Source organism: Ammospiza caudacuta, chromosome 5, assembly GCF_027887145.1.
Source record: "Ammospiza caudacuta isolate bAmmCau1 chromosome 5, bAmmCau1.pri, whole genome shotgun sequence".
Classification (NCBI taxonomy): domain Eukaryota; kingdom Metazoa; phylum Chordata; class Aves; order Passeriformes; family Passerellidae; genus Ammospiza; species Ammospiza caudacuta.
The window spans coordinates 33127759-33251904 of NC_080597.1; the positions used below are offsets into that span (position 1 = coordinate 33127759).

The 124146-nt window shown below is 35.8% G+C and overlaps 1 protein-coding gene across 1 annotated transcript; it reads right to left on the minus strand.

Moving 5' to 3' along the window:
* Positions 1 to 2216: 2216 nt before the first annotated feature.
* CFAP54 (cilia and flagella associated protein 54) lies at positions 2217 to 103406 on the minus strand. Its single transcript, XM_058805938.1, has 69 exons — positions 103231 to 103406; positions 97949 to 98054; positions 94302 to 94448; positions 92221 to 92392; positions 90092 to 90150; positions 88632 to 88775; positions 88104 to 88217; positions 87908 to 88006; positions 87174 to 87372; positions 86413 to 86487; positions 85417 to 85529; positions 85132 to 85303; positions 84407 to 84492; positions 82376 to 82510; positions 81223 to 81370; positions 79491 to 79546; positions 78452 to 78580; positions 76845 to 76992; positions 75974 to 76051; positions 75771 to 75892; positions 72369 to 72542; positions 69979 to 70071; positions 67433 to 67618; positions 66353 to 66495; positions 64174 to 64321; positions 63038 to 63193; positions 61278 to 61400; positions 59138 to 59272; positions 58650 to 58746; positions 55795 to 55884; positions 55037 to 55163; positions 54216 to 54309; positions 53124 to 53263; positions 51348 to 51566; positions 50809 to 50945; positions 48955 to 49100; positions 48044 to 48271; positions 47617 to 47840; positions 47381 to 47516; positions 45662 to 45770; positions 44954 to 45112; positions 44215 to 44412; positions 43340 to 43427; positions 42678 to 42884; positions 41071 to 41137; positions 39061 to 39243; positions 36521 to 36607; positions 35424 to 35546; positions 34506 to 34559; positions 32995 to 33211; positions 32560 to 32654; positions 30855 to 31024; positions 25619 to 25721; positions 24135 to 24273; positions 23060 to 23217; positions 22679 to 22864; positions 21342 to 21468; positions 20886 to 21038; positions 19751 to 19856; positions 17141 to 17246; positions 16315 to 16404; positions 15642 to 15783; positions 13330 to 13527; positions 11873 to 12066; positions 8625 to 8807; positions 7321 to 7418; positions 6342 to 6528; positions 4916 to 4993; positions 2217 to 2365 (listed from the first exon to the last, which is right to left on the minus strand). Exons 1-69 carry the CDS (start codon positions 103404 to 103406, stop codon positions 2246 to 2248), a joined length of 9399 nt encoding a protein of 3132 aa, XP_058661921.1. The 3' UTR covers positions 2217 to 2245.
* Between the last annotated feature and the right edge of the window lie 20740 nt (positions 103407 to 124146).

Below are 124146 nucleotides of genomic sequence, written 5' to 3' on the forward strand. Positions count from 1 at the left end.
ACTTGCTTCGCAATTGCTTTTATACTTTTTTTCTGTGTGATTACTGGAGACATTCAGATATGAACTTCCCTCCATACAAGCAGATTTTAACTAAAGAGTTTAATTGTATGCTAAAAGAAAAAATGTTTTCTCCAATGTTTCCTCTGAAACCTGCATTGAATACTTTATCTTGTATTTATGAGAATAAAATCTGCTGCTGTGGATACAGTGAGGTCAATATTTTAATGTTATTATTTCACTGTGCTGTGTTAAAGGATAATATTTTTCTTTAAAAGAAAAATCTTAGAAAATATGTATTATAGGAAAGTAAGTATAGTAATGTATTTTAAAATGAATAAGTAAAGGCTTTTATTTAATATTTCTGTTTCAAGTACAGGAAATATAACAAGGTCCAGACGGGCAGCACTGAAAAAAACACCTTGTCTGTAATGGAACTTCACTTCCATTTTCACCTGATGCCTATAGCATGTTTTACAAATATTAATTAAGGTGCATAAAAGTCCTACGACAATCCTCAAGGTGACCCCAAACAAAAAAAGATAGGTTTTTAGTTTGTACAAAGCACAACAAAAGACAGAATACCTTGTTTGTTTGTTTTTTTAAAAGCAGCAATTTCCTACTTGTTCCTTGTAAAGGAAAAATGAGTGATGTCAATTTTTATCTTCCTGCTTTTCGAACAACTGCAGAATAATAAATTCTTTTAATGAAAGAATAATGCTAAGGAGTTTCTCCTCCAAACTGGCTGTTAGGCAGTCAAATTAAATAATCATACTAACTCAGTTTTAAAATTGTCTTGCAAAAATAACTGCCCTATCAATTACTTTTTCCCTTCTTTTCATCATTGTATCATTATCCTTCTAATTTTCCTACTACCTACAGCATTCCAGAAAAGTGTACACAAAATAGAAAACAGCACAACTTTTAAACAGCTACACATAACACAAATACATCCAGTCTTCTTTCTTTTATAGGAGCAAAGTGAAATAGGAAAGAACTTTATTCCCTTTCTTCTTGCACTCATCACATTTAGGATACACATTATTCAGAATCTTACCCCTCTCTCCCTCTTCCTCCCTAAAAGAAACTCAACCAGGTAACATTTCTCTGAAAAGCACAAGCCAAGATAAATCTGCAATTTCCAAATAGCTCACAAAAGTTTATTGTTTTATCACTAGGCTACAGTACAGGGAAGTGAGTGAAAGGGACTGGCATTTTTCACAGGAAATGAGCCCAGGAATGGTTACATTAATGCTGAATTTTTCTGGAAATACAAAACCATAACTACTCATAGGACAAGTCTCATAGGATTCCTGCCCAAACGTCCTGGGGTTTTTTGCTGTTTGTTGCAAACAAATCATTCCAAGTAACAAAGGAATGCCTGGCTTTGAGATGTGAGCAAAACCAAAGGGCCATGACCCCTCTCTGGTCTGCTAATTCACTTGTTGGTGTCAAATTCTCCATCCAATCACTGGGGCATTTCAGATGCTCCACCCATTGAGATGGAGAATATGCTTGAGCATATTGCCTCAGGTGGTTGTTGTTAGGACTCATTTGTATTTCTTGAGTACTTTAAAATAATATTTACAGCAAGATTCAGAAAGGTTCCCTTAGCTTTTTAGAATTATTTAAAAAATATTCAATATTGTACCATTTTATTCTTTGTACTGCCTTTTGGCGGGGGGGAGTTGTTTATTTGTTGGGGGGGGTTGTTTGTTTTCTTTAAAAATGCTTTGAAATTATGAAGACATCTGAGTGATCACTTGCACCCTCAACAACCTGAAATACTAGTTTCCAAACAGATGAATAAGAGAACAAACTCATTGATCATTTTAGCCCCTCCAAAAATTCTCAACTTAAGAAATAATACTAACTTTTGATAACTGCAAAAAACAATTTAAAAATTGCTGATAAGAATACAACTTCAAGGGAAAAAGGAATATCTATTATCAGGAACTAGAACACTACAAACCTATTCAGCTTTTCTAAACAATAAGAAATTATTGAATAGCTAGAGAATCCTCTTATAAAGAAACTACTTTAAAAATATTAAATTCCTTAAAAAATATTTTCATGTTAAAAACTACTAATGCCTAAATAATTGGAAATAACCTAAAAGTGAAAATTATAAAACATAATAGGAGCCAAATCCTGGTGTAATTAATGAAGTTTTTATATTAACACTAGAACTCAAGTCTAAGTCTGTAGCATTCAGATAGTAACTGGTGAAGTTATTGCAAAACAGCATTTAGCGAAGCAGAGAAATCATCCAATTGAAAAGACTTCCATCACGTATTATACATCCATTGGCAAGATCAAACATATCTTTCAAACTTGTTATTGATGGCAAAGTAACATCAAATGGGATCTGAAAAAAAAATAAATACTAAATTAATAACTTTATTAAGCTTAGAGGTACCAAGGTACCAAAAAACACATATATACCTACATATATATATATATTTATATATATATATACACACACATGTATATACCAATATACATACACATCTATACCAATAGTTTCATATAAAGTCAGATTTCTGAAATTCAACCAATGAGTAAGTTAGAAATATTTATTGCCTGGGTATAAATTTGTGGTTAATGACATTTCTTGCAGGAAACTAGTAAAACAGGATTCAAGGGAGGAAACTTATGAACAGTCTTGCTCACAAAGTTTATCATGATCATCTGTAGGTAAAATGAAGAGCAGCAAGTATGGTTAGTAATTTGGAAGGCTTTTCCTAAGATGAGAAAATGAAGGAATTGAGCTAACAGTAAAAGGTGAAATAGAGGGCAATCATAAACTGGTTTGAGTGTCCATTGAACACGGAGAACTATTTAACTGATTTAGGTATCAACAAAAAACAATTGAAGACAGAGATGACTGGAATAAGTTACATAGGGAGGTTAATTTTTAATGAAATTATTTTATTTATAAATTTACTTCCAATGTTTAAGACTGGAGCTTCCAAACACTATATCTCGCTCAAGGACATAGCTACTCATTAAACAGCATTAAAAACAAGTAGGCTGGTAATTTTTTATTCTTAAAACATGAAGACTCAAGTCATTTTAAATGAATAATTCAATGAAAACGCACTTGTTCCATTTGTAAATATAATTCAGGGCTGAATCAAAAGCACTGTAAGACACAGAGAGAGAAAAAACAATCAAAGAAGAGAAAGTGGCAACACGGCAGAAGAGTGACAGCTCATACAATGAGAAAACAAAGACTACAAATTAGAACTGACTTTGCCCAATTAATTCACCAGAAGATGAGCAACAGAAAAGTGTTTGGTGGGGGAAAATGGTGAAAAACTACATATAAGAAATGTATCTGCTGCCTTCTCCTCCATTCCAAAACAAAGGGAATGTACTATTCTGTGGTGTACATAGTCCCTCCCAGAGCTTTCTGTCTCTGGGTGAGACAGGGTAATGCACACATACAGCTTATATGAAAGTTTGGAAACGCTACTGTGAAACATGCTATACATTGGGAAGTGCTAAGCACCCTACAAGTTCTGTTGGCTTCAGAGAAGAACAAAGATACTCAGCATCTTGAAGGATTAGGCTTCAGCTGCTCAACCAAAACTACCATATCTCAAAGCATCTTAGTTTGAAGTTTCTATCTGAAACTTCACGATGAAAAGTTCTGTGATGTTCCACCTGGTTGTGGAATTTAGAGAGAATAAAAGCAGTGCAGTAAACATCATCTTTTTAATAGAAGAACACCACTAAATCTGCTCCCTCACTTTCATCGCAGATCCACAAATAGAAGCAGGCAAAGTGAAAGGAATTCACAAGAATTTAAACAGTTCCAGAAATTTTCCATGATTCTGTGGAAGTTTGTCTGTATCTTTCCCTAGGAATCTATCAAATATTGCTACCATGGGAGATACTTCAGTGGAACTCTGAGAAGTACAGCTTTGCAGAAGGGATGTGGGTGTATTCTGATGCATTGATTAAGCCAGATTGTGTGATATGAAGGCCTGGGAGTCATTTGAGAGAGAACTTCAGGATGGATAACGAGGGGTGGCAGGAATGGTGCAATGTGTACCAAAGGGCAATGCGCACTCTCAGGTACTGGGCTGCAGGATGCACAGGACAGATTCTCTCTGCTATAACAGGCACTAGCCCAATGTTCTCAGATAAAAGTCACATTCTCTTCTGGTAGGAAGAGCTCTCTGGAAGGGTACAGTGGATGCCTTTTCCATTATCATTCCATTGTGAACAATTACTGGCAAGATATTTGAGGATCAGTTGAGGGAGTGATAATTGAAGTGAACTCCAGAATCTCCTGTGGAGTCCCTTGAGCCCTGGGAGCTGTGGTCCTTCCCTGATGTCTCCAAGGTGGCTGAGAACACTGAACAGCACTGCTCCCCACCCTGGGCCAGTTCCCACAGTCTCCTCTGGGATACTGACTGCACTGGGCAACAACAGCACGAATAAGATGCTTTGTCCCATCAGCAGGGACAAAAAAATTGCATGCTATCTCTCAAAACATGTCATGGGCAAGACAGAGAAAGCTAAAGAAAATGGAATAATCAAACCTGAATAAGTGCAAAAATGCAAGAATGGAAAGAAATTGCATTTGGTGATTCCATCATGGAAATTCACTGGAGTCTGTGTAAATAACAACCAGAGTGGTGAATAATCTGTTTAACCACTGTGAGCAAAAATCGCCTTTTAATACATTTTTGCGTGTATGAAAAGTTGATTCTAATGAACAGTGAAGATATTCACAGTTTGTAATCATGCACATTTGTATTTTATTTGTAAAGATGATAAAATAAAACCAAAACAAAATAAGGAAAAAAATGGGAAGATGCTTAGTGGTATAATCCTTGTTTCAGTTTAATTGAACAATTGTTTTATTTGAGAACACAGATTTTTACTCTAAATGAGAACAACATACCTCAGTTAATGGAGGGGACAGGGCTGGATCAACAGAAAGCAGTGCTTTGACTTCAGATAAACACCTTTTAGCAATTTCCTAATGGTATAAAACAAGAAGAAATTTGTACTATCTGTGTACTACAAACATATGCTGTACTATCAGTCTTCTCTGATAAGCTAACAGATGGCTCAGCCTTACAAAATTTTTCAGAATATTCAAGTTTTAGGTTATTCTAATTGAATTCACAGCAAAGTAAACCTTAGCTGATGAATATAAATTTTCTGCAACACAAACAGTAGTGTTTCCTGTACAAACACAATGCCCAAATCTTGCCGTTTCTACTGAGGCAAAATTGCTCCTGGTTCAGGTTTTAAATCCAGTGACTGAGCATACTTTTGCTATGTGTTTACTGAAGATATGATAAACAAACACCCTGACAGATGATATTTATACATGTATAATGCATGGCATGTTAATCTTATTAGTATTCTAAACATTTTTTACCAATTACTGACATATATTAATGAAATTTTGAGCAAACACCTTCAGGTAATCAGAAACACCCACTAAAGGACAGCTCTGTCTACCCTCCTGAGCACAGTGATTGGCCAAAATACCATTTTTTCTCCAAGCTGGTCAAAATACAGCCTCGTAATAATGGCACAGTGCACAATTGTCACTGTTTCACAGCATCCATCAGGCAAAATGACAGCCTCTACATCATTAATCATTTCACATAATAGATATAAAGAGAATCCTGTCACATGATAAATGTCTCCCACTTTGAAAATAAACGTCTATTTTGCCTTGGCATTTATCAAGCAGCACTTATGCTGTGGCAACATTCTATTCCAATGACATTATCTCAAACAGAGCACATGGAAAACTTTGAAATTACCTTTTGTGTGTGTGTATGTGGGGAGAGTATTGCTTGTGGACCATATTCAGCCTTGCTAATAAAAAGAAAAGAGGATGGCATAGAGAAAATGAAAATAAACTCCATGCCAATTTTAGTCATCTCTCAATAACATTATTGAAGGTTCTTATTTCAGAAACCACCACTGCCCATTTTACATTGACGATGTGTAACTGATGTTTAAAAAGCACTTTTGGGTTGATCACCATGCTAATTTAGCACATTGCCAAGGATTTTCATATGTAGATTACTATAAATTAAGTATAAGTTTCCAAATCTGTGTACCTGAAGAGGTAGCCTTTATTTTCAAGTAAAAGGTTGAAAATACCTGGGTTTTTTTCTAAAGTGACAAGTAATATATAAGAAAAAGTTAAATATTAAATAAAGAGTGAAAGTAATTCAACTTTTCTTTAAAGAGGCGTGGGAAGCTTAATGCCTGCCTTTATGTCTTCCTTCCAAGTTGCCCATCATTTATTTCCCCAAAACAGGCATCTTAAATCATATAAGAGCCAAGCTGCTCTCACTTACTTCTATTTTACCATCAAGATGCACTTTTGCATCACTTCTCTTGGGTTTAAATGGAGGAATTATTTTCAAAGTTTCATTTTGCTCAGGTAAACTTGTACGTCCTGCAGTTGAAAAGCTCTTAGCAGCTTGCATCGATAATTCAATTTGCTCCTTCAGATCAGACAATTTCTCCCTTAAAGAAATAATTCTAAAAGAAGACAAACTTTTCATTATTACTGCTATAAAACAACAATATTTGTTGTTTCCAGGTTATAATTAGGCTGACGTAGCTTTTATTACATAATGATTAGGTTCTACATTTTCTTTCATTGTAAGACTGATCTCATAATTTTACAAAAATAAGTTTTCCATTTAATGAAGTGGAGATATAGAATGCATTACCTTTTTACATTAAAAACAGAAGTATAATTTTAGGAATGTCTCTGCAAGAAATGGCTTTTTCATCCAACCAGGGTGGCAGAGGCTGCCCATTATTTCTTCCCTTCCACCCACTACGCAGTTCCAAAAATTTTAAGACTAGATGAATGACAAGAAAGAAAGAACGAAAAATGCCATAGGATGTGAAATTAAGGGCAGAGTCCAGTGCTACAACTGAGAAAAATTCTTGTTTCTTAGAGTTGTAATATGGTATGGAGAAAGTAGTTGATTCAATGAGAGAATGGGAATAACTGCTGGGAGTGGTTTTAAGATCTGCTACATTGCTATGCCAGTGTAATATAATTAGCATATGTTACTTGGTTCTTTAAGAATCAAAACTAAAATGCTAATGAATGCATTGAAAAAGCAGCTGTTTGGATGAGTTTAACACATGTATGATATCTTACAGTTTTTACAGTGAAAAATATTTGAAAAGCAAAAATGAATGCTTGTAAAGATTTACAGCTCTTTGATATTTTGTACTTTATTTTCTCTCATCCTAAATGGCTGACTGATCTTTAATACAGCATGAAATAACTGGACAGAGTCAGTGATTATTTACCTAGCCAATGGAATCCAAAAGTGGCCTGAAAACATAGACACTGAACTGATGTCACTAATCCTGATAGGACTTGTATTATAAGCATAAAGCAACAAAACCTGTAAGAGAGAAGGGATTGGTAAACTGTAATGCAAGTAGACCTGAGCTATTTCAGTGATACAAGAGTACAATAAATATCAAATACAGTGTACTGATTAAGCCTTAGATAATTGACCTTCAAAAAAGAGAGGAGTGTGACTTCATATGAATTTGTACTACACTCAGTTTTTATAGGTTTTAGATTAATTTAATTAATTTAATTGGATATTATTACTCTGGGTTTGAAAATTAGGTGTACCACATGATGTCAGTACCAAAATCCAGCATTGTCCTGATCCTGGTCAATCATATGCATGGCTGTCATCATGCTAGGTTTAAATCCATGAAGTGTGCATAACTCACCAATCTAAAAAAGCCATACCATTATAAGAAAATTAAGCAGAATGTTCTCATCTTTCACTGCAAGTATTTACTAGTGTAATTGAAAATATGCTTCCTAATGGTAGCTGAATATTTTGACTATAAGGAAAATGTCAAAAATATGGCATTCATACATTATTTGGTTTTAAGAGTTGTCTCTTGTCTTCTACTGATCTGTATGGTCATGCTAAAGTAATCTGCAAAACCACATTAAAAGGTACGTTATTTACATTAACTCCCGGGGTTTCTATCAGTTTCCTAATAAAGATAAATGGGTCTAATAGAAATTTAGAAACAGATCTGCTATGCCAGAAAGTTTAAGATGATGGATTTTTATTGCTGTAGCAGAAATTTTACCTACATGTTGTTCCCTTCCGTAAAGATAAAACAAGTTCCATGTCATAGTTTCTCACAGTCCTGCAACCCTCTCATCTCTTTCATCTTTAATTTTCAGTCTCATCTTTTAGGAAAATGAGACTTACAAAAACCCATTTTCCTTGTATATGTGGATCTTTGCTTTTCCAAGAGTCTCCCACCAAACTATTATTCAAATGTATCTACCCAAATTTAGAGTGGAGGTCTTAAAGACATCAGGGATTTACAACAGGCATGAATACAGCATAGCCTGGAAGCTCTATATGGGGAAAAAAGGTGGTTTTTTTGCCTGCCAACAAAAAACTGTCAGGGAATTCTGTTTTTTTAAAGAGCAGGTTTGCACCAGAGTAAATAAATTCTTCCTATCACCTATCACCAGTTAAAAAGCTGGAACTCATAACACAAATATTCATTGGAAATTAGACTTAGTTTGCTCCACTACCTAAGGAACTGCTTTGCTCTAGTTATACCTTAGTTTTCATGTCGTTTGATTCCTTTGCCATAGGAGGAATGTACCACTGAATGTTGATTTCCCTATCTGGAGCAACTGTTGCCCTACTCTCTGTCTTCTCATATTCTGGAACGACAGAAACTGTAGAAGCTGGTCTCGCCTGTGAAACTAATGATATAGTTTCAGAAATATCAATAGACATCTGTAAAACAAAATAAATGTTAAGTTTTTTAGTAAATAATAATATTTAATAATATTTAAATTACATCATTTAAATAAATTAAAGTTTAAACTATATTTTCTGTATTTTTCTGAAACAGGAAAAATCTGTTATAATCTAGTGTCTACTGGAATTGGTATGACTTTCATTCCAGCATAAATATATGTTTATTTAGGTAAATAGGTAGTTTTTAAAGGTGTCCTTTTTACTAAGTTAAGACTTTTCAATGCTTATGCAATGACACCTTTCTAAAGCTAATACAAAGGATCTGTGGGCTGACTTAGAGATACCCACGATCACAATGATTGCTGCCTTTGACTTAAAACCATTATGGCATTATGAGTTTGGCTCAAATCTATTCTTTGGCACACTGATAATACAACATTTAGTGATGAAAAAGTAATTTGCCAAGTATAAATATTGATAATTAAAACAGGATTCTCAATGTTAGAATAATGCTTTATTTATGTTTACCTATCTGTTTTCTCAGCTTTGAAACTAACAAAGGGTGACACCTGCTGAAATTTCAACCATTTAATTTGTGAGGATTTGTTGTATTTTATAACATACAGATGGAACATTAGCAGGGCATTCATCAAATAGCTACTGTTGGCTGTCATTCACCAGGGAATTAATGCAGGAACACTGTCAGCCATCATTCATGTATGAATAAAACCTTTTCTTAAAATTGTGAAATATTTGATTTAAAGGCTGAACACACCATCTCTATTTTTTAAAGTATTACACAGATCTGCAAAGAACACTGGCCAAACAGTTGCTTTTTCAGGGAACATGGAGGCTATTTGAAATAGGCCTAATATCTCCATCATTGGTTCCAAAATGTGGACACTGAAAACAGCTTCCTGGGAAGTTAGTTCTTCTCAAATTTCGAATGTTCATTGCTGAAAAAATGGAGAATTTAACTTATTTTCTCTACAAAAAAGTCAGCGTATGACAACTACAGGGCAGTAAATCCAAGTGAGCAAAAGATGGATTTTTTAACAACGATCTGATTTATGCCATTAAGCCAGTTACCATCCCACATGAAGCTTTAGTACAAGTGAAGGTAACAATGAATCCAGGGTTGTGGAAGTCATAAATTTGAGCACATGGATTTGCCTTCAGCAGCCATAACCCATGGTAAGCCGTGAGCTGTGCATGGAGGACCCACTCACTACAGCCCTCTTCTAATTCAGTAATGAATCACTGTCCTGCTAGCATGGACTGTGAAAAAAATTAGGAGAAAACATATATATGGACATGAGAAGAACTTAATTTATTCTGTGCCCCTGAACTCGAGCTCTTAAAATTCCAGTTTATGCTATATATTTCTTTTTAAAATGTTTGTTATGGGTTTGGTTTTTTTCACTGAACTGAATCCTTTGGGTTTCTGTTCATATTGAATATTTTTGAAGAAGAACGTTACAACTGCTGTTGTCAAACTGGTCGGTTGCTGAATAACATATGAAAATATTTGTCTATTCAACTTTCTCAAAAGCCTGAAAACAAACTGTCTTTGTCAAGTATTTCCAGACCTAGTTACTATCATGGAGCAGAACAAAAAAAAAAAAAAAAAAAAAAAGCATGAAAAATGTAACAGGGCCCCAGAATTTCAAATATAGACCTAATGTAATTTGGATTCTTTGGTCAGCAGACCAGAAAAAGCCTTCAAGGGTCAAAAATAGGTTACAGAGGTAGATATAAGTGAAACAACTTCGTACATAAAACTTATTCTTTCAAAAAGTATGTCTATTTCTACTGTTAAAACTCAAAGTAATAAATTACAGTTACATTTTTAAATAACATCTATAACCTTCTGGATAGTTAAAGCTTCTAAAAATGTTGTGATAAAAATCAATGAATCTTAGAATTAAAAAAAGTAAGAGCTTTGTGCTTGTTAGCTGTCTACAACAGTGAAGTTAACACATGATTATGCAGCTTGCACCCGTCATGAACATGACAGTGAGCTCTGAAGCTTATTATTCTAGAATACTGTAATACTAATTATGTCAAAAAAAGAGCAGACAGAGTAAAATAATTTTTGATATATGATGGCTGTTATAAATGTCACATACTGTATATTTACAATTTATTCAGTGGCACAGTCAGGTCTTTGTTGGGAAATGAGTAATGATATGCTGTCCAACTGCAGAAAGTTCACCAACTCTAGACAAGCTACCCTCACAGAAGTATTTTTATTCATTTTCATAACATACCAACTTCTCCATCCTCAAGGCTCCCCTGTCTCCATTTAATACTGAATATAATAACTAAAAAATAAGCCACAAAGACCAATCTTTCATTTTAAATTTTAGTATTAGGATAATTATTAATATAAGACATGTGATTGAGAAACTTTGAAGACAATTATTTTTACAGTGGGTTTTAAAACACAGTTTCATTCAATGTTCAAAACATGTGCCATGGTCAATGTAGAATCCAGAATTCTAATTCAAGATTTATCTGAGTAATGTATTCTGAGCTGCCTACATTTGAAAGCTCAAATAGGCTGCTCACGAGCCAGCAATAAAAAAAGGTTTATTTTCGAGCCAGCTAATAATCAGTGAAAAAATTGGCATACAAGACCTTAAAAAGCTTTTGATAAAATATAATGCACATATTTTTTGAACGTCATGTTTTTATTATAGACTAAATTAACAATATAGAGACTGGTACATACATTTACAAAACTAACATCAAGATATTTTTGGCATGAAAGATGAAGATCTGCAAGATTTAAAATCTCAGCCCTTAGTGCGTAACAGCCAACTTTATTAACTAATAAAAACACCTTTTTAAATATCATTCTGCTTAATCTTCTAGGTTTTAAATACACTGGCTATGGGATGAAGATTATTTTTGCAGAAATGAATAATTATTTTAACTACATAATTCACTGCGTCCACAGGATTTTGGTTTTGTGCTGATCCTGTGCATATAACTTCATTCTTCTGTAGTGCTCCCAGAAAAATTACCATTGGAATTACCAAGAATCTGAATGAAATACCAGTATAATATTTTTGAAACATTAGAAAGAATATAAGTACCTCTGAAGAATCACTTGAATTACTGAGTGGTATTTCTACATCATGTAGTTCTGCTGGAAAATTCTCAGGACAACACACTGAATATTCCAACAAATACTTTTCAAGGAAGGAATGCATTTTTGCTATGCGTAGAACAATTCCTGTGTCAGAAATCAAACCAAGGTGTCCATCTCTTCCAGAAAGTGATCCAGTTCCTGGGTATGAGCAATTTTTAAAAGAGATTTTTAAAATTACATCATTATTTGCCATTAAAATGTCAAGTTGCTACATATACACTATAATCATAAATTTTGGAAGCATCATAAAATACGTAAATAGATTATCATATAAATGCATTTCCAACAATTATACTGATTGCCCTTAAATACTACTAGCTTATGCTATTGGTAATTTTTCACCAGTGATCAGACAGTGAAACAAACTCTCTCCAGACATTATAAAGTAGCATCAAATGGGAGGTATAATTTTGAGGTGTAGGTACCTAAATTCAAAGTGTAAGTGCCAGTATGTTCACTAGATGTCTAAGCACCCCCTAGAATAAACACATATTTATTCAACACAGCCAAAATCAGCTTTGAGAGTTCTTAAGACCCCAGTTTACACAGCTAGGGGCTGATCAGCTGAGTTTCCCCCTAGGCTCCCCAACAACAGGTAACTGTAGGTAACTAGAGCTGAGATTTACATGCACCTTTTGACACTTAATTGTAGATACATTCCTTCCAGTTCAGTGCTGAGCCAGAATACTTTCATTTGATGCTGCAGGTAGAAAACCCAGCCCTCTCTGGAATTGTTATTTTCAGAGTTGCTAGGTTTCTCTCTAAATAACACCTACACATACAATATAGTTTTGTTCTCACCTGTTGGGTCATCAATTGTATATCCATAAGCTGGCCATCACATGTAGAGGCACAGTATTAAGGCCTTGCAATTAATGGATTCTTACTCTATTTGAAAGTTCCTATCCATTACCATGTTCTATTTGCAGTGAAATAACCCAAGCTTGCAAATCACATCTGGGGTTTTAGTCAAAATACACTTAATAGGGCATAGCCTTCCCATTTACCCTACACTCAGGTCTCCAAAACAGAACTTCAAATTGAACCGATTTATTTATTATGTGACTTAAGACTGATTTTTCTAAAACTAAAAATAAACATAGATTATGAATTTTTTAGAAATGCTTCAGATGTAGTAATAACAATTAAGTTTTGAGGGAGGCCTTCCTTGTATTGTGGAGGCTCATGAATAACTATGAAGAAAGGTTGTAATATCTTCACGTGCAGCATGTGTAAACTGACATAAATCTGGATTTCCATGAAGACGTTTTGCATTTGTATAATTTAAAGGAACTAAAAATTAGGCTACTTCAGATTACAGCCTTTAACTCTGACACTGTTTGCCCTCAAGAACAGTCTCTCATCTATAGCGGTTTTCTGGAAGGAAATAAAAATGCCTACCAGATAGGTTTGTGTTATACATTCTCTTCAAATTATTGTGGTAGCGAATCATGAGAACCCATGTTATCGAATCTTTCTTCTGGCTGGCCTTGGTGACAGGACTTTCTGTTCCTTCATTTTCACTCTGATAGTCTTCTGTGATTTCTTTGTTTTCAGCAGAAGATACTTCGGGAGTTTCAGAGACAACATTGTATCCATCTGCAATCCCATAAGAGTTCCAGAACACACATCAAGTGGTTAGAATTCAAAAGCTACTTCTGCATTGTGTTGGAACTAACTAATCTGTAACTAAAAGTATAACTTGTGAAACTGCTTATATTTTTCATACAAGAAAAATTATTTTTACTCTTTTTTAATATGAGCTGAAATAGTAAATAGCCTTAAAATTAGTTGAAAATTGCTTCTCAGATCAAAGGCAGGAACCTTACTAATCCTTGCAAGGAATTCAAAAGGAGTAGAGAGCAAGGTGCATTCTCTCTCTCTGAATTTGAATATGAAACCACTATTCCTACACATTGTTCAATAGAAGATATTTACTAAATGGAAATAACACAAGGAGTCACCAATCATAACTGCAGCACCTGAACTTCCCAGTTTTGTTGACCCTAACCCAGAATAGATAAGCACTCTGAAGTATTCATTGTTAGTTTTAATCCTAAATTCATTTTAGATATTAAGCACATTTTCACTGAAATATACTCTTAACTGTGAAATAAAACAAAAGATAATATTTTCTTTTGCACTGCCTAAAAGTTGTACTTATGCAGAAAGAGGAACAAATTATCAGTACAGATATCACTGCATCACGGTTTACATTCAATACTGGTTTTCACTGTATTAGTACATGGCTCTTTCAAAAGCACAATTCTTGAGCTCTGTTTCTCACTCCAAATCGAGCAAACATTGTTACAGTGATTCCTAACAGTAAACTTTCAGACAATAATCACGAGTGCTCCCACAAAATTTGAATGTCTCCATTATTCCTGACATTTCACTGTCAATGCCAAAATGACCATATTTTCCTATAGATGAAAACTTAAATATGTTTTTACCAAGAGTTTTACAGAAAATATTTAGTGTTCTATGCTGAGAATTTACAATTCAATTTATTTGTTTGTATTTTGGCCTACTATTGCTTTTCTACTTTTTCTATTCTTCTTTGTATTGGCTAGCAGAACTACCAGGAGAAACACATGTTGCATTTGCTAAAAGAAAAAAAATTATCTGTTATTATAAGCAAATGGAGCTAGTACAAAACAATCAGATGGAAAGTCTTAGCATACAACATTTGTTTTCATAAACTAATCAAAACACATATGTTTAAACACTGTACAGTATGCAGACATGGCTCAGCTTTCCAGCACCTATCAAAAAGAGCAATTCAGTCTTTGTCATTCACTTGGCAAAATTGAAATTAAGTCACTGAACCAAAATCACTATCAATGGTTTCCTGTTTAAAAATAAACATGAATAATTTGTCTTAGTGTTTATATAACATCTAGCACTCATTATCTCAGAATTCCTAGTTTCACTGCTGAGGGGTTTTTTTAGATCAAAAACTTCCATTTCATCAGCTCCTTTAGCTGAAAAATAAAAGCAGAATTTAGAAATAAACCAAAGTTCTACCAAGCTATTGGAAGCATATCTAAATAATAATCCATAGGATTGGAAAGACAGTGAAAGTTTTCTACTGACTTTGACTTTTAGAAGACATGGGCAGAAAACTTGCAAGAGTTTGAGTTTGTCAGTTTTGGTGGGTTTTGTTGTTTGTGGTTTTGTTTTTATTTCGTTGGTTGGGTTGAGGTTTTTGGGGAATGACGCAGGGAGAGAAGCTATTCAAGACCAACATCTCCTTGCAAAATCAAGAGTAAAACTGAAACTCTCCAAGGGAATGCTAATATACCTAGAGAGAAACATCAGTTATATGTCAATGTTTGGGAAAAAAAAAAACAAACAGTGATGACTGATAAGAAGGCCAATATCTACTTTATATGTCTAAGGAAGTCCTGTAACAAAGGACCACCCAAAATTATGACAGTATGTGCACTCTGTCTGTCTGAACCACAGTAGGCAAACAATGAATTTTTCCTAAAATATTGAACACATGCACAGGCTGCTATTTAAAGGCTCATGAAGTCTCTACTTAATATTTTGTATTGCTATGCATGATGAGACTTTTGCTTTTACTTTGCAAAGGTGATATATAATTTTTCATAAATTAAAACAAGATATTAAATGTATTACTAGATTACATGGCATATATAGCTTAACATTTATTTAATTTTCTGATATTACAAGGTATAAAGGAATACCAGATAGGAAATCTCTGTAGGAAGAAAAAAGATCCATAGTAGCAAATTCTGGGATTTTTTGTTGTACTTCATCCTTCATGTTCTCGTCTTTAACACTCTTCGTTCCAATTAACAGCTGAGAAGCAAGCATAGCTTCACTGACCTAAAAATAACATTTATTTTATTCAGGACTCATTCACTACAAAATCTATGTAGATTTTAATATCTTAGAGTAGCAAGATGAGGACAAAAATTAATTATTCAACATACTATATTTTTAAAAGTTAAGAAAATATTCTTTCTGACATAAGGTACACATTATATCAAAATTAATCATTACTGCTGAAAGCTTAATTACTACATACTGATTTCAAACCAGATATCCTCATCTGGATGCCATTGGTGTTTGTCCACATGTCAAATACATGTGCACACATATCAAGTCATGTGCCATTTTATTTGCACTGAGTCAAAGTTAAGGTAAGCAGAGTCGTATCTGTCCAAGAGAGATTAAATGCATTATTCAGTGGCCATTTTAATTTTATTAAACAAGACCTATGCCAGAAATTTCAGGAAACCTTAACACTCTTGTTTGCATTGCCTTATTTGCTCATGTAAGTAGAATGAGATGAAATGTAAAAAAAAAAAAAAAAATTGAAAAAAAAAAATCACCTTTTCAGAATACTGCACCAACCTGTGAAGCTGCTCTTATTGCAATCCAGGCTTGTGCTTTGTACGCTTCTGATTTCATAGCGTCCTCAGAACCCCGATCTTCAGAATAGGTCTAAAAATTATATGCCAATTCATAATCAGGATTCTAAATATATTACAGTAAAATATATTCTAAACATAGAAGACAGTCCTCCAACTTATAAAGTAATTGTTTTATTTCCAAGTTGTAAAAATTGGCATTGAATGTAAATCCATGCATTAAATGCTAAAAACAATAGCAAAAAAATCTAGAGCATACTTATTGGTTGCTCCTGGAAAAAGTTTTCTCAGAGCAGCTAATACTATTGTCACTACTGTATACAGTGTTGCTATCATATTCCCCTTTTTTGAATCTTAATTACCTCTTTTCTCTAATGCTACACATTTTGCTTTCCATCTATGGCTCATAGGAACTTTCATGTTATTAAAGACACTTGTATTTCTCATGATGTCATTCATATTTGTATAGAAAAATTGAAATTTTATATAGTTATAGCATAGGTTTGAATGTTAAGTACATTTTCCAAGGTGCAAATTAATTTGTACATAATGGAAAATGAAAACACTGTCGGTTCTGTGTCTTCCTATTTTTCATAGAAAACTATTTTATATATTATTCAACACAATAAATGTAAGAGATAACATCAAACAAGATCAAATTCTATTATATGGTTTCTTTGTGTGATTTTTCTAGGAGGACTTTTAGTTTCAGTATGATATATAAGTCGCTGCGAATAATAATATGGCAAGGTGCACAAAACATATTTCCTGTTTTGAAGAGGCCCCTGCCCAAAAGACAGAAAACATACACTGTATTTGGAAGTCACCGAATTATCTGTGTCTGATTCATCCAAATTAGTTTCAGCAAAACGGAAATAGGATAGTGCTATTTCAAGGTACGACCGTCTTACTAACCTGTAAGAAACAGCACACAGAATAATCAGCTTAACTATCAAAGTAAGCATTACAGTGATAAATCTGTCTCCTGCATAAGACTAGCTGGATACCTCACCAAATAAAGCATTCATCCATCTACTTTAAGTGCAACTTGTTGCAGAAATTTAGGAATTCAGAAGTCCATGGGTTCCTGTTTTAAAGTGAGTCTAAAACATCTCTATGGTGTGCTTAACAAATAACACCTTCATTTAACAGTACATCAAATATAGTTTTTATTATTTGAAACAAATATTCCATAAATAAATTGCAAATGTTTAGTAAGAAAACCCTAATTCTGCAAAGGAAGTGATCTTCCCGTACTGTTTGCTTTCCTTGCTCAAGTTAAGGCATTTATCCATTGCCCTGCTTTCCCTGAAACATAGGTAGCTGAATTTGGATACCAATCAAATTGGGTGCTCAGTCAAACTCTCCAAAGGATCAGCAAAAGGACTCACAGTGACCAAACCAGACTTTTGTTTCCTAACTGAGCTCAGATACTAACCTTCTTAGTTTTGAGTTCTGTACAGGAATGTTTCACATCTTCAGACAGTGCTCAGCTATCCCCACCCTCCTCCTATGTCTCCTTATCTTTTCAGTGATTTTTACAGTAGTATTGTAAACTAAGCAAAAATCATAGATTCATAGAATGGTTTGGGTTGGAAGGGGCCTTTAAAGGTCATCCAGTCCCACTCCCTGCAAGGAGCAGGGACACTTCAACCACCTCAGGTTGCTCAGTGCATCCTTCAACCTTATCTTGAATGCTTTGAGGTACAGGGCATTTATCACCTCTCTGGGCAACCTATTCCAGTAAATCACCATTGTAAAAAATTTCTTCCCAATATCTAGTCTGAATCTACCCTCTTTTAGTTTAAAACCATTACCCGTTGTCCTATCACTACAAGCACTATTAGAGACTTTACCTCCACACTATAAACCCCCTTAAGTACTGAAAGGCTGCCAAAATGTCTCCCTGGAACCCTTTCTTCCTCAGGCTGAAAATTCCAATTCTCTCAGCGTTTTCTCACAGGAGAGGTTTTCCAGCCTCTCATAATTTTTATGCGACTCCACTGGACCCACTCCAACAGGTTCAAGTCTCTCCTGTGCTGAAAACTCCAGAGCTAGGTGCAGTACTCCAGGAGGGATCTCATCATGTCAGAGCAGAGGGGCAGAATTATTCCCTTCAACCTGCTGAAAATCACTATACCTGGAGAATTTCTCCAACATTCCTATTCCCTATAGGTTTATAGTCTTCTTATGCAGATTCCTCCTGGCTCTGCAGATTTATTCAGATCTCACTTATGAATTAACTTCCCCAAGCACAACAACAAACTCCTATTCACATAGCTGCTATTCTGGACAGACACATTGCACAGAGTTGGTTGTTTATATAGTACAATAAATTCCAGCTTTAGTACAATTTGTGTAAAGCAAAATACAAAAGTCAGAGTGCTGCACAGTTAAAGACTGAGCAAACTAGCTGAAAAGATGGCAAATTCTACACTTGGTTGGCAACAATTTAGTCAAATTTCTAGTCTTGCTAACAAAAAAAGGATGTGAGACATCAAGAAACAACTTTAATTAAATAATACCACGGATATCACAGGGCTTGTATAAATGTCAGCAGGATGCTAAGTTCTCTAAAACAAGAAAGCCATGGTCCATTGATGTCACTGTACATTCTTTTAGAAAGATGGTAGCAAATTAAATGAGAGTAGCAAATTAAACTTGCAAAACTTCACCACAGTCTATTTCTGCACCATCTTCCATCATGCTGGCTGCTTGTTGAGGTTTATTACTATGCTACTACTTCTACATTCAGAGTTCTGGTTCATTAACTTAAGTAACAGAATACCCAAACATGCAAGGTAAATTGCTGCCTTTACACTGTCTCTAACTAGATGTGGCACATTATTCATTTAGACTGGTCAAGAAACAAAAAAAAACTAAAGTCCAATGCATCAGAGCTGCTTGACAGAATTTATTGGCTGTCTTGGCTCAGCTCTTCAGGCATCTTCTAGGCTGATAACTAATGCCAAAGTCACTGTCCTGATATCTGTTACAAACACATTTCCTACGCTCCTCCTGCCTCTGCTCTTCTGACTATTTCTGGCTGGTAACCTTTTCAAGCTGGATTTCTGTTATCTGGAAGGGGGCAGACCACAGCTCATCCTCTGAAATATGAATAAACCTCCTGTTTAATTGATAGCTCTGTTCTCAGTGTTGATAGATAGGGCACAAATTTGGAAATAGAACAGAAATCTGTAACTTTTGTGAAGTGTTTAAAAATGCTTTTAAATGTTCTTATCATTTGTTTTAAATAAGAGAATAAATATCCACTAGCTCTTCTCTATTGAAATAAAACTCTCTAAAACATAAAATATACTCCATAATAGAAGTCCCAGAACAAATCTCAAAACAATGTTTTAAAATTATATTCATGTATGATTTAAATTCTTTTCAAAGTTATATAGCTAGATTCTTACTCATATTTTTGATCATGTTGCTGGCTGAGCTTAATAGCTTCAAACAGGGTTTCAACAGCTTGAGTTAACTTGCTGCCTGTTTCTCTTGTTTGGCGTTTTACCTTACCTTAGAAAGAAATACAGAAAGTAGATTTTAATGATGTTAGTAATTTTTCTTCTGTAAGACCCACCCAATCTTTTTTTACCTCCAGAGAAGTTAAACAACACAGTAAATTATCTATTCTCCTTCTGTTAAGCAAGATCTTTTCCAGTATATTTAAAAGGTAATGCACAATGCTTGTATAACAATTCACAGAGTAGCTGAAATAACCAAACTTGGAATCATAATGACCCTGAACATTTCCTGATCCCAACTAGCAGAGCATTGTGTATGAGGAGTTAATGAGCAGGCAGAGGCCTGTTCTGTGCTGTGCTGCACACACGGTGCCCCTCAGGTCCGTGTTGCGCTGGGCACATCCCACAGGATAAACGCAGCCAGCTTGCTGTAACAGAAGAGTCTGTTGGCAACATCTTCTCAGTACCTCTCCGTAAAAGTGAAGCAAGAGGTTCTTACGTGAACATACTCTTTGTTTGACAGTAGAAATAATGAATAGCATTGTTTTCTCTCAAGAACAGCTAAAAGACGAAAATGAGTCAACTTTTTTCACAGACAGGATTCGCATGCTGTGCTACACTCTGATTGGAAGCATGTTCAACACTGCACAACTTGGAATTCTCAGCCTCTGCAGTAATAGGAGATTATTTATTTACACTGTCACATTTTTCTTTTGTTAACTCCCAAAAATGCATTTTAAGAGATACATTACAAAGTCTTCAATGTTTTCTGACTGGGATTCTCACAAACCAGCACATAATGCAAAATATAACGCTCTTAATCTTGCTGGCCACATCCTTGGATGCCTGCTAACATGCAGATGAAAGTAGCTCTAATCCAGTTTTGAAGTTAATTGTAGAATAATGCATCCTGAACTCCTGTGGTGTGGTACTAAACACAATAGAGAGATCTGCATCTAGAGACATTAAGAAATGTCCAAATTTATTCTATTTTTATAGTAAAATGTCTCCATTTTAAGAGACATCATGCATAACACCTCCTAGAATGGCACTTGGGATGTACAAACAGGGGTTTATTTACCCATCTGAAAAAGAAGTTCAACTTCCAAATCTGTTTTTTTTGCTGCAGCTGCTCTGCAAAGATTCAATGCTGATTCTAAATGCCTGAGAGCATGTAGCCATTGCAAGGGAAGTCTTGCAGCTGTGGAAGCTACTTTTTCAGCTAATTTGTATCCTAAAAAAAAAAAAGAAACAGCTCTTTGTAAATTATTTAGTAGACAACCAATTTATGCAAAATTAAGCTAATTCCTGAGAAGAAATGCTGCTACATATTTACTGTTACAATCCAATTCTCAAAAATTCAAGTGATTGATGGATATAAATACAAAGCTATAAAGTGTTTCAGTATTGTATGATGCCACTGAGGTTTACCTAGGCCACTCAAAAGAAGCCCAAGCTACACCAACCAACCCATTCATAAAATATGAGTAAAAATTTACCAAAATTTAAAAATAATAATGAGTTGTGTTTTGCTTACCAATTTTCATTTTGACTAGGGCTAGCAAGTTAATATGTGGCAGGTAGATATTCTTCAAGGGTAGGACCGGGCAAGTCAATGTACTGTCTTCTCCTTGCCGTTCAATGAGTTCACCACAATCAAAAATCTATGAGAAGAGCATGCTCAGTAAAATCAAGTTGCAGACAGCAAATTAAACAGCAGTTTAAGTAAGTCAGGTATTGCAAAACTGAAGTGTCTTGAAAAGAGCACTAGAAAAGGATTCAATATTCCTGAATTCCTTTACTTTAGTGTGTACTTGTCTTGCAGAAGAGTCTTGTGATGCAAGCAAAAAATTTTAATGAACTCTTAATTGAATTTAGTAATTCTAGGCTTTGGTTTTTAAAAGAGAACTCCCTAAAATAATTCTTTTAGAAATAGATCTCACAAGTAACCAAAGCCCTGGAAAGCAACTGTCATTTCTACACAGAAATCTGACATCCAGCAACAGCCGGAAAAGAAAGAGAAATTAGCATGTAGGGAGCCAGTCAAACCTTTCATTCATGGAGATAAGACAATGCGGAGACATTGTAAAGTGTCAAGTCACTTGAAGGTTAGCAAGTCTCACAGTTGGAAGTTTGAGTCTGAAGTGATTCATATGATTCGTTATTACTTGGTTAAATAAATATTTCGGTGGATTCAACTTGCATTTTAGAAAATAGGAGGAAAAAGAGTTTGATCTAAAAACTTTCCTCTATAACCTCTACCAAGTTCAGATAAAAATGCCTATTTTTGGATCCCAAATAGGTAAATGGTTTAGTGCTCTCACAAAGTTCATGTCTTTATTTTTTTAATTACATGTTTAAATTTTTACATGGAAATTATTTCTTCATACCAATTGTAACAATCCGTCGGCCTAAAATATCATGCTACTTTAAATAGATTGTCCTGATTCAAATTATTCTAAGACACAAAGCTAAGTTCTTGGATGCTTAAGACTTAGGAATTTAATGAGATCTACATTCTCCCTGAGGTGTTGAGTATGAACATGTCCTTCATTGCAAATGGGAAAAGTGAGTGTTCTGCATCTCTTTAGAAGTCAAACTACCTATTTATTTTTTCACATTTGGATATGTATTTTGCAACTATTCAATATTTTTAAATTCTGTGAAAACACCAGACTTCACATGTGAACATGCTTGATGAGTATGGATAAAGAATTTGGTAAGATGAACGACTTCTTTACACTATTCTAATGTATTTAAAACTGAAGTGATCAGTTACTAGGAGCAGCCCTTCTTAATAACTGATAAAATAACTTCCAGGATAAATAATTAGAGCTGTTGGAGGGATTTGGAAATGCACCGACATGTACTCACTGCTTTAATGGTAAGTTTATGTGCCAAAACAAGCAAGTTAAATGGTTCCACTGGAGAAGAGCAATGTTCTGAGTCCTCTACTACTTGCAGTGGCAGTATGTCTGCCAGCAGAAGCATGCTTTTCACAAAAGTCAGAGAAGCTGGCAGGGAAATACATGTATCCTCTTGGAGTAAACCGATGATATTCTGTTTGGACACAGACAACATAAATCAGAGCAGTTACTATATTCCTGTCTATTTATGAGGACAAAGCACACAAAGTGAAAAAAAAATCTATTTTAGAGGCGCTATTTCAAACTTATTTAATGCTGCCATCAGCTGTTCTGACTACACAAAAAATTCATCAAAGAAAAGCAAACAGGTTTTCTTTTGTGTTCAAACCTGCAAAAGAAGTTTAATGCCTGCCACAGGACGTTTTTCTTGCAGGTCAAGAATAGCAGCTTGCACCATCAGTTCAGCCTGAGTCTCAATATCACCAAAGGCTTCTGCCTCTAATATTGCTTCTTTTATCACACTTCTGCGCTCAGCCACATCATTTCCTAAAAGAGGAGAACATATGAATAGTAAAAATAAATAGAAAATACTTTATTGTGTGTTCTACCATTCTTAAGTATTTCCACACTAAAAAGATACAGAAAATATGACATTATGAATTCCACATTGCACGTGTACCATTTCATCAATTTTGTGTCAAATTTACTTTAAAAAAAAAGAAAAATCACTTAGTTTCTAAACAGCACTAGAAGTAAGTTCATCCAAATGCATGCTTTTTATGCAAGCCACCAAAATAAATATTAAGGTATTTGAGATTTGTTCTACTTATCCAAAAATCTGATTTTAGTTAAAATTGCAAAATAGTAACAGCCTGCAGAGAAATTATCCAGAACTGATTAAGTAAGAATTTGGCAAGAGACTTAAACTGATTTTGGTACTTAAGTGAGCATCAGAGTTGTTCATAGAACCAAGGAATGAAAAACATTTTCTTCATAACCAAACTTCAAAAAATGTATTTTGCAATATCTCTCTTAAGGCCTTAAAAAATAACTTGGAACATTTTTAGGAGCTATGTAGGGATGTTTCTTGTATTGGAGATATAGAAAGCAAAAAATATTTTGATACTTTTGAAACCAGAAGTACTCAGCAACAGCAATTTTTGAAACAACCAGACTTTCTTAATTACACTAGAACATTTGAAACTTTTAGGTACAGTTATCAAAAGATAGTGACTATTAAATGAAAATTAATATAATACTTTCTGGTTTCATATTTTAGGAGAGAATGTGCTCGTAAGTATATTTTCCTTTTTGGATTGGATGAATTTAACAGAAATAATTGTTCAGTGATAATACAGCCCCAGACTTAACATTAGTATTTTTTAACTATGAATAAGAATTGTGACTGTATAGGCTCATTTGCCCATTATAATCCCAAAATCTAAAGTAAGAAAGCGTAGTACCTTTCTTTTCACCAATACCATGTATCTGTGCCATGAGTGCAGTCACCAACACTGTTCGACACCTCAGCCACAAATGTACATTCACGTGTCCTTGTGCTGTTACACGGGGAGGGAGTGAAACACCTTCTGTGGTGGAGTCCTATTAAGGCCCAAAAGCAAGAAAAATGTTACTTTCTGAGTAACATACTTTACTACAAACAAGGCAACAGGCCTTGTTAAATAATTACAGATATCTTACAAATGATAGCAACATTCTAAACAGAAATTTATTTGAAGGCTCGATACATATTTTTGATAACAGGAGGCCATTTATTATTTAGATTTTAATATATATAAAATAATTTTTAGCACTGAATAGTAAAACACTTTTTATGCGATACTCCATAAATATATCTATATACTATATTTTTTATGAAGAATAATTCTAAGAGTTTGGATTTTTTTCCACTGAAACAGGAACATTACACAAATTTCTGAGGCACATAAAAGTCTAATTTTAGAGGAGGATCAGTATCAGTTTCTGGTATCACAATAATGACTAGAAACACATTTTTGGTTTTTGATTTCTAGTTTTTTGTGTTTCTAGTGTTTAGAAACATTAGTGTAATGTACAAAAATATTAGTGTAATTTAGTACTACAAGTGTTTGTGAGAATACCCAGCTCAACTCCTTGTTCTATCTTCATATATTCTAAAAACTCTTTCTATTGCTAAAATTCTACACTCCATGTTCCACTATTTTTTTTCAGCAAGCAATCACTGGACAATGCATCACCTGCATTTTACTTATACAAAAAATCATCGTGACTGATTTGCATTGATGCGAATGAGGAAAAAAATATCTATAGCTCAGTTACTGGCTACAGGACCATCCCAAAAAAAGAGAGGAGCAAGTGCAGGGAGACAGGAGCCTCTGATATGCAACACAAACAGTGCTGCTTGTCCATGTGAGTCAATTTGACTCACTGTGCACTCAAGAGTGACTGTGTGGTGTGAGACCAACAGGCTTTCCAAAGCAGAGGTCAGAATCCTTGTGTTGGACAACAGAAGTCAGCTGAAATCTTGCTCCATGTCCAAGACTGCTCCACAGCAATGATGTAAAATGGTCCATCAGGCTCTTTCCAAGAGAATTCAGTTTCCAATCAGAAAATCTAAAGTACCTATACTGAATAATACAAGATTTTCAACTGATAGCTGGTTTTTTCACTTCCTTTTTGGTTGAGGGGTTTTAAACTAAAGATTTTCAGCGCTGCCATTTGAGAGTAATAGAAATAAAAACTGTAATTCCTAACCTCATATAAATTATAATGATGAGTACAGACATTGAGCACACCTTAAGCGAGCAGGTATCCAAAGCATGTCAAAGATAATTTTTTCTCCAGGTGACTGCTATGTTCTAACACTTTGAAAATCGCTCAACACTTAATACAAAAAAAAGATTAATATACAAAGAAAGCTAAGTTTAAAACAAATATCCACACATACCAAATGCTCCCTTTCATCCTTTTCCTCTTGAAAATGTGCCACATCCATGCAAAAAACTTTGGCATCTTGGAGAAGTCGAATTGCACAAAAAGCCAAAGCAACACTGTGGTGTAGAGCAATATTATTTAAAAACACTAATTATATTTGCCACTTTATGATTTTATTAAAATAGATACTTCATATTTTACTATGCCAGAGCTGTAAATGACCTGCTACCAATTTTTGCTTCAGTAAAACACGATTACATTCAGACTATTTTCTGAATTTGAAGGCACTGCATTATGAAAGTGACAAAAGAGCAGTAAGAGAGCAAGTCTCGCCAATAGTAGACATAACCTGAAAATATTTCACTGTTAGGGTGGTCAGCATTGGAATAGGTTGCCCAGGTACATGGTGGAGTCACCATGCCTGGAGGAGTTTAAGAGACTTCTGGATCTGAGTGATACACAATTTAGTGTTTTAGGGGTCACAATGGTGATGCTGGGTTGATGGCTGGACTTGATGAGCTCAATGATTCCATTATTTTTTCAATAGCACATAAGCTCAAATATATCATATTCTGTTGGAGTAATCAAAACAGAACTCCATTATAATTTCCAGTTACACACAGAATCATTAAATCATTTTGTCTGGCAAACCTCTAAGATTGTCAAGTCCAATTTTTAGATCTAGTCAAATCAGTAGATCAAGACCAACCATGGCATATCTATCTTCAGGAATAAGTTCTTAGAAATTAGAAGATGTAGAAGTACTGAAAATCACAAGACATATTAGGAGAGTTCTATATCATCCACAACCAGGCTTAATACCTTTCTCCTTAAAACTTTTCCTGGCTATGCATTAAGCCTCCTGTTAAATCCACATGGTCAAATACTCACAGGATCTTAGTAAACACCACCAAGGTGATGAGGCAAAACCTCATCAGTAAGAAATCATATGACATTGTATCTACTGTACTCCCTGCCCCATATCCTAAATTCTTTTCTGGAGTTCACTCTGAACAGCACCTTTGGAAGATACAGACACCATTAGGACTGGTGCAGCATTTAACCCTATGTGTCAAAAAATCATGGGATTAGATCACAAAATATTGTAAGGTTTCCTAAAATATGAGCTACTGGTTTTTTTTCTTTTTTTTTGCTGTCTTTATAAGCACTCAGATACTCTCAGATAATGTTCCACTTTCATTACATGTACAAAAATGTTTATCTTCGGCAGCAGACTTTGTGAATACAATTATTTCATGATATGGAGACATCTGCAAAGCCATCATAGACAGAAGACCTTTTTCATACTAGAAATTGTTGTCCAGAGAACACACTACTCAAAATATTCTGAGAATTGCCAAAATCAATGTCTCTTTGTATTGGTTTCTCCCAATTGCACATTTTCCTCTATGTCTGTAAATCTTTACTTTCCTATATCTTCTCTAAAACATTTTTGAGTTTGGTTTTGGGGGTTGTTTGTTTGGAATCTTTTTATAAATCTCCACGTGCTCTGCCCACAGAAACAGTTTTCTAATAATTCTAAGTCACCAGAGAGTCTGCCTAGCTCACTACTTAAAATATTTTTTCAGCAGATTAATTGTTTAAAATGTATAACCAAAGTTCCTATCTATGATAGCTTTTTTTACATAGCCTCTCCTTACATAAAGACTGGCTGTTATGAAGCATATAAAAAATAGAAAAGAATTATTAACACCTTTTTACACTGCCAGAACAATGCAAAGATCTTTTAATGCAAGAGAGATTCAAGGTCTGTGTGAATTTACAGCTTTTGAGATGTTCTAGACTAATGGTTGCAAAGGCAAAGATCTTGCACCAAGAATTCTAAACAAGAGCTATACTTCTAAATTACACACATTAATCTGCCAACATATGTATAACCACAGGATGGATAACCTCCTGTTAAGATAAGAGAGCAGTTAAAGTCTTCCTGTCATTTCTGATTCTGTCCTCCTTGCTGTTTTTGTGATACAGACCTGGATGGATTACACCAATTCAGCACAAATAGACCTCAAAGTAAGAATGAGAACCAAAGCCATTAATATCTTGGTTTTCACATTTCAGAATTCAATCCTCGTGAATCTCCTTCATCATCCCTTTACCTTAGTTTTATTCCACAAAACGAAAACAGAATAAATCAATATTGAATTTGATGATGCGTTTCTCTCTAACAACGGAAAAGGTGAAACAGAATTCGCTTATAAAAGTAAACAGAAAAATGGATAACACAACGATGTACCCCAGTTTCTTTTTTTAAGAGTTCTCCCCTAAAACCAAGGCATCAAAGTTAAAATTACAGTAAGATCTGACTTTTAAGAAAACATTGCTTGAGATGTTATGGTTCACATCTTAAATACCTTGGAGAAGGTACAGCAGCTAGGAGTATATAGGCTATTAACAAATACTAACCTAAATTCCTCAGCACCACTGCCTTAACTGCTCTTGTCAACATTTAGCAATATTGAAAATGAGGCTAGTTTTACCTACATGTTTACACATAAATTTTCTTGGTAAAATATAGACCACAAGCCCAAAGACTGATATATGCCTTAAGTCACAATTAACTCACTTAAGCAGAGAAGTACACATTTGGGTAATTAAAAAGTTCACATTTATAGGACAGACACCATGTAAGTAGTCTCCTTGAGATCAATGGGATTAGTCCTATGCATAAAGTTATTCTGAAGCATACATTTTTTTGCAAGACAGAAGCTTGTAATGCAGAAGCTTCCCTTGATGAAATTTTTGTGACCCTCTTCTGCTGTCAACAAGAGTGATGTATCTATATATTTCCCTTGACAAAATACACATCCTTTTATCAGCTGAATCAGAAAGTGACAAGATGATCAAAATAGGAAAGTACAGCTGACTATAACAATTTCACCACTAGGTTATTTCACCAAAGGAGAAAAAAAAGATGAATTTCTGTAATATCATGCAAAGTTTGATTTCTAGGCTGGCAGGCAGGAAACATTCAGCTGTCTGAAGAAATGTTTCATTTATATCTGAGGCAGACATATCACAGCTTCCATGGCAGTGCAATAAAACTGCAAAATAGGTTAAAAACCACCAAACTGTAACTTTATTTTTTCATGGTTTTTTTTTCCCTGATACTGACCACTATCAATATATAAGACCCACTAAACAAAAACCCATCAAAAATTTGAGAGTCACAAAAAGTGATCTCTACAATGCTAGACATCCATTGAAATCTTTGATAGTCTAAAAAAGTTTCTTCAATCTGAGACAAGTTATAAACCAACACAGAAACGAGTCTCTAGGATAAAAACTGCATGCCAAAATGAAGGGTCCTGCATTGAAATGTCTTGCATATACTGGAACCAGTTCAGCTGGGTGAGAATGTCTGAGAGAGGACTCTACCAATGCAGGTTTTACCAAACCTGGGATCAAGCTAAGATTACACACATGATATTTCAGATGTTCCTTGATTACCAGTATAGAGACTTTATAAAATTCAGGACACTCAAAAGTATGATGAGGTGACTGTCAGCGACTGGTGGATTTCTCCTTGACAATTTATAGTAAATTAATCTCATTCAAAATCCACTGAAATGGATTAATATTTCATGTTGAGAAATGTCCACAAATAACCTACAAGTTCTTCCTTTGCATCTTCCCTAATGACATTATTGCTAAATTATTATAGTCCTAATATCTGAATTTTTGGAAACTGCTTTCTTTCAAAATAACATACACAAAACTCAGGGGAAAGGCCACACTGCAGACTATTACTGTTTTCAGTACAGTAGGCTATACAGCACTGTGAAGCTCCTGTCCTGGTTAATTATTTTTACTGCTGTACCATAACAATGCAAAAGCAATTGTGCTATTTAAAAGGCATTGAATTTGAGAGTGTTCAGCTGAGAGAAGGAAGGTGGCTTGTTTTGTCACAGAATAAACAAATTTTTTTAATTGGGTAAAAAATCCCATTGAGACTGATTTATCTATTGGCCTGATGAGCCACCTACCACTTCACTTCAATCTCCACCACTATTTCAACAGTAAAGAAAGTGTTATGGTTTTTTCTTTTTTTCTTTTTTTTTTATGCTTACTCTGCTATAAGATTTATTGTAGCAATTCTGGTGTTTACTTAGATTAGACCTAACAAATGTTACAAATACTGATTACATTGTACCAAATCTCAATCTAGTCTGGCAGATGCTACACCTGAGTATGCTCCACCTTCAGTTAGCAATTTGTGCACTCAAAGATTTTTCCCTCCAATAAAATATTAGATAAAAAGAACTTCACACTCATTATCATGCATTGTTAAACTGACATCCTTCTTACACAAATGAATGTAAAATTACAGGTATGCTAAACAGACAAATCCTCCTAGGTAAAAGACCAAAACAATGTTTGGAATTTAACATCTACAAAGAGTTAATGTACTTCATACTCTATGTCAAAGAGTTAATGTATTTCATACTGTACATCCAGTATATTCCAAGAACATTAAAGTTGTAACTTCATTAAATTCTCCAAAATTTCAAAATCAGAAAATCAGAATCTCAAAAAACAAAAAATATCACAGAATTTGGGAATTTTAATTTGGAGAAAATACCAAGCAGTCAGGCAGATATATACAGATACATAGAGATAATTCAGCCATGGAGATAATACAACAGTACTTTAGAGACTATGACTAACAACATAATACTGCTGAAATCTACTCTGTTAATGTTTACTTCAATGCTTTTTAATCACTGTAATTTAAAAAATAAAATTTTGATGTTTTAATTTGAAACCAATAAGTACATCAAGAAGAAATTTTCCTTTAGGGCAGAAACATGGTATTCTAGAACAAAGTAGAATTCAGTACTTTAATTAGTGCTCTGTTGTACAATTTAAAATCATAAGAATTCACATGATCTAACACATTCAGACTTTACCCAAAACCATGAAGATTACAACTTTTTCTTTGTTTTTATACAACATTTTATCACACAAGCATCTCACAGAGAAATTGTAACTGATTTCTCTGGGCTGACTGAATTTCTGGCCTCATAACTGATCATCTCTTAAAAAAGAAAATAAATCAGTAATAAAAAAACTAAATGCTAGTGTATCTTACATTTGTAAATATACTAATGGAGTTGTTACAGATGACTACTAAGATTTACAATATTGATGTAGTAACAAAGAAATTATTTTTGTAACCACTGGTGGTGAAGGCTGTGCAAGACAAGGTTGTTCACAGTATTATTTACCTGAGAGGTGCTTGATGCCTTTGATGAGAAATAGAAGCAAGCTCAAGTCTGGCCTCAATTAGAGCCTCTAAATCTTCCACAGAATACCGAGATATGTCCCCATCATATTTTTCCTGTATGTCCTGTACAAGACGGCCTAGAGTTTCTTCAGCTTCTATCAATAAAATCCCCTAGAGAAGAACACAGCATTTTATGATTTCAAAAAGTAAAGAAACTAAAATTTTCTTTAGAAATATCTTTTTCTGTGTACCCTGCTATCCCTGCATCCTGAAATAAATCAACTTAAGAACAATATGCCTTTTCTATAAATGGGGGTGGGGTGGGTAATTCTGCTTTTGTCAGGTTTTCAGAATCACTGTGTTTAAATCAGCAACATCTTAACTGTGCCTGTACTACAGCCATGCATGCTTAACTCCATATTTTAAGGCTTAGCAATGCAATTCACTAATTTCTCATTCTTTATCTAATAGCTATACTTGATGATTTTATACTGTACTTCTCACTATGCTTAGTAATTTAAATAATAAATACAATATTAAAAACATTAAAGATGTCAAAAGAAGTATTACATTCTTTATTAGCTATATTTTGACATTTTTGTGTGCAGTATGTATCCTGAAAGTTCAACTATAATTAACAGTCTTTCTGATCAAAAAATCTGTAGGAAGCTATGAAAAACACACGTAAAAAGAAGTTAATTTTAAATTAAGTCTCAATTGTGAAGCTTTCAGCAGAACTAAAAACTAATTTAAAGGTTTGTATCATCCAATACATTACTTTGATAAAAATTCAGAGCTTGCCTTAAAAAAAAAAATCACAAAAAAAGCAAACCATAAAAACTCCTCCAAAAGAATAGAATAGTTAAAGAAAAAATAAAAGAAATATATTATGCCTCTTAATTGATCATTACTCAATTCCAATGAACATTTCTATTTTAGTTATTTTCGAGTTGTCATTTTCAAATTATAATAAAACCTTTAAGTTTCTAGCGTTTGACCTATACCAACTGCCATACAAAATCATCCTCCCTTCTCCAGACACACTTTTTTTGGTATTTGTTTTTTTGCAAAAAGGGCCAAAAGTGGATACTTCCAAAGTGAAAGGCCCCTCCGAATGAAGAATATGTTAGCCCTTTATTTTGGTCTCCTTGTGATGTGAAACTGGCAAGCATAAAGCTTACAATTAAACAAAACAAAATCCAACTTAAAAAAACCTCTTCAAACAAAAAAGCTAATAAGCTGTGATATGTTTTCTTCAAAATAAAGTACCAGAAAGAGCTACATGAAAAATTTGAAATATTTCACATAAAAGAATGGGAGAGAATGGTTTTTTATTTGTATAGCATATTGCCCCATGAAAGAGTCTCTGATGTTCTACAGATGGAACCCTCTGAAAGGAGATTATTTTACCTTGAAATCCCATTGTCTTTACCCTTTATGCTGAAATAGTCCTACTGAGATCTGATTGTGGAAATATTTCCCATCATTTGAAAAATGATGCACCAAAAATGAAAAATAATTACACCAAATTGTCAACACTTCATGTACAGCTAGTAAGGCTGCAGTCAAATTAGAAACAGAAATTTACAGTCTCCTTTTTTCATACCATTCTCTCATCATAATTTCTGTTACAGTCAAGGCATTAACAAGGCTTTTTGGATCAATCTGCATTTTCTTAATCTTTTTCTCCTAAAAATCAAAATTACCTTCAGCATGGCCATACTTAATTTATCTTTACAGCCAACAAGACGCACCACTCTGTCTCTTTGTTCCTGTTGTCTTGAATCCTGATCAGCATCAACTGCCAAATACATTGCAGATAAAATTTCAGAGTACAAATGCAGAACCAAAGCATTTTCAGTGATTTGAAGAACATAGTACTTTTCTCTCTACTTACAACTGGGATTTTCAACATCAAAATAAGTAATAATGGAAGAAATTAATAATATTAGTAGCAGAAGAATAATAAAACAACCTTAACAAGTCTTACTACTGCTTATTTCAATAATTACTGAATTTTTTCAGCAACATTTAAAATTAATATTGTTCATAATATGACATATTAACTCATATGCAGTTAAAAGTGAAAGAAAGAAGCTTGAAACAATATAAACGAACTTTTCCACCATTCTTATAATTACCTTTTACATTTGATGCTGTAGTTTTGCTTGCCTCTGGCAAGTTGTCGTTGTCAACAAAATATAAATATTTTTCAACTTTTTCAGGTATATTATTTATTGTGGCAGAAAGACAAATGATGAGATGTATTTTGGCTAAGGTTAATTTATTCATCATTTGTGGGTTGCACAGTGGCGCCACTGTTAAAGACAGACTGCAATTAAATGTATCTTCCAGTACCTACAAAAAGGTTAACAACTGGGATTATCTGAAATGGCACATTTTACATTTTTCTTGTTTAAGACATATTCTATTTCTATTAATAATGACACAAATCAACAATTAACATGAATAATATTAGTAATATTCTCATTTATTATGAATGAGTTGAGTTTTTTCCCAAACTTCACCCCTCAGTAGCACTTGCTACAGCCTCAGAGATTGGTTTTACAGCACAAGGTGCATCTATGAAGTTATAGCTATTATTACTGCAAATTCTAGTTTTCTGCATTGTAGGTGAATCTGTAGTTCAAAAATCTCAGCTCAAAGTCTGCTGTTAAAAAAGGAAAAAAATTATTGTATCACATCATTCTAGCATATTTCATAGACTCTTTTTGTTATTCATTTTAGCATTCTTGTTTTATCATGAGTTTAATAGTCTCACTTTAGATTAATAAATGTAGAAGTCGAAAGTCTTCACAGATTTGCAAGATCATGAGTCCAGTAACAGCACCACATATACTGCGAAGTGTTCAAATCAAAAGATAATGCACAACTTCAAAATAAATCAGAAAGTAGTGAGATCAAAAGCTGTCAAGATACACTTCTCATTTCCATTCTGTAATAGCAACTGTTGTAGGAGACACACAAGCTTACTGTAAACAAGAGAGAGAAGTGGAGGGAAAAAGGTAGGGATTGTAATTTACCAATTTGCTTTAATGGTACAACTTTTTCACATTCTGCTAACATTTACCCCTATCAGCTCAATGGATCCATAAGAAGGTTAATAAAAGGAAATTATTAAAACTGAAAAACACAAAAGAAGTTAGTGATAACTCGGTGATTTTAAATAAAATCAGAAAATGACTGTTTAGACACTGGTTTATAAAGTCACCATTTTAAATTTTTTTCCCCTAGAAATGGACTTCAACCCCCATCTGAGTTCAGTCTATGAAGACAACTCTGGTGGAGAGAAATTATAACATTAAAAGCCTGACACTCTCAATGTTTAGCAGGATAAGCACCTGACCATATCGCAACAAAGCCTGAATACTTCCATTATTGTGTTTTGCACAGAAAAGCCACAGATTTGTACACACTAGATCTCCTATCTGAAAAATGGTGAAAATGGTAGCTGCCCTTCCCTTGAGAGGTCAGTCATAAAATTGAAAATTTAGGAAATAGTAATCTATTGAGAAGAATATGTCTTCTATTTAGAGGATTTTTTAATAATAACAAGGATATTTTCTCTTTACACAGAGAAGTAAATATTTTTGTATAGCATAAAATATTTACCTCTTTCAAGTTTTTTTACCTGCAAATTTGTATCAGTCATGAGAGATTTTGAGGTATCAAATTTCTGTGAGGCCTGTAAAATGGAAAAAGCAAAAGTAATGTGCTACAATATGGGTATAAAACCAATGAGTTAATAAAGGTGGGAAGAGGGAAATTTCCCTTCAAATCAGCTCATTAAACTCAATTTGCTCTGCTTCACTGTCTGTAACTCAGGGTAAAGGAAGCAAACATGAAGTTTGTTCAATGCTTGACAACCCTTTTGGTGAAAAAAAAATTTCCTACTGTTCATGCTGAATTTCACCTGGTGGTCTGTCCAGAAGTCTTTTGTCACATCACCTACCCAAAAGCACCACTCAGATAAGGAAGACCTTGATTACATTAATCCAGGATTTAATCATTAGCTTATTTTGGCAAGGAAAGACTGGTTATAGAAGAGCCTTACCCAACAACCTGATCTGCCTGCACAGGTATGCTCACAGCAAGACAAGAGTCCAGGTCAATTGTTAACAGCTTCCAACCCTTGTAGCACATTAGTGACCAGATAAAGGGAAAATCAATTTGAGTGGGGTGAAGTGAATTCAAGGCTCTGTGGGCAGCAATAGCCATTATGGCCCAGCATCTCCTGAGGCTGCCCTCAGCCTCTCCAGGGCACAAGAGCTCAGCTTTATCCACACTTTCCATGCCTGCATATGAAATCACACATTGTTTTTTCTACAGTAATATCTGCAGTACTCAGTGTATAAAACACACATTTCAAAATTGATTTTTGCTCCTGCTGTTTAGTGAGAGATTTTAATGTTATTCAAAGCCTACTATTTGATTCATTTATTGAAAGAAATTTAGGATTTCCTTAGGAACATGCAGATATGGAGTATGTGCAGTTTCATGAAGAAAAATGGATTGTTACAGCTCAATGTCATACTTTTCTGGTGTTTACCTGCACTTGTTCAGTACATCTGTACCCTGCTGGTATTTTCCACGGAATTCTCTCTCCCGAAATAAGCAAAGACAGCTCATGAAAGGCCCCCGTAAAAAATCCTATATCTGTAAGTACTTTAATCTATGAAAAAATGACAAAGCCTCTGATTTGAATGTTATTCATTATTCTTTTTTCTCAAAATAAAATCTGTTTAAAGGTAATGTTCAAATAGATTTGGCTACCAGAATAGTACATTGATGGAGAATGATCTTCAATGGAAAGAAATCTTTTACATATTATAGTGAATAATTTCAAAGATGTGTCTTTCACCTTTAAAAGCAAATTCTTTAAAAACTTCATCTTGAATAAGGGAAAGAACTTGCTTCATCTGGTAAGAGTTTTGACTGCCTGTCCAAGCTCAGCCCCTTAAAAAATCTCTTTCATAGTTTTTACTCATATTAATCTTGTAGTACTCAGATACTCTACCTAGCCCATATCAACATTTCCTGAAAATATCTAAAACCAATATAACTTTGACTCTTAATACTCTTAAAAACTCTTGATAGTTAGATGTTTTAAAAAAAACAAACCCAGAACTCCCAAATTATTTACACAACAACAAAAGGTGAACATTAGTGAAAAGACAAAAATCTGTTCCTAGATTTCATGGAACCTTGTTCTACCATGATAGTAAGAACACATCCAAAAGTGAATATTTGGGGAAAAAACAGTCATTCATGTTTTGCACTTAAGAAAACATTTCAAAGAAAAGTGGAACAAGATAAAAAATAACAAGTGACAAGTGTGGACCAAAGAAAGAAAAGCTCCTCTTCATTAAAAAGACAGTAGAAAGAATTTATGGAAGCACTCAACAGCCTATGCAGGAAATTAACAGTAAAACTTTTTAAATAGCTCTGCATGCTACTAAAATAGAGAATATAAAGAATAATTGCATTTAGACAGTACCCCTACCAACTGCTAAGAAACACTAAGCAACAACTGAACTTTAAAGCATTACTTTTCATAGTAGAAATATATGAATATTAAATTGACTACATTAAACAAATAATTGAAAAGTTTACTTGAAATACAATGTGTTTTGAGAAAGTGATTACCTTGAGGATTCTTCCTTCAATACATTTAGCTGGGTCCTTACAAATCTCAGATACAATATACTGGTATAATGTAAACAAAGGTAAAATCTGTAACAAAATAGTAGATCATGCAGCTATAAACATCATACAGGGTACAACCATGGAAATACACATTGCAATTATATATCAAAAGTATATGGATAATATAAGATTACTGCTTTGACCATTACACACCATCAATACTTCTCTTATGCTTTCTGAAAGATTAACGTGTTAAAAAGTTCTTCAGGTGACTAAAGCTAACCCCTTGTATGTGATTCACAATGTAGGAAGTGAAGTTTGTCCAAATTATTCTCTCTGTTCAAGGTGGGGTATTTCACATCATTACTGAGTAAACCTACCAGAAATAGGTTGATACAAGGGATTTCTAAAACTATCTGCATTTTGATGTCATATTTTTTCAATGCAATTAACAGAAGAATAGAATTCTGTGAGCTTTTTAAAATAAACACAATGAAGTCGTGCAACTAAGTGAAATTATACCAGCTGTAAAATAAAGTGGATGGTGATGAGACTTATTGATAAATTTATTTACATTCATTTTAAATTTAGGGTTTTTTGTAGGGACAACTAACAAAAAACATTTTAAAACTGAGCTCTATTAAAGTATAGAGACACTGTATATCCTTCCAGGATCTGAAGGGGGCCTACAGGGAAGCTGGAGAGGGACTCTTCATCAGGAACTGTAGTAATATGACAAGAAGTAATGGGTACAAAGTGAAAGAAGGGCAACTTAGGTAAGATATTAGGAGGAAGTTCTCTACTGCAAGGGTGGTGAGACACTGGGGCAGGTTACCTGTGAACTTGTGGATGCCCCAACCATGCAAGTGTTCAAGGCCAGGCTGGATGAGGTGTTGAGCAACCTGGTCTAGTGGGAGGCAACCCTGCTCTCAGCATGGGAGGTTGAAACTATATGACCTTTAAATGACCCTTCCAAACCTAAACATTCTATGGTTCTATGATCAATTGGTATAAAATATTTCAAAAAAAGCAGATTCTTTCCTAACAGATGTATGTGTTTATTGAAAATGAAAGAACTTCCAAAATTTAATTACTGTTCAGCTTTTACATTTTTCTTCACTTTAAAATGTCCCCAAGCTTAGCAAATGCTAACAGCATAGTTAGATTTTTGTCAAATTCAGTTAAAGTTTTCATAATGTAGCTTAATACTTCTGAATTTGGATTACAAATGCTTGAGGCAAATGTTTTAATTGTACCCATACAGTTTCCTATTGATAATTGAAGTAGTTCAACAAAATTAGTCTTTGAAGTTTTATTTTTAATAAAACTTGAATCTTGATGTATTTTGATTTAAGTGACAAATCAACTTAGCACCCACCATCCAAAACATTCCCACACAATAAGCATTCAGGGGAAATGAAGCTCTCATTCAGCTAAAACTGCAATTGCTTTGAGCATGATCCATGAACTGGATCTATATTCTGCTGGCAAAAGCGCAGAAAGAATCAAAGATGTGCATGGCCATGTGAAGCAAGTAGTCAAGTTAAGAGCTTCTGTCTCCAGGTAATTGTCTGCTCCTGGATCTCCCACAGCCAGGACAGTTACACAAAGCTAAATAACAAAGTGAACTCCAGTAATGCAGAATGGGAAAAAGCAACAATGGCAGTTAGCCTGAAGTTTCAAAAGAAATCAATCCAAAAATTGACTTGCTGACAAAAAAAGTGTAACACCTTTCTGCCTCCTCCTGTCTAACTCCTCTTCCATCCCTACCTCCTAACCTTTGTTCCTCCTTGCTGCCAGCCCTGCAATCTTTTCGCTTCCTGGCACTGGCTCTGCCACTTGCAGGACCTTGTCATAAGTGGATTCAACTCATCAAAGCTGGAAAAATCTATCTACTTTTTCAGATGGAGAGTTTTCTGTCATGTTTGATCTACAGAGGCATAAAATAATCACCTGACAGGAAATTCTGTTGGTGCATACAGGACCAAATTACAAAAGAGAGAGTATTGCACCTTTTTCAGTAGTAGTAATCAATTCAATCTATTTATTCTAATGTACAGCACTGCATCTTTGAAGGAAGCTGGATTAAAGTGGAAATGGTCAGACATTAAATGGAGGAAATAGGATTATGACCAGCATAAGAGGGAAGTTATGAAAACAATAAAAATACAGAGGAATAAGAGAACATGGAAAGGAGAAACCAAAAGGGACTTTTATCTACTGGAAGTTGAAGTACTGAAAGCATTCTGGACATACTGCATCTAAAGTATTTTTCTGTAGAGTGTATTTTAAGTAGCATACATTAGAAAATTTTCTCTAAAATGCCTAAGCTAAACAAACCATGTGTTGCCATCTTCCAGAATAAAAAATTTTGCTGTGTTTTCTAAAACCTGTATGCAGGAAGCTATACCTTGTTCAAGTGCTACAGAACCTAGCCGTAGGGGTATTTTGCTAATGAGGTTATCTCATAAATACACCCACACAAGAAAGTAAGACTAGGTGTCTTAAAATCATTTCCAGACCATAAAAACAATACTTACTATTAAATTTTGCTTCACAGAATGTAGTTCAAGCATAATGAAATTCAGACTTGCAACTACAGTAGAGATATCAGCTCTGTAGCGATCAGAGAAAAGGTCAATACCAGGAATAAGAATATTTGTTTCATATTGTGCAAAGTCACAGTCAGATGTTGGATGGGGAAGAGAAGCTCTAAACAAGGTCTGAAAGTAATAACAATGAATTAATGAATTATTTGTGAAAAGGTGAGCAGGTATTAGTGAGACACCATAAACTTCAACTCATAAATGACTTCATAAACACAACTCCATCAATGCCTTAATTATTCAGCTGTTTCCAGCCACAATATTGAATACATTCCTAGAGAAAATGTTTTATGTGTGAAGTTGATGGAGAAATAAACTAGCTGGAAATAGTCTAAGGACACTATGCCTCCCATTGTTTATGGGAGAGCTGCTGACTTTAGGGCCAGTTTAAAGCTAGTTCCACCTTTAACTAGGTCAGACAGTGCAGCTTATCAGTTAGTGCAGCTTAAATCATTTAACTTAAAGCTAATATGAAATTTAATAATTTCTGGGAGAGCTGCTCACTATAACAACAGTTCAAAGCTTGTTTCACTCTAGCTCCACCTTTAACTAGGTCAGCTAGCACAGCCTAAATCATATAACTAAAAACTAATATGAAATTCAAGGAAATAATTTAAATGTTCTCTCTTAAAAAGGAAAGAATGCTAACATTGTATCTGATGTTGGATATTCCTTCCCAATTGTGTTTATCTTGGTATAATTAACAATTATATCCTAGAGAAATTTGCATTTACACTCAGATCAGAGATATTAACAAGCCTAAAGCCTACACCAGAGGTGGAATTTAAACAAGGTTATAAAAGCTTTCCAATTCAAGGAACAAATTACGGCTTGAACTTCTTGCAGTGCTGTGACAGTAATTGATTATATTTTTCAAGACAATCACCCTGCAAGCTGCTTCTATCCCAATTAATATCAGACCCACTTCAGTCAAGTCACAATTATTTCTAGTGTTACACAACTGGAACAAATGCTTGCTACCATTTCTGTCGAAAGGAGGAACCACCATTGTTCTGTTTTGTAATTGTTCAGCAATTATAGTGCTAGAAGCAAGTGAAATTCTCCTTTACCTTTGTTTCTTCTACTTGTTCTCTCTTTGGTGAACTTAGTAAGTTTTCCAATGTGGCCTAGGACAGGTCTCACAGTCACAATCATGACACAAGATATCAGACAGTGACATTGCTTGGTTTTGGAAGAAACCAGATAACTCCCTGAAGCTGCACTGGGATGAGTAATCATCAATCCCGGTAGAGTATAACTGGCAGAATACCTGCAGTTGTTTTTCCTGTGCTACTTTTGAAACTGACATCTTAACTTCCATTTAAAAGCAAACTGAAACATTTTTTTTTTTTCTCTGTAGGTCCTTTTTCTGAAAGTCTGCAAACTTAATTTTAATGATCTTATATTATTTGTGAGTGAAACAGGATCATTTTTAATATCCTCTGGTTTATAGAGTTCAGATTTTAATATTACAAACTAATATTTTTCAGTGCTAAAAATATTCAAAAATTGCTTTTTTCTCAAGAGTCTGTGCTCTTGGTTGAAAATTTAAGACAATCTCTGAAGACTCTACAGATATAAAAGACAGCATTCTGCTGTTGTTGATGCCATCCAGCTCTTCCTGAGCAAAATACTTCAAGAGAAGAAAAATATATTTGACTATCAAATGTTTTAGTCATCTTCCCTTTTCAGTATTTTTTCTCTGAGACACTCTAGCCTCCTATTGAAGTGATAATTTTTAGGCTATAATATAGAAATAATGTTAAAAAACAACGAATAAAACCATTGTATGTAATATGCATAAATTGTCAGCTACCTGCGATCTCCATTTTTCCTTTACAACCAAAACAAGAAGAGAATTATTTTAACATAATTAAGTGACAGAGGGTCATTTTAGAAGCAATTTGTTAACTTCATGAATATGAACTGAAATTGCATTCTTACCTTAAAAAGTATTGCAGAAAAATAGCAGTATTTTGTTCTTAATCGTATCTTTGATGTTGTTATATACCTAAAGCACAACAAAAATAATAAGAAATATTAATGTAGCCATCAATATAAATTATTAAAATCCTTGGGTTTTTAGTCTAATGTGATAATAATACTAACACAATTTAGATGTTTTTCCTACTGAAAACAACTGACTGTTTTTAAATAGGTGCTCAGCCACACCATGTAAAGAAGCTTTCAACCAAAGACATACCTAGACAAAGGGAGTTGTCTAGACTATCTTCAAACTTACAGGAGAAACACAGGCAGTCTAAGTGCAAACTCCATCTCATACAAATCTAAAACTATAAAGCAGATTAGGCAACTCACACTTTAAAGTGTATTTCTTTCTAAAAAGGAAGCCTAAGATAACCAACATGTGAAGTTTAACATGGCAGATGTCTAGCTAAATGTAATGATTCCCACACAGTACTTCACCAGAGCCTTAAACCATCCCGGTAGCAGGGTAGTCCTATGATTAACAATCTTAGAAATCTTTACTTCAATATTAGAATCCTTTCGTCTCCATTTTATAGCCTATGATTAAGTTGTTGTAGAAAGAGCAACTCAAGAGAAATGTTTAACAGCCCAAGTCAGGTCTAAACACAAAAGAACCACCTGAGGGAGAAGCCAGGAGGACAGCTCCCTCCAAATCCTGCCAGGATTTGGAATGGACATATTAGCAGCAAAGGGATAGTATCCAGTGCAGCAAAGAGGTGCCACAAACACCTGTAAAGGCAGCTGGGCATTTGGTCTCACCTAAGACTGAACCACAGCTCTGAATTAAGAGAGATGTCCTTTGTAATCAAGTTAAATTCACTCCTTTTCCTTTTGGGTGCTAATTCTAAGCGTGGCAATGCCACTTCATTCTGAAATACCCATGCTACTACTTGCAAAGCTACCTTGGCTTATATGTTACAGTGATATTAATACAACCTGCTGCACAGGTAAGGCAATTTACTCAAAGATGAAACTCTGCCCTTTCATGGTTATAGCATTTCTAAGGTCATTTAATGCTGCCTTGGGTACTTCTAGATTTATATTTTGTACAATACATTAAAGAACAGCTCAGAATTACATTCACAGTGTTTTACCAGCAGTGAAGGAGTACTGGATGGAAATATTTATTGATGGTAGATTTTTATACAATAAATAAAATTTCATTTACTTCTAATTCACCAGAAAACTAGTACTTTAGGCAGTAAATCTGACATTAATATTTAATATGTGCACTAACTTGAAAAATGTGATATTGTGATTGAAAATCAATATGACTGAAAATCCTTGTACTTATGACTATTTGTCATTTTGTTTTCTTTTAATGATCTCTCCATATAACATACAGCTGCATTTATGATCAAAGACAAGCACTCTAGAAAAGGGAAAAAACAATTTTCTCCAAAGAAGCGAATTTCTCCCTGAAAGGAAAAATTACTCTGCTTTTGATGAGTCCTTTTTACAACAACTCATTATTGGTTTTTAATTAATTTCAAGTTGCCTCATCTTGGATGAGCAATTTGTTTAAAATAGGATAGAAATACATATATGGGTATGATACTTACTGAGCTATCTTAGCCACTAGGACTGCTGCATGTAAACATCCCCAAGCTCCAGCCTGAGAAAGAAATTTCTCACTAATATCAGTTGATCTTCCAACTGCAAAGCAGTCTGTAGCATCTTTTGGAAAATATAACTCTTGCCAGGTGTTAAGAGCATCAGCAATGTTGAGTGTTTCATCAAGGGATTGACACCAGTATTTAAAAGCAGCTCTGTAACATCAAAAATACCATCATATTGCTGACATTTTCCCAAGTGGAAGATAAGATCTGCTTCATTTTTTCTTTATTGCCTGAGATTTAACTAATTCTGATTGGGTCAAAAACTGAAACACATTTTCTATAACATTTTCTATAATGATATCTCTATAACACAAAAGAGATATCATTCCTGGTCAAGAGACTTATTTGGACTCAAATTAAATCATCAAGCCATAGACATTACTTCTTTAAAATAAAAAATGTATCATTAATTTGCTCAACAGCAATTAGGTAGCTAAGAAAAAAAAACAATGTATAGGAAAAAGCCCTCTCAAAATACAGCTAATAGTAAGTTAGATGAAAGAACTAATGGACAGCACAAGAACTTATGAGACAGTTGAGAGGTATAGGACTGACAACTAAAAAAAAATGAAACTGTGCTCTTTTTTAATCCAGTAACTATGTACCTTTTATTTCCAGCATAAAAGTGAAGATTCCCAAGTTCATGTAGAGCCTGTACCTTGAGGTCTCTCTGGCTGCTCATTTCAAGGATTCCTGTAATTTATTTTTCATCAATTAAAAATAACAAAACATCATATCATTAAAAAGGTTACAGAACCTTGAACAAATTTGGCATGAGTAGACAAGAATTCACATGTAATTCAATGCATGAATATTGTATGAACCTGTTTACATAGTCTTTTGTATTTTTGTTTTGTCAGGCCTCTCAAATTTCTTCCTGTCCACAAGATAAACTGGAAAGCAGGTCACTGGCCCTGCTAAACAACTCTGCCTGCGTACAGCACAGAAACACACTCACAGACACATTTTTGGAACCTTTGCTGGAAATAAAACCACTTAGAGCTACTACACTTGACCTGTTTAGCCATACAGCAAAATCAGGAGCTGTGACTGTATGAATAAAGCCATACCAGAATGTAAGATGGAAACCAAGTAACTGAGTCACATATCGAAATACACAGAATCTAAAGTCTGTTTGCTAGGAAAAAAAAAAAAAAACTGTCATGGAATTAAAATGAACCTCCTAAACATTATATCAAATTCTGAATTGGGGATTAATCAGCATAACACCACTGAAGTAATGCTTATTCATAAAATGAGATAACCATAACAATTATGAACCAACCAGCGGCTTCTTTAGGATCTAATGCAGATTTCCTCAATTAAGAGGAAGAAGGTTGTACTTTCCTAGAAACCAGCCTTGGGACAGTTACAGCTGTCTGACAGAGGAAAAATACCAATGGAATAAACATACATAAACATAGATAGGCAGAATGTTGTTACTTTTTATCTGCAAGCAGAAATTTATGAAAAAAATTACCTATTGTTTTTTCATAGGAAGATGTAATTACTGAAAGGTGCGACTTTGGTATTGGTCTACCCTCAACCATACTGGAGAAATTATATTTTTCTTGAGAAAGGTCACACGGCGTCGGTAGAAATATCACTTCATCTACCACGCTAAATTTCAGCTTCCTGCTTGAAGAGATATGACTGCTGATTGCTCTTCCAGTATTTTCTAGATAGGAAAAGTGATTTACACGATCAATTTATTTATATGATAATATCAGTTGTTTATATGATCAGTTTGCTGTATTTCTAGCACCCCAAATATTTCCAAAACATGTTAATCAAACTAATATAAAATTTCTGTGTACCCCGTCTCCATTTAGTTTCCTATGCTCTAATTCTGTGTGTCTCCTAATTAAACTTATTGGACAAAATTCATTGGTCAGTGTAACCAAAGGGTATGTGCTCTGTTAATGAAAATAAACTTGGGAAGAGCTACCAGTCAGTCCTCTGACAGAGGTATAGCTGCAGACAGACAGGTGACACAGCTGCATGGAAAAAAAAAGTTTCATTCAACTATTAGACAAATCATAGGAAATAAGGCTTAGAGCTTGTGCTTATAGAACTTCAAATTTAACTTCATATTCTATATTTTTTCTAATTGTCAGTACCTAAAACTTGAATTTAGAAAAATCTGTTCCTTTCAATGTTTGCTATTTTAACTGCATATACACTTTATTAAGGGCAAAACACTTCAATGAAGCACTCACCTTGTGTGTGTGCAAGAAATAATGAAAGTAGTTTCCTGCTGTGTCTCAGTGCTCTGCTTTGATATTTAGATTTTTCTAGAGTTTCTTTAAAACATTTCAGTGTGTCATTCACATCAAGAGGCACAGAAACTAGGGCTTTTGCTTGATTGTGATCTAAAGCTAATTAATAATTACGGAGAAAAAAATTGTAATATGTAAATAAATAATGTTAGTAAATCAGACTGTAAAACATATTTGAACATTTTCATAATGTCAAAACTAAAGTATATTAAAATATTCCCCTTTTTTTCCTGTTGCTTTATGAATTAAAGCAAACTATTAACCACCAGGAACATTTATTCTGTTAATAACAGTGCTATTCACACTAACTTAGGAGTATATTGCTGGATATCCAAAAATAACAAAACAAAGCTGGACCAAGACCCCCATGCTGCCTAACAGGCTGTAGGTTATCTGGCACCTGCTTTTCTCTGCTTTCAGACATAGTCTGAATATATTCTGAAAGATCTTGACAACATTACAATACATCCAAAATATCAAGAACACTAATTTGAAGACAAAGCTCAGTTTATAATAAAATACAAATTGTAGGAGAAGTGGAAGACTATGATAAAGAATGGAAACAGAATTTATAAAAACAATTCAGTATGAAACAAAGACAAAACTCTGGGAGAAAAGAGAACACACAATACTAAATTGTGCTCTGACCTGTAGAATTTGTTGGAGGATTGAAAAAGCGTCCAGGAAAAACCCCTTCACTGGCAGAACGAGCAACAGGCAGCTGTAATTTGTACCCTATGTAGTTTCTGCATCTCATCTAAAAAGCAGGATTTGTTTCATAAGAACTGAATAGTATTAAGAAAAAATGACATTTAGTTCTTACAGTTAAATATCTATATACACAGTCACATGACAAAACAAAAGAGGACTAATTAAGAAAGACACCAGTGGCCCATAACTAGTACTTTTGTCAGTAAGAGGTGAAACATTCACACCTAAATATTGCATGTAAGTGTTTCGAAGTTACTGCACTAAAATTTGTCTCTTAAAACTTGTCTCTTGTCTCTTACTTGGTATTTGCCATAATCATTAGCAACTCCTTGATGTTGTGCAAATATTCCACCTTTTTTTTCTCCAAATGAATGCATGCTTGCACAGAACCTGTCACTAAGCATGCCTAAAGGACATGTTGCCTGGGAAACACAATGGAATGCTAAATACAGAGGTACAAAATAGCTCTAAGCAAGTAACAACAGCAGCCTAACTCTGGTAAAGAAGCAAACTTCCAGACTTCTATAAAGGACTAATCCGCAAAAGACTTTTTATTTTGCTAATGTAGTTACACCACTTCAGAAGCAGAAGGACCAACAGAACTAGTTCTAGAATTTTCTGAATGGCATTTAATTAAGAAATGTAACCATAAACTCCAAATTTCTTACCTGAAATCCTTATTACTATTAGCTAACACTAGTCTTTAATCTGCAAACTGTCTTTCTAAACTATGATTACTTTTCCACAGCTCAGTTACCAGCACTATGAGGGTACCACTATGCTGTGGTGCCCTTCTACAGACAAAGGACCAGGTTTGAATGGCTGGGCCAAAGAGAGCCAGCAGGAAACAGAGAACACAGAGCTCCTGAGCTGCCCTTGCGAGCCACGGGCGCCTTCAGAGTCCCTGCAGACCCCGGGCATTGCTGTGCTGTGGCAAGGCCATGGCTCCTGAATCCCATGTCCATGTTCATGGTCAGAAAAAACCTCTTTGGTACTCCAAATCCCACGTCCCCCTCCTCTCCTTCAAGTCCTCTTTTACTTTAGTGATAGAAATATCCTAAAAATATCCACAGTTAGACTGACTTCAGCAAAACTTCTTAGAAATAAACTTTACATTAAAAAAAAAGTGAAATTAATTTCTAATAGCTAATTCAATGAAAAATTTCCAGCTGGCACTGTTAAGTGAATAGAACAGATAGAGCCACAGCTTTTAATGAGAGGAACTTGCTGAGCTGCTTTGGGGTTTTTTTGTGCTAACCAAGTTTTTTAAAGTTTTTAATTGGCATTGTCAGAGTTTGTTTTAACTCAACTTTATTAACTTTTGGAGCAGTGTTCCAATGCAGAAGCAAAGCAATATCCCAATAAATATTTTAAGGTTAAAAGAGTGGCATCAAGAAATAACATGAAATTAGATTTAGGCTTATAATACGGAATGGGCATGTTGTGCATGGAAAAAATGTCCTCTGGGTCTCCTCCTGCTCTTGGAATCATGTCATACAAGCCTTGTCATGCACTTCCATCAATTATGTTCATTAATTTGTTATAAATGACTATTTGGGAACATATCAGAAAGCATATTAAGCTAATCAGTGAAAGTGCTTCTCCACATTTAGCTCACATTAGAGTCAGTGTCCCAAAAAGAAATCTGTGTTTCACCTTTTGTGCATCATCAGACAGATATTTTGTGAAATGAGATTCATGGCTGTCTGAGCCACTGAACTGCTGTATCCTCTCCAGCAGCTGCCTCTGAGCATACACCAGGAGTGGACTCACTTGTTCTGTGAACCTCTCACTGGAAAAAAAACCAGAGTGTAGTAATTAAGTAATATAATGGTATAATAAACTATATAACATTAACTTTTTAAGGTTTTTTTAGAGCTGGTATAACTTACTGTGTAAATATGTTAAATCGTACAGCTATGTGCACCAGTGCTTCCCACTTCTTCATGTGATACAACAATTCTATTGTTTTAAGAACCAGATTGCATATCCATCTCAGATCAACCACATTCACATCATCCATGGGAGGCTGGGGGTGAAGAGCAGAACCACCATTCTCATCCGCAATGCCTCCTAAACAACTGGGAATGCAAAACTCTCCTTCGGGATCCACAATCTACAGTCAAGAAACATTATTACACCTGTTATTTTCAAATGTGCTTTTAGGACAAATCAATTACAGAGATCAGAAACTACTGTCATCAAAAAAACTTGTTACAGAGAATAACTTGAAGATACCAGAATGTAATGCAAGAAAGAGAAAACTCTCTCTAGTGAAAATTTGATAATCAAGAGTTGTCTGAATAGAATAATTTTTACCTTAAGAGACCTGCTTGCTTGTAGGTCAATTATCATATCAATGATCATGTCTGATGCAAAATAAAATGGCAACCAGATGGTGTTGCAAAGAAGATCCCAGGTGATGGAAAATGCACCCATATGGGAATGCGACTGGTTAGCAATCACTTGAAATTCTTGAGTATAGCTCCAAAGATCTCGACAAGCATTTTGAAGCAATGTCCAGTGGCCACCACGGTGAGCAAGAACCTGTGTATACCATTCAAAATATAACTATACCTTGGAAAGGCAGAAATTAAAAGCTTCATTCTTTTATTGAAAAACTTAGGCATAAATAATCTTTCAGAATTACAGTCTAGGCATTACAAAACCTTAATTTTTACCATTTCACAGAAGGACTAATTTATAAGTGAATTTAATTGCAGGTTTTGGTGTGAGAATAAGAAATAAAAATTAATTCACACCACCTATAGGTGTGCTTTTACTTGGGTTTAGAAGGTTTTATGGGAAGAGCAGTTAGTCTGCATTTCCCTTCAGCCACTGGTTCTCCTGTTTCTAGTGTGAGATTCACTAAGACCTGTAAAGAGAAAGTTAAATCTGCAAGTATTTGCAGAAAAAATTTAACAAACATGAGAAGGAAAGTTACAAAGGTGGATTGAAAAATAGAACAATTACATAGATTACTGAATGTCTGATAGAATATATATTATGATAGGTGATATGGCTGACATTTCATACATTGTACTTGGATATTTTTCAGAAGATGAGAAAACATTACTTTTAAACAGTGAATTTTCTTTTAATTTCCTGAGGTTTTTTCATTTAAAAAGTAGTAAGTATTGCCAGATATGCTTAATGCATTAATTACTAATACTTAGTAATTAATACTACTTAGTAATATATAGTTCAATAAGAAACCAACCACATCTTACCACTGCTCTTTTCAAATGCAAGAAGATGCTTGTAAAATGCTTCAGTAAAAGGGCATTTGATGGAACCTGGTCCTGTTTGTTGGTCTTTGTTCGACTTCGAGGAGTTTGACTCTGTTTATTTCTGGTTTTAGGAGATTTACCTGTAGCTGAAAACAAAAAGCTCCCTGCTAAAATTGAGTTGAAGTTCTCACAAAAAAAAAAAAAAAAAAAAAAATCAGCTAGGATTTTCCTGTAGCAGCTAAATGCTTACATGTTAGGAAATGCCAATGTTAAGATTATCGTGTCTGTAAGGTTATGATATTTAAAATACAAGATGCTTTTTCTTAGGAATGAAAGCGAGTCTGAGCAAAATACTAGTGTGTACCAAATAGCTTTCAGCCTCAAAGTCAAACCACAATCCTCATTTAAGTTCTAGGAAGAAATCACCACGACAAGAAATCTCTTGGCAAGCTTGCAAGAATCTTTCTTAAACAGAGTCCTCTTACAGTAGATACTAGGTAGAAAGGAGGATTTCTGATAAATTCTGTGGTATGTGTAGAATTTCTTCATTATTTAATTCACTATCAAATATCCCCCAAGGGGAAAGGCAAAGGTTCATGGTAGTGGAATATGGTAATATCTGAACTAGAGGTTTATGCAGAAGCTAATTCCTATATAATACTTGAACTCTATGACAAACTGCACATTTCACATTATTCTTTTAAGCACAACTGTTGCAAATGCTAGGAGATAGTAAAGAGGACTTTTATCAGGTTTCAGCCAATTTCAGTGTGTCTCAGTCACTGGTAAGCATCAAGGCAAAGGTGTTTCTGTAAAAGTAGTCTGCTACAAAGAGAACCAGTGAGACAGAGAAATTCAAGTGCTAGTTTTTGTCACAGCTCCTTGGAGAAGGCAAAGAGGACAGCTGATTTTACCTAAGGAAGCCCTACATGGAAATAGAGGAGAAATTCGATGTTTACTGCCACAGCAAGAATGCATCCCTGAAGAGATATTGAAAAGACCAGGCCTGTGATTACTTGTTGAACTTCTGGAGCCTATGAAGACTTTGTGCTGACTTGTACACTACCACTGAGATCTGAGGAAATCAAAATCCTGCATTTCACAATTATCCACAGATAGGAGCCCTTTGGCTCCTGTTGGAATCTCATGGATTAAAAATAGCTAGAATAATAATAAATGTTAAATGTGAAAGACAGAGAAATTAAAAGTGGTAGAAAATAAATTGTTCCTGAGGTAGCTTCTGACAGAGGGAAACACTGGGGAGAAAGCAGTAGAGAAGGAAAATTAAATTCTACTTATAATTTGAAAGATAATAATAAGCTCCAGTCTATAACTTTAAAACTACTTACAGAATGACCCAGGGAAATTTCAACCTGCTAGGAAATGTAAAGGAAACTACCAATCAGTTACAAACCTCAGAAACTGAAAGAAATTATCAATGCATTCAGAATCATTCGGAATATTATCAATTTAATATGTGTAGGTAGTCTGGTATCTGCAAACCTAAAGCTAGTATCATTATTCTTTTTTAAACTTACAAACTTACTAATAAATTACAGGATAAAGAATAACTAATTGATAAAATGTAACATATTTATTAATAGATTAAAAAATGCTCAGAATTATTAGCTATGCCACATGACTTACTATGACTTCTGTTATACTAGTTATGCCAAAAAACATAGATGACAATAGGAGGAAACCTAGAAATGTCTTCTATGTCTTGGCATGACTGACTGTTTTTCCAAAGGTGATGTGGACAACTAATGATGGAGGTCAAGAGAGCCAGAAATCAAGAGAAACAAAAAGTTAAGTTGAAACTGATTTCAGTTGTGCACCAATAAAAATTCTTACAGGTTTGGGTTTCAGTGTCTTCTGACTTTTCAGGGAGAGAAGGAGTTGGTTTTCCTGTGTTATCATCTGCAGCTTTCCTTGCCAATACAGTGCCAGAATTGTTTAATGAGAATATCTCAGGATCCAAAATACTGTAACTGCAAAATGGGAGAAAGAGAAGAAAACACAAAAAAAACCTTCACATATGATATCAAAAAGAATTTTTATGTACATACACAAAATTCAGTGTCTCAGAAGTGATTACTTTCCAGCAGCTTCAGGAATAAGAAATAATGAATGATAGCCAAATTATAAGGAACCAAAAAATAACTTAGTATAGTACATTTCAAAGCTTTCATCTCACCAATGAAGTTAGCAACCAAAACTGTGCCTGATGTCCACAGGATGGAAAGCAAAACTTTTTACATAGTAACAAGTAATTTGTATTTGAAAGCTGAACTGTTCATATGAATATATTGTAATTCATATCTGTCTGCAGTAACAGCAATAACACAATAATCTCTATTAATAGCAATCACTGATAGTGCAGTAAGATGTACCTGTCCAGATGCTGTGAACCACTAATTCCCATATTATATTGCACTTCCAGGTTCTTTTTAAATAGATGGTAGTGTGCAAGGGCCAGATAGATATTCATCTGAGACTTCCAGGGCATCTCTTCAAGACACATTTGACAAAAGTGACTTCGGATTACGTATTTAGTCAGCAGCATCACTAAGGTTTCATGAGCCAATTTCTTCAACTTATCCATGGCTTTGCTAAACCAAAACATATGAAGTAGCAAGAAATTAAACTGTTTTCTTGAAGCTCTAGAAAAAAAGTCCTGGTAAAGATACACAGATACTCTGTTGCATCTCTCCAGATTAATACGCATAAGCATATGACATATTTCTAAATAAAAGACTTTTGCTTTAGTCAAGAAAAGCAACTGTGCTTTCCCTCTTTACGTGCACTTAACACACAGTAAATCCCATTTTATATTTTACCAGCTTCTATAAGATAATTGTCTTAGTACTTTAATGAGTTTAGATCATTTTGAAGTTATTTGTCCCTGAATTGTACAGATTATTGTAGCAAATATGATGTGCTTCAAAGTCAATTCAGGAGGGCCTTCTATTATGCTATAAATCTAGATTTTGGGGTTTTTTTATTGCTTTGCTTTGGTAGTTAAGCACATCCAGCATGAAGAGAACATAGCATTTCAAATCTGGATGCCTGCCTTTAATTTCCAGACAAAGTTTTTTAAGGTTTCCCTGAGAGATGAAAAAATTCTGTATTACTTGACAAACATACAATGCTATATTCAAACCAAATCTCATTTTTTAAAAATTAACTGTAAACTGATTCCTTTATTAATCTAAATGATTTTTCCGCCTGTTTTTCACCTTTAAAATGTGGGTAGAATAGTATACCACATACAATTTTGATTATATTATGCACCATTACTGTTATGTTAGACACAAAAGAGTAGCTGATAAAAACCCAAGATAGGTTAAACATCCTTTCTTCTGCTGAAAGCTATGAAAATCATTTTAAATAAGGTACGGTTTCTTCTGTCAAGGAGGAATAATAACATTTTTGGATGGTTTAGGTGAATATTTAGAAGATGATATGGAAACTTTTTTTAGGTTATTTAAAACACTTCCAGAATCAGTTATATGATTGCTTATGTGCAAATATTTATAGTTTCCTATTTGCTAATTACCATAAGTGACAAAGGACTAAATTATGAGTACTACACATTCTTTTAGGTCAGAAGGCAATGTTATTGGCAAGTTAACCAAATATAAACAAATACCTGCCAAAAGAAGATGTGAATTACTTTTTTTTTAATCAAAAAACAGTTCTGGGGAAGCTACAAGGCAGATAGTCCAAAAAGACTAGCACAAGGTCCACAAAAATAATTCTGAATCTACTACTACTATTTTTATTTATTTAATAATAAATATTTTTATTAGCTTTGTAACAGATAAACTCCTCAACACAGTTTGAAAAGCCTTATAATACTCAGATTATCACAGCTTTTCCACCTTGATGAATCAACATGCTCAAGCTAACACAACTGAAATACAATCTTTGATTATTAATACGGAAACTTGAAATCATTAACAGCTATTAAACAGAAATGCAACAGATTTTGTTTCATTGAGTGGAAACCAATTTTATACTAAACTACATCAGAAAAATGAAAGGACTGTGCAGAAACTAGTCTCTTTGCTATAATACAAAAACTAAAATACACACTTAATTGTAATCTAAATTTCAGTCAAAATATTTTTTCTGTATATATAAGCCTGAAAACTGTGTTCATTTACTTTTGTGCTTCTGAAGATTTCATTGTATCTGGATTTTTCATTAAAAACTCTCTGAGAGGTCCTTTCTGAGGCACAGCTTGTTTTGTTGGTTTCTTTGAAGGTGATGCCTTTGCTTTCCCTGAAGGTGAGGTATTTTTTCCCTTTAAAAGAAAAAAGTCTTGCGTCAAAATCTTAAATATACTTCAAATAATTATTTATACCTACATTATCAACCACCTGAGGTATAGAGCAATTTGGCTTACATAGGAACAGAACATTAAAAAAGATTCTGGAAATGGTTGTCAAAATAAAACTGCAAAAGAAGTACTTAAAAATTCTAGAAAACGTCACCATTTTTTCTGGACAGTACATGTCAAAGGCCTGATACAAAGAAGCCAGCCAGGTCCCTGAAGATTTTCTTTCATAGACCAGTCTTTTCATCACAGAAATAATGACAATTCTTTTCCTAATAACAGTAAAGCTTTGCAATGCAAAAATGAAGACAGAAAAACCCTTTTCCTAATCTATCTCAGATGCTAGCAGTATTTCAACATTACTAGAGGATTATGAGGGAGAAAGCTCTTCCTGCAAAATAATACAAATCCATTAAGATTATCAGTATCTTCCAGTAAAAGTAAAAAATTATTTTAAATTAATTCTGAACAAAAAGCCTTTACAGTGCAATTAGAACATCTGCACAAGGAGTTAAACATGAACAATTACTCACAAAAAAAATCTAAGTACATATTGTACAAAAAGGCCTGAGCTGATCTCCTTTTCTGAATGTGATGGTAACCAAGACACTTTCTATTACCACCATGTTCTTTTAAAGGGAGTCAGGTAAGGCAAGCTTCTTCTGATTTCAGAATTCCTTATTTTGACTTATCTGAAATTCTCACAATTGTTGGTCTTTCAGATGAATCCCATGTCAACATTTCTTCCTGGTTTTAGAAGTGCAGAGGTCAGCTGAGGACTAGAGTTTGTATCCCAAATTTTAGGAACTGTGTATGTCTCTAGATGAGATTTTTATGAGACAATTTTTTCAAAATTTGTTTTGTTCTCATGGTATTGCTACCCAGTAAAAACACATAACTCCTTAAAAATAAAACTCACCTTCTGAACTTCTGCAGCACTTGTGCTTTCTCCCAGAGTGAGAGACCTTGCTTGTGCTGAAATTCCATCAGTACCAAGGAAGCTCTCATTCCTCCTGATGAAAAATATTTTTAAAATCATCATCATAATAATCATCATGTTAAGTTCCTTTCATAGTAAAAGATTATCTTTTGGAACATATAGAGCACATCAGGCAATTCCTATTTCATTGGCAGTTTTAAATTCAAAAGACTTTCTTTCCTTCATCCTCTTAAGAAAATAGGAAATGTTAATTTTCAAGGTTTATTACAGAAATTCAAATTTGTGAGTAACAACTATATTACCTTCCTAATGCCCAGTAAAATAAAAAATTTTCTTTATTACCCAAATTATACTACAGAATTTTGCAAGTAATTTCTTCACATCCTACTGTTTTGGTCTCTTGTAACCACAATTCCTGTTCCCTAAAATATAGATCTCATTTTCACTGATTACTTGCCTTTCATATTTTAGAAATATTGATGTGTTTTTTTAAAAATGGGATCTTCTCAGGTAAGTGTCTACAGTTTGGCTCCATTTATCTTTTCCCCACAGAATTTTTTTGATGCTATAGTAGGCCCTGATCAGTTTGCTTTTGATTTAAGCCATCATAGCTTCCCAAGCTATGCCACCACCCCATAATAACAGCTGTAATCCACGTTCATGGAACTTCTGCAGACTAGGAGTCATGGAAATTACTCCTGATGGGTCTTCTAATGGGTACAACTTGGAGTTTCTTTTGTAAATGCGACTCCCATAAGCCTAAGCAGTAGTTTTTCACTACTACTGTAACGGAGATCTACCTTCTCAAGTTATTTTCCACACTCTCTGCCCACTCCAGAACACTCTGAAACTTCTCTTCATTCATGACTTTGTGCAAAAGTTGAACGAAGAACTCAAGGAAACGTGTGTTGCCTTTGAATTTAAGCACTGCAATAAAGTAACAATAACACAGGTGTTTATGCTGTAACAGAATTCTGAAGTCAGCTAGGATTCCAGCGACCTATGCCTCCAAGCACTTATTTATGTCATGTTGCATACTCATAGTGACACTAAAACCACAGATACTCAATGGCAGTTGCTAAACGCTTCTTGTGACTTGAATCATAAGCTCATTCTATTTAATACACTCCTAGAATTACAAACATTATAGAGACAGCGATTTCTGTGAATTCTTCTTCCAGTGAAATAATTTAATGTGGAAATAGGGTACCTCAATTTTGAAAGAACATTTCATACAAAGAGAATATTTGAAAAATTTGGCACATTTTTTAAATTTACTTGTTTCTAAGGTTATTAGAAAACATACATGATTCAAATTAAAATATTAATATTTTATATACTTAGCATGAACACCCCAAATAATTGGTTGCATTCTATTCTCTATGTGTTTATAGTGAGAACCTTTTATAAGCTATGTTTCACTTGATTTTGTATATTTGAGAACCAAATGAAGGTAACATTCCCAAGAGCTTATTCCAAGCAAGAATGAGATTGCTTTACTGGCAACTTTCTGAAGTAAAGGAGCCCTCACAATTAATATAAACAGCAACTACCCTACCTTCTCGATAAGCACGGTCTGATGGCCAACATGAAATTACAGGGTAGAGTAACAACAGAGATTCCTTTCCTGTAAGCTGTGCTCCAGGACCTGCATCAATAACCAAATGAAATCCATTATGAAAAGCAGTAAGAACATACAATAAAAACTCCACTTATAACTGACAAAAAAAATCCTTCTCTACCACAGAGTTTGCTTTTAAATATCTAACTGTCATGAGAGAGGATGTCTGGAGTTCATCAGAAGCCTAACAAAGAGCCATGAAAATCACATGTGGAGAAGAATGTGCAGAAAGGACAGGACAAAAATGTATTTAAGGCTATACAGCAAGAACTGATGCCATGATACTGCTATTGACTAATGCTTACATTAATGCTCTGCATATGGACAATGTAAGTAGGTAGTAGTAGAAGTAGTAATGTATATTCTTTTTTCTTAAGCTAAATATTTACAAAAATAGATGTATAGAAATTCAGTTATATTCTATAAATAATATACTTTATATAGAATACACAGATATGGACAGTATACAGAATATATAGGACAATAACTTAGATTCAAGCTTCTGGCAGTTAAACACAACAGCTGATTAAACATTACCAGCTAACAAGCACCAAAACAATGTTACACATACTGCTTGTTATTTTTCCTAAATAAAGAAAAATAATCAACAAATTTTGTGCTTAGACAAGTCCTGTGGTTGAAAAACATCAATGCAGCAAATCCCTGAAAAAAGCAAGATTAAAAATGCACTCTGGAACCAGCTATAATAGTGGATCAATAGCTACAACCTCCAGTGAGAGCAGTCAGTTTAGGTCTGTTGAATGTAAATAATGTCCAACTAAGTAGGACAGCCAACAGGAAAAGCAGACTTTTAAAATAGGACACCCTTTCTTAGTACTCTCTCCCATTTGACAAGTTCAAAAATATGTTGCTCCAAATAAGCCTTTTCACAAAGAAAAATATGTTCCAAAATTTTTTTTTATGGGAAAATATTTGAAATCTCAGAATTTAAATTGTACTGTGTGTGAAATATTTTTGTTTTTCTTCTTTTGAAAGAAGCAGATTCAGCTCTTTTCCATTTTTCTTGTAGACTATCATTAATGGAATGCTAAGTGTTGATCCAATTATAAGGATTTCCTATTACAAGGCTTTTTCCAAAATGCTTTTAACAGCATGCCCTACAGGTGTGCACATTGCCCTATACCATTAATACATATTTGTAAGGACAGCGGTAAGCTTTGCATGGCCACACCAAAAGGCTTCTTCTCTCAGTTTGTATCCTGAAACTATTGACAAATAGGCTATTTCAACAACAGAGCAGACTTTAGTGATCAATTATTTGCCAGCTACTGAAAATGTGGGTTTTTTCTAACTGATCAATCCATTAATTTAACTTTCTATTAATTAATCAACATGATTTTCAATTAACTTACAGAATTCTTTCCTTATGTGACTTGTTCTGCAGGAATGCAGGCATCAATGTGAGCAAAAATGAAGGATTATTGCACAGATTAATGGAATTTTTCCATCACTCCTTATCCTATTTTTCACAATAATACTTTCTCTTCTGAATAAATGCATGCACAGAGGTGATGGATGATAACTAGAACATGAGGGGTGTGGTCTTGCAGCAAAGGCCTGCTGCATACTGGGCTATACTAGAAACAGCATGGCCAGCAGGTCAGGGGACATGACTATTCCCCTCTATTCAGCACTAGAATGGATGTGAGACCACATCGAGGTTACTGTGCCCGGGTTTGGGCACTGTAGTACAAGACACCAACATAGTCAAGTTGAGAGAAGGACAGACAAGATGACAATGAGCTATAGAGCATGAAGAGGCTGAGGGAAGTGGGTTTCTTCAGTCTTAGGAAGAGAAGGCTAAGAGGAGTCTACACTTACCTAACAGGAGAAATACAGAATGTGGAGACAGACTCTCCTCACTGACAGCACAACAGGCAATTGAAACAAATCGGAAATCAGAAAATTCCAAAGACATCTAAAGAAAACCTCTCTAACCATAAGAGTGGTTAACTATCAGAACGAGTTGCCCATAAAAGTTATGAAATCTCTTTCTTCAGAAAGATTCAAAACTTGACTGGATAAGCCTCAGAGCAAGCTGATGTAATTGTACCTGTTTTGAGAAGAGGGTTAGAATAAATACCTTCCAACCTATACTACTCTACCATTCTATCCAGGTACCAATCAGTGCTGTCTCTGAGATTAAGTTCTAACCAAACTTTCTTTATAATCCTTACTTATTAATTCATCTAACTTTGGCAGGATTATTAGCCAGAAAATTATTGTGCTTGATCCAGAATCCAAGATACTTTAAAATATGTTTATTCATTCCTAACTTAAAACGTAGTTAAATACTAGCATGCATGCAATTCCCTCACAAAAACAACAATTTCTGTTAACTTGCTTCATGGAGAGTTTTCTCCACTAAAATTTCCTGCAGTGGTCATTACTACTAACATTGGTGGGGTATTCAGACAAGGTATAAATGGACAGTGGTCTTTGCCACTGCATTTTCTGCTTTAAAAAGATAAAGCAAGCCTAAATAACATGGAATCCAATTTAAACAGGTTGGAAGAACATAAATATTTGCAGAACTGTTCACAAAGAAATATTCCTTTTAAAGAAGAAATGAGTGTTTCAGTGGAAATTACAAAAAATATGAATACACACATCATCACCAGGTGATCATTACCAAGATCATTATTGCTTTGGTTGAGTCATCATGGAAGATATAAGAAATAAAAGTACTTCTTCAGTAAATGTAGTTTTTTCCAACAAGCAATAGAAAACTCCATAGACAAAGGTAAGATGTGTTTCAACAGTACACCCACCTGGTTCTGTCAGTTTGAGTAGACTTGATTCAAGAGAATTTAGATTTTCTGCTGCTTTTGCCATTGCAGCTAAATGGGATGCCCTTGAGGAACGTCTCTGAAATATTGAATACTTTGTTATGAAAGCTTAGCTTTAACTTCACTAAAACCAGCTTGTCAATAGTGGAATCTAGCTTAGACCACAAGTCTTCTAAATCTATATCTTATAATTTCATCAATATTGTATTATTTTTCTTTTCTGATAAAATAGAAATTATGTTTGTGACTTTTTTGGCACAGCATATTTTGTCAAGCATGGGGACTCCCAATCTCTGGAAGCATTCAAGACTGGGCTGGATGGGGCACTGAGCAAACCGGTCTAGTAGAAGGTGTCCCTGCCCAAGGCTGGGGGTTGGAGCTGGATCATCTTTAAATTAGTAAATCTAGTCTTCAAAATAATAAAATACAGAATTTAAAGAAAAATTAAAAATTAGAGCATCTACTTTTACTGCTTTGCCAGTGCGCGTTTCTTCAGTTTTCACGTCTCCTGACTGGCCAGGTGAAACTCCTGGTGAGATCAACAATTTTTTCCCATAGTTAATGATAATTGCTGAAAGTTCATACTCTTTCCATGAATGTAGTACCTATAAAAGAATAATCTGTTACACAAGTTTTTGTTTACATGATATGTAATATTTCATTCCTGTCTACTTATAATTGTCAAAATGCATGAATATTATAAATATAAATTTATTACTCAATATGCAAGTTTCTTTTAATAAAAAAACCCAGGACTGCAGACATGTAAAATAATTGGAATTGCAGATGTTATCTATGCATTCTATTCTGCTTAGCCTATCCCTCAGAGAATAGAAAGATTTACCCAGAAGTATCTATTGCTGTGATTGACACCCTCCCTGTTCTCAGGCAGTACTGCTATCAAAGAACATAAAGGATAACTAAATTATCCTCATTTGCCTCTCTGGTATCAAGCACACATTTTAAAATTGCAGTTGTATTGAAAGGACTGGTGAAATTTATTTTTAAATTGCAAAATTTATAAATTAACAGTGTAGCAAATGTTTTTCAATGGCTTTATCTTCTTTAGATAGAGCTCAAAAGGCCCAAGTGCTTCTACTACTTGCAAGCTACCTTCACACTAGGATCTTTTCCTTTGTGATCCTAAATAAGTGTACAGATTACCTTAGGATAAACACAGTACATGACCTGACTCTAAGTCAAAAGAAAAACATATACCCTGCCTTAATGAGAAGCATTTTCAATTCACTCATTCTCTTTGCTATTCTGTATGCTATCCTGTTGAAATGATATCTCTAAGGGAAAAAAAACCAGCAATATAAGTGGTAGTCAATTAGCTGAGGAATCCAACAAACAAACATCTAATCAAGGTTTCAAGGCTCCTTATAGGCTTTATTGTGTCTGACAGCATTCACCTGGGGCCTATGCCTGTGGGGCCAGCTGAGAGGAGCTCCCTCTCAGCTCAAGTCTAAGCCTACAGTCCCTGCTGGCTCCTATACGGCAGTAATGTTGGACTCCAGCCTGGTGCAAGTCATGCCTGGGTGTGACAATAGATCCACTAGACTGGGCACCTGGCTCATGGACCAACTTCTGAGCTTGACCTCAGACTGCTCCCATCATGATGGACCAGCCTGCTGGGCTCTATCTGACCCTAGCCACCTCACCAGGCCTTATCCTCACCTCTGGACTGACTTCCCAGCTTCAAATCTGACCTGCCTATCACCACAAATTTGCCTGATAATCTGGATGCCTGGCTGAACCTCTATACCAGGTGCTGCTCTGCCAGCCATGGCATTGCCCTTGGCTCCTGGCCTCACAGCCGTGCTGGCCTTGCAGAGCATTTTTTGGGTTATTTGGTACAGATCTGTTCTTGTGAGGTTAGCATGGAGATTCAGCTCCTATAAAGACCAAGTTGAGCAATCACCAGCATGGGGCAATCTCTCAAATCCTTAGCCACAGCTCAGCTTCAGTATGGGCTCTTAGCTGAGGTGCATCTAAAGCTAGAGGAAAGATGACTTTTTCAGTATCACACATTTATAATAGTGAGTAATTAACTGCAGCATGTCCCTATACATGAGGGAAAAAAATCCATACCATGTTTCTCCTTATCTCACTAAACAGATTGAGTATCTGAATCATGTCTACAGATATATATTACAGTTGAAAGTCAAGGTGTTTTTACTTTTGCCAGCATGCATGACTAAACAGTATAAAGTCTCTTGTATCTAAAACAGATATATTAATCAGATTAAAACTACAAATACAACTTTTGCAATAAATACTTTTAAACATATATTATATGTATGTCTTACTGAAAATAGTACTAGCTTAAATATAAAATTACACATAATCATATAAAATGTAGATCTAATGACATGGACTAATAGTTTTGACTGTTTTCTGAATAAATACTAAAAAGGCAAAATGTCATTGTAATAAACATGTATTGATTCAAAGATACTAATAAATGTTTGCATGCCTTTACTATTTAAGATTGCTGGTTCTGTAAGATATCATTCTGAAGGCCAGCTTACTAAATCTCTTTTTTTTCCCCAAATGACAAGAGCTATATCTCAAATTAAGCTGTAAGCACAAAAATTCACACCGTACCTTTGCTGTATGATATGAAGCACAAGCTATCATATGCAGAATACTCTCATAACATTCTTCCTGTCTCCTTTGCAAAGTAGAACTTGGAATTTCTTGGAGGACAGCCAAGCATTTAATGAGAATCTGTAAATACAAGGGTTAAAACAAAAATCGGAGTCTAGAGCATACTTTCAAGCTTGTACCTCTGTACAGCCCACTGTATTTCATGGTGAACTATAAAAATACTTTGAAATCTAATGCATAGGATAAAACATTAGTTGTACAAATGCCAATAATTAATTTCTATTTAATTGAACAGTGTCAAGATTTCAACCAGTCTTTTGGAATAAATTACATGTTCACATAAAATCCCAGATATTAATATACAGATACATGATGGATATTTTTACTGATCTCACTAACATGGAATCCAAGAACGTTTAATTCAGTGAGATAACATAATCCTACTGGAGGACTGTTTGAAAATATATTGAGATGGCAAGGATTTCAAATGAAAAAAAATACTTCCAGTATATTGCAAAAATAAAATACTTCTTTCCCCAATTTTGTCCGTCAGAAATGAAAAGAACTTGTGGCTATTTCTTGTGGAAATAATTTTTGTGGCTATAAGTTGTGGAAATTATTTCCAGTGGCTAGCTGTACCTTTAGCAGGACAACAGCGTCTTAAGCAAGAAGCTATCCCTGTATTCAAATAGATTTTTTTTTTTTTTCCTAATCACTCCTGAAAACTTAACAGGGCCCTAAGTGTCCCAGCAGTCCTTCCTTGAGCATCCTCACTTGAGACCTCCCCTCATACCCTCTGTCAAGCTCAGGCACAAGCCTTCAGTCCCTGCTTGAGCTGTGGTGCTGCTCCATTGGTCTTCAGTTCCTTCTCCTGCATGGACCTTGGACCTGTGCTGCAGCCTTGTCTCCAGCCTCTGGCTTCAATTCCTGCACCTCCTGACTTTTCCTCCTGGATGGACCCTGGGCCAGCCCAATAACCTCACGTTCCCTGGACTGTCTTGGATCCTCTTACCAGCACCCTTCTCTGCCTGCCATGTTCAGATGCTGCTGCTCTGGGCTTCACCTGCAGTGCAGTCACCTCATCCTTTCTCACAGAGCCAATATACTCTTATTGCTGCTACCTAAGAAGGCTACCTAATTACAGGAAAAATATCTGCATGTTTCTACTGTATGCTTGCTGAATCTAAAAACCCCATCTGCTGCTTCATAAAATGTATTCTGTTTCTAAAGAGAAGGTGCTTGCTTCTGGAAAGGAACTCATGCCTGAAAACTAAAGACTGCATTGTCAAAACACTGAATAGCTTTCTTTTCTTTAAGAAGAAAACAAAACTGTATATGAAGCAAACATTCTGAATTTTAAAAAAAAAAAGAAAAAACAACAAACCAACCAACAACCAAACAAAAGAAACCACAGGCAAATGCTGCTTTTCTTTCCTCAAAATTGCCGTCTGCAAATAACATTCAAGTAGAAATTACATTGTAATTTCTGCTACAGTTTAAAATACCAACAATCACCCTAAATAAACAATTGATACTCTGCAGTTACTTCACCATATCTGAGAGCAGAATGTGTGCAGCTTACATGGAACTTAGATGCATTGGGGACGAATAAAATTCTAAAAGGCTTTTCTTTCATCAGCTATTAAGAAGTCACAGCCTAGATATTTAGCTCTCCAACTGTACTGCCTATTATAAGTTTAATTTGAATCACTATAACTGCAGGACCTGACAGCTGCTTTGTCCTAAAATGCTCTCACCTGAACTACTGGCACTGAAAAAATCTTGTGGTAAATAAGTGGGGTGAGGAGACCATAACATTGTACAACAGACTGCAGTGCATAACTTGGATCGTTCAACCAGTTGCTAAGTTCAATTGCCACAGTCATTCTTTCACATTCTGCTAATCTAGCTACCTGTAAAAGAAAAACACATTTTGATTTAAATATTCATTCTGTTGTTAAACCATTTGAGAGTGGAACAAGACAGATGTTACTGCAGTTTAAAAAGCAGGATAAGCAGCAAGTAAGATGAAAGTTTAAGAAGGAATATAAATTCACACCTGTTAGAAGTATATTAAGAAACACATTATTCCTGATACTAAAGGAAACGATTGCTCTTGATCTAATTGTGCCCTCTGAGTTTGCCCACATAATTTATAAAGTGAGGCTGATTAATAACCTCAAAGTATGTGCAGTGGAAATTTCACATGCTAGCCTCTCAGAATCGGTGCGGGAAGGATAAATCCTTCCCTTCCCTTCAAGTTATCTGTTGCAGTCCTTGCAAGTGAGAGTTTATTTTGTAAAGTCACAGAGTAATCAACTGCTCACATTTTTTACAAGTACTTCAGCAAAGAAATAAATAGAATAGGAATGCAATAAAACAGGAGGCAAATTTGACTATCCAAATAAAAAAGAAAGGGTGTTTTTTGTCATTAACATGCCATTATACTATAAAAAACCACTGAAATAAAATATTACTATATTAAAACCATGAAACCCTGTTAGAAGTCACATTTTAATTTAAAAACATGTATTACATAGCATAAATGTTGAAAATTTTGAAAATTCAAGGTAGATCTTTAGGGGACAAAAATAACTTTTATTATACTTCTTTCTTATATTATAGTCTACCACCACTGAAGTCAAGAAAAATCCTTCCTCAGTAGGAATCAGGGCGCTTTGGTTATGCAATAACTCATTCAGAAACCATCATTCCAGCAGGATGTAAATAACCAACAGCTTCTGAAATACTTCAGAAAAAAAGGCCATGTAACCCACAGAAAATGGATTCTGTAAATAGGATTAGTTGATTGCCACATCTATCTTACAATGATGAAATTCAGCTGATGAAAAAGTAAAATCAAATCCAGTATATTATTTTAAACCACACCTACTTGCTCCTTATAGAATATCTCATTGGAACAGATGGAATCACAGAAGAGTGCTCCTTCCATGACATTAATGTCAGAAACAGCAAATATATTCCTCAAAAAGAGGTGCAAGGCAATAGGAGAAGTCTGAGATACAGCTTCAAAATGTAACCTACAAAATACAAAAGCAAAAGAACAGTAAAAGCATGTTAATTATGATCCAGATCTTGCATGCCTGACACTGTATTATAATAAAATGAAGCCTTTAATTTTAAAATTATGGACAAAATAGATTACATTATAACTTCTTCTATAAATAAGACCTACATATAAAACTGAAAAAATTGCTTAAAACTGCTAAATTAAAAGGTAAATAAATAAAAATATTACTTCTTTTTAAATTGCTATCCACTTTCTACTAATCTAAGACAATTTTTCCTTATTTGCATAATCTAATCCAGTGAAACTAATTTTGAACTGTCTGAAAGCTTCATATGGTACAGCTTATTTGTTTTCACTGTTGCCTTTTACACATTTTTCTTCTGTATTCTGACAATGACACACACACAGTTGTGAAGTCCATTGCTAAGTATTATTAACAGACTCCTTTTCAACACTTATGTCTTGTATTACAAGTCTCAAAAGAATCTCTTCTCTTTTGCCTGCTTTTCTCTCAAGATATTTTTTGGGTTTTTTTTTCCCCTTCCCTGGGGACAGAGGAGCATTTGTACTTGCTGTATTTTTTAAATATTTTTGTTATAGGAAAAAGCCTATGATTTTGAAGTAAAAGAAATAAATTCCTTCTTCTCCTCGATTGTATTTCCTGAAAGAGACTGAAACTCAAGAAGTAAGATCAAATAGACACATTCACTCACTTGACATTACCAGGATACCACTACCAGGGCTTCTAGCTGGAAAAACAGGTTTCCTTTCCTTCAGGCTCCCTCTGCTGTCCCTTTAGAGAGTCCAATTTCTTACCTACTGCTCAGTAAACCTGAAACTGCCTGATACCGCAGCCGCGAGAACCTTCCATGTTAATTTAAAAAAAAAATAAATAAAGGGGGAGTGGGGGGCTTGGCCAGAAAATTAAAATTTCCAGAACTGCTTTGCACAGTTGTGCTTAAAACGTTCTGTCTTCACCTGATTTATCTGAAAATAGACTTATTACAATGTTATCTCTAGAGCTGGATGTGTTAAAAAATTACTTATGAAAAGATACTAATGACAAAAAAAATGCAAACAAACAGCACAATGACTATTCCTGCTTTGTTGCCTGGCCAGGAATAGATTAAAAAAACCCACACGGTCATGAAATAGAATATATACTGATTTTCTGGCAGCATCAATGCAGCCCATAGACTGTAAATCCCAAGTGCTGCTATGGTTATGGCATGTAACATCAAGACCCTTGGTGCATTTGTATGCCTGGTCTCACACATGTGGTGGCACTTGAAGGGCAGACACGGAAGTTGATTATTTGTATTCAGCTATATTGGATGTTAGTTTTTCTGCAGTAATAGATGTGAAATATTATAAGAAAAATAGTTTTATATATAAGTCAGCTATTTATGATTTGATAATGAACTATCTTTTATCTGGGAATAAATTCAGTTTTGATGTATTTCTGAATCTGGATTTATTGAATTTCAGTAAATGTAACCACAAAATTTCTAGCTGGGTGATGAAAAACTTCTATAATTATGGTTAAACATTTGAATTTTTTATAAAATAATTCATTTTAAATATCTCTAAAGACTTTTAGCATATGCAAAGATTATTGACACACTATGTAGCTATCCCAAAACAGAATTAGCAACAATTTACCTGTTTTGGTTGGTGTTCTTGACAAATTGTTCACAATTTGTGAGATCTATTGCTCTCTTAATTGGAAAGTCAAGCACCCAGCGCATATGATACATTTTGCATATGAAAATGCATCACACAAAACTAGTACCCACTTTGGAAATGTTTCACAATTATCTTAAGAAAACAGCCATTACAAAGAATTAGGTGTGTAAATGTTAGCAGTGCCTTAAATAACAAAAATCCTCTGCTAATTATAAACCCTTTTTCCAGAACATATTTCACATACAAGCCTGAACAAAATTCCACAACTTGAAACTCTTCTAAATAAAATGTGCACATCTATAATAAAAGAAATATAAATAATTAATTATTATTTTAATTTTGTTTTACCAATTACCTTTTTGCAGAAATAGTGAAATTGCTACTTGCAGAAATTACAGCTGCATTGGGAGGCTGCGGAGAAGTATCTGAAACAAAGTAATCCCACATTGGTGAAAATGTTGCTCTGGCTAATCTGAAGTTGCCCATCTGATAGGCTACCTACAAAAAAAAAAACCTAACAGTGAGTTGATGTGCACATGGAATAACCAAGCCAGACAAAATTACAGGATCAATAAGGTTTAAAAACTCCCCACAACACTGTAAATTGTAAATTTACAATTTCTCTAAGAATATCCCAACACAGTTGAATAAAACACATGCAGCAATAATTGGATTTTACTATTATTAGTGTGGTTCAGATTCAGCATCAGAGAAAGCAGAGGGGTTCTTTGACTGCTGACCAATGCTCTAACAGTCCTGTGTGGAGAACTTTACAGGTATTGTGCTGCAGTTCTTGAAGGCATATAAATTCATTTAGGTTCACTTTTCTTTTGCTAATACTGCAGAATGCCCTTCTGCTCTGAATAACAGGATATAAACTAAGCCAAATAAACAGGCATAAATTCACATGGATACATCTTACACTGGAATATTTTGGGAAAGCTTTTAACTGTTCCCCATGATCTATCTATAGGGCTAGAAAATTTCACTTTTCTCTGTGTCACAATCTGTTTTAAATATGCTTTTGTAAGAACACAAAATTGTAATTATCTGCCAACCTTTGTGGTCTTTCACAAGATACTACAAAACTAATTTCAATATGAAAATGGTTGGCTTTGATATCTGCTAAGTTCAATAACATTTTTATTCCATAAAAGAAAAAAGTTAAATGCAGACTGTAAAACAGAGATGGTTTTACAGAGACGGAAAGGACTATCTGAGTCCATTCCACTTAACCTGACATTTTTAATAATTTTGAATTAAGAATGAACTTACTTAGCTATACCATTTTTATGTTAAAATTGTGATTTGTGCTTATCAAGCTTTCATCAAGAAGGTATCAAGCTGGTACCAGATGCAGTTTTAGAACAACCACTGAAAACAAATAATTACAACAAAATGAAAGTGGGTGTCCATTATCGTATTCTAACCCTACCTGAGTTAGGTATGCTCGAACAGTAGTAGCAGAAAGTGGTGGGTAGGCAAGGATTGGCTTAGTCATTTGCCCAATGGCATCTCCAATAAGTTTTCCATCTGAAGAATATGCTGCCACAGCAAATATGTATTTCTCATTGGCATCTAACCCTTGGACTTCGAAGAGAATTTTCCCATCCGCCAGTATCTACCAATAAAAATGTTTTTCTAGTTAGACTCACTGTACATACCAAAAACAAATCTCAAATTCTAAATGTTAATTATTAAACAAACTATTTAATGGTCCTGGATGCAACCAAAGTACAATCCAGATTAATAGGAGGTAATGTACTAGATTCTTGTACTAAATTCTTGAAAACAATGAGAAAACAACAAAATGATAGGTGAAAAAAAGGATCAGTTTTCTCTGGAATGCTGATGTGTACACAGAGCACATAACCTAAGACAACAGTTAAGTACCAGGACCTGATGTTTTTCTAAGATACTTGTGTCCATTTGAACATTCACATAGTGATTGTCCATGCTTGCAGTCACTGAGCTGAAACACTCTGTCCCTGAGCTGTGATAAAGACCATACTGTTCTCCTTCATACATGTCTCCTTCTTGTATCAGACAGAGGCAGAGATACCTCTGGCTCTTTTCAGCACCACTAACAGCACTTTGGAGTCTGTGAAGCAAACAACATACTTTCAAGATCTCCATTTTTCCTTCAAGTAATTGTATACCTGCACTTTAACATCATGGCTCACTCCAAAGAGGATTTTCCACCTCCCTCTCTGTGACCAAGGTGACCTACACAAGGAAGATTTAAAGACTTCAAGGGTCTTGAAAAAAGAAACAAGTGCCAGAGATGGAATGATAATATGAGAATTGACATCATCATAACACAGTATCAACACAACGCTCTTTTTCAAACAGTCTGTCCTACATAAGGACACCTCTGAACAACAGAAATCCCTTCAGGACGCTGGGGCTGAATCCTGAACGAGCAAACCAGAAATAAGTGAACAGTCTGCAATATCCCTTTATGATAAGTTGATAGATCATTCTATCCTCAGGAACTCTGAACTTTTTTATTGAAGTCAGAAGATAGAGACTTTGTCTGCAGATCAGCATTTTGCAAAAGCATATCCTAAAGCAAACAGAAGTTCCATTGCAGAGGTGTATGGTTAACCTTAGGTCTGTGTGACCCCAGTGCCTGTCAGAGCTAAGATGGTCAGTGGCTTGGATGGACTGCAGCAAATTCACAGAAAAAACAGCTGGCAGCGGGGTGAAAGTCACCTCTCAAACACTTAATTCACCTTACAGGGGATGGAATATTGAAACTAACTTGCTAAACATCACAGGAAGCTTGGTTTTGTGGATTTCATGACAGAGTATCAGGAATAGCATCAAAGCCTCTACTGCCAGCACCTACACACACCTACTCTTCTGATACACTTTCCTTTAAGGAGAGGAGCCAGGGGAACTAAGGGCACAGATTCCCTCTCCATCACCAAACACAAGTCTATCAGTGCTAGTATGGAGCTTGCTTACAAAGCCAGGAAAGCCTGAAACATCAGGCACAAGATGTTGATATCATTCTTCTGTCACAAAGCACAGGGCAATTCTTCTGCCCTGCAAAGAAAAGAACTCTTAATAAAGATTTCCAGATACAAAAATGATCACTGAGGTGATCGATGAGGTGTTAGACTACAGAAGCTGAAGAGGACATGCTGAAGCTTTCTTGCTCCTTTCTTTAATTACAAAATGCACAGTATTTGGATGGTTCATTGTTGTCATAAATGAGGAAAACGCAATAGCAGGGATGAGTGAATGAAAACCAGAACTTTCTCAGTCTGTGCAGAAACACCACAATGTGATACAATGGAAAAAAAACCTACCTAAAAATGCAAAACCAAACCAACCAACCAACAAAGAAAAAAATCCAAAAACGTAAAGGTCAAATTGTAATGAACAAATAATGTAGAAGTACCAAGACAGTCAACATGATCAGTCATAAGTAATTAAAGATGTGTGGGATGATTCACCACACCACATGCTCACAGAATGAAAGGGAAAGAGCATGAACCTAGAAATAAACTGTGTCTGAATGAAGCTTATTGAAAAAATTATATTACCATGCTGCCAGCATTACGTAAGGCAATGTCTTGTTTGGAAGAAATAGTTGATAAAAGTTACACAATTAAGAAGAACGAATTTTTATCTGTTTAGAATTTCTTTTTTTGAGTTCCCGGAAAGAGTAGTGTCTGGAGCACACTCTAAAAATACTTAATATACTTCCTTTTACTTTTACATTTCTTAGATATCACCCAAATAAATAGTTAAAACAAGGTACAGATTTGCTTAAATCTTGAAGCTTTTGAGTAATTTATTTTCTTATTCAAAAAAGATTCCTGGAAGTTTTTTGGTGTAAAGATAGAAGAGTTTGTCAAAGGCTCAACCAGTTACATGACTTTTAAAAATGTGTCAGATAGAAAGATTTAGAGAGTTGGATTTTTTAACAGGAAGAGAGAATTAACTAAACAAGTTTTACCTCTGTCTTACCTGTTCTCCTGAATTCTGAAGTTTATTACTATTTAACCTTACTTTCGTATTACTTCCTCCTGCTACACAGCCCAAAATACAGTACCATGAAACCTTTGAAGAAAATGAGAACAAAATTAATTGATGCACAGTATTATTTCCAATTTTTACCTAATGTAGAATGGACAAATTTTGTGAAAACAGTCTCTGCAAAAAAACTTGGCTTAGTTATAAAAAAGTATAGTCTAACTGCACAAAAATATCAATTAATTTATTTAGCTGGAAAACTAGATATACTACTAGTGGCAATAAAAACAGATGATCCTCCAGTATCCTAACCCTACCTTGAGTTACCCTCTTCCTCCAAGCTATCCCAAAGCACAGACTCTACAGGTCACAGATTTAAAGTCACCTAGATCCATTATTCATCCTTGATCCATTATTATCCCTGCAATGGTATTCTTCTAAAGTTGGCAATGGGTTCCAATTTAGCAAACTACTTGAGGACAGATCCTTAAAATCAGGCAAAAGAGATGCAGGTATGACATCCCTTCCTTCTGTTGTGTCAGTTGCAGAGCTCAGCTTCCCGTCAGCAACCCTGCTGAGGCTGCACTTGACCTCACTGCCAGACATCAGTGAAGGTACTGAAGAGCATCAGTCCCAAGAGTGAGCTCTGAGAGACTTCACTCAGCACCATCCTCTACCTGGACATGGAGCCATGGACTACAACTCTGCCTGTGTCCATCAGCCAATTCCTTATCCACTGAATGACAATTCACCCATCAAATCCATGTCCTTTCTGTCTGGAGATCAGCCATGTCATGTGGGACTGTACCAAAGGCCTGACAGAAGTCTAAATGATGACGTTTGTTGGTGTTTCCCTATTGACTGTTTTTCACAAGGTGTTATTGAAATGGAAGAGACTATTTTCAGCAAAGGAGCCTTAAGATCTGAAAATCTCACAGGTATTTTGACTCCTAGTACAGGAATTATGTATGTTGAATTAAATGAGGCACACATTTATCCTAAGAAACTAATTAAATATTAAGCATTCAGTTAATAACTTCTACATTAAAAAAAGACCTTTCCTGTCTGCTCAACAACTCTGTGTTAGCTTTAGCAAAAAAATGTCTTCTAGACTATCGTGGCTCAAATTATAAGAATAATAATCACACTTCGCCATCTAGTGGCCCAAGATGCTGCATTCACCCTCCTGTATCAAACAAAATTACTTTGGAACACATACTAAAACAAATGAACTACCAAACTTTTAAGTTTGGGATTTTTAAATTTTATTTTAGATTCAGTAAGAACAGAAACGGTAAACTTTTCCCGATTCAAACTGTTTGAAATTTACTGATTAAACTGCAATAAAACTGCAGGTTATGAAAAACTGTTCACAGAAATATTCTTACCACTATTAGTAAGATTTGAACTTCTACTGGGCATATACACATGATTATTTTGAAGAAGCTTGCAAAATCACTATGAAAATTTCTCACTCAAGAAAACTGCCGCTAGTAAATTCTTCATACTTCAGCCTGTTTGAATCCCTTCCGGACAAGGGAAGAAGAGAGAATAAGGTGATTTAGAGTAGTCAGAAGGGATTTAGTAAGGGCAAATCAGGGCTGACCACCATGACTGGCCTCTGTGATAAAATTACTTGATTAGCAAAGGAAGGGAGAGAAGTAGATGCCATTTGCTTTTCAAACTAGTGCATGGTAGGAGAAGGAAAAACAAAAGATCTAACTTGAAACAAGGGAGACTCCAACTGTACATAAGAAAAAGTTTTCTATGGACATGTTGCCCTTTTGGAACACACTTTCCAGAGAAGCTGTCTCCATTATTGGAAGTTTTGAGAACTGACAGCATAAAGCTCTGAGCAAAGTGTTTTAGTCTCACAGCCAACCCTCCTTTGAGCAGAAGGCTGAACAAGAGACCTCTCCTAATATCACCTATGATCTACATAGACCTGTGACACTACATGTTCAACAGAAAGTGGATTATTTCCAGCTGAACTGAGTCATTTCAACACTTCATTAACAGAGATTTTTGCATCACATGATGCAACAGTCTTGTCTCTCTTCAGAGGGTAACTAGGAGTATGTCAACCCCTAAGCAAGAAAATTTGCTTTTGATAAGTGGAATAAGTAAGTATTAGACAACAGAAGCACCAAGGGACATAATGCATGAGATTAAGAAAGTGTCATGCAAATGTGAAGATCAAAACAGTGAGTCACAGAGGAAAACTGACTCACAGAGGAAAAAAAAAAAGGGATACTTAATTAAGTCAGAATAACATAATCCTCTCAGGAACAAAGAAAAATGTGTTGGTATAGCACTGTTGAAACAACTTTTTCTCTTGTGTATGATTTAGCTATTTCTTATGCAGTCATCATGAAAAACATTACCTGAATATCTGAATCAAATGGGGCTGGTTTAAATGTCATGGAGCAATGTGATCTGGAAAGTAACAGAGGAGGAGGAGGAGTCCTGCTTTTTTTCCTGCCGCTCATAGCTTCTTTGAGACTGCGATACAATGCACTTTGTTCAGCTTCAACTTGCTCAATTAAAGTTAGTGCTTCCTAAGATTGAAATGAAAACAAATGGAAAACTATAAAAATATAACAGACAGATTTAAATTTTAAACATTGTTTTCAAATTGTCATAGAAAATTTCACTGCTATGTAGAAAACTTGCAAAAGCTTTTCCTATTATCCTACATCCTAAATGAGGATGAATGGTACTTTGTGTAAGCTTATATACACAGATTAATTTCATAATTAGAGAATGCTATGAAAGAAGCATATCCAATTTTGGAAGAACCTATAGGAAATAAGTTAGTGATCACATATAATATTGATAAACAATTATTGCCAGCCAGTGGTTAACTCTAACAAGAAACAAAAAAGATATCAACTCCTATTTAGGAGAGAGCTGGAAACCTAATCTGTGGAATTTCTAGAGGAGCTGTAGAAGCAGTTGTACTGAATTTTTTGTACTTCAGAAACAGAGGGAAAAAATAAAGTCTACAAATAAAGAAAAAGGAATGTGGGTCCATAAAAGGTAGGGCTAAACCATTTTTCCCTTGGTTAACTGTAGACAGCTGAAAGCTGACTGACAGTCAGGTGTCAAAGATGTGGGAACATTCTGAATACAGTGATTATGAGGCCATTTGGTTGGAGATCAAGGCTACACTTTTTTCTTACTTGACTGAATAGCAAATTGTTAGGTTTCTTCACCTTGAGGTCACTGCCAGTTCAAGAGAAACTTGGCAATCTAATATTAAGAACTTAGTACTTTGCATCTTTACTTGTGGCAGCTGTTCAGTGCATATCAAAGCCAAAAAGGCCAACTCACAGAGATGAACAAGAATTACATTTTGTGTAGAGACAAGAAATGACATATTCCTACAACTAGAAATTTTATTTGACACCTTTTAGTACCCTACACTGGACCAAGGACTTAGGCTGAGCTGAGTCTGAAAGATGAAATGAAAAAAAAATTCCAAGGTATTGGTAATTCAGTGACAATCCTATAATCTTGCACCTTAACAGTTCCTTGTTTCTGTCCTCATACATTTAGAAAACTACACCAAAGGGGGTCAGATCACAGACTAAGCATGGAATCACATGTCCAAAAATTCTGAAAATATTTCAGGTTTATGGTGAAATGAGTGAAACAGAGAGCTCAGATTTAATAGAGCCTTTTACACAGCTAATAATTTTCACAGCTCTACCACTCCACCTCATTCTCTCACCCTTTAGATTAGGGTTACATCCACCCTAGTGAGACACTACAGGAAAGATATAAGATAAAGAACAAGATACAGAGTAACTCTTCCCATCACACAGGATTCACCATTCAGCTTGTGCAATCAGCAGTTTGAACCTTCATTGCTTCCTTAAAAGCTATACTTCTCCATGGTAAGCAGCCCTATGACACATTTTTTAATTAAAAGTATCGTGGACTCATTCTAGTCTGAAGATATATTTCTGATTAGTGCAAGGGTGAAAATGCTCCCAGCTTGAATAAAGATGGTGTTGTGACTGAGAGTGGTACTGCATGACCTGTACTTCAGTAATTGTAGAACTTGGAAGATAACAAATGTGGCAGTGTTGCAAGATGAGCAAGAATCATCTTGTTGAGGAAGCCAAATGTCACCATAAAAACCTCAAATGCTTGACCTGTGATCAAAGACATTTGATCCCTGACTCTGTCACTGACTTGCACCATGATATTAACTTAATCACATAAATTCAATACTCCAACTGGCCAATGAGAACTACCAGTGTATCCAATTCTGTAAAAACCTGGCTGTCCAACTAGATATATAGGACAGGAAAAAATAATTAAACAGCTGTGAAAGAAATAATTAAAATGCCAAGCAGCTCATTAAGCAGTTTGATACAATTGAGTAAACACATATGACTCAGAAGCTTCCATATCTACTCAGTTGTTTACTGCATGAGAAATGGTTATTTGTATGCTTCTCAAAATAAAATAAACTGCTTCCTATTTTGCTACACAACAAAAACAGATTTGTAGCATATTGTGCTGATTACAGGAGAAAAGACCAGATGATGCAATTCTATCTAAAAGTCTGCAATACAAAAAAAGCAAAAGCATGAAAATAAAATATGGATTTGCTGCTTGTTATGTGTTCACCATCCACCTCGAGCAGGAAAATTATGGAACATATAATTAAATATTTCATCATAAAACAAATATCAGAAGAGATCATGCTAAGTTTGCCCTGACAAAATGAATTCTGATATTTTCTGCCAATTCTATGCACATATATTATATTTTTTTATCTACATATTTCTTGGTGAAAAGTGCACAGAAGCAAAAGATAGTGAAGGTCAGTGTAAGAGCTTGGTAAATGTTTGTTTGGGATAACCAGATACTTCTTGGGAAATGCCTGTAAGCCTTCACTGGTGATTTCAGTTACAATTTGCATACCATATCACAACATCTGACACAAATTTTCATAAATAACACATATTTTAAAAATATATGAGAGATATTTTTAATGTATGCATTTTCTGATCCAGTTTTTGCATTCTTCTGATGTAATAAATACATGTATAACTTATCATGCTTCCAAATTTGTGGCACTAAAAAGAAAAACAACTTCTAGTAACCTTGTTTAAAATACTCTTTCCTATAGTGAAAATTGCAGGTTCTGATATCCGTTTTACAGATATTCTTTTACAGGCTATAAAGAAATTTCAATGGTAATTTTCATGGACAGATGCTGGCACAAGTGTCAACAGAAATACTCTCACTGATTTCAAGAGAGTGAAATGAACGCAGGAAGACTCTGCTTTTAGCTCCAATAGATTCCAAAACCCCAATATCTAAACTGTTTTTTTAGAAAGAATAAAATGAAGACCATGTCATCATCACCAGCTAAAGTATTCCAAGACTTGGAGATCAAGGAAAAAGAACAACGTCCAAGGATACAGTATGGAAAGCTTAATGACATTTTGGCAACATCTAGGTTTGTAACTGCAAAGTCCAGGAGATACAGTACAGAAGAAGAGATCATATCTACTCTCAGGTTTCCTGGAATTTGCATGTATGCACAAAATTTGGGGATGTGCTCTTTTCTTGTTTTAAGGTCACTTTATTCTTTGAAACTCCTCAGGAAAAAGACTGACAATAGAAGTTAAAAACACACTATGACTCTCAAGTTCCTTCCATTTTTCTTGTTTTTATAAGAAGTAGTATTATGTGCCTTACTTACACAGAACATTAAAAACTGTGCTAATGGTAAAGAAGTTCTATCATAACATTTTTCTTATTACCTCCAGTAGCTGCCTTTGGGAAGTAGTACTTAAGTCTTTGGGGAACTTCTGAGCAGCCTTTTGCATCAAAAAGATTGCTCTGGATAGCTTATTCCTTTTAATTTTTTTCATTATAAGTTCCTCTAGAAAAGAGATATTTTAAGACATTTATAAAACTGTGGCAGTAATTTATTGTAGTTCTAAAATCTTAAGTAATGCCTTACCTGATAAATATTGGAAATCTTCAATATTCTTCTCCTGAGATTTACTAGACTTAGGACTTCTGTGAACAACTTGAGCACCTGTGTGGGAAGGAAATACTGAGTTATTTTGATAGTGCTATTGCAAAAAATTGAGGGAGATGTTAATATGCAGTCTTATGGCAATGCTCTGCTCCATCTCACATTCTTTTTTTTGGTTCAAGTAGAATTTCTTGTACAGATCATACCACTAAAAATATTCCACCCTCCTGCCTAACATCTTTAGTAGTTATATTAACACCACAGAAAGAGAGAGGTTTTGTTTGATCACAGGGAGCAGGGCACAGTGTAGCTCTTCAGTTTCAAACTAATACTAGTTTTTAATTTAAAAAAAACAAACAACGCTAAGAATGAAAGAACAAACAGTTTTTTTCAGAAGCCATTTGGCAAGAGTGGAGTATCTGCTGACATACAGAGACACCTTCACAGGAGTAGAAGTTCAAATAACAAAGAGAATTGAATAAAATATTCAAGTCATTCTCTAGAGAGAAAATTAGCATGACAGAAAAAAAATTTGCAGAACATTTTTCTTTACGGGCATTGTAAAAGTTAATATTATAACTAAAATACAATAACCTACTGTCTAGGAACACAATCTATTAGTTGCAGCAAAGTTTAACTCCCATTGGTTGAGTAGAAGTTGCAGACTAGTATAATGTAAATCTAAATTCTGCAAATTTAATACATTATTTCTGTCTATATGTGGTGTACAAACTGCCCAACATCAGCTCCTCTCCAGAAAGCAGGTACTCCTTTATTTTTTAGTACTACAGAATATATTAGCAAAAAGTATTCTAATCAAGTTATAAATATTATTTATTTTACTGAAGCCTACCTTGTGCAATTTTAAGAAGTTTCACAGCTACTCGATGTTGGGCCTGAATGAGCTCCAAGTGTAAATCTCCCACAAAACCATTATCTGTTCCTGTTTTATCATCACCACATCCCAAAACAGAATTCAAATTCTGATCATTTGAGTCCACCTAATAAATAGGAAGTAGCAATTAAGCAATTACAAACTTCCACTACTTAGCTTACTACATTTTTCCTCATACTGATATTATTTCAATAAACTAACAAACATTGAAATTTGTCATATTTGTGTAATATGCAGTCAAGCAAGAAAGCATGGAAAGGAGAGTGACTAGAGAGAGAGCATGGAAAATGGACAAAGAGAACTAGACAAAATCTGAGAATCAGTAGCAAACTGGATCAATAATAAAGACAAAACTGCAAAAACTTGAGGAGGAATAGAATTAAAGTGAATAGTGCAGAAGGCAATCTCACCCCTAAGGAGCTGCAGCTGTACTAATACCCAAAGATTAGGAACAGGCCTGCCTTTAATAGGCCACAGCTGTGTCCAGTAATGATGAGTGCTACAAAGGGGTGGGTTAGCTGGATGAGGAGAGAGTTGGTGCTTGTTGTCTCTACTGAGAAGTCAGTACTGTAAGGAGGTGCCTATGAGAAATCGCTGAGAAGGTATGGGACTTTTCCAATAAGATGGCAACAAAAGCTATCTTTTACTGTGTTACTAATGCAGAGAACAAATACCATATTGATATTGAATGAAAATATTTGGAAAATATGAACTCACATCAAGAACAAAAATTGATTTTAATAATAACCAGTTGCAAGCAATAAATATAAAAAAGCATTCTCTTCTTATTAAGCAATCAATTTATCATCATTATTTCAAATGGAAATGTTAAAGGAAGCCTAAAGGAGTTCATAGTTTATTATTGAAAGAGAAAAGTGTCCTTTTAACTTGTGTTGACTTTGGCTTAGGCGAGTTAAGTTGTCTTTATAGTAGCTGCTATGGAGTAGTGGTTTGGATTTGTGCTGGAAATAGTGTTGATAGCATCAGGGATGTCTTCATTACTGATGAGCAGTGCTCGCACAGCACCAAGGCTGTGACGGCACTGCTTCTCACACCACCCCACCAGAGAGGAGGCTGAGGAGGCACAACCAGGGCAGGTGATCCCACTGACCAAAGGGATGTTCCAGCCCCTAGAGCACCACGGGCAGTACATGAACCTCAGGGAAGGAGGATGGGGCGGCAGTTCGAGTGATAGCATTTGTCTTCCCAAGCACCCAAGCTACAGGTGATGGGGACTGGCTGAACTCCTGCCTGCCTGTGGGAAGTGGTGAAGTAATTCCTTGTTTTGCTTTCTCCATTAAACTGGCCTTATCTCAGCCCATGAGTTTTATGGCTTTTACTTTTTCCCCAGGGCACTGTGAGGGGCTCAGTTGCCAGCTGGGGTTAAACCACAACACTAATACACAGATGTATTTTTTCTATTCTCTTCTTACATGGGCCAGGAAGATGAGGTACATTTGGTAGTGCTAATATTTCTAAGTATGAAGAAAATATGAGGTCTGTGCCATCAAAATACAATATATTACTGATAGATTTTGTGCAGTGTAGCTTTCTGTGAACTTTACCTTTGTACAGCAGCCGTCAAATACTGACTTTCCATCTGGTAAAATGGTCGTTAACCGAGATGTGTTCATGTCATTAATTGCTTTTTCAAGAACTTCATAAGCAATCTGTAATTGTTCTGTAGGTGTTTTCTGAAATGAAACCCCATATAAACACATTTCCTTAGATAACATTAAAAGTTATAATATAGATGACAAAAGTAATGTGTTTTTCTTTTCAGCTGTTGAAGTTTGAAACTGTCAGACAATCTTTACACAGGTACTCTCTCCCCATACCTTCATATACTAATATTAATATTTTAAATTTCAAGTGGGACTGATTTACCTTCAGCTCAAAAAAAAAATTATGCAGAATTAGCTTATAGCGGCATGAAACTGAACTTAACAAATTAAATTGAAATAATAGCATTTGCAGTTTTTCAATAGTCCACTCAACACTACTAAGAAAACAGTTTTTTCAAGAAACACCACCTTCAAGTAGACTGTCACTGAACTAAACCCTGTTCATGTGTGTAAGTATTAAGACGTATGACTGACAACACTCCTGAATCTTCAGACTAACACATATCTTTTTTTCTTAATATGCTTTAGTGAGTCATTTGATTGGAAAATTCTGCAAAGTGCTGAACAAAGCAAGGACACTCAGGATGTTTCATCTATTCCACATGGTCCTTACAAAAAGAAGGAAGCAAAAACACAGCCCAAAATATTTTCCTAAATTAGGTAATGACTAAAACTTCTACTATCTTAATAAAATCTGCCATTAAACCATTTAAGGCTGGTACTACAGACTGGCATAAAAAAGGTATGCAGTGGAAATCACTATGCTCGTGCTGTAAAAAAACTTTCAAATACAAAATTTTCTGATTTCATTTAATTTGAAAAAATATCTTTGCTTTTTTTTTTTCCTCTGCAGTACTAGGATTGCATTAAATATTTCATCTTTATAAAAATAAATAGAAAATCATATGAGAAGCTTCAAGCAGAAGCATTTTTATTCTATTCAAAATCAATGTATCAATGAAGATAAGCTGGACATTACCATCAGTATTTCAGGCGTATCACAGGTCTCATCTTGTGAAAGAGAAGTAGTTCCTCCTTTTTTATAGGAAGAAAAGCAGAAGTGAAAATCAAATAAATCCAGAAAATTTTAGTACCATTTGATCAGCTCTACTTCTAATTTCAGAGTCTGGCAATAATTCTGTTCTTCAGTGCTTGAATATGAGAGGTAATAATATTGTTTCTTGAGGAGCTTTCCAGGGCTTAGACACACAGGAATGTATGTACAGTTACAACATTATTAGCTAATAATATCCTGTATTAGTGTATTTTAAAGGCACCATATATTTCATAGCCACATCATATCCAAGCTAATGAAACTAGGATTCATTCTGTAGTTCCTCCTATTTTTGTAGCATTCATATCAATTCTCAATTTCAAAATCAATTCAAACCTAGTATTATCTAATTCACAGTTAATTTCACTTATAGAATGTTTTTTAAGAATACTAGGTCATATTATTATGATAAATACTATTTCATTTTAATATTTCTTGAAGCAATATTATCAGCTTTTAAAAGTTTGCTTTGATTGTTTAAATTACTTTCACTTATGAAGAAGGCATCCAACCTATGTTTCCCTCTTCAAAATAAGAGAAAACAATTTTTTGGTTCTTGATTAAACCCTCTAATTTAATTTCTTTGCTGAAATAATTTTTCTGCTTGTTTTTGCTTGTTCACTGTCTCTTCCTCATAAGAAAAGAGAATTTGTATTCACTCAGTGAATAGTTTCTTTTCTACACAAGCATGTGCTTGACTGTCAGCCTGTTTTGACCAATGGCTCCTATCTATTCAGCTTTTTTTCCTCCAAAAAGACATATTTAAACTGAATGAAAAAGAAGGGATGCTACAATGAGGTTCTCATTTTGTCTTCATGAGAACCTTATAATTTTCATAACACCACTAAAACTAATACTTTATCTTAATAACAAATAGTAGTTTCCCAAGATTTTATTTCCTAAAGTGCAAAGTTATTATAATTTCTTTGTTTCTAGAAATGATCTAATAAGATCCTTAACATTTACTCTCTAGTTACTGTAAGACATTTATGAGAGTTATGATTCATATTCCAAAATACACAACAGAGAGCTTTTAAAGTATGTCTAAACATTCATATTTTACAGCATTAGTCAGGTTTTGGAAGGAAATTTGCTTAATGTGATTGTGATAGCATATCCCAATAATATCAGCCAAATCCAACTTCAAAAACAATTAAATTACTATATAAAAATCAAGAATATGTAGAGAAGAAAACCCAACTGATGATCCAATAAATGCAAAAGCTTCAGTATGACCTCAATATTTTCCTCATTTGTTTGGCCTGCAACTAATCAACAGCATTTGAAGGCTCCAAATGAGCCCCAGCACGTACTGCCCTTTGCCTTGCCCGTATTCAGAGAAAACAGCAGCTACTCTGAAGGGGCAAAGAGACATGTAAATGACCTGTGAGGAGAGTGAGTTATAAGAGATGTAATTCAAAACAGGGTTATTTCAGTAGAACTGGAAATGTAAGGAAAGAAATCAAGCATCCTTGGAAAAACAGGTTTCATTAGCTCCAATAATGGGTGAAATTATGTGCTAAAAACGCTGTTCTTCTACTCTCAACAATCTCTTTACAATATTTTAATATGTATGTTAGTCGGTTTTCAGTTCAGAAAAGTTCCAATCTTTAAAGTCATTCTTGAAAGAAAACTCATTTTTTCTTGAAAACTTTACCTTGTTTGTCCTTAGATTCACTTGTAGAATCAGCTACATTTTCCAGTATTGCAGCTAGACATAAAGTTATCTCTGCAAACATTACATTAGTGTCTGCTATGTTGCTCTTCTCCATTATTTCATTCATTATCCAGAGTATATGAACCCACTAAAAATGAGGAAATGGGGGGAAAAAAGAATCAAGACAGAGATAAATCAAATTTTTGGATGACCTTTATATATTACAGAGGTAGACAGGGTTTTGCACTCAAAATTGTCTAAAAATATTCACAAGCATGCAGACAACTCCTTTTCTGGATTTGGCTTTTTTTTTTTAAATGTCACTAGACTAAGATGCTGCATTTATACTGCTCCATAGCCCCTGTTCCTTCAGGCTTTCTTTTTTATTTTAGAACATTATTATTCCTGCCATTCCTTTTGGAAAGTTTTATGAATGTTCTACAGCCATAACTTTTATACCTTGCTCTAGTGCAGTAAGCCTTCCAGATGATTTGATTACATGCCTCTCATTTATCTCCATATCTTCCCACTTAATCTCAGAATAAAAGAGACCCAGACTCTACTGTTGCACACGCAGCAGAAAATAACCTTCTGGAGAGCCTCCAAACAATTTCACAATATAGGGTCACAAAATTATCTCCTCCAGAAACTGCCTGGTTAGCACCATTGGAAAGCCCATTTCACCAGGAGCCTCTCACCCACAGGTCAAATTCATTGTAAGGCTGTGACTCTATCCCACGGGGTGAATACTATTCTACTATTGACTTCCATCTCCCTTGTCTTAGGTTGTAAGGTTTTTGCCTTTTTGTTTAACTGATCTAGGCAACTTTCTTGAAATACATTGATATTTTCTGCCACAACATCTCACACTCTTCTTCTTACATCCTGCCCAAATGTTTTCACAAATTTAGCTTCTTACCATTGTGGCCTACTGGCAGACAGCAGGTTACTGCAAGAAGACTAGGAGAATATTTTGTTACTGGCATATGTGAGCACAGTGTGTTCAAAGTGTATATGTAATTCATATTTTTCAGAAGATTTATCTGCACTTTACCATAAGAAAAGGTACTTAGACTGGATGCCAGTATTTCACTGCCTTGACTATAGCAGACTGCATTCACATTAAGAGAAATACATTACAATGAAGGAGTACTTGGTAAGCTTGGTGTTTGTGCATATATTCTAAGCAGTGACTTCCACTCTTTTGGATTTGCTGAAGTTCTGTTTTACACTTCTGCCACAAACACATTACTACATCAACAAGTATATCTTTGCCAGGATGAACATTCTGGAAAGAAAAAACAATACAATTGTGGCAATGGGTAGGCATATAAATACACAAATAACACAGTACATAAACAGTCTCAGTGTTTTTCAGCAGTAAATAAAATATATCACTTTCTTATAAGAGATGACAACATTTTGAAAGCGTTAAAAAGAATTTCTGGTAGATCACCCAAGCTTTTTTTTCTCACAATGATGTAAAGTAGGTTTAGAGGTTTGGGGAGGTTTTTTTTTTTTTTTTTTTTTTATTGACAAGTTTCTTAAAAGTAACACAGACAAGGAAATCAGTGAGATGAAGATTACATGAGAGAGCAAATTAACTGTAATGCTGAAATCAATAGATTCTGGAGAAACTTCATTTTTATTAAATATTTAAGTACTTGTGGAAGAAAATCTAAATTAATAGTTTCATTTTGCTTGACAGAGTACTTCCATGGGCTATTGGTGCATTTGAGTTGATAAAGCAGTGAAAAACAACTAGAAAAAATTTTGGACTGAAATATCTAACAAGTGAGAGAAATGTTAAACCCTATCTGCATCTTACAAAGAGAATAACTAACAAATTCATAACTCTAGTCAGTTAACCTCCTAATTAACACAATTTAAAAGGCAATAGAGCCCATCTATGTTAAACACATTCTGAACAGTAAGGATCAGTACACATCTTTATCACCAGTTACAGCAGAGTTGAACTAGTATTTCAGGTGCAGTAAAACCTGATATATCCACACTACTTATATTCCCATATATGTTTGAGCATAAGATTTATAGGATATGGAAACTGGGAGGAGAAAAAATGGAAAAAATATAAATCAAAATTATTTTTGCTACTGGTTGGGTGGCAGCAAGCTGCTAGATTGCCTCAGCCAGGTATCATGTAAATTCACCACCAGTGAATGCTCTGTTAATCAGGGATGAATTTGTTTTTCTCTTCTGGACAGATCAAGAAGATTTGCAGGAAAGGGCAGAAGAACCATTAGAATTTAAATCCAGGTGACTACCTCCATACAGAGGTCACATTAAAAACTGACAAATCATGCTATCTAAAGGTATCTGTGGGGTACCTCACAGGCAAGATACTTTCAGTAAATATACTACATCAAAGCTAAAAATGTGTGTGCTCCAGTTACATTCAAATTGTGGCAATATTCAAATTATATCTAAAATAAACTTTGCAGTTAAGATATTTGCTATGTTATCAGAACATTTTTTTTCTAAGGAAAAATTGTAATTAGCCTTTTGGATCACAAACTATTTTAATGTAAGTGCTAATAATGGTGACATTGCACTATTTCTTCCCTTCTCAGTAGAAGATTAAGGGGAAATCTCAGTTTGAGCAAGTAAAAGTGGTTACTCAGTGAATAAATAATCAGATACATAATGGGATTATTTCTACAGTGGAGACTTCAGCACAGAGTCCCACTCTCATTGGTTTTGTTGTTGCTGCTGCTTGTTTAAGTTTTTTGCAGTGAGAATTTACCTTAAATTGAAGACAGTGCTGTTAAAAAGGCATTATCATTCCTTAGGGTAGCTGCCCCCATTTCTATAAATATTACAGAAGTGTTTTTCCACAGCTGAGCATATTTGCCCACCTAAATCTAACATAAGTAAATAAATTTGATCTCTGCTTGATCAGCTGAAACATGGAATGAGCCCTATGGTCTTCTAAATAGATTTAATATCTAATAATCTATTTTAAAGTAACTAATTACAAAGCATTTAAAAAAAGTGAAACTTTTTTTTAAATCACAAAATTATCACATTCATAAGTACATTTTTTTACTTTTTATATTCATGAATTTTGTTAGTCATGCAACTGATTCCTCTGATCTTCAGTTATAGGGATTCCTCACAGATTAAGTGATACACTGAGAAGAAATGTCTCAAATCCTGTTATTACCTGCTCAAATGTGGAGACATAGGAAAACGTTGTTTTTGCCAAAATCATAAGATCACGAAAAGGATCTCCAGGCTTTAAGGATTCCTCTACATTCAGCATTTATAAAAAAAAGGTGGGGAAAGGAAAGGCAAGACATTATATCTAATTTAAAACCTAAGTTTGAAAATATCTGAGTCAACTGATTTACTAATATAAGCCAGCAGATAACATGGTCTAAGAAACAGTAAATTCAGAGGGGGACAGATAATTCCAAGTTTATTCACTTCTATAAAAAGTGAGCATTTCCATTTCTAGGAAACAGAAAGTTTTCAAGACATATTCAGGTTTTTGATTGTCATAGAATTAAACTGCAATTGCTCTAACAAGTTTTTCTTGCTTCTATGTAAAGAAATTTTGCATAAATTAGGTATAAGACTAGACAAAAAATGCTTAAAGAGCTGTTTCACTTTTCCCCTGAAACCTTGTCTGAAAACATTCAATCATTTTGCATCTTTGCTTATAACTTGGCGCATGCTTAACACACATCATGCATTTCCTACTAAGGGAAATAAAGTCATATTTTGACAAATGAAAACTGGAAAAAATAGGTGGCATTTTCTCAATTACTACTTTTTCTCATGGACTACTGCATGCACCATATTACATAGCTTTATAAATAATTTACAAAACCTCCTGCTGCAAAAATATTTGAAATTCAAACACAACTATAACTGAACAACACTCACTTCTAATTGTCTTTGTCTTTTCAGAACCCCGACGTGTGCTGCCTTCTTTGCTCTTACCACCCTCACTAATAGAAAAACTACGTTCAAATCTTCCTGGGAGTACTACAGGTTGCATGAGTGTAAGAAGTTTGAGTTCTAGTTCAGCTTTCTTCCATGTTGGGTCATCTTGAGCCTAATTGAGAAGAAAAAAACATAGAAATTGGTCTTTAAAATATGTATTTTGAATATTCCTTACCCTCATAGGAAAAGATTAAATAAATAACATTGCAATCACATTCAGATTACCTGAAGAAAATGATCAACAAATTCAAAAGCAGAATAAAACACGTTCCACTCTTCATAGCTGAAAGCTAATTTTACAAATTTCACAGCAGCATCTCCAGACACCCTTTCTTCTCCTGCAGTGATGACAAAAATATTTTCTCTATTTTATGTATATGTATTCAGAAGTTTATTGAAAGTTTAATTTCAATTATTTTCATTACTTGGGTATTGATAAATATAAAGATAAACCTTCACACATTTTTGAATAGTCAGCATAATCTTGAAGGATGTTTTAATAACTTCACAAGAAACAATAGCTTTATCTTTTCACAGTAATGTCTATGCTTACAGGCTGCTTTAATGATGGATGTGCAACCACAGAATCATAAAGGTTTGAAAAAACCTCCAAGATCATAAAATGCAAACTTTTAACAAATACCACCATGGCCACTTAACTATATCACAGTGTCCTGTTATATTCAAAAGAGGCTCTACAATTATTGATATTAACATACCTACGTAGAGAACACCAAGGATCTAATCCTTGCTGTTGCAGGAAGAGCTTATCACCCTGTAAAGACTCTTATTATCCAAAATTTGGTTTAAAATTTGCATAGAAACACATACAATTTATTTCAAGTTTCTCATTACTGCATCGCGAAACGTTCATATACACACAGGGATCCTATTTTCTCACTTTTCAAGTTTATTCAGACTACAGTAAGGCAGCAACTAGACTTCCTGGTCCTTGGAACTCTCAGCAAGTGTTTTAGCTAATATATTCAGCAGTGTTCTGTAGTCATAACAATATGCCACAGTCACTGTCATGAGTTGGAAGGGAACTACAAGCTTCATCACCAAAATCCAGGTCCTGGCCCTGCACAGAACCGCTCCAAGAGGCTACCATTTTGCAGACTCTTTATGTATAGAAATGTTACTAACATGAAAGTTAACTCTGCCCACTGAGTATTTATATCACTGGGTTAAAAATTCATTTGAAATTCCAATCTAGCTTACCTGCTAGCATCAACTGCAGAAGACTAGATGATGGATTAATTATACCAAAGTGATTGGTGCCACTGCTCGCTCCACCTTCAACACAGACAACTTACTAAGTCAATTTATAATCTATTAGACTTGTTATGTTCTAATTAGCCAGTAATCATACCAAGAAAAATATCATTCTGAAGTGTACTTAGTCTCTATATTTCCTTTTACTGACAAAATCCCTCTATACCCAGGACTATATTCAGCTCAGAGCCCAGCAAACAGAAGTGTGGAAGGAACCATCAAGTCCAGTGTTTTTCTCAAGTTTTTACACCTAACTTTGAATGGAATTTTTTTAATTACTAGAATACATCAAACACCGTGGTATTTTAATCCTGCCTGGCTGCCTGGCCCCCATCCAGCTGCTCTCAGGCTGTGCAGGAAGTGCTCAGCAGTAGTGAAAGCATTGTTTTGTTAACAACACTGTTTTAGCCATAAGTATATGGCACAGTAAAACCTGTAAAGGCTGCTATAAAGTGAACTCCAGTTTACTTAGAAAATAAATACATAAACTGCTGCAGATTTTTACTAATTATAAGAGATCATGGAGATCAACCCAGATATTTATTTTCTATTATGTGAAGATAAGAAAGACTACCTACTCTTACAGGTGCTATTGCTATAAATCAAACATATACTTTCAGGCACATTCTTTTTTTTTTTTCAAAATAGAAAAATAAAATGGAGGTCCAGGCTCCTCAACAACTGTTTTTGCTTCTTTAAGCTGTTACCTGAGAGGATTTCTAGGCCTGCAGAAAAAAGCTCAGAAGTGACCTCAGGAATTTGCACTTCATCAGGAACAGGAGGATGAGAGGGCAATAGATTCCTGCTACGATCAGGCAGTGCTTCCAGGATGGCAAGGAACTGAGCTGCAGCACCATCAAACATTGCCACCAGCAGCCGCTCGGTAGTGGTGCGAGGCCATGACACCTAAGTAAGAAAAGGTTATTTAAACCTTATGGTATCTAAACCGACTTGCAATAAAGCAAGATTTTTTTGAAAACATTTATCCATCAAAAAGTAATCACATGTTCAAAATAGAAAATTACATACTGTAAAATGTATTGCTGTTATTAATGTCATGCTTCAAAGGCATAGCAAAGCCTCATGCTAAGCAGGTACAGCACTTAGGTAGACTAATCATTTCACAGCAACCAAACACACTGCTGCATGGTATTTTACTTCAAAAATAGTACAATAGAAATTATGAGGGAGCATATTAAGGCTATGTAGTTTAGATCCATGCAGATCTCTCCTGATAATTTTCTAAAGTAATAATTAGTACATTTTCCCTACTTCCAAGCTTGTTCTGAGTTTTATTAATAAATTCTGTTGCTTATGAAATGGAAAATATAAAACTTTCTGCCTGTGTAGAGCACCATGTGTATTTAGAAGAATTATATCATGGTTTCATCACATGACAAGAGTAAAGGAAGAGAAGGATTATATGAAATGTCAGACTTACATTTACTGCTTTTCTTGGGTTAAGTTTTGACTCACGTCGAAAGCTGTTTGACTTTTTTCTAGATTCATATACTGCTCTCTTGAAAATCATTACTGACATCTGACACAAAGGAAAAAGTAAGTCATCATCTGTTACATGTTCTGCTCATACAGATCACAACTACTCTACCTTTTCATAATGATTTGCAGGATGATACCTTTAGAGTGGCCTCTCTAAAAATCTTTTCTCTCTCTGTATGTCCCAGAGAAGAACTGATATCTTCTAATTGCTTCAGTTCGTCAATCTTAATCAAACCACGGCGAGCAAATATCTGTCCAAAGAATTTAAAAATATATATATACTCTGTGTTCATATCCTGTATGTTGATATCTAATTTTAGAATAATATAATTTCTGAATTTATGCAACTGTAAAGAGCTGCAATGAAAGTCAGGTCCTGAACAACTGAAAAGGAAAACAAAACCCTTGCAAAATACCTTTTGTACATACATGGGACCTGGCCAGTGTTTAATGCTAGAAGTTTGTAACTGTGAGTATACAGAAAGTGCTATTGCATTTGAGTTGATTATGCATTTACATGGGGAAACACATCTCCAATTTGCAGTAAAATTTTGGAATATGGACAGAACTCTAAAATACATATGATCTCATAATAAGTAGAAATATTTAAATAAATATTTCCCATTTGACTGCCTCTGAAATGCTCATAAGGTAAATCAGGATACCTCTCCATGAATGCTGGCTTGACAATCAAAATAACACTGAGAAACTGCCGTATATAGGGTGGCTCTCCACGTCAAATAATGCACAGATAAGAGTGGAATGGATGATTCCATACATATACTGGCCCACAGTAAGTATTCCAGGACCTGTATTGAAGAGATCTAATTTCAAAATGAATGCATTTTCACCCACATAAATATACTTTCCATTACTAAAGGACAGATACAAAGACTTATCCTCAGCTGGTAGGACAAACTGAAGGGGGGGGGGGAATCACTAGAAATTGTGTTAATTTTTAACATCTTTTATTGACTAAAAAACATTCCCCTGCAATTTATTGGATCTTTTCATCTTAAACTGTGGTCAAGTACTATTTTAGCCTCCAAACTACTTTACCCACTCCAGTTCACTATGGTCTCGCCACCAGACAAAGATTCCCCCCTTCTCTCTCATCTGCTGTTATCTTGAGAATTAGACCTCCCTTTTGTGGCAGCTCTAGTGACTATTTTTCAGCAGGATCAACAAGCTTATCTGGGATGCAATGGAGTCTGTCTTTTGCAGTGAAAAAACTGTGATTAGATTAATTTATACCCATGGAACTCTTGGCTCCTAACCTGCAGGGCAACACAGTCATTGCAGCAGTCTAATTTTAATCATTAGTCCTTCTCGATTGAATGAACAGTATCTGTATCTTCCTCTTAACATCTTCTTTGGGTCAGCCTTTCCCTGAAGTACATAAAATGTGCACAACCTTTGTCCTAAATTAAGCCAATATACAAATTTTCTTTTAGTCTGAATTTCAAAAATCAGAAATACCCACAATCAATTCCTCCGTTTCCTGTAGCGGAAACCTGAGTATGCTAAAGGAGGTGCTAAATCACTTCTGTTTTTAATAGATAGATGCTCAAAGACAAAACATCTTTCTTGCTCATTGAAAGATTAATAAAACAACACATAAGAAAATCTTTTGTATTAAGGCTGATTCAAATTCTGGTCAAGTTTTAGGAGAAAAGAGTAAAGCTAAGACAAAAACTACACTGAGAAAAAAGGTGTGGGGGAAAGGCCAGGTTATTTTTATCAAGTATTCACAACTAAAACCCTAGCCACCAGGTGTCAGCACATTTCCACATTTTAAGAAGCAAAAGACCAATTCTTGAACATATACAGATGTCCAAAACAAAGCACTTGGAATCCTGACACAGCCTAACAAATGGCATTTCAATGTCCAGCAGGACATTGCTGGGCCTCACTGCACAGCTGAGGAAGGAGCAGACTCAGGAAGGCATGAGAGCTTAGAAATCACCCACTTTGAAACACAGACATCTTATTTCCTTGTGACAAAAGTACTACTATTAGCAATGCCAGTGAAATTGAAAAGTCAAGGTACATTGTTATGCAAAACACAAGTGCGTTTTCTAAACTTCTACAAATTTTAAAACGCTTTCTATTTATTTTGCTGTACCTTAGCAGAATGACCCATCACCATCAAATGTCTGCATATGGTGTAAATATGGATAGTACCTGCAAAAATAAATTCAAATAAACAAACAGGTAAGTTCTATAATTCCACATGAAATTTGTTATGCTAAGCAACTCAATCTTTTTCTTATTATCTGGGTTGTTACTTCCAGAGAAGAACAATTTAGTGATTTTTCATTAAATGAATGAAAAACTAATGATTTTTCTGTACTTATAATTTAGAGAAGATGAAATCATTCAATTCTTCTGCAACATTAGTTTCAAAAATACCTACACAGTGAAGCAGTGTAATCATGAGAGTTCATGAGAATGAAATCTTAAAAATTTACCTAATCCATTTTTTACTCAGTAACTGCTAGAGAGACAAAACTTACTTTCATCTCCAAATGCCAAGCTCTTTAAAACAAAATACTACCTCTCCTCACGGACCTCACCTTACATGACTCTTTTCGTCCATCTGTCCTGGCAGACACCACCAATATTACATTAAGTATGACAAGTGACATGAAGAAAATTGAAAGCAAGTAGAGTTTCCAAGAGCATCAAAATGACTTAGAAATAAAAGCCTGTCAAAAATGTACTTGACTCAAGCAACATCATAAAATTTTCAAAAATCAGTCTTAGAAGTATAGAAGATATTGGAGTTCTGGGAGACAAAAAAAAAAAAGCCTATTCTTCTGTTTGTATGAATGTTCAGAAAGGGACACCTGTGCCAGCAGGAGGCATCACAGTGTCAACTGTCATAGCTAGAAGGGTGTTATTATCTCAATAAACTCAAATGGAGCAAGTATTAGGAAGATTTCTTTTATCAGTCAAATGTGTATTGAGGCACAAAAATCTATTATCTGAAATTGCAGAAAAATGCTCAAGAACTAGGGAAAATGTGAGTTAGTGTCTCCTCCTAATTAGAGCAGATTATTGGCTAGGATTGGTACAGAGACCTGTACCACACATAGGCACTGCGATGTAAGAATGGCAGGGGAGTATATTTTAATATTAATTCTTCTCCCATAGAAACATGCAATCAAAACACACACCTCAAAAGTAGGGACTGAGGGCAACAGCAGTTCCAGTAAAACAAAAGGATAAGAATTTTGACCAATCACAGCTCAGAGAAAGTGCATTTTTCAAAATGAAATTAGGAACATATTATCTTCACTATTTATATTGCAACAATTGACCATAGCAGGTCAGTTGGTCAGAGCATGGTGTTAACCATGCCAAGGTTGTGGGTTCAATCCCTGTATGGGTCAGTCACTCAAGAGCTGGACTTGATGATCCTCATATAGCCCTTCTAATTCCGAATATGCTGTGATTCTGGGACATTCATACTGGTCTGTTTATTTTTGACTAAATAACATTGCCTTTCAAAGCAAAAATAGACTGTTGTTGTTCCTGAAATTAAAATCTTGATAAATCATTCTCTGTGCATCTAGTTTGCAGAAGTTCCATTATTTTCTCAATTTTTCTCTAATACAAGCATTTACAAGCAGCAGCCTGAAGTCTTATACATACATCAAAATCCTTAAGTGCCATATAGTATTTTAAAATAGTTTTATTATCAACTCTTCCTTTCAAAGTACTTTCAAAAATACAAAGATGTAATGGCAGACAATAATTTTCTACTCTTAGATCTGCAATCCCCTTTTCAAAAAAAAAAAAAAAAACAACAAAACCCAATAACAAACAAGCAGAAAAACCTCCAAACCAAAACCAACAAAAAACCAACCAGAAACCAAAAGAAAAAAGACAAAATGACCCCATCAAAACAGACATTTTATTGATAGAGAAATCTTGAGCATTTTTGCTAAACAGGATGTACTCCAAAAATGTCCTTACTTTTGATTTTATTTGTACTCTTAAGCACAGTAATGATGAAAAAGTTGATGCTTTTACAGCAGTCCACCTGAAAATGTACACTGTGGAAATCTTAATTTTAAAATCCCTTAAATTAGAAAAACAAAAAGTTACCCAAAAAACCCTACTGTGATTGAAGACTAACTAGAGATTTATTCATGACCCTTCAGTTGACCTTAAAGAGTATAAAGACTATAAAATTTTCCCTTCACAGCTTTGCTTAGCAAAGAAATGTAAATGGAAAGCCTGAGGTACCATTGTAGATAAGCCAACACAAATCCTCCTGAGGTAGAGCCACTTGCATAGTGAGTCGTAATGAGGTCAAGGCATTGAGACAAGTCTGCAGGGACTCTCCATGCCGAAGATTCCTGTCTCTGCTGCAAACCACATGATAAATGCAAACATTTCTTGCTTGCAAAACATGGAACTAAAACACATAGAAATATATACAAAGTTAATTAATATAAGCATATGTCGGTACACATCAGCAAAGTATAACAAAATTATGAGTAAGAAAAGATTAGGCATAACAGCAAAAAAAATCAGCATGACATTGAACTGAGCATTAGAATATGGAGAAAATGCTAAAGCTTCAGGATTGCTGTACCATGAATCTGAGTCAGTTTCCACTGTGTCACAGGATGAAAATGCACTAGGAGTGCTGGAAGGGATGTAGGGAGAATGAGGCATCAAACTGCTATTCAAAGAATCGGGCTTTGACACTGGGCTTCTCTGTAGATGTCTTTCATAAACTAAGGCAAGTTTTAACTTTTCTACACCTCTCCATCTATATCACCACTATTTTATTTCTCACTCTCATCTGTTACTTTTCCACACTTGGATTTTTCCTCCTCTTCCCTGTAATACCTAAAATAATGTGACCTCACTGGTGCCTGGACTCCAGCATCAGCTGAACAAACAACATGAAAAAATGGGCTAAGTGGGACATGACCAGTAAGTATCTATAATTCTCTCAAAAGCCTTCTAACCTGGTAACATTTGAAATTATATTATTTTTTTGCAGTTGATTCACTGAAGATAATGAATCATTTGACACATTATCATTTTCCACTTCCAATTGTAGGGATAACTGCCAAACTAAATTTCATATCTGAAAATTTAAGGATATCTCAGTCTGCAAAGGCTAAGTTACAGAACAGGCATTTTAGTACAGAGTTGCCATAACATTTGCCAGTAGGACTGGCTCAAAGTCTAGGCAGACATACAGAAAACAGAGGAGAGTATCTCTGGAACTTCAAAATTATTTACAAAACATTTTTTAAAATGTATTAACATAGTCTTTGATCATATTCTTTCTAGGAAGCTGAGCCACACTTTAAAAAGAAAAATAATAATAAAAAGTATCTCTTCTATCATGATATCTGCTTCTAGTTTTTAAGCAAACTGTCTGCTTTCTTCTCTTCACTAAACACCTATTTACACTCTGACTCGAGGATATTAATTTGATTAGCTCAATACACAGGAGCTGCCATCCATTTCTGTTCATTGTTCTTGATCACAGAGTAACTTGTATTAGTTAACTCAAAATACCCACCATGTACAAAAGCAGAGCTTCTCAGCAAAGAACTGCTTAATGTAAAATATAACGTTTTTAGCATTCCTCCTATATCCACTGAAACACTTTCTTCCACGAATAACAAAAGGTATACTGCAAGTCCCAACCTTAACAATTAACACAAAAGAATTCCAACACATTCTTAAGGTCACTCAGCTTCCTAGAGCTTAAAGCACTTGGAAAATTATTCAGCATTCTGCCCTTTTTGTTCACAGTGAGCATATAAGCTATAAAAACATAACACTGCTCTTCTAACTGCCATGACCTTTTATTACAAGTAGTATTTTGCACACTCATGGTACAAAATACAGGAGAATGTTTTAATTGTCTTGCATCCTGCCTGGTTCTTAGATCATACAATACAGAAATTTCCAAAATTGCAGGATATTTATCAAATTTTGCCCACATCCTGATTCGGACAGTGGATAACAGCAACTAGTTCAGAGCAAAAACAGCCGTAAACAGTTACAGAACACCACATTCATTCAGAGAAAACTGCTGTTTTAACACTAAGTTGATGATGGTTGGCTTCTGCCACAAAAGCATTAGCCACTTATATCCTCTTAGAAATCTAGACCAACTCCAGATGTTTGTATCATACGTACAATAATTAAATCTCAATGCAATTTATATCAACAAACTATTAAAGATTAGTTAATATATAATTAATATGAAGTACATTTGTGGAAGATAAAATGGGCTCCTTACTTTGAATCTGTGAATGTCTTTGACTAGAAAAATTTTTAAAACCGCAACCTACCATAACTGCTGCATTTTTGTCTCTGACACCATTTGGAAAAAAGGCAGATTTAAAGCGCTGCACATCATCCATGACATCATCAAGGTTTACAGAAACAAACTGCTGAAGGTATCTTTCATAACACTGTTGAAGTGCCAGCTTATATTCCTGAAAAAAAAATATATTTTTTGTAGTTTGTGTATTGCATTTCTATTTCTATAGAACATGTGGGGTTTTTATTATCTTTATGAAAAATGTATCAATGTGAAAGAGCAACAGGAAGTAAAGCACTACAGTTTCATACAAATATCCAGCATGTAGTGTGAACACTCAACACATCAAAGGTTGAAATACTTAAAAGAATGGCTTGTGCTTTGCAAGTTTTGGTGAGTTTTGTTTATTCTAATCATAAATACGACATATCAGAGAACAATTATAAAGCAGGGTCCTGGGCTAATGTAATAAACTTAAAGAGTTGCTGGAAATGCTACAGTTTTACAACAGTAATGACAATGATACTACACTTCAGGGAAAAAGCATTTCATAATATAGAACTTTATAAGCAACATGTAGATATAATCACTTTTCTCTTCCTTGTTTCCATGTTACCTAAGACTTTTTTTTCTTTAAATAAAACAGAAAGAGTAAGATGAATTTTAAAAGACTGAAACAAGTGAAAACTGGAATTTAGACATGGCCAAGAAATTAGCATAATTAGACCAGATATTGGCTCTGGGTCTTTAACAACTGTTAGCAAAGAGGATGTTGAGCTTTATGTCTCATTCCAAACAGCTCCCCAGCAGCATGTCGAACCACTCTAAAATCATGCTGACTCTATGGTTCAGCACTGACTCAGATCTGGAAGTGACACTCACTGAATCATCACCACCACTTCCTTCAGCAAGATTACATTTAGGTTTCTCTACCAATTCCACTAAGTCCAGCGTTCACACTAAATAAATTATTGAGGAAAAAGCAACTAACTGGTGGTAAAAATGATCCTTTAATATTTAATCACAGAAAATTCTTATTTCCTTGCATACCCTTCTTTTTTCAATATAAATTCTTTCCACCACAGTAACACCTTAAATTTTTAATCATCTGAGGAGTCTAACTCACATGGCCCTACTGTCCTATTTGCTGTCTGAAAGCAGCAGCCATTCATAGAAACTCTGACTTTCCAGGGACTGCTACGGGCAGTCAGTCACTTGTGTAATCTAATACGTGCATTCGGGCTGTGATAACACTTAGAATCCAAAGCCATGGATCAGAATGCCATTAAGATATTGACACACAACAAAAAGATAAATTCTCCCTTAACCAGTTTAAAATACGTGTGTATGACCAAAGATAACAGGCAGATACAGGCAGAATGGGAGGCAGGGAAAAAAACGAGTCAGTACTGATCACATGATGACTTCTAGACTAAGTAATTTCCAGATCTATGATTTAATGAATTTAGGTGTGTCCTAAAAAACACATAGCAGATGTATTATAGGAAGGAATCTAAAGGCATTAGAAAAATACAGCAGGAGGACAGAAAGCTAAGTGGGCGCCTACCCACTGACTATTCATATGCAATAATTATTTTCTAAGGACTACACATCATTAAGTATTATATCATGTGCAGGTTAAAATTTAAAATATTCAACACCAGCTTTCAACTAGGAGTCAAGAGGGGTGCTTATGGAATAGGCTTTACCCCACATATCAAAGACCTTGGTTTTACTCCACATTCATCCTTCCTGTAATGTATTTGAAATTTGCAATATCCATCCCCTGTTGTTTCTATTTATTTCTTTTCAGGGAAAAAAATCGAATGAAAACTAGGTTTTCATTCTAAAATTACATTAAAGAAATGTACTTAAAAGTGTGAGTTCCAAAAATAGTTGAAAGTATTAACTGGCCAGCAAAACAACTCCTTCAACAACATCGGTAACTTCACTCTAGAAAATTTCACATTACACTAGAAGATTGAAGTTCCAAGCAGAAGTCCTTATGCACAAACATAGATTATTTTGAGGCAATCTATGGTTAGGTCATTAAGCACCTTGAATAGAAGGACCAAACTATATTGGAGTGCTGCTTTGGGAAGGCAATGCAGAGTACAGAGAGCAGCATTTCATACTTTTGAAATAACCTTACTGAGTACTCTGTGAGAGCAACAGTTCCCAAGCACTGAAAGCTTCATGTAATGTTTCAAGCAATTCCTAGGGCCCAAAACCTATGAGAACCTCAGGAATATACAAACATGAAGAAAACATGAACAGGATTATCTAGGCAATGCTACTAACAATGGCTGCTGTTCAAGCTTCCTTAAGAATTTCTTTATGTCTAAACCTACACCATGACCCTGCAGCTTCAATTGTAATGGCTTTGCAGTTATGGACTCTTCTGTATTCCTTCTTCTGCCTCCTAGTGAGTGCTGCTGGAACTCAGCTTCAGCTGTCTGTTTCTTACTCAGGAGCAGGCCACTTTTGTGGAATTCGTCAAAGCACATGCAATGAAGGATATAGAAGACTTCTTAACATCTGCATGATACTCCTGCCTTTGCCGTGGCCTGTGGAAAAGCTCGCCAGGGAGCCTCAAATAAACACTCTCCATTAACAGCACAAAGAGCATCTCTCCTTGCTGCATTCCATGAGCAAAGGACGTAAGAGTGAAAGAACAGTTTCACTGGATATGTGCCTCAAAAAGATGGCCCCTCAAACCACCTTGATACATTTCCAGTTATGCCCTCTTCTTTTTTATTTATTTTCTTTTATTCCCATTATGTTAAAAAATTAAGTAGAAGATACAGAACTGGCTTTCTAACTATACATCTCTGAGCTGCTTCTGAGTGTTGTTTAGTAACTACCCTTGAAAGCCCCAGATTTTATGGCGTGACCTTCTGACACAAATACCACTGAGCTTGTAAATGGCTCACCCTTGGACTTTTTCCACAGGAAACACAAAGGACAAATAGTATATAAAAATATATTTGCCTTATTGAGTCATATCAACACTTACCAGCCTGGCATCCCATCTCCAACACTAGTCAGTAACATTTGACTCAGTAAAAGCATAAATAGAGATATCATACAGTGAAACCTCTCAAATACTCTGTCTCAAACAATCTAGCTCATGAATCCCTTTTAGTTGTGATCTACCCTTTTTGAGGAGACCAGAAATACACACGTAATTCAAGATGCAACATCACTGATACATATAGTTTTACAATGTGTAGTTGCACTCTGGTTCTTGTTCTCTTGTTCTCTGTTCCTCTCCTGACAATTCTTTTATTCACGTTTGGTTAACTGAACATTGAGTTGAGTCAGTGGAACTGCTCTGTCATTGTCAATTTGTACTTTTAACAGCATTAAAGGTACAATCAGATATTGTATGCTACCATGCTGAAACATCAAACAAAAAAAAGAAAGATTTTGGGGCATTTGAAAAGGCAATGGGTGCATAGAAAATACAGATATAGAAAATATATTAAAAATCAGGGCAGTTTTACAATAAAAAGCAAGAAATACAAACAACCAACTGTCACTAGAATAATTTTGCAAAAGCTTTTGCTACTTTCTAAATAGCTTTCAGTAAAATATGATTAAAAATTAAAGCAGAATAGAAAGATAATGAAACAAAGGCTATGATTTAACCTTTTCTGATTTCATATTACTTACTTTGATCTGAGCAAGGGTATCACCAACTTTCACAAGTCTTTCATTGTAATACCACTCTGGTAGTCGTGGCTTGTATTTGATCCAAATGTCAAACAAAGTATTTGCTCTAAAAAAAAAATAGATATAGGAGAAAAGGTCTCAGATTAAACTGGCAGGAAACCTGTCATAACAAGTAAACAAATCCAGAAAGCTTCAAATTTTAAAAACTCCTTTCTTCCAAATCTATTTGAACTTCTACATATTTCAAAACAAGTAATCATTAAAACCAAATTTAACAGGCAGACAAGGACATTTCTGGGTTTCATTTCTGTTTCATTTTTATCATGCATTTTAAATAGGATGAATTTTTCTCCCAAGTAAATTCTCACTAAAATGTCCTAGTAATAATCCCATTGTGTTTTTCAAGCATAGTCACAAGCAGAAAATCTGTCCCACCTTTCAGCTAGTATTTGAGAAGTTCTCTTGGAAGAAACAATTTGATATCTTAGACTCAATGAATTATGGTTCACAGCAATTATTGGACTGGAAACTACAAATGTTATGAGCAGGAAAAAAAATTACAAAATAACAATGTATGCTCAGGTAGCTGCAACCTTGCGAACTGGTAGCCCTGGAATAAACCATAAAGCTGGAGAATATATAGAGCTATGGTGTATAGAGCTCATGCTACACAGAGCTACACCATGAGTCATGAAAGAAGAAATGTTCAGGAATTTTCAGTTGTAAGGAGTAGGTTTCAGAGAGAACCAAATGCCACACTTTCTAAAACAGAGAGGGTTTTATGGCAATAATTGTGATGCTCTTCTGTCGCCTCCATCTATTACTCTAGCCACAGTTGTCATCAAGGATGTCTTTGTGCAACAAATTGCCTATTTTGCTGAACCAGCAAGCCTCTCACAAAGGTGATTTTAAGTAGTTTCCCTCTGCTACAGAGACACTGACTATATCATGCCAGTAGTTCAGTCCCTCCCAGCCAGGGTCTGATGGCCTCGTGCCCTCATGTGTACAACCTTCCCACACTATGCTTCTTTAAGAAAGCTACATTCTAGCTGGAAAACAATAACTGATCAAAGACTGCCAAGAAGCACTGGGATTTTTTCATAAAAGTATCCCCTTAGCAAATCACTACCAGTATTGATGGTGTTCACAGTGTCAGGCAGCTCTTACATTTATTCTCTTTACAAATTAATTGTATAGAAATGTCAGCAGAGTGCCTTGTGATACTACTACAGCCAAATTATGTATAGGTAGCAATTTACGAGGAAAGAAAACACCTGAAGAAATATAAATGAACATATAAAGAAATTAACATCTGAAAAATATCATTCTAGCTGAACTGTCATGCATAAAGCACATGCTTACTGGTGTGAGGTGGTTGGAACTTTTCAACTTCTCTTAAGACTGGGATGGTAGATTAGAACGTAAGACACTTTCTTAAACTGTTCTCTGATGTTCAAGCACTTGGAAGGCATTCTCACAGTCTCTTACATAACTCTTCAGCTTATAAGAACACACCCAATAAAAAAAAAAACCCACAATAAATAATATTTTTTCCACACAGAAAACTGTGAACCACCTTCACATTTCAAGGTGAAACAGATGGCTTTATGAGAAATCTGCCAAAATTATCTTTACTATTAAGAAATGCAACAATCATAATCCTTTTTTTTTCTAAAAGTATCATCTCAGCACAATTCTCAGTTCTTGAAAGTAGGCAGCAAGGAAATAAGTAGGGCATCCTAGAGTTGTATCCTAAAGGAAAAATGCAGTAACAGCACAAACTAGGCCAAAAGCAACAATCAGAATAAAATGTTCTAAGGCATTTTTAAGGACAAATTTTTTAAGGAAACCATAGCTCAGTGAAATGAAAGATACTTTCCAAATGGATGGGAATGAGTCCCTCCTGGTCCATCTGTAACAATTAACAGCCTGGGTGGGTACTGAATTCTTATACTGAGAAAAATACTCCACACCAGTTAGTATCTGTAAGGAGGCTCCAAAGCAAAGGAATCTGTCAGGCAGCTGAGCAAAGCTCCCTTGGACTATGTAAGGAAGAATTTAGGAAAATTTCAGAGACAGAGATTTGATGGATATTAGGGGGAAAAGAGAAAGAGGGAGAAAAGAGGGAAAAGAGCGATCAAGAATGACCCTGGATGGAGCTCTTGAAAGCTAAGACTAGTACGTTTCTTTCAGACTGATCAGCTCAAAGTCCCCAGTGGTCATCTTCATTAACATCAATGTTCATGTTAACACATGAGATTCTCAGATATAATAAACAAGTAATAAATCTGTAAAAAACTAGTTTAGCAAACTACTGACGAACCTGACCAGACTTTCAACTAGAGTGGGAAGGTTAAGGTAAATTGATTCTGCTACAATGCCATGACTAACTACAAGTGAGTTCATGACACAAGAATGTTTCTTTGACACAGACAAAGGAGGAGAGTGAGACACTTCCCAAACAGCTCCTCAGCCTTTCCTTTAAACAGCCTGTAGGACACCAGAGTAACAAGTTAAGTAAGTGAATTCTTAAAAAAGACTCGTGGACTGTTGAAGCTCAGAGATGAAATTTCTTTATTTCCATCCATAGTAGAAAAAATTCCCTAAGGTCAACCCATAATGGTGTGCACAGGATAAGGCCCATGTGACTAAAATCTTTACTGAAAGTATAAAGAATTCTCTGATACTGATCAAAAGCCATCTTATTAAATAAGGGTGGCTAAGCCACACATGAGATAAAATCAATAGTTCAAGGTAAAGCTTTGATGGACCTGCTGCCAAGGGAAATGGAGCAAAACAAATTCTTGTTTAGCTGAGGAAAAATTACTTTCGATTGCTATTTCTGACTGAAAAGATTTTTGATAGCAGGGAAGTCCTCAGTAATTTTTTCATACATTAGAACATTTAAGTGTCTAAATCATGGCCTTTTTGTTGACCTATAAACACCAAAGTTTGAAAGACTTGGAGGAATGAAGCAGATAATTTTATTTTTCTAAATTGAACATACTTGCCATGTGGTAGATGGTTTTCTTACTGCTCAAAAAACAAGAACACTTTGATCTCAATCCATGCCACAAGATAGTTTGAAAAATGGCATAGCAAGAAGTCTTTAGAACATTTAGGAAAGCATCTGTAATAGTCATTACCTTCAGAAATTCTTAGGACCAGCCCGACTACAGCTGGTTCTGCAAGCAGCACATGCTCCAATTTTGCACTATCAAACAATGAAGCAGTAGGGAGAAGAATCCTGAAATTTCACCCTCACAAATAAATAAAGTCTTGACTTTGCTGACTGCCTGAACATATGCTAATAATCAGAATTCCAGTCTTCTACCTCTGTACTGTCCCTATACAAATGAAGAACGCCTGAGGATGCACAGCTAACTGGGAGCTTCATGTTGCTCAGTATTGCCCTGGAATTTTGGTAGGGCTCATTACCACCAGAGACTTCTGAGATCAAGGCCTTGATACAGTCAGTTCTCATCTCCATGACAAACACTGCAGATTTCTTCAGATGTGAAGATGCTCTCATGCCAACCAAGGTATGCACGGTCATGGGTCACATCCACAAAATACCAGTCTGAATAAGACAAAACTTACTTAGGTTTGAGAAGCCAAGTAAAAAAAGGCTTGGAGACACTGTTAACAAAAACTGGTAACTTAGCACTATATTGCAAACAGCTGCATGGCCACCTCCCGACCAGAAAATACGAAGAACACATAGAAGAACCACTGTTGGCAATTTTGGTAGTGTCTGAAGCAGCCAAGTAGTGTTACTTCTTCCAAGTGGACCTGGAGAGAACAGCTTTCACTGTAATAATACCTATCAGCTAAAGCTGAAATAAAAAGGTCTGAAACTACAAAAAGGCTTCAAAATAGCAAGCCATTGAAATCAGCTGCTGAAACAATATAAAAAACCAACATACTGAGATTCAAAACACTAGAGGCAAAATCCTGGAGATTAATACCTGCATGATCCACCTAGACCTGGACCCAATCATGAATGTGCCCATAAACAAATTGGGAAGCCAGATAGCTTAGAATAGGAAAGATCTCCAGCTCAGAAAAAGGCCAGGCTGCAGAATCTGAGTACCTTCTGAAAATGTATACACCTACTTCAGAATAGGGTAATTTCTGGGCTATTTCAAGGAAACTACTGAGTGAAATACGCAAGGGTAGAAGCTGCACATAAGTGATAAGGTAACCACCCTGTAACTTAACTCCTATGCTGTTTTTGAAGGAACTTTTGATTCCCTGGGAAACTTGTGGGGTTTATGTTAAAGACCTGTAAACTTCGAACAGAGTAGGATTCAGGTAACAACAACAGAAAATCAACTATTTACCTTAAAGTAAATAGTTGAGCTCTTGTATCACAATGGGCCTAAATGCAGCAGGAAGAGCTACATGAGAAATGCACAGTCTATAAAAGACATATGCATGCACTATGAATCATACACTGATTCCAGTTGCTCTATCTTAACTGCATTACAAAATCTCGACTTATGCATAACCACAGATATGCATGTATGCGAGCAAACAAATATGCACTATTATACTTGCCATATGCTCTGCCTGCATCTATGTGTACAAAAATATACCAACGTCGACAGAGACATATGCCCAAAAAGAGCTGTGCGCTGTTATCCTCGCGTAGCCCTGCTTTTGAAGGCACGTACGTGCCCACAAGAGCTCACCCTCGCAAGCAGCCGCACACGCTGGTGGGCTGCCAGTCCCTGCAGCACTGTCAGGGGACTTTCCCACCAGGAAGCTCAGGCAGCTCTGACAGAACCAACAGTGGTGCTGCCAACTTCCACAGCCCCTTGCGCTTCTTCCCTAAAGCACTGACTTGTAGGAAGCACTGAAAACACAAAACGGCGCTCAGATTTCTAAGGGGTTTTCATTACAATGAAAAATAAATAAATAAATAAAAGGAAACTGATTGCTTTGGCACACCGCTGGGGAAGTTTGTTTGGCGAGCAAACTCCTGGCTATCCCCCAGTGCAGCGGGCGCGGGATGCCCAGCGCAGCCCGTGGCGTGAGGGGGGAGCCGGGCAGGGCCGGGCGTGGCGCCCCGGTCGGTGCTGCCCGGCGGGCCGGGAAGGGCGGGCCGGGAGCGGCGGGGCGGCGGCGCGGAGAGCCCGCGGGGCGGCTGAAGGAACAGGGCGAAGGAGGAGAGGTGCGGCCGAGAAAGGGAGCTGAGGCAGGGCCAGAGGGAACGGCGGGCGGCTCCCGGAGCGCGCGGCGACGCGGGGATCGGGGTGGGGGCGGCGGCGCAGCCCTACCCGTGGCGGTGCAGGTCGTGCTGCGGCGGCTTGGCCTCCCCCGCGCCTCGCAGCCGCCGCAGGGAGCTCAGGACGCGCCGCAGCTCGCCCTCGAAGCTGTCCACCACCGGGTTGCCCCGCGCCACGGGCCCGAAGAAAGAGGCGTGCGGGGCCTGCGGCCCGGCGGGCTGCGCCATGCTCGGCACAGCCCGGCCCGGCACGGCCCGGGCGCGTCGCTGTCTCCGGGCAACGGCCGCGGGCAGCGGCCCCGAGGGGCCGTCCTGGGCAAAGCGGGAGGTACCGCAGGGCGCGGCTTTTCCGCAGCCCCTTTCACCAGGGATGGCACTTAGCATGTTGTGTCGCTGTGCCTGCTGCACGGCTACGCATAAATGTGTGCTTATCCTCTAAATGGTTACGTCTATCTAAATAAACAAATAAATAAATAAACAAACAAACTAGGAAACTACCAGCCCGTATTTATATTACAGGATGTGCTTATAACAACCTGTGTGTTTTGAAGTTCTTTACAGACGCTGTGGTAAAGAGGTTTGGGAGGGATGTGAAGGAAACTGATTTTGTTGCCATGTTCGTCATCATGATGAGCATAAGGGACAGCTGAAGTGAAAACATGAAAGTGAGAGAAATATGGTAAGTGAGCAGAGTGTCCTGGCAACCAGGGCCTATGGAGGCATTTTCTCGACAGTGAATCAAGGAAAAGGATCAATAGAGATGGGTAAAGTGAAGAAACACTTGAAAAGTGCATTCATAGGTGACAGCAAAATAACTATCCTTCCAGCAGCTGGAGATACACAGCATCAGCAGACTGAATTACTGGAATCAGAAAATACTGCATTAGCGAGGTCAAAGAAATGACATGGGAATCATCTAAATACTATTCATCCTTGGAAAATTGCAAAGATGCAAAAATATGATTAATTTATGACTAAAGTGTCTGACTCATTTTACACATTGATTTATTATTGTTACCTGCTGGGAGTTGTGTGGATCCATTATCCGACAGGTATTGCGAGATTATGGGAAGATCTAGTGACAATGGCTATGCATTTAGGTGGGCACAAATTTAAAGAACAAGAGGGAGTGAGTTCCCCTGTGAAGGAGGTAGAAAATTAAGTCTGCAATGGTAAGACATGGCAAAAAGATTTTGATGCAGAGATTTAGAAATCACTGTGTACAGAGACAAATTTTACAGAACAAATGAAATACGAGAACTTGGCTTGGAGAGCAGCAACCGCCACACTTAAAGATTTTTCCTGTGCTTTGCCATGCTAACCAAAGAACTCCCTGTAATGGATACCAGATGACTAATAAAACACTGGCCTCTTGGGAAAAGTGGCCTGTGCCGCTGTAAGTATTGCTAGTGGCATTCAAGTCCCTATGAAGTTCTGAGCTAGTTTGCCTCACTAGATGGTGCTGCATCCCAAAGGGCTGATATTCATATGCATGGAATGTAGAGAGAGCTGTTCTCAAACCAGCAGTGCCTAGAAGCTTCAAGGGGAACTTGAGAGACTGGAAACAGGACTGCTGAGTAAAACTTTACATAGCTCTAATATTTGGGTAGCAGATGGTGGAGTGAATATAATATTTGCAATCTGGATTAGCTTTTCAGCCATAGAAACGAACTGAGTCACAGAAAATAATAAGGGAAAGGGAGGATAGCCATTCCCCAGAGGGCAAGATTGCAGAGCTATGTAAAGATAAAGCTGTAACCACTGGGAGGTTAACCAGGGCGTAGTTGGTCAGCCAGCTCATGAAGATTGTTTAGTCTAAAATTCTTGGGTCAGAGTTCAACAGGATCAAAGTATGCATTCCCTGCTAGGTGGAGGTTTAATGTATGGAGGGCAGTTCTGACCCTTTCAGCACCCAGGGTGGACCATAGCAAGGAACTACACTACCACAAACACTATAGTGTCTATGTTATTTCAATTTTGGATGCTTACAATATTGATTCCTATTATACTGTTCTGGGGCAGACTGGAGTTTAAACTTCAGATAGTCTCCATGTTACATTTAGTGTGTTGGACACTTAATTGGGTCCAAAAGTCAAAAAGGCTTGTAGATGAATGATTAGAACTTTTTAACTCCAGAAGGAGTGTAGATTCTTCAGAAGCATTCAGCACATATAACCTGATCTTTACAGAGAAAAGCTTGAAGTATACAAAACAGTAAGAGGAATGGCTACTGAAGGATGATAGGATAATTTCCTCAAAGGTAGAGCATACCTGTATGACTTGGAAAGTTTATAGCAAGTTTTTGAATTATATTACATTAGGGCCCCTACACCCTAAAAATATGTAATCTGTTGATTGGAAAGCTAATGATTTATTCATCATTGGTCAGTGAACATTTAGATAGTAATCTGAACTATGGTAACATTAGGGAGGATAGATTATGGAGCATTGACATGGACAGGATCCCAAGAAATGGAACTTAGGTAAATCCCCTGACCCAAATAGAGAGGGTATAGCAGCCTGTGCTTTAATACTACCAGGTCAGATAGAAGGAAGCTGCCTCAGAAATAGAAGCACCCACAAAGAGTTAACTTAGTAAAAACCCATATAGGAAGTGTCTGCTCTCATAGCTGTGGGGCCAAGAGTATGCTTGAGCTGTAAAGAAGGAAAACCTTGCTGCTGACTCATCAAGCTGCCTGCTTACTTCTCGTGTGTCAGTTCCACTTGTGTGAACAGCAGTGGTTACTAAGAGCAAACAAAGGGGGGAAACACTGCATTATCACAGCAGAGTTGGGCAGGAAGAGTGTTCAGTGATATCTGGGTACAGGGGCTGAGGTAACGTCTGCTGAACCCTATCTAGTACATCAATCAAAGTTTGTTTCCTATGGATAATTCTGAGATGCACGTTCAGATCTCTTTCTAGGATGCTTGTAGCAAATATACACCTGAATTATGGTGCCTACAGACTTTGCTCTTTGATATTCATAGAAAAGAGGTAGTCATGGATGCTGTGTTACCAGACTTCTGCAGGGTAACTTGACAGTCCCCAGAGGTTTGAAAGAGCTACATTTATGTCATCTCTTCCTTGATGCTTTCAGGAAAAATAGTCTGAGCTGAAATGATTCTGTGCCATCACTTAGTATCTCAGGCTGATAGGCTAATGAAGACATGAGAATTTTAAATAATGCTTAACACACTTATGTATTACATATTCAGAACTGGGATCTGCATTTACTGTACTTGCAATATGCCTGCCTAGTCCTAAGAGCCAGTGGGAATCTGCTTTGGGTAGGGTATTCCCCTTTGAGTAGGAGTGAATTGTTGGATTCAAAAAATAGAAGAGATTCTAGAGAAAGAAGCAAGAGCAGGTACGTAGTGATTCTTACGGAGAAATTTACTTTGTAAGTTAGTCAAGCAAAACAAGGTCAAGGAAACACAATGTTTTATATGACAGTACAGCATTTGTTATTCACATGCTATAGGGGAATCAAAGTAGTGCCTTTAAGTTACCTGATACGCTCCATAAAAAGCCATCATGCAGCTAGAAGTGAACTAAGCTGCTGAATGCCAGGAACACTGGCACTTTATAGATATGAGGAAGTTGTCCAATGGCAGGGGGAAAAATAAGAACTTGTGCTGAGCTTACAGATGCCAAACACATGCTGGAATTAATGTACCTTCCAAATAATTAACTGTACAGGAAGCAGAGTGGTGCAGCAGACCTGCAAGCTTCTTGCTATCACCTTCTGTGGCATCTGTCTATACCTACAGCTAATGAGACACACGAGGATCCTGGACCTTTATGGGCAGCTATGAGAGATTATAGTCAGCATTTCCTTCCCACCTCCTTGCTTCTGGGCTGTTTTTGGTAAAGCTGCTTGTGGCTTACTGAAAGTGTCTGTAGACTCAGATGCCTTACTTAAATCTGTGTTTCCATTCAATCAAAATTTGTGGATTCTTACCCTTATCTAAGGGCTACTTACTGCCTTCCCATAGGAAAGTTACCAAGGAGCTGAGAGGTACACTGTCCTTTTTTGACAGCATTTGTAGTTTTTTGCTATACCATCAAGAAATATGTCCTGAACTAGGAAGTTACATGCCTGATTGCAAAGGTAGAGAAATGTGAAAAGATGGTGGAAATGGCTTACTTAGGACACCATACAGATTTTAAAATAAAGCAGCAATTCAAGTCCTTTACTGAGACAGTGACACATATTTGTAAAATATTTCAGTGCTCTTCCTGTCAGACAGCAGTATACAAAATTTGTCAGACAATGGCAAGCTCTCTGAACTCTGGGACATAGATTAACAATAGCTGAGGCATGTGTCTTTTGACAAGCAATCGATCATCTTTTAATATATAATGAAAGCAGATCTGGGACAGTTCTGATGCAAGTGAATGCTAAGAGAAGGGAAATGCTACATTTTTACTTGAAAATGGTTCTTGGCTTCCTCTCTGATCTAGTTCGTCAGTGTTGTACCAGGAAGAGAGAAGAGTGATCAACACAAGAAAGAACTGCAGTGACTGAGAACTATGCCAGTGCCAGGTTCTTACAGAGCTGCATTCAAGCTTGGGGTGACAGTTGTCTCTGTGTTTTCATTGTATTATATGAAAGGCTTCAGTGCCAAACTCTAAAAATGACATGAGAGCTTTCAAGATTACAGTATATTAAAGTGAGTTTTTTCTTTTAAAATCTGAGTGTGAATGCTGACAAAAAGGTTTTCCAAGTTTCCTTTTATCATTAGGAAAATTTTCTTAGGCATATAAGTTAATCTCAGTTGACCTGCAGAAAATGGGAGAAATCTGGGAGAAGTGATCGTGTTCAGCTGATTTCATCCCCGCTGCAAAGAAAGTGTAGGAGTGTGTAATATTTTTGTGAACAATCTGCGAGATTTGACTCACCCACTCAAGCTGTATCATTATGCATTGAGTAGGTTAAGCAGTCTTTGGGGAGGAAGGTACAGTACAGGTTTTATATAGCTGCTTGAGTTTGTAAGAGGTCTGAGATCGTCATTATGGACTTAAGTGCCAAAGGTAGCAGTTGGAAATATGAAAGTTCGTGAGCGAGTTTTCTAAAATGGAAATATTGCTTCAAGGAGAGAGCTTGCCTACAGTTCATGTTATTCTCTTAATTTTTATAAAATATACTTCATTCTAGCTTACAAGTAAATTCTACTCAAGTAGACATCAACTGATGATGAGATTATTTTGGAAAGGCTTCTAGGAACCTGCAAATATTTCATCTGAGAATGTACTATTTTCAGTTCAGTAGACAGACTATGGAGGAAAGTTCATGTCACACTAAAAGATCTTGTCTCAAATCTCAGGAAGCCGTAGGGATTCTTCTGAAGACGAAGCTACGCCTAAGGCTAGTTTAGAGCAACTGTAAAGATATCTTGCAAAAAAAACCCCTGTAAATCCTTTCCAATAATGAAAAAGTGAATGTATGCACAAGATTTTTAGTGATGTGCATGGAAGCTGCATCTTAGAAACACTCTAAAAATGTGGAACACTTACATGTATGTATAAAAAAGCTAGAGAGAGTCCTTAGCTAAAGACAACATCCAATTTGTTGAGCAGAGATGGCTGAGGTAGTTTTTTGCCATGAAATGCGAAGTAGCAGAGATGGAGTGTGTAAATTATTTCAATTTTAGCTACATTCAGCTTAAGCTGATTGCTAGGTAGGCATCTAGTAGTTAGATTTGATATTGGAATAAAAGTGGTGGGATGTTTTGTTTAAAATATATTTTCTTCATTTCATAAATATCCTCAGCCAAACATTAAATGAAAGTATAGCCTATTCCAAGAAATAAATTAGTTCTGAAGATCTTCCCAAATTCTCCTGAAGCCAAGTATGACAATGCATTTTTATTCCTATTCTCCTGACGCACATTTGCTGTTTATAATTCTGAGCTGCTGCAAATGCTGTAGATAGAAATGATCCTGGGGAAATTACACTATTGTTTGTATATATAACTCCTGAGTAGCCAAATGCATCCTTATCATGACTCTTTCTCTGTTGTGCATTTGATCTGGGAGTACTCACAGGATCAAAATAGCCTCTTCTACGAATAAACTATTGGCAACAAAAGGACACCTAAAATAAGCTGGTGATGCCCTCCAATATTTTTAGATAAATGCATTTCTGTTCAGGCCTTTTCTTTCTGCATTACAGTATGAATTTTGAAACTTTTTGACACCGTTGCTTCCATTTTCCATTCTTACTAGTTTTGCACTTGCTTGCAAGAATATTTCACTCCAAGGTCAAAGTATCTGCTGATTGAAGTTTTTTCAAGCAGCTGACAGAAATTGTTTTGGACAATAGCCTTACCTTGGACTAGGAGATTTAGCAAACTGGAGGTCAGCAGTACAAAATGACACAATGTGGAAGAGTCGTTATTTTTTTTATTAAGCATTGCTTACTCAAGGAAGTAGAAAAAAAAATCTGTTTTTACACAGTTATTTGGATTTTTCATATTTTTCAATATTTTAAAAAATATTCTATGTAATTATATTTTCTAGTTATTTTTAATTATATAAACCATTCTGATCTTTTTATATGTATTATTTCTAATAATGATATATGTACTTATGTAATTGCAAACTTTGATCTTAATACTTTAGAATTTTAGAAAATTTGGAACAAGTCATTGTTTTGCATATTACATACATGTGAAAAGAAAAATAAAACTGTAATCTTTACCCTTTTCTCCCTCAGAATTTCAAATTAATAAAAATGAACAATTATTTTTTCTCTACACGATAACATCTTAGGAAAATCAGAAATTGCTATTAGCAGTTTACCATGTTTAATTGATGCAATAACAAAATGTGGTTAGATCTTGGCCTCATAAATGTAGATGAAACCTTGGTAGCAAGTTTTGAAAAATTTACTAAAATGCTTTCAGGTGGACATATGGCTCTTCATCTGTTAGATATGGATACATTAAAATGGTTGATTTTTTACTCAGTGGATCCACTTCATATACTCTGGCATATTTATTAAATTCAGAGACAAAACCATGGTATTTACCTTTGTAGAATCAAAGTAAGTGGGTAGATTGTATTCTTCTGTATTGTTAGCAGTAGATTTGCTTAATAAATTATCCTTAAAGAAGAAAATTTTGTTATGCTGACCTATATAATTCCATTATAAGGCTGACAGAATGGTTCCTTGAAGAAGGCAGACAGAACTTCTCTGAAGTAAAGCATTTTACATCCATCTGGGTTAGCACAAAAAATAACATAAATTTTTAATTTTGACATCAGAAACATAATCACTAGGTTTAAAACATGAACAGAAATATTCCATGATAATTTGGAGGTGCATTTACATTGGTAGTTTGGTTGTGATCAAGAGCAGACTTTTGTGGTATCCCCAGTTCTGCACTTGCTATATGTTACAGAATGATCTTGAGCGCATGGGCTGGACTCTCTCTGAATGAATCTAAGCTGAAGTGTGCACTCCACGAGCACATCTGACATCCTCCATCTGATACCAGACATTCAGTCTCCAGGAACAGACTAGTAAAACCCCCAAAATGTGCATTATGTGACTATCTGGTCCCCGTGACTAGTTGTTTCACAGTACAGATCTGCTCTGATTACAATGTTTTTCTTTTAGCCATTGACTACTTTGCTAATTGGGAAAAAATTTTCTTTTTTTCAGCAGAATGAAAACCAATTATGCAATTTCTGGAGAGGTGTTTTTTAAAATATCTATACTTGAAGACAGCCTAAGACACCACTGCTATCTCCATTTTGCAAACAGAGGAGAGGGAAATGCTTACAAACTTTAAGCCACAAGTTAAACATTTTTTACTTGTTGCAGAAGTACATCTTCTGTTTGTCTTCAAGAGGTGAAGATTTTTAGTGTCTCCTCAGTACCATTAACATAGAGGACAAAGCTGCAGTGATACAAATACCTAACAAAACATGCCAGTGCATTGTGTATGGTATTATATCAGTTTCCAGGTTAAAGTTTACAAATAGGGCCTATGCCCTATTTTGTTAATCTCATTATTTCAGTTAAGAAAAAAGGATGACTTCATTAAGCTCTGTTACAAAAAGTGTTCTCCAGCTCTAGAATAACAACATCATTTTCTTTATATCTTTGGTTTATTTCCTTAAAATGATAAAGTTAATGGATCATGTACTTTCCTAGGAGCCTCCATGTTTTCTAGGCTACCCTCCATAGGCTATGTACATGGAAATGCTGTGTCTGTGCAGCTTGGCTGGTAGGCAGCAGATCAGTCACTGACTGTAGGACTCAGTGTGATGACTCTGCTCACATTGTTTCATTACAATCATTTTCAGAGGCTGAGAGAATAGAGAGCCTGCCCTTAGCATGCAGTAGATATGCATGGTCCCTCCAGAAAACCCATAATAATTTCCTTAAAATGCATGCTAAGATGCACGTCTGAGAGTAATGTTTATCCTACTGTAATAGTGTTCCTCCTGTTTGTTCAGCTGTCCCAGCAATACCCACCTAGCGCTTTTCAGCATTTATATGATCTGTAGTTTGTAGGAGTCTGATCATTCAGGGACAGTGAAAATTGGTGTGTTTTCAGAAAGCATAAGAAGAAAAGGAAATGAGTTGATCAGAGCCATAACGCCAAATTCCCATTTCAGTGAGAGGTCAGATGACTCTGTTGCCTGTTCTGACCTGACACCAGATGCAGCATCTGAGCCAGCTCTAATCAGGCTTAGCCACTTGGCACAGCACTGATCAGTGTGGAAATACCAAAACAATGTAACTACAGCAGAAGGATGTACCAGAACAGTCTGTCTCCAGACTCAGAGTATTTGGGACCACGCTGTGCATTTCTGATCAGGTGCTGCTTTGCATAGTGTGGGTGCACATTTAATAGCCAGTATTCACAGCACCACAGGTGCACAGAGTGAAGGATCTGGGAATGTACAGGCATGAAGATGACAGGAGAGGAGAGACTATTGTTAATGGGATGCAGAAACTGTGATTTGCCTTGGAAAATTCAAGGGCTGTAAGATGTGGCATTTGGCATACAGGGAGAAGGAAGCATAGTAGATGATTGTACAACTTCTGTTTTAGTTGTACAGGATGGAAAAGAGCATGTGGCTGGTATTCTCTTTTCAAGGCAGAGGAGGAGGGAGCCCAGACAGAATACAGATATTCACAGAAAGCACTGGACCACAAGGCAAAGACAAAAGAAAGGAGTGAAGGGACACGAGAGGAAAGGGAAAAGGTCTGCAGCATCCTAAGTGCCTGTGATGTTTAAGAGTAGAGTCCTCCCAAGGCCAGTCTTCCCTTAGGAGGAAAAAAAATCATGCCTTTAAGGCTGGTGGAAGTAGGTCTCTCAAGTACATCACCAGAGGTTGCTCAGGAAAGTGACAGTCTGGAGAGAAGATGAAAAAACATGAAAAATAAAAAATTATACCGTCTTCAGAATCCTTCCTAAAAGAGATACTTTCACTTTTTGTGTTTGTTGTGGTCAGGGGTTTTGGGCCAAGAAAAGGATAAAGTTAGCTGTGGCAACTTTAGTCCCTAGCCTCTGTTTCTCAGACCTAAAGTTGAATAAACTTACCTTTGATAACAGCAACACTGACTAGTATGTAGCTCCAGCTCCATGCCTGATAGTGATGCTGACTGCTTTCAGACATTAAAAGGGAAGTTCCAGGCTCATTTTCTAGAGAAAAAAGTCTTCATTCTCAAGGTAGTTTTTTGTGTTTTGGTGGGGAGGGGGAGCTGGGAAGGGGCTGGTTGATTGGTTTGGGGATTTTTTTCCTTATTTTGGAAAAGATTTTGCACAGTTTAAAAATAAAAATTAAGACTTCTAAGCAGAGGCAAGTGTGGTGGCTAACCTTACTGCTCCTACAGTTTCCATTATCTGAGCTGTTCTTTGGAGCAGTAACTGAAATAGAAGGCAGAGAGTGGGAGTGCTGAATGGGAAGGTGAAGGGCCCTGGCAGATCTCTGCAGTGCAGGTGGCGCTCCCTCAAGCCTCTGACTTACATTTTCTGAGTCAGAGAATTAAGGGTTGATGGTGGCAATTATGTACGCTGGGTACAACAGAGATCTGAGATAAAGAGATAATGGTCCTGCTTATAATAAGAGAAAGGCAGCAGTGGAGAGCAGTAGAAGAAGAAAGCAAGAAGAAAGGAAAAACATTAGGTGGGAGTAGGTCAAGACATATATTTTAGCAATGGTGCTGGAATTTCAGGTCTTGAAACTCCTTCGACAGGTGATACTTCCTCCCTGGGACTCTGTAGCTGTTAATGTGGAAGCGAGACATTAAAAAGGAGAGACAGTCTGGCGCTTAAACCCTGAGAAGTTTGCAGACAGGGAGCTGTGGGAACCTTCCTCAAGGAAAAGTGTTTTGCCCTGAGGCTACAAATGCTGGAACATATTTTCAGGGTTGTTCCTAAGCAAAGGGACCTGGGAGGTTCAAACGAAAGTGATCTTCTCTCCATAAGTGAGCTGTAAGAGGTCCCAGTGTGTTTTGGAAGGCTTGAAGATGTTGCTGTTTGTGTCATAGGATGACTTTTCAGGTTCACCCTGTTGGAGTCTGGATGATTTGATAACACCTACACTACACTTCTCTTACAGCCCAGGGATGTCTCTGTACTTTATTAACTTTCTCAGTAACACATTTGTCACCCAGCTTTGGCCTGGTGACTGCATTTTGTGTTAATTTTTTTTTTAATTCTTTTATCTTACTTTTCTATTTTTTTTTTTTAATTTGCCATCTAATGTGAGGTGATTCCTGCATGTTCGTATCTTAAATTGCTATAACATTTTGGAAGTAAACAGTTGATATCAGTAGTTAGGCTGAATCTAATTCCCTTTAAAAGGCCAGTTACCCAATGACAGGTCACCTGTGGAGTTAAAGAATACCAACAGTAGCCTGAAGCTATTCAACACTGTAGTATTCAGTGAGTAGATAAATTTGTTACACTTCGATACTAATAGTTCCTCAGGCATCATTGTTATATAAATTTAGTCCTTGTTTTTTTTTTCTGTTCTACAAAGTCCTGTAGCACCTCTATTATAATAATTTGGTACATCTCTATCATTTACTTTAACTGTTATTTACAAGTGGTAATACCTCAAAAGTAGACACAGTTAGATTACCGAATTATGCAAACCACAAGAGGTATTTATAGAGAGGAAAAAGAAAATACAAGATAATGGCTAGTTCAACCTTCATTAATACAAAATGTAACAATCATGGTAAGGTTTCCAAGTTCCTTAAATGTCCTCTGTTGCCTAAGGACATTTTTTTCAAACCTAGAGCTGTGCAGCCCCTGCATTTAATGTGCACAATAACTTTTCAGAGGAAAGGAGATTTTGGCATTTACAGGCGCATATGCATTAGGTAAAACAATCCCCAGTAAGTGGTGAGTAAAGTTCTCCAGATAATTTCTACCTCAGTAAGACCTGCAGAACTTAGAAATGCACTGATTTCTGAATGCCCTTGTAAAAGTCACTGTGATGTCAGAAACATTTTTATTTTATCTCAGCTCAATTTACCCTGTTCAGCACCTCAGGCATCTTTTCTTTAGCAGCTATTTGACATCCACACTATCATTAGTGCACACTATCAGGATATTCCAATGCAAAGCACTAAAAAGCATCATGGTAAATGATTGTATCACTCCAGAAGACATTATCACTATCATTTTAAAAACTATTCACAGTGCCTGCCACGAGTATGTCTTAACAGAATAAACTGATGCAAAACAAATACCTTAATTTTACTTCTCTAGTTTTTGAGAAACAGGAAATACAAAAGGAAATTAGAACATCCAGCACTCTTGGTAATAATTATCATAGGCATTTGAAAAACAGGCACACAGAAAAGGATATGTGCAGAGTCAGACTGCAGTGACCTCCCACACTGCCAAGTTCTTTAGAATTACTGAAATTATAAACAAAGTAAAAGCTCTTCTTTCCCAAACAGCCGCCTCGATGTCACTTGTTTCCACATTCCAGCTTCTGTCGCTGCAGCCCACACTTTCTCTGTTGCTAAGTGCTTTAGGCTTCTGCAATATGTTCCAGCAGCTCCCTGTTTCTCTCATATCTCCAAATGTACTATCATCAGAGAGCAGAATGTCTAGGTTTATCTGACATGGCAAGGAAAAAAATATTAAACTGTACAAATTACAGATTCTTAAAGAACACTAAAATTTTCCATATGAAAAAATATCTCCAGAATCTTGCATGTAATTTCATAACATTTTGTTAGAACATGTTTTCAATTCACAGTAGGATATGTGAGGCATGAGGGCACATTATGGCTCCTGGGAGCAGTTGTAACTAAATCTTGACTGTAAGTGACAATAGCAGCACAGAGCACCGGGTACTTGCAGACGTTTACATCAGTGCTGCCACTGAGCGATGCAAATAAAGAAGCTCATAAATAAATGGATATCATAGGAAAAGGGGGGGGGAAGACAATACAACAGTTAAGAATTTATATAATTTTGTAATTATAATTTTGTAATTATATTGGTAAATGTAGATTGTTACATCTTTCATCATTCTGGCTAAACACTGCTTTCTTCTACCCTTATAGCAGGCACATAGTAGTTTCCACTCAGGAGAGAATGACATTGTCACTGTTATTCACCCAGCTATGTCTGCCTTTTTCTGTTTTGGTGAGTAGGCATCTTACTGAGTGCAGTTTTCAGCCTATGTGCCTTCACCCACCCTGGGGTACAATTCCACAGCTCTCCCTGTATCCTTGGCTACAGTACCAGCATATCTACTAGTGTGATTGCTGGCAGGTTTTGCTTTATGTCTTTCATTCAAGGTAAGATGAGCAACATTAGCTCTTTAATAGTGATTAGAGAGCTGTCTTTAGTGATTAAAGGGCTAACATATATAATTAAGTTGTGTGGGCATCCCCCTTACTAGATAGAAGAAAGATTCTAGGTACATTTTTAGGTTAAATTTGGCATTTCCTAAAGCCAGCTCAAGGTACAGGAAAAAGTAAGCAGCATTTTCAGAAGAAAGTAATTCAGCATATAAGGACTGGCTTGGTAGAATGAAATAGTTGATACTAATGCACCTCATTTTTCCATGATATATGTTTTGGGGGTTTATTCTAGATTATATTTAGCCTAGTCACTGAAGCCAAACACCTCCACTATACATGTGTTTCAAAGCTTTCTGAGAAGAAGTGTTAGGTATGTGCTAGAGAACCTTGTGATGATGCAGCTCACACGCTATTTTGGAATCTCTTGTCCCCATTAGCACTAGAGTGCATGTAGTGCAGATTGGAAGCAAAGCTTCTGTTTTCATTTCCTCCTGAAGGAATGTGGTTTGTATGCACCAAAACCACTTTGAGAACTGAAACACCGCATGGTAAGTGGAGACAATGACAAGATTTTCCTCCAAACCACACTGTTGTATTGTAATGAATTGCTAATGTGGACACAGCCTTCTTGCACAGCTGATGAGAGAGCAATCTGCAGGTTCTGCTGGGGCCCAGGAGAGAAGTTCAGCTGCTTTAGGCTGAATCTCTTCCCTCCACAGAGACCACCTTTCAATACCACTGCAGGCCTTCTTGCTCTTCTATCAGCACTCTGTGTTATTCTTTTCCCCACATGGAAAAGGTCCCTGGCCTGCCCCATTTCCACCCACGTGGAAGGTACAGGGAGTGACCTGTGGCTGCAGAAATGATGCAAGCTGTAGAACGAGGACCAACAGCTGCCTGAGACGTGAACATGGAGATACCATAGCCAAAGAGAAGTGAGAAAATAGTATCTCGAGGGTTAGGTAGGCAAACACAGGTTGGTAGAGAGAGGTGTCAAAGCCCCCATGACTTCCAAAGCTCTGCTGCTTTTACACTTCAGCCTCACTAAAACATAACTGGCAGTTCACAGTAGCCTAACATTTCCCTGAAACCAGAAAAAAAAAAGACCCCTCCCAGTGTCCCCATTTTGTACTCTGAAATAGCTTGTTTGCTACTGTTGCAAATTTAGATTAACCACACAAATAAAAAATTTCTAAAACCATGTTTCAGCAAGATGCTTTCCCTCTGCCTCCCCAAACAGAGGGTAAGAGAAATTCTTGTTAAATCTGTCTGGTTTCTCTGGGTTCTTGGGCCTCTTTTTTGCCTCCAGACATGTTCTTTTAATAACTGTGTGCTGAGACAAGAGGTATCTTGCCTCTGCCTTCATTCCCTCAGTTAGTCTGTGCCTAAGACCAAAGCTGATAACGACTCTTTTCCTTAATCAAAACCTGGGATGGGATGTTCTGTTGCTTGACATCTTAAAAGGCTTCTTGTGCAGGGCTGGGGTTAGGACACCCTCCACTCTACCCTAGTGTTAAATGGCCTGGTTTATTTTGAAGCAGAGAAGAGTAACAGTCAAGGCAGGGAATATGCAGCAAATAACAACTATAAAGCAGTGTAAGAATCAGCTGAAAAGCACACTTCATCCCTTACCACCCAGACAAATTAATGGCACAGTCCCCACCAACCATGAAAGGACTGACACACAGCCCCTGCATCACTCTACTTCCTGCTTCTTTTCCCCTGAAGCACTGGTTAAACTCAGCAGATTTTACAATGTAGTCATGTGCTCCACTTGCTAATAATCAGCTCAGTGTAAATATCAACACACTGCTGCAGAGAAGCTCAAATGTCATCGTAACCGTTCCCTTGGATCACTTCAGCTTTGTGAGGGACAGAGAGAACAAAGGTGCCAGAGGACAAACAGGGCCCTACAGCAAGCATGGAAGAGCAGAAAGGAGAGAGGTACAATGAGAGGAGAGCTGGTAAAGCTAGAGTCACCTGGAGAGTAGAAAAGTAGTGCCCTACAGAGCAGCTACAGATTCCACACAAGGTGAAACCGGCGAAACAATTTTCAAAATTTTTCTATGTAGAAGGACCTGGGACAGAAAAAAAAACCAAAAAATCAAACGGGGGCAGTCGTAAACAGTTTAAATTGAAAAACAGTTTTGAATTTAGCTAACAAGGGCCAAAAGCAAGAAGTGTTCATGCACTTCATCAACTAGCATCCACTTAAAACAAAACCAAAAAATAAACTCCCAGCTGTAAGGGACAGCCATCTGACATCTTTGCTGGCATGCTCCTATGAAGGACAAGGAGTAAGAGGCAGAAATTACCTGTATCTCATGTTTAAGGAGATCAACCTAGGAAGCACTGAGATGCTGTATTGCAGTGCTGTGCTTGCTACAATTGCAGAAAGAAAACTCTCACCTTCCCTTATAACAACTAGAAATGGTTCTTTAAGGGCAGTATATGCAGATGCAGTGTATTCCCTGAACTCTATTCTTGGTATGTTACTAAGATACAACTGTTTCTATGGAGAGCTTATTGGTGGGCAAAATAAACTGTTTTGATGAATTATAAAAAAGGTAAATTACTTTTTCAAAACAAAATATTGAATGAAGCTAATGAGATTAAATCACACCAATACAGAATTTCAAGCACACAGTTACCTCCTTTTCTTTTTTTTTAATTTCTAGTAGACATTTATCCTAAAATCTGTATTGATATAAATTTCTATCTGTCCTGCAAAATACTTAACTAATTCTAAAGCCATGCATGTTTGAGCTACAAAATCTCCAACTGAATTTTTGTTTGTTTTTAAAAGGTAAGTATAATTGTGCAGCAATTTGCTGTGGAGTATAAGTATCTGCATGGCCAGGAATATGCCATGTTGTGAAGTGAAGAAAAGAGCTTTGAAATGAAGAATGGTAAAGTTAAAGAAGGAAAGAACAAATAAATATGTTATATAAAGCTCACCATTTAATTTTAAAATGCTTCTGGGTAACAGCTAAACTCTACCGATGACAACTAATAGGCATGTGGGTGACCGTGGCACATTCCTGCTGCCTTTTTTTTGTTTGTTTATAGCTCTAATTATTTTATACTGTGCTGAAATAGAACTTAAAAATGCTGTGCTTGACTTAGAGATTAGTTTAGTTGATCAATCAGCAATTTGGCAAAGCAAGCAGTACACAAAAAGAAATGGGTGAGAAATTCCACACTTAAATAAATTGGAATTTATGAGTGACCTCTTCTCTTTTTTCATCCTTATATCTACAGAAATTGTTAACCTCATTTGAAAATGCACTTGTTTTATTCTACAGGTTACATATCAGTTTAATCAATTGTCTTATTCAACCTTAAATGCACACATAGCTGTGTAAAATTTCTCACTGGTACCTAAGAGGAAGCATTTCTTTCAATGAACAGATAGGAGCTGCCAAATATATTCTTCTGGTTTTATGCCACCGTTTTTTCTCTCTTACTTGGATGGAGTCTTCCAAATCTAGCATCAACATATAAATATACACATGGCTGCCTAAATCAGGATTCATAGTTCAGCAAAAATTAGTTAAGAAAAGCCTGACTGATCTAGCTATTGCAATTTCAACAATTATTACAGACCTCAGCACTTTGTCCCTCCCATGTGCCAGAGGGTACCCTCCCTAGGAGGTGTGTCAGAACAAACTACAGGCATCTGACTCACCTGTCTCTATGTCCTCACTGGTGGTTAAAGCTACTTGCCACACTCTACAGGAAATAGGTATGGCTCTGTCTCCTCTCCCTCAGGGTGTAACAACTTTCTGCAGAAGGGTAGGGCAACTAGCTGGGGCAGATAAAAAATAACATCTTAATTGTACCTATCTCTCCTGCATAGTTAGTGTTGTTAAGATTACAAAATTGTCAATGCCTTTGGCCTAGACTCACAGATAAAGCCCTACATCTACTTCCTTCCTAATTTCCTGAATTTGTTTTCCGTATCTTCTCTCTTGCATTCTCTTTCATCCATCGCAGCTCTCCTCCTATCCCCTTTCTCTATCTGTAGTGCTTGTTCTGCAAAGGCTATCTCCTACTGACATCTCAAAAGCTGCCATTATAAATTTCAAAGCAGTCAGCCAACCAGCCGCCAGTGCACAACAAACTCCAAAATGTAGTCGATCTGAGCATGCACAGGGATTTCTAGAATATATAAGAAATATATACTCTGCACATGAACAATATATCATATACCCTTGACCTGTGGCATACAGAAAACAATGTGTGCAATACTCAGTTCTCGCTGAGATAGCCTATGTTTCCCTCAGCTCATTTCATTCTACCCCCAGATTTCCTGTGTCTCATTTTATTTCCAGCATTCGTTATGCACTCTGGTTCCATTTTCATGTGCCTTTTCTGATACTCCTCATATTCTCTATGTCTGATTTTAGTTCTGGTCCCATTTCTTTTATTCCCATGTGTCTCTACACTTTCCTGTCCAGAATTAAAAAGATAAATTCGAGAATGATCTGGTTTCATCTTCACTGAAACAGCTACCATCTTTGCTAGAACAAACTTAAGTTTTATGTAACAGTATTACAGGAAAGTAACCAGCTGTCATGACTGAAAGCAATTTCATTTAAGTCCTGAAACACTCTGGAGAAAGCAACCATTACAATAAGGAAAGACCAGGATGTTTGACACCTATAGTCTTGTAACTGCAGGAGTCTCTGTGTATTTTGTGCTTTAATTTCAAATCCACTAAGTAGTTTGAATTGGCAATGATACAATGGTTCTGAGAGTCACTGATGGCATTTCTAATCAATTCAGTGAATAATGACTGTTAATTTCTATGAAGCAATTTACTTGCCATGAAGAAGCTATTCTGTATGAGACACTGAACCTGCATGAAAGAAACAGAGAAAAATAGGAGCCTCTTCCCCTGCCATTTTAGATTTCTGTTTCATAAAGGGAGAATTGTACCCCTGAATGGTACCTGAAAGGAACAAGCAGCAGAGGTGTGCACATACAAGTGACCAGTTTTCATTACCTGCAGAAATTCATTGTTTTGCTCAAATTCTTTTCACCACCTTTAGTCTCGAACACAAAATGTAAACCAAATGTAAAAAAAAAGAATAAAAAAATATTTCTTTCACTAGGCTAGATTTTTATAGTCATGTATTGTCCAAGGCACAAACCTAATTTTTAGACAATTACAGAAAATACCTCACCATTTTCTGAGTATGGCAATTGACCTAGTTGAAGTAGGCTTAATATCTTTTGTTTTGAAAAGCAGGATGTCCTGTCTTTCAGAGCAGTAGTAGAGAAATAAAGGAGTGTCTAGTGTTTGTTTGCAAACCCAGGCAGAACTGCACAAAAAGAGTCTGTCTCCATGCTATTAACTTCCTTCTACAAGAACTAAGCTGACTCTTGCGGAAGTCAATGGAAAGACTTCATTTACATTAGCTGGAGGAATCTCCATCTGGAAGAAGAAAACAGTTAAGAAAAAACAAGCAATGAAACTAGATTTTCCACTTAAATAGTGCTCCAGATCAAAAAAATATACACAACTGGTAGATACTTTGTATATACAAATACCACAAAGGCCAGATATAAATAAAAGCATAAATTCTGATATTGTAAAGGTACTGAAATAATTATCTACATGACTGATAAATATTCTTCAAAATTTAGAGATGCAAGGTGTGAGGAAATGAGAAATAATATTTAAGTAGCATTGTGACAGGATATTGTGATGTTACATACAGGAACTAAAAGGTTTAGCAATATAAAGGAAGAAAACAGTGACAATATGTCATATGTATATGTCATGTAATATATTACAAATATTTACATTATAAAAAATATGATATAGAGATAGGAACTAAGCACAGGTAATGTGCTTAGTCTTCTAGAATTTTCTGCAGCAGTTAGTCAGTCTCCAAACACCTGTATAGCTATGCAAATGAAAATCTCAAGTGTAGCTAATGAACACCCCACTACTTTCACTTTGATAACTCTTTCCTGCTTACCAAACACAAAGTTTACAAGAAAAAATAGTAACTTTCCACCATGTGCTTATATGAAATATAGACAGCTAAAGCAAAATGCAACTATAAAAATGACCACCTATCAGTTACAGAAATCATGGTAGAAATAGGTACAACTCTACTTGGTAGAAGTACACTTATTTTTGCTTCTTTCAAGGGGTACCTCCTTCATGTTACTACTTCCTGCTCCCATTCATCAGAAAGGAAGGGGTTTGGTCGTCCAGTGAGGTAATAGAATTGTACTGTATTTAGCCTAGAGGCCTTGTACTAAATCCAAGTAACCTGGAAAACACTTTCTTTGAATATCAGCTTGATGTAAGAAAGCAAGAAACTATCTTAATTTGATTATTTTAAATGGATTGGAGTTTTGCATAGGTGGAAGACAATCATTACAGAAAGGAGTGCTACACAGACTAACGTATAAATAGCTCGTGCTGTGAGGAGAACAATAGCCCTGTTTCTTTTCTCAGAGCACAGATACAATTAGTTAGAGGATATTGCATTCTTCAGAAATTTTTGGCATCCAATAGAAAAAAACAATTGCATTTCAAAACAGAATATTGTATTTGGAAATCCTTTCCTCTTTTAATAACCTGCCAAGGCTTTCAGTCCTTCCCCTGCAAACGAACACATCCCTTGCAGTTTAGCACAATGCTTTCCCACACTGCTGGCTGATTGCGAGGTCGCTGACTCCTGATGCAGTGACACAGAACCTTGAGCTTGCCTCTTGGCAGGGAGGTAACTGCTTTCCACATACATTGTGTTAAAAATGCATGTTTCCATAGGGTTTCCATCTACCGCTATGTGAACTCCACTGATTTAACTCCCATACTTTTACTGTCACAGAATAACTACATACTTTTGTTGAAGAAATGTAGAGGTAAATCCAAAATGTTCGTTTTCAAAGCAGGAAATCTCAGTCCCCTGACAGCACGGAATTCCTACTGCTGGATTTAGATTCTAATGGCTGATGTAGATTTCATCAGATTGTCCAGTGGCAATAATTCATTCCATGTAACCTGGGTGTATTCCATTCTAGCTGGATTAGAGAAAAGACCTATTGCACTCACCAGCCAATCCATCTTAAAACTAGTTTAAAATATTAATCATCATGGTTAGCTAGATGGAAATATGATTGATTGCTACATAATCCACTAAATAATAAAACAAATCAATAGCTATAGTTATAAAACTAGACCCATGGGATAAATCAATCAAAACTAGTGCCTACATTTCAAACCTAAGTCTGTCACTCTGTCTTCCTTCTACACTGTCTTTTGCCCAGATGTGAAAATCTTCATCTGAGGTCATGAGGTAGTGGCAGATACAAAGACCAAATGGATATCAAGTGTTCTACCATTACAAACTCTTCCCTGTTAAAAATTCATAATTCTCCCCATTACAAGTGGAAAACCCTAAAATACTCTAATTACACTGCATTTAGTGTTGACCCCTTATTTCTTGGGTGACTCATCCTAACTGCTCATTTTTTAAGTTTCTTCCTTTATTTGCCATAATTACTTTTCCTGTAATAACAGAAGTATCAACAGCGGACTTATGAATCAAGTAAAATGAACATATTTTACTCCTATTTTTAATATATAAAATATATAAACTTCCAACCCACGTTCCCTCTGTACTTCATAGGTGGAACAGCCTTTACTTGGACGTGCTGCAGTGAATGGACATGCTGCACTCGTTACTGTGCTGTCTCAGAAGCTTGTTTTACATATCATGCACATTATAAACTTGCACACTATCATTTCTAATGTTACTATGTACCCAAAATAGCCTTCAAATTGAATAAGATAAAACAAAATATACATCATCTAGTTAGCATTCAAAGATCAGGAGAACTGGTAGGTCTAGCAGGAACTGGTAGGTCCTGAGCTTTAAAGGAGATCTGTAAGGGGTATCTTTGCATTACCAGAAAGTTCAAAGCTCGAGTGACTGCTTTCTCTGTGTTATTAAAAATCCCACAAGTTTTGCAAATGTAAGGTAGCTATCCAGCATCTTGAAAACATGCAAAAATACCGTGGTAATCATGTTTAGTCTGTATAAACAGAACGTTTGTTTCTGAGTCATGTTTACTTCTTTTTATCGTAAACCGATTTCACTAGAAATTTACATCAGCATGAGCAAAGTGAATTTCTGTGCATTTAA

Coding starts and splice junctions, on each gene's coding strand:
- CFAP54 (XM_058805938.1), bottom strand. CDS start 103,406: ATGGCGCAGCCCGCCGGGCCGCAGGCCCCGCACGCCTCTTTCTTCGGG. Junction 92,393..94,301: donor ACAAAAATGCAGCAGTTATG/GTAGGTTGCGGT, acceptor TATGTGTTTTAG/TTCCATGTTTTGCAAGCAAG. Junction 13,528..15,641: donor CTACAGAGATTTCCTATCTG/GTATTCCTTTAT, acceptor ATGGGATTGCAG/ATGGATACAATGTTGTCTCT.